This window comes from Phaseolus vulgaris, chromosome 4 (genome assembly GCF_000499845.2).
Source record: "Phaseolus vulgaris cultivar G19833 chromosome 4, P. vulgaris v2.0, whole genome shotgun sequence".
Taxonomy (NCBI): Eukaryota; Viridiplantae; Streptophyta; class Magnoliopsida; order Fabales; family Fabaceae; genus Phaseolus; species Phaseolus vulgaris.
Genome location: NC_023756.2, coordinates 18,503,283 through 18,644,858, shown reverse-complemented (window position 1 = coordinate 18,644,858; position 141,576 = coordinate 18,503,283). Strand labels below are relative to the sequence as shown.

General features: G+C 31.9%; 4 protein-coding genes and 1 long non-coding RNA gene across 6 annotated transcripts in view; 3 read left to right on the top strand and 2 right to left on the bottom strand.

Annotated features, from left to right (window-relative positions):
• Nucleotides 1-14,953: 14,953 nt before the first annotated feature.
• LOC137838414 (uncharacterized) lies at nt 14,954-22,635 on the top strand. Its single transcript, XM_068647660.1, has 10 exons — nt 14,954-15,028; nt 15,121-15,459; nt 15,569-15,658; nt 19,490-19,657; nt 19,858-19,925; nt 21,619-21,751; nt 21,829-21,884; nt 22,085-22,205; nt 22,292-22,471; nt 22,558-22,635. Exons 1-10 carry the CDS (start codon nt 14,954-14,956, stop codon nt 22,633-22,635), a joined length of 1,308 nt encoding a protein of 435 aa, XP_068503761.1.
• Nucleotides 22,636-34,438: 11,803 nt separating this feature from the next.
• On the top strand, nt 34,439-53,319 carry LOC137837378 (uncharacterized). Of its 2 annotated transcripts, none has more exons than XR_011085445.1 (4): nt 34,439-35,251; nt 40,954-50,884; nt 51,576-51,779; nt 53,041-53,319. It is a non-coding gene; the product is annotated as an uncharacterized lncRNA (long non-coding RNA). The 2 variants fall into 2 exon arrangements; XR_011085444.1 differs by having other exon boundaries at nt 34,439-40,662.
• Nucleotides 53,320-68,636: 15,317 nt separating this feature from the next.
• Nucleotides 68,637-81,955, bottom strand: LOC137838413 (uncharacterized). Its single transcript, XM_068647659.1, has 6 exons — nt 81,833-81,955; nt 79,056-79,205; nt 78,642-78,894; nt 77,057-78,319; nt 75,679-76,580; nt 68,637-68,894 (listed from the first exon to the last, which is right to left on the bottom strand). Exons 1-6 carry the CDS (start codon nt 81,953-81,955, stop codon nt 68,637-68,639), a joined length of 2,949 nt encoding a protein of 982 aa, XP_068503760.1.
• A 38,777-nt stretch (nt 81,956-120,732) lies between these two features.
• Nucleotides 120,733-123,633, top strand: LOC137837376 (ethylene-responsive transcription factor ABR1-like). Its single transcript, XM_068646353.1, has 2 exons — nt 120,733-121,607; nt 122,232-123,633. The coding sequence occupies exons 1-2, from the start codon at nt 121,061-121,063 to the stop codon at nt 122,990-122,992; spliced, it is 1,308 nt and encodes a 435-aa protein (XP_068502454.1). The 5' UTR covers nt 120,733-121,060; the 3' UTR covers nt 122,993-123,633.
• Nucleotides 123,634-134,300: 10,667 nt separating this feature from the next.
• The window catches only part of LOC137837375 (mitochondrial import inner membrane translocase subunit PAM16 like 2-like), a 7,629-nt gene continuing 353 nt past the window's right edge, over nt 134,301-141,576 (bottom strand). Inside the window, exons 2-4 of the mRNA XM_068646352.1 lie at nt 141,062-141,149; nt 135,535-135,668; nt 134,301-134,650 (exon numbers count right to left, since the gene is read on the bottom strand). Of these exons, the coding sequence (XP_068502453.1) occupies nt 134,525-134,650; nt 135,535-135,668; nt 141,062-141,149 (348 nt within the window). The 3' untranslated portion in view covers nt 134,301-134,524. The remainder of the gene's footprint in view (nt 134,651-135,534; nt 135,669-141,061; nt 141,150-141,576) is intronic.

Sequence of the window (141,576 nt, the reverse complement as noted above, 5' to 3'; positions counted from 1 at the left end):
ATAAATAAATTTATGAATGTGTACATAGTATTTTTTTTTTTAACTTTGAATCTGTAAATAAATAATTTTTTTATTTAATTTTACATAATTGATTATTTTTTTAGAAATTATTATTTTTACAAGAATGTAAATATAATTTTTAATGTTATTTTATAAAACAAATATTGTATTAATTAAAAAAACAGAAAAAATTACATAATAAATTAGGATTTTTAATAATATGTGTACATAGTTACTATTTTTTGAACATTTAATTATTTATAAAGAAATTTATTTATTTATTTAAAATGATTATTTTGACATAATGGAAATAGAAATTTTGAATGTTATATTTATATTTTATATTTTAAATGCTATATTTTATATTTTTGGACATTTGACATACATTATGTATAATGTATAATGTATATGAAATACATATAACTTATGACGATATTTGTCATAGTTTACATAAATTGTTAATGTTATTATGAAAAAATTAAAACAAATATTGTAGTAATTAAAAAGAATAGAAAAAAATTACCTAATAAATTCGATTTTTTTAATATGTGTAGATAGTTAATATTTTTTTAACATTTAATGCTTATTAAAAAAACATTTATTTATTTAAAATTATTATTTTTATACAATGGAAATACAAATTTTGAATGTTATATTTATATTTTTTTTTTCATTTTACATAGACATACCATAATGTTATGTAAATATATATAATTTATTTCTCATAATTTACATAAAAGGTTACATAATTAATTAGAATTTTTACTAATATGTGTACATAATTAATATTTTTTTAAGATGGAATTGTTTATAAAAAATAGATTTATTTATTTGAAATTATTATTTTTACAGAATAGAAATAGAAATTTGGAATGTTATTTTTTATATTTTTTAAAATTTAATTCTTTATAAATAATATATTTATTTATTTATAATTAATATTTTGACACTTATCCATAATCATGGTTCTGGATCAAAGTTCAAGATTTCGTGGATAACATTATGAATTTGGGTAGCCATTATGACGAGGCAGAGATGGTACATTTTGAGGAAATAATTGCAATTTATGATGACCTTGTTGCGGCGAACATGAATTTAATTTCACAAATACAAGAACAAATTAAAAAAAATATTGAAGGTGCTTCACTGATGATCCTTTGTATGATTGGTTTTGGATTGAATTTGTTACGTACGGTGCGTACTACAAGGAACTGTATTTGGTTCACACTGAACAATGTTGTGATATTATTCGCATGTGACCAAAAACTTTCCTTCAATTATTTCAACGAATATGGGGAACTGGACTTGTTAAAGATGCATATCGATCAACCGTGGAAGAACAAGTTGCGAAATTTCTGCACATTATTGGGCATAATGTGAAGAATCGAAGTGTGTCATTCTTTTTTCATCGGTCTTGAGAAACAGTCTCCCGTCACTTTCATAATGTTTTGAGTGTAATATTAAGGTTGAAGAGGGAATTCTTAATTGAACCAAATGGAACGGTTGTAGAACCGCACATCCTTAACAACAATCGATTTTACCCCTACTTTAAGGTTTGTTTATGATAATATTATTTTAAATCACGTATAATGTTTTATTTATTTTGTGTTTAATAAAACTTATGAAATTTGGTTTACATTAGCATTGTTTAGGGGCAATAGATGGGACTCATGTATGTGTTAAGGTTTCACGTGCTGATGCACCTCGTTTTCGAGGGAGAAAAGATTGGCCAACTCAAAACATATTTTCCGCGTGTGACTTTGACATGAAGTTCACATATATCCTGGCCGGTTGGGAAGGAACAACCTCAGATTCAAGGATATTAAATGACGCTTTGGTACGAGACAATCCTTTGGTTATTCCAGAAGGTTAGTTTTAGGGGATTGAGTGTGCAGAAGAATAAATAGGTTATAGTAGTATATACTAACGCAACTTTCCAATATCTTTGTAGGAAAATACTATCTTGGTAATGCAGGTTTTATGTTAAAATCAAATATAATAACACCTTATCGCGAGGTTAGATACCACTTGAAAGAATATTCGTGAAGAGGGCCACAAAATGCTAAAGAGCTATTTAATCTTCGACATTCATCACTTAGAAATGTAATTGAGAGAACATTTGGGGTACTGAAAAAACGATTTCCAATTATAGCCAGTGGGACTGAGCCACATTATGATGTCGATACTATGACAAAAATTGTTTTAGGTTATTGTATTCTGCAAAACTTTCTTCCCAGGGTCGACAATGACGAGTCTCTAATTGAAGAAGTAGATAATGATTTGTTACAAGAAGATGTCCAAGCAACCACCACCCATGCTCGTGAGCATGATTATAGGCTAGGGTGTCATATTAAGGACACTATAGCAAACAAAATGTGGCAAGATTTTGTAAACAATTAATTTCATGAAATAATATATTTCCTTTGATTTTTCAATGTTTGTCATCCTAAATTTATTTAAGTTAATTAGATGGATTGTGGGAAAAATGTTGCTTCAAATTCATCAGGTTCTTATCGAGAGTTCACGAAGTGGACGACGAAGATGGACCTAATTTTGCCTAATGCAATGATTGATGAGGTACGAAAAGGGTGTAGAATTGATGGTAGCTGGACCACTCAAAGATACACTAACATAGTTATGACTTTAAATGAGGCTGGCTTATCGGGTATTAAGAAAAATAATGTGAAGAACCGTCAGAAAAGCCTCAAGGATAGGTGGAGGGAAGTCCATGATATGTTTGGGGGATTGAGTGGTTTCGCATGGAACCAGACCACCAAACGTTTTGAAGCCGAGGAAGAAGTTTGGAGTGAGCTGATTAAGGTACGATGATAAGTATTTTTTATTGAACAAATACATTTGACTTCACATTTGGCATAAAATACTAATGTGACATGTGTGTAGGCCAAACCATCTGCAGCGAAATGGCGTGTGAATCCCATTCCCCATTATGAACTCATGGAGGAGTTGGGGTCTAATGATAGAGCCACGGGAAGTCAGGTCAGGACAGCCCGTGACATGAATTCACCTCCTGACATGAGCAATTTTAGTGTCAACCTTGGGGACAATAAAATGAATTATATCCCTAACCAACCGAATTATGAGGAGGCAGATGACTACATCCCACGATCACCTGGTCCTCATGTCCAATCTAGTGACACTCCTTCTGACACGCCGTCAAACACTCCTTTTATGTTGTCTGCTGGCTCTGCGGGCACATCCTCATCTCGAGGATCAAAGAGAAAAGGCCCTATTATGGACGGTATTGATGAACATTTTGCATTGTTGAATAATAATCTTCAACAATGCGTGTCATCAATGAATGATGGAAATGAAAATGCCTCTCAGTTGATGGATATCGCTCGTGCACAGGCAACGACAGCTCAAGATATAGTTGCCGAAACTAGACGAAGAAATGACCTATATGCTGAGCATGTACACCACCATCGACACCATGCCTCATACCAATACTCAGAGTTTGATATTTGGGCAATGCTCGTGGAGCTTAACATCCAGGACGAACAAGTCATAGATCAATGCTACGAGTTTTTATGTGAGCATCCAGGCAGAGTTAAGCAACTATTTGGGATGCCATACGAGCGTCGCATGACCAAATTGTTTGCATTCATGACTAGGCGTTGATTTCATATTTCATGCGTCGGTCGTTCCTCCATATCTTCTACTTCAGTTTATGATGTCTTAATTTGATTTCACTTGGTCTGTAATTTGTTTATGTATGTTTCTTGTTGGACAATTATCACTAGAACTATTATTATTGACAATTATCACTAGAACTGTTATTATTCACTTTTGCACTTCTACATTGTGTTTGATAATTGCATTTAATTGGTTTATGATATTGTGATAACTTTCCGTTACTTAAAATTGAGTTTCATATTTGATGTCATGAATATTTAATTTTTTCTATATATTGAACTATTTGCATTATAGATGGCATCATCATCCCAGAAACGTCACAGAACCCGTAAGGGTAAAGAGCCAGCAGAAGGTCATGCCGTTAATCCTCCACCAGCAACGGGGATTGAAAAAGTACTCGATTATTCAAGATACTTTACTTCAAAATAGCAAATGACGGTCTTTGAAAAAGAGTTTCATGGAAGACCAGTCATAACTCTGAAAGCAATGCATTCTCCATTTTTTGCTACACCAGGGTTTGAATTTCAAAAGCTTCTAAACTTCCAACACTTACAAACTTTCCTTGGAATGAAACTTCCCTACTATAAGGAATTGGTGCAAGTGTTTTATACAAATCTGAAGATCACACCTCTTGGTGAACTTGCCATTGAGATTTGTGGCAAGCGGATACACATCAATGAAATGGATTGGATGAATATTGTTGATATGAGGTATGGCGGTGTTAAGTTAACACCTGGGACGATCCCTGAGGAATGCAATTTTGATCGAGCCTTAGCATTATTGTTCATGCTTCGTGAAGATGTTCAGGGACAGAATGTCAGAAATGTTGGTAGTCTAACAATGAATGACTGACTACTACATTACACATGGGTGCCTATGGTGTGCCCTCGTGGAAGCAACTTCGCACAAGTATTAAATGAAGATATTTTCATGATCTGGTGCATAAAAAATAACATAAAGATTAATTGGCCACATTACATCATGCAATACATGATGAAATGTTGGGATAACAACATGCCGCTGCCCTATGCAATTTTGATAACACGCATCTTGCAAGGTGTATGGCTTCGACTTGGAAAATGAACAAGCGGTAATGCTTGGATGAAATCATTATTTCACCAAAAAAAGTATGACCAAATTAAATATATTCCAGGTCAATGGTGTATGGCAACTTCGTAGGCCTCAAGTGGAGGACGAAGGAGATGATAAAGAGGATCAATTGCCAGAACAACATCTTCAAGGTGCTCAACCTCAACCCGCAATCCCCAGTCAAACTGAAATGTTAACCCAAATTTGGGTGGGGATGCAAGACATGAAAGAAAGCATGATGAACGTTAACATTCATTTTGACAGGCTTGATGAAAGGATGGAGCAGACTGATCAAAGGATGGACAGAATGGAGGATACTCTGAATCAGATTCATTGTCATTAAGTCCATTGATTGTGTATTTGCATTATGTTATTGTCATTTATTTTATTTCTATTTTTCATGTTGAACATTATTATTGCTATTTTTGTTGTTTTTGTTATTTTTCACCTTGAACATTGACAAATTAATATTTAACATTAAGCTTCATATTATTTTAAATGCAAGTTCTTTAAGATTTGAATTCTATTATGGTTAAAGTAAATATTGTTAGAATATATGGTTTTAAACTAGAGGGAGGGAGGGAGGGGGGGGGGGGTGAATTGTTTAAAGAGAGTTTTCGCAAATTTTTAAACCTTGAATGAAATTACTTCGAGAAAACCTTGATTGAGAAATCAGTTTTTCAAAACACAAAGCTAAAAGCACAGCACCAGTAAAACAATCGGTTGTTTCGCAAAAACAATCGGTTGTTTATACTAGTAAACAAATATCAAAACTGAATTTAAAGAGTTAGGGATAGAGAGAATGCACACAGATGTTTATACTGGTTCACTCTAAACCCAGAGCTACATCCATTCTTCTCAGAAAACACTGAGGAATTCCACTAAGCAATCAAACCTAGATCACTTACACCACAACCAAGAAAGTGACCTTGATCCCCTCAAGACACACACTTCTCTTGGCCAACACACCAACACTAAGAATGTTGATCTTGATCCCCTCAAGAACACACAACACTTCTCAACAAAACACACAAACAAACTTGTTCAGCAGAATTCAAGGATTACACTTGTTACAGAAGAAAATCTGAAATCAATACAAGCAGAAATCCTATCTCACACTCTTTGATCAATCTCAATCACTAAGCAATCTCAACTCTTTGAAAATCAGAAACTTGTGTTCAAAAATCTTCTTACTCAAATATGTTTTTCTGAATATATTCAAAGATGTTGTTTGTTATCAAATCTTAACAAACTTATTCATTGCATTTAAAGATTGGTCAAAACATTAAAGACTGGAGCGTAAACAGTTAGAAACATTTAAAGCTCAGTCAAAGCTAAAACAGTTTTTTTTGTTATGGTACCAAAACAAACAATCGGTTGTTTCCTCGAATCAATCGGTTGTTTTGGTTTTAACAGTTCAACCATTTGAAAAACAATTTTCAATCTTTTCTAAAAACATCTAAGTATAAAACAATCGGTTGTTTCAACAAAACAATCGGTTGTTTTTCACTTAGTTTGAAAAACACTTTTCTTTTAAAAGATTGAGAATGTCTATGCTTTGGATTCAATCTAGAGTGGATTACAAAACTCTAACTACCCCAGATCCTAACTAAGACAGCTCAGCAACAGCAAGCACAACCAAGCCTTCAACATCCTTCAAAGGGTTTGAATTCTTCAAAGCTTGAACATCACTTGGTTCAACAATCTCCCTCTATTTGATGAAGACAAATCCTTGGTGTTTGTCTTTGATCTGATTCAATCTGAAGCAGTACCTGCAAACCTAGCATATATACAGTCTAATTCTTCTTACAGCAGCAAGTTAGTTTTTCACACAATTAAAGTATAAAACCTGAAAAACAATCGGTTGTTTACTCGAAACAATCGGTTGTTTCTATCAGCAGCAGCAGAAAACAATTTTATATAAGAGATTTTAATAGATTACATAGTTTCAGATAAAGATATACAAGAACCAATTAATTCTCCCCCTATTTGTCTTCACAAATAGACTTTAGCATGTATCAAAACAGATTTAAGAGAGATTATTAAGATCAAGGATACCTAACTCATTTCTTAGGAAGAAGAACCTTTCTTTTGGTAAAGGTTTTGTGAAGATGTCAGCTAACTGCAGTTTGGTCTCCACAAACTTCACTTCACAGTTCCCATTGTTTACATGATCCCTGATGAAATGATGCCTTATCTCAATATGTTTAGTCCTTGAGTGTTGAATCTGATTTTTGGTAAGATTGATGGCACTTATGTTATCACACATCAAAGGAACCTTGCTGATTTGTAATCCAAAGTCTGCAAGTTGTTGTTTGAGCCACAAAATCTGTGAACAACAACTTCCAGCAGCAATATACTCAGCCTCAGCAGTAGAGAGAGCAACACATGATTGCTTCTTGCTATGCCATGAGATTAGGATTGAGCCAAGAAGGTGGCAAGTGCCACTTGTGCTCTTTCTATCTAGCTTGCAACCTGCAAATGAATAACCAATTAAATGAATTGGAGAGTGAGAAGGATACCATAACCCAACAGATGATGTTCCTTTGAGATATTTCAGAATTCTTTTTGCAGCTTTGAAGTGTGACTCTTTAGGATTTGCTTGATATCTTGCACATAGACATACCGCAAACATGATGTCCGGCCTACTAGCTGTTAGATAAAGCAAAGAGCCAATCAATCCTTTGTATTTTGTTTGATCTACACTCTTTCCAGCAGCATCAACATCCATGTAACAGCTTCATGGCATTGGAGTGCTTGCTTCTTTGCAACTCTCCATTTCAAATTTCTTGAGAATCTCCTTGCAATACTTTGATTGACATAGAAAGATCCCATCCTTTGTTTGCTTAACCTGCAATCCAAGAAAGAAAGACAATTCTCCCATCATAGACATTTCAAACTCACATTTCATTGCAGCCACAAATTCTTCACACAAACTATCTTGTGTAGCACCAAAGATGATGTCATCTACATAGATTTGCACAAGAATTATTTATGCATTTGACTTTTTGATGAAGAGAGTCTTGTCTACCATTCCCCTTTCATAACCATGAGATAGAAGAAAAATTGCTAAGCCTCAATACCACTGCCTTGGAGCTTGCTTCAGTCCATACAAAGCTTTCTTCAACTTGAAGACATGGTTGGGATATATATGATCTTCAAAGCTCGGTGGTTGATCTACATAAACTTACTCATTGATGTAGCCGTTCAAGAAGGCACTCTTGACATCCATTTGGAAGAGTTTGAAACCACTCATACAAGCAAATGCGAGCAACAGCCTTAGAGCCTCCAATCTAGCAACAGGAGCAAAGGTTTCACCATAATCTATGCCCTCCTCTTGATTGGAGCCCTTGGCAACTAGCCTTGCTTTTTTCCTTGTGATCACACCATCTCCATGTAACTTGTTCCTGAAAACCCATTTCGAACCAATAATATTCATTTCATCAGTTCTAGGGACAAGAAACCATACCTCATTCCTTGCAAACTGATTCAACTCCTCATGCATAGCTTCAACTCATTTCTCATCCTTGAGAGCTTCATCAATTGACTTTGGCTCAATTTGAGAGACGAAAGTTGTGTGCCTGCAGAAGTTTGAGATGGAGCTACGTGTGGAGACACCTTCCTTTATCTGCCCTATGATATTTTCCACTGACAGATCTCTAGGAATCCTCCACTCTTTGGGCAGCTCACTCTGTTGCAGAATTTCAATCGATTGTTTCTGCGAATCAATCGGTTGTTTTTCTGCACAGATTTCCAACTTCTCCAAACTGATGCTCTGTTCATCCTCTTCAGCTCTGGTCTTTGGGATTTGGATGTTTCTGTGATCTACCTCATCAAAGACAACATGTATTGATTCTTCTACAGTCATCAACCTCTTATTGTAGATTCTATATGCATGACTTGTGAGAGAATACCCTATATAGATAATGGACCCGAAATATTACATAGCCTTCAATGTCTACGCATGACATGACATCATCCTCTAGTTACACTGGTTGTGGTGCAAAATCACGTGGTACTTTTACCCATGCTGCTGGGAGCACAAGTCCGTTCGTTGCTCTTATTTGTGATTGTGGACACTTTGTTGTTTTGAGAACAACAACAACTAAAAAAATGTCGGAAAACGATTTTGGGGTTGTCCCAAGTACAAGGTAAATTTAATTCAATTCGGTTTCATGCAAACTTAACTATGGTTATTTAAATTTTTTAATTGTTGAATTTTATTCTTTTCTTCAAAACAGATTACAAGTGACATTGTTTTAGGCTGTAATTTTTTCAAATGGTACAATGAAGACGTTGCCGATGACAAATATGCAATCATTATCAGACAACAGAATAAGATATGCCTTCTAGAAACACGTTTGAAGGTTTCCACAAGAAGGGTTAAAATGTTATTACTGGGGATGTCTTTTCTTTTTCTAATTAACATTATTATGTTTTTTGTTGAACCAAGTGGTGTTCAATGTTTTGAAGAATCCAAATCCTTTGAAGGATGTTGAAGCCTCTGCTTTGTTGTGTGTTGTTGTGTTTGTTTAAGCTTTGTTCTGGGGTAGTTTAATATTGTAATCCACCCTTAGATTAAATCTCAAACAATTAGCATCTCAATCTTTATCAAAGTAAAATGTTTTTCAAACTAAGTTGAAACAACCGATTGTTTTGTCGAAACAACCGATTGTTTACACTTAGGTGTTTTGAGAAAGTTTGAAAACTGTTTTTAAATGGTAAAATCTGTTAAGTAACAAAACAACCGATTGATTCGAGGAAACAATCGATTGTTTGTTTTGAAACCATAACAGAAAAACTGTTTTCTTTGACTGAGCTTTAAATGCTTTAACTGAATACGTTCCAGTCATTAAATGCTTTGACCAATCTATTTTAAATGCAATTAAGAGTTTGTTAAGATTTGATAACAAACTATATTCTTGAATATATTCTGAAAAACTGTTTTTAAGGATTAAGAATCTTGAGACAAAGTTTTTAATTAAGAGTTTTTCAAAGAGTTCTGAGATTGCTTAAGAGTTGAGAGATTGATCAAAGGTGCTGGAATAGGATTCTACTTGTATTGATTTCAGATATTCATCTGTAACAAGTGTAATCTTTGTAAACTGCTGAACAATTCGTTTGTGTGTTTTGCTGAGATTGGCTGTGTGTTATTGAGGTGTTCAAGATCAGCAATCTTAGTGTTGGCCAATGAGAGTGTGTTTCTTGAGGTTTTCAAGGTCATTCTCTTGGTTGTTGTGTAAGTGATCAAGGTGTGGTTGCTTAGTGGATATCCTTAGGGTTTCTGAGAAGACTGGATGTACCTCTGGTTTGGAGTGAACCAGTATAAACAACTGTGTACAATCTCTCTATCCCTAACTCTTTAATTTCAGTTTGTTTGTTGTTTGCTGATATAAACAACCGATTGTTTCGAAGAAACAACCGATTGTTTTTTCTAGTGTTACAGTTTTTGCTTGCTGTTTTGGCTAACTGAATTGCTGAATCAATTGGTTTCTGAAATAAATTCATTCTAGCTTTGAAAAGTTTGTGAAAACCCCTTTAAACAATTCACCCCCTCTAGTTTAAAGTCATCCGATGACAAATATGCAATCATTATCAGACAACAGAATAAGATATGCCTTCTAGAAACACGTTTGAAGGTTTCCACAAGAAGGGTTAAAATATTATTACTGGGGATGTCTTTTCTTTTTCTAATTAACATTATTATGTTTTTAAGTTTTGCATAATTTCAAATTAACATGTATTTATCTCTCTCTACATCAAATGTAATGACTTTATATATTTTTGCAACTAATTAATGTTCATGACATCTTTTCTTAAATTATATTAATGTTATTATTAATAGTAATCAAAATCATAATTAATAACAATTATATATTTATATATTTGTATAACATAACATTTATTAAATAATCATTAATAATATTAAAATTATCTACAAACAAAAATTTAACTAATAAATTTTTTTTCAATCAATAAAATTAATAATGAAGAAATCATATTTCATTTTTATATTCTATTTTTTAATTTATTTCAATTTTATATTATTTTTTAAGTTATAATTGAAACTTACAATTATTTTAATTATAAAAAATTATGTACAAAATTAATAATAATTTTATTATTATTTTTTTACACACATGGACAAAAGTATACTTTATTATTATATATAACATAATGTAATAGAAATTAAATAATATAATACTAATTATTTTAATTAACTTAAATGTCCTTTAAACTAATTAAAATTTCTTTTTCCTATTTATTTATATACAAGGGTAAAATTGTAATCTTTCAATTTACACTATTCAAAATATATTAAAATACTCTCACAACTATCACATCATTCACACTTTCCAATAAACTTTTTCACACATCCATTCTAACCTCCCCCAATCCCAACACCCTTAACTTTCTCCACACTTTCTTCATATTTCCACTCCCCCACACCCTCAACTTTCCACTCACCCACAACCTCTAATCCAAACAAAGCATTAGGGCTCGCCCTATGCCGTTCTCCCAGGCGATCATGAATGTTGTGATGCCAACAAATTTCATGACACCCAAAATTACTTTCACAGGCACCGAATGTTAGAATATATGACCTTTAAACAAGAGGGGGGGTCGGTGAATTGTTTGAAAGAGATTTTCGAAAACTTTTGAAGGTTTAATGAAACTCGGTGAAGAAATCCCGAAAAGGAACCAAGTTAGCCAAGAATACAATCTATTTTAAAGTGAAGCACAGAAAAACAACTGGTTGTTTCTTCGATTCAATCGGTTGTTTATACCAGTAGAATTTAAAACAACTTAAATTTTTTTTAAAAGAGATATGAGTAAGAGAAAATTACACAAGCAGTTTATACTGATTCACTCTTAAGCCAGGAGTTACATCCAATCCCCAGAAACTTCTAGGTTTCTACTAAGCAATCAAAACTAGATTACAACACAAACCACCAAAAGAGTGACCTTGAACCCTTTAAGAAACACACTCCTTTTGGCACAATAATCCACAAAAATCAGAACACCCTCTGATTCTGCACTTATACTGAATTACAGAAATACAGTAATCAAGAAAGAAGAGAATATAATACACCTAGGTATTACAAAGCTTAAAGTTCAGAAGTACACCCCAATCCTATTCCACACACTTGAAAATCCAAAGTTTGATGTTAATCTTGAAAACTTGAAATTAAATTTGCACTATGATTTCTCAAAACTATATCTCATTCATTCTAGGAGCGTGTAACAAACTTTTTATACTCCAAAGAATATTTAAAAACATTTAAAACAGGAGTGCATTCAGTTAGAAATCATTTAAGAGAGATTCACAAATCAAAAAAGAATTCTGTTAGGACTTTCAAAGAAACAATCGGTTGAAAACACAAAACAACCGATTGATTTGGTTTGACAATTAAGTCAACCAAGTCAAATAACTTTCAACCTTTTTCAAAACCTCCTAAGAACAAAACAACCGATTGATTCGACAAAACAACAAGTTGTTTTTTCCTTAGTTGAAAAACATTCCATTTTGAAAAGGTTTTCAAATCAAATCAGTTCTGGGTTCAAACAAGGAGTGGATTACAAATGATTTTACCCTAGACCCCACACAAACACTCAACAGAAACTCTGGCCTTCCATCAAACACCTTGGATTTGGATTCTTCAAAGCTCTTGATCACTCTTGATCAACAATCTCCCTTTATTTGATGAAGACAAATACCTGGTTGCTTGTGTTGATCTTGTTTGAATCTGAAACAGCACCTGCAAAACAGAAACTATGCAATCCCAGAGCATCTCTAATAGCAGGTTATAATGACATACTAACAAGTGTTCTACATAACCACAAGAGTAGAAAAATCAGCCACAACCAATGACAAGATTAACCAAACTGCAACAGAAATTAAAACACACTTAAATCAGAGTTATAACAGATAAGACAACACAAAAACCACATTCTCCCCATATTTGTCTTCACATATAGAATTAGGAAGAGATAAAAATAGAATAGTTCAAAATAAAGCAATACTAGCATAGAAATTTAACAAAACTTGGCTTCAATCTTCTTTCCCATACTGCAGCTAAAAAAGTTGGTTTTGAACAACTTCAATCTGTTCATCAAGGTTCTGAAAACGTGTATCCATGCTTTGAAATTTGTCATCAAAGTTCTGAAAATTTGTAGCACAAAGATCATGAAGATTCCTTTGAATTTGTATCCACCTCAACCACCGCCTTCATTTTCATTTCCTTAGCAGGGGAGGAGTGCGAAACAACTTTCATCTTCTTGGCCATGGCTGCCAAGTCCTTCTTGTTGAGTCTGAGCATGTTGTCTGCATTAAAGACAAAGAAGGATTCCACAAACACACACATAAAAGACATCACTAGCAAGAGTAAAGGGAAGGGGGATACTAATGTATGCCTTAAGACTCGTAGGGCAGTACTCATGCTTTATCAAGGTGGCAGTGTCAAACACCACCTTGAGGTTGGAGAGGAAGAGGCCCACCTCTTGTTCTCGCTGGGGCAGGTCTTCAAGGCGTCTGGGTTTTTGGAATTCGGGTTCCTCAGTCCAGTAAAGAGGGAACCCCTCCAGGAGGGTATGATCGTTGTCATTGCAGCGGATCTTGAAGAACTTGCCCTTGAAGCCTTTGTAAGATTGCTGGAAGAGGGTCAACAAAACTCTCCCATTAACCTCGTTGAAGTTCACCCACAACTGGCGACATAGGCGTTTGGCTTCGAAGAAGTATAAGAACACTTCCACAGATGGCAGATGGCCAAAGTTGTGGCATAGGATGGAAAATCCCTAAACAAACGCCCAACTATTTGGATGTAGCTGGGCGGGGGTGATGTTGATTTCTCTAAGGAGGGCTCTTTCGAAGTTGTAAAGGGGTAGGCGAAGAAGAAGATTTTTGAATACGGTGGAGTAGAAGAAACAGAAAGAGCCATCAGGGTCTGATGCCTCATCACAGCAGACTGGTTCATCTACCCTACATGGCACAACCCTAACGAACTTATTTTCCTCTCTACAAAAGAGACATCTCTTCTTAGGGTGTTGTTCGCTCTTCCTATACAATACTATTTTCTCACAAGTGGTAAACTTCAAAGTTTCTTCTAAAAGGGGACTAGGAGCCCAGGGATACATGGTTTTGTAATCCATCATTCTGTCAATCGATTTCTTAACTCCATTTCTTTATATGTTTTCAGTTCTGTGTTTGTTACTTTTTTTTTGCAAGTGATGTAGTTCTTTAGATTTTTGCAAATGATGCATTTCTGAGTGTCGATTTTGTGCCTCTGTTTAACGTTTTTGTTTTGTTTTTTGATCGAAGTTTATGATGGAGATTTGTAGTGTTTTTTGTTCAAGATTTTAGCTCATTCTTAGCTTCATTTCTTTATATGCTTTTAGTTCTGTGTTTGTTACTTTTTTTGCAAGTGATACAGTTCTTTAAATTTTTGCAAATGATGCATTTCTGAGTGTCGATTTTGTGCCTCTGTTTAACGTTTATTTTTGTTTTCTGATTGAAGTTTATGATAGAGATTTGTAGTGTTTTCTGTTCAAGATTTTAGCTCATTCTTAACTTCATTTCTTTATATGTTTTTAGTTCTGTGTTTGTTACTTTTTTTGCAAGTGATGCAGTTCTTTAGATTTTTGCAAATGATGCATTTCTGAGTGTCGATTTTGTGTCTCTGTTTAATGTTTTTTTTGTTTTGCTTATGGTATGGGAATTAATTTTTTGTTTACAACCTGTACTTAATTGTTTACTTGATGCATTCAACATCTTCCATTGTCTTTGTTCTCTATTTCTTATTCTTTTTCATTTTTTTGATAGGAAGCATATAATTAACATCATTAAATACATGTTAGAACAATTAAGTCCCAACTTTATTTTTTCCTTTTCCATATACTGTGACCGTTCTCTATTCTTTATACACTGCTTGAAGATATTCATTTCTTCTTCCAATGCAGATTTCTTAGATATTTAGTGCAACAAGTAGTCATTATCACACCATTAAACAATTGGGATTCTGAAAAATTTTAAAACTATTTATTTTTATAATTTATTTATTATTTAGTAATGATTATTCATTTAGTATTTTTTATTATTTATATCGTGGCCGTTTTCTATTCTTTATACACTGCTTTCAACATATTCATTTATTATTCAGAATCCTACTTTCTTTCCCTCTTGCTTATTGTTCTTGTTATATTATTCACTTTCATGGCGCCTACTACTGAAGATATTCTTAGACTTGACACACGAGGTCTGTTTTGCTCAATGAACATCCGCGGTGAAGTATGTATTTTTTGTGTGTATTTTCTTAAATTTCTACTTTTACACAATTTCTATAGTTGCTTACTTTTTATTCTTTATTTTAAAGCTTATAGTTTGGGTATGTTGATAGTGCATTCACTACTGAGTTTCAAAAAGAACTTGGTGATGAGTGGACCCTTGCAGATAGCACAGGGAATGTACATATAGTACATTATAACCAAAATTTATTGTCTCCAGAAATAATGAATGGGTGGTGGACTTTGGCTGATTTTTATGGCTTTGAAGTGGATCACTCTATCTTATTCTGTTATGTAGCCCAAAACGCTTTCCATATAACTGTTTATATGGGAGATGTCCCTAAAAGTGGTGTAAATCGTTATTTGGACGAAGTTGAAGGGAGGGAACCGCTGAGAATTGGTCCCTTTAACTATTTTTCCATAAAGTTGTCTCGGGTACACGTCCATGCAAGTTTTCTAGTGAGTTTAGCATTCCTTTTTAAAAAAAATGACGTACCTTATATTATATTCCTTTTGTTTACTTATTATTTGGATGTTCTTGAAGGATATATCTGCTGCATTTTCTGAATATCTTCACAAAGGTAGATTCACAACAGTTACGTTGCATGGACTATTGAAGGAGGTCGAATGCAAGGTTTGAAAAGGAAGGTTTCCTTATAGAACCATCAAACTTGGTAGCAGCTGGAAGATTTTTTGTCATCTTCGTTCTTTCCATCAAGGCAACAAAATTATCTTTGAATGCGATAGTAGGAACCCTTCTTCTCATATCAGGGTTTTGCTCTTGATGACAAGCCTTTATGTTAACTAAGGTGGAGACTTTTTTTGTTATCCTTTTAGGCTAATCGTTTCCAGTGTTTTGAAACGAAGACAAATATTTAATTTTTGTGGTTTATTTCATAACTATTACTTATTTTTTTGGATTTACTTTGTTTTTCATTGTATTTGTTTCCTGCAATATGCATACATAATATGTTAAATTTTTCATTCATTATCTGACATATTTATAATGTGTTGGCATAATTTGATATGCTTAACGCCATAAAAATATTCAGTACATTAAACCGATAAAAACTATTTCATGTTTTTTTTATCATTTCTTATTTATTTTCATTTAATATTCTAGATTGTTGATTGTGATTATCTATCTCTATCTATAATACAAATAGAGAGGACTCTCAGGATAAGTTTAAACACGTATCATCACCACAATTTTTCTCATGAGAAATGCATAAGAGTCAAATTATTGTAATGTATATGTTATTTACAAAATTAAATCATTCAGAGTTAGGATTTATATTTTTGCTCATGGCTTATTTTGTCTTAATATTTTGTAATATTGTTTTTTATAATATTTATTTCTTATCATTTTGAATTTTAATGTGGTTGCATAACTTAATGTGCCTTTCACTAAAATCACATTTATGTTATGAAACATACATTTTGATTCATTCGAATTGATGTACTTAATTTTACTTTTAACATTAATTCTTATTTTACTTTTATCATTTGAATTATTTAATATTTATTTGACATTTGACATTCTAAAATTATATTGCAGGATTGACTAAAGATAGCCTATAGGATGTAGCTGCTGGCCAGGAGACCAATATAATTCTAGAATTTTTATTGTAATGTTCATTTTGTGGACTAAATTTAGTGTTCTTTAATTATGAACTTCTAAGTAATTATATTCTAAACTAATGTAATTTTCTTGTTATTTGTTATTATGGAATATATTATGTTGTGTTTCCTATTTGAATATGTTACTTTATCATTTCTTTCACTCCATGGATATCTATAATTTATGTACTTTAATAAAAAAAATAAGACAAATTGAAAAATGTTACTGTACTGGACTACAGTACTGAGCTCAGTGCTCAGTGATTGGACATCGGCACCTATGTCAAGCAGGTCAGCTCGATGGTCTGGTCGAGTTAATGGGCCACGTAAGTGGGCTTTAGGTGTGTGTGCGTTGAGGTTCGTTCATATACTCAACGTGTATAAGGCCTGATCAGCGAAAAAGTATGAGTGGTGTGTTTAGTACATTCGGGTCTAGCACAAGTAAAATATTCTCTAAAAACGCCTAAGCCCAAGAGCGCTAGGGTTTTAGGAATAAGTTGCATGTATGATACGTGAAAGGCTTGTATGCCTACAGTGGACAGATAGGCCCCCTGATGTTGGTACATGAGTTGGTACCCTTGCGACCATGCTGTTAAGATTATGCACTCCAAGGAGGAAAGATTTAGGTAGTTGTCGTACGAAGGTTGCGCACATTGTAACAGAATCTCCTCCCATCAGACCTACTTTCACTCGAGATAAGGTTCTCATGAGAGAAGAGTTGTTACAAGAAGTAACCTAAAAGTAGTCTATAAAAGGGACTTGAGATCCCTGGTAAAGGTACACCATTTCTAAGAATGAAACTACTTACTTACTTACTCATTGTTTCTATAAGCCCTATACTGACTTGATCGTCGGAGTGCAATCAACATGTAGGACTCCCTCTGTTTCAACAGAGCCACGTTGCAACACCCAAAGGAAAGCAAATTCCAGTAGAGGCAGACAGAGTCATAGCCTATTTCTAGAGTCTACCGGCGACCAGGTCAATCGACAAGAATAGTTACATAACACAAAGTAATTGTCTAACAACTTTGAAAAGAGCAAGGTTCCATTTTTTGAAATAATGAAAAATGAAGTATAATAATATAATAATATTACATAAGTACGAACATAAGAACATTAATCTTTAAAACAATTCAAATACAAAAGATTTTAATGTTATTTAATTTCGGTGTGTGTGAGGAACTTTTTTGAAAAAGCAAATGGACCATTAGGTCTGTAAGCATAGTGTCAATTCATTGTCCATTTTTTAAGTCCACGAACAATCAATTAAAGGCAACTCATACTTTTTCCAACACATAAAAAGCCTTTCTTAAAAAATGCATTTACTTTCATGCCTTCTTAGGGATTTCTTTATTGTGTTGTCTACATTGTTGCGGAGTCCTTACGATGTTCTAGATTTTTGTATACAGTGATTTATCATCACAAGTGGATTTTGTGCTTTATATTTCTACATGAATCGAGAAGGTAAGTAAAAGTTTCATCTTTGGTCATTGTGTACACAAAGGGTTTCTTCCTTCAGTGCCTCTCCTACATTTTTTTTATCACTTGATTAACTTACCTGATGAATATGGCTCTCTATTTTTGTTTCTCACATTTGCTCTGTCTCGGCCACCGCTACTTTCATAGGGTTTCCTTCATTTCCATCATTGTCAACTTGAATCCACGGTATATCAACCACCAAGGTGAGATTTTCTCTTTCTTTTGTACGCATGGGAAAACAATACTACATCATTAAATGAAAGTGGTAAGAACTTACAATTATGTTGTTTTATATGTTTTCATATTCATCATGGATTGTGATTATTTTAACATTTCGGAACACCACATTACCTTTTCTAGTATGTTTAGGGCTTAGGGTCTTGCTTAGCATATTCATTTTTCCCAAACTGTGTTAAACCTTTTTATGTATATTTATAAGATTTTTCCTTTTTCATGATACTTACATTCTTCACTCTTCGTAGTCATCAGGGTTTGAAAAGTCAATTTTATTACGTCAAGTTTGTATTCTTGCATTTTGTGTATTATAGATAGATTTCCTAAGCAAAGGTTCCTTTTTTTTATATTAAGCAGAAAGGATCTTTTGCAATTATGCAAAACAAACCTACGTAAAGTTTCCATTTTTTACAATTCTAGGGTTGTAACATCATTTTGTAAATTTTTTAAATTGTGTACTTTAGTTTTCATCTCTTTTACATATTGCATGGAGGTAAGGTTGTTTAACGTGATTTGTTTATAGATAGATGTCTGTCAAAGTCTCTTTTGTATACAACCTAACAATTATATTTCCCTGCATGTTTCTTTTTTTAAAGTCAAAAAATAAGTTCATTAATGGGAATGCTTAAAGTAGAAACATGTTATTTGGAGTGGAAAAACAATATTGAAATGGTTTCTTTGTGTCACAATACTCTTATTATGTTTTCTCACTATTCGTAGTCATTTTGAATTGTAAATTTTAATTATTTTTTTCTTTTTAAAAGTAAATAAGTACAACATCTTTTATATAAATACATGCTTGGCATGTTCTTTGGAATCACATTTATCATCAGCATTTGCACTCTGCATTTTCCTTTTACTTAAAAAGTCATCCTTGCAATGTCTTTGTTAAGACAAAATACAAATTCAATAAAAGACGTCAATCCAGAAAATGAAAATTGGATTCTAATAGCAAGAGTAATTCGATTGTGGTTTGTCTCGAATTTCAAGAAAATCAAGTTTCCATTCTCACTGGAAATGGTGATTCAAGATAAGGAGGTGAACTATTCTATCATTTCCTTTCTTATTGTCTTCTACCAAATATTAATATCAATTTTTCTAATCATGGTTAATCTTATATGTTCTCTTTCAGGGTGATAGAATTCATGTTTATGTTAGAAAAACACTAATTTATAAATTTCAAAATCATATTTTAGAGGATAAGGTTTATTCCTTCAACTCCTTTAGTGTGGAAACTAATCCAGGATCTTATAGAACAACCTCTCACAAGTACAAAATTAATTTCCAATTTGGAATTAAGGTAAGCTGTGTAGGTAATGATCTGGTATCATGTGGAATACTTCAGTACACCGCAATGTCTGTGATAAGAGCCCCTATTTTTTATACTGATTATTTAGTTGCTAAGTTTACTTATTATGGTTTGGGTTCAACATATTTTTTTCCATATGTTCTTACATAATTTCATTTTTCTAGATGTTATTGGTTTACTGACCGGTGTAGGCACTGAGAGAGATTAATAGAACAGGCTCATCAACTAAGTTAAATGTGATTTCCATTGAAGCTGATGAGTAAGCTAATATTTTGTAGTACAACTAATCCAAAATATGTGTTCTTACAATTTTAATTTTAATTTACAACAACATGCCATCTAGGATATGGTTCATGTTCTAGGTGGAGTATGTTTTTTTTTGTTCCTGGTAGGTACATTTAGAAAGGGTAATGGTGCCCGTTCTAGATATAGATAGGTGTCATTCTCTTTATCTTTAAATGGGTTGGGATACCCAACCCCTGAAGTATCTCCTTTTTATTAATTTAATTCTTTGCTGATAAAAAAAAAACTTGCGCATGAAGTGTACGTTATTTGGCAATTATGTTGATGAGCTCTGATAAGTGCCTAATTTAAGTAATATTTCATACTAAAATATAGGCACTTATGAGGATTTATTGCTAATTTACATATAAAATAATCCTTAATTTATGAATTTATACCTTTTTATATTTTTTATGAGCTTTATTTGAATAAGAGCATTTGGAGTAAAGGAGAATAATTTGAGCTAAATAGAGAAAGCTGGAAGATCTCAGAATGGAAAAAGATGCAATGAAAGATTGGGCCTTCTTTATGTTTTATCCTTTAGCCCATTAGCGCGACACAGAAAACAACCTAACCCTAGAAAACTAGTATAAATAGAGGGCTAGAGGCTTAACCCTAGTGTGCCAAATTGAGAGAAAAACACCACATAGTGAATTGTAACCCAATTAGGAGAATGGAAGGTGTTAGAAGTATGCGAGGTTAATTCTACCCTTTGGGATTGAGAGTAATCTACTCAAACACTTATGTATTGAGGTGATATCTTATATATTAATATTCAGTTCTTGATTGATTATTGGTATTGTTGTTTTACTTTTAACTTTCCGTGACAAAATGAGAATCTTAAATCTGACCGGGAGGTATTTTTAGGGTTTGGACCTAAACAACAATACTTAACATATTTGAGTGCTAGGAATAGACTTGAAATGTTAATTGTTATTAACGTCTGAGCTTCGTTCTAAGTTATTCTTATAATTATGCGAGGGATCGATAGTTAGGAAACATTCTTAAGGATTTTATATGCGAGGAATCGATATAAATGATTTTTATACGGGCATCAATTTCAATCAAAGAACTTAATATTGACATGTTAATCAAAATACATGAGAGTGAGAGAGATGAAACCTAATCCTTATTTTTCCAACTTGAAACAACTAATTCTTTGTTTGTTTTCTTATTGATCATCGCCAACACAACCACTTTCAACACACTTTTAATTGTTTTGTTCTATATTTAGCGATTATTGTACTTGATTATTCACTGTTCCTTGTGGGATCGATATCCGCTCTTATGGACAATTATTACTTTTGACAAAGCGGTGCACTTGTCGTAAAAAGTCATCAAGCTCAATGCCTTTTTGTCATCTGAAGAGTTACAAAATGTGGTCATCAGTGTACAATTTGCTAAAGTAAAGATTTTCCAAGGTATTAACTCATGAAACTGTAACTTATTTTTTTTATTATTATTCTTTTAGAATTTTCTAATAACATAATGCATTTTATTTCATTGTAGACAAGGTTTGTCTCCAAAACTATTTGGACTGTACGAAAATAGAATATAACATACAGCCTAAAAAGGCAACCGAAATTAAGAAAATGTTACTTTAATACGTATTTTGTCATTCAATACTTCAAAATTATGACACTTTCTAATCACAAATTTAACATGTGTAGGATGATGGAAATTACAAAGTTTCCTACTCAAGGGCTGAGTCAGTTATGTGATTCTGGAAAACATAATGTTGATGATGAATTCATCCACTTGATTCCAAGAAACACTATTCAAGGCCTGAAGGATTGCAAGGAGGTATCACTATTGTGTTTTAGCAATTTATTTAAATGGATTATGTATGATTTAAGTTCAGAAGTTCTTTTGGTTTTCAGGAAAGCTCTTTTGTTGTTTTAGCTGCTATAAAACATATTGTAGCTAATGATGAATGGTAGTACATGGCTTGCTTATGCAATAAAGTCGTTTGCCTGGATTCAAAAATGTTTTTTTGTGAGAAGTGTAATAAGCATGTTATGAAAGTGCAACCAAGGTATTCTTTGTAAATGCCATAATTTATTTTCATTACTTTTTATATTAATAACATCTATTTATATTATATTTGTTAATCCTTTTTTGTATTTTATATCTCAGGTATAAGCTGAAGGTGCGAGTAATGGATGATATAGACTCCACCACTTTTGTTCTTTTTGACAGGAATGCAACTACACTTGTCAATAAATCTTGTGAGAAATTATTTGATAGTCATGACAAGGTAATTTTCCAATAGTGGATATGTTTATTGATGCATATAAGAAAAGGTTGGTATATAAATTTATATTTTTGTTTTTATATTTTTAGAACGCTGCCTGTGGTGTACTACCCAAAGAATTGTGTCTTTTGATAGACAAAGTTGTGCTGTTTAAAGTTGGTTGTGTTAAAGATCAATCTAACAGGTTTGAGCAATCATTCCGTGTAAAAAAAAATTGTATTAATGAGAGTATTATCCAAAGATTTTCTGATGGTGGTCTTGAAAGTGTGGTATGTATTTTTATTTTATTGTATTTTTTCATTTTATTTCCAAATTAGTTATGTATATCTTTTAATTTAATTTTGATGTTGCCAAGGAACTTCATTCTCATAAGAAAAGACTATGCAGTATTAAGGATGTTGAACAGGATGATTCCTCTATAGCACTTCCTTAGGTATTTTTTAGTTAAATGATTAATTTAAATAATTTAATCTTACTAATATTTGTACTTAATGTTGCAAGATTTGTTTAATAAATTTTCCAATGAATCTGTTGAATTGCATTCTCCAGTGCTTAAAAGAGATCTTGTTTCACCTGCGCACACAACCAAAGATGATGTCCCATTGAGGGTATTAAGGAAAAATATCAAGATCGAAAAGGAAGTACTATAATTTCATATTGAAGTTAATGATGAATGATGATTTTTCATGTATTCGTGCCAGTCTTAGACATTTTTAGTTTGTATTTGTAACTTTGTTGACTTTTTTAAATTTCTAATCACAACATATTATTATGTATTAGTACAATTACATTTCAAAGTTTGTTTATTTAATATTGCTGATTTCATCAATGGGTGTTATGTTTCATGTACGTAATTACGTTATAGTTAATTTTGACATTATAATAGTTTTTTAAAGTTATCTATTTTGACCTTCTACTTAAGAAGGTCAGTTTGTTTTTGTGTAATTAATATAATGGCTTGGTTTTTGGAAGTATGTTAGACACATAATCTTACAAGTATGTCAATTATGTTATAATTATTCTACAATTTTCTTATAATCAAGTTCTATAACTAATATGTTCTTCCATTTTTTTAAGCCTATTTAAATAATATTTTCCTTTAAGAAAACAAATTATTACAAGTATGTATGACTATTTCTTACAACTTTTTTATATATGTGTTTCAAATTTATTGTGCACATTTATTTATTTTGCACATTTATCTTTTATATGTGTTTTTAATAGTTTTTTTAGAGATGTCATAAATATTTTAGTGGGCTTTTTCTTATTTTATCTTTGTTATTGTATTCACATAAATTTGTTTTAACTAAGTCATTTTTAATTAAATAACTGTCAGAGCAATTAATGCATTCTTTAATTTTATTTATTTTTCCATTATCGTTCTCAATCCCTTATACACTCTTTTCAATACACTCTTTTCAATGTAGTCATTTCTATGCATTTTTCTTAGATATGATAGTAAGTAATCATTTCAATTTATGTATATTTTAATATTATTTCAGTTTTGACTTTTTCTTTTAAAGTCCTTATAATATTTTTATTATTTATATATATTAATTACTAATATATTAATTATATATACATATATTATATATTATATTATATATATATATATATATATATTACAAAAATAATATCATAGAGTAGGTAAAAACTATTAGCCTATGTGTTTTATTATTAATTATTAATTCTAAACGATATTATTATTTTATGTTAATTGTTTACATTTTTCATATAATATGTAATATAATACTAATTAATAGTAAATAAGAATAAATGTTTGATTAATATTATTATTATTTGTTATAAAAAAGAAATTAATTTTAGTAATTATTTATTATTTATTTATTGTTTAATACTATACTTGAATGGAAAAATTCTTGTTGTATAAGGCCGTGGAAAATTGAAAGGTCAAAAATAAATAGTGTATGAATAACGACAGGTAACATATTCTTCTTATTTCTATTCATGATAGACTATTTTCTTATTTATTTAATTTTAAATTATTAAAATTAAAATTGAACTAAAAGGATATGTTGTTTGAGATAATGGATATCAAAGGGTCATGACTGATATTTGGCTATAAATACGTAACGCACTTTGATTTTTATTACTCAAAATCCTACTATTTTCTTTTTTCTACATTTTTATATTTCTATATTATTGTTGCATCTTGCTTCATCCTCCATTGTTTATTATTAACTTTGATGGCTTATACTCCTGAAGAAATTCCTGACATTGATACACGAGGTCTTTTTTTATCAATGAACATCCGTGGAGAAGTATGTAGTTTTTATTTTATTTTATTAAATACCTACTTTTATACCGTTAATGCATTTGTTGACTTCTTTTATTTTTCATAATGGATATAATGGTTATGTTGATCATGCATTCGCGATTCAATACCAAGGAGAACTTGGTGAGGAGTGGACCCTTGCAGATAGTGCAGGGAACATCCATATAGTATATTATAACCAGGATATACTGTCTCCCCAAATTTTGGATGGATGGTCGACTTTGAGTTCTTTTTATGGCTTTAAAGGCGACCACCCTATACTCTTCCGTTACGTTGGTCAAAGCTATTTCCATATAACTGTTTTTATGGGAGCGGTCTGTCAAAGTGATGTTAATCGTTATTTGAAGGAAGTTCAATGGAGGGAATCGCTGACCAAGGGTCCCTTTGAACATTTTGACATGAAATTGTCTTTTGTACACATCAATGGAAGTTCTCTGGTCAAGGGCTGGAAAGTTTTTTGTAGTCTTCATTCCTTTCGTAAAGGCGACAAAATTATATTTGAATGTCATATGATGATGCCTTATTCTAATATTAGGGTTCTGCTACTCATGAGAAGTCACTATAAAAGACAAGAAAAAGTGTATAATTAGATTTCTTAATGTTATGGGATAATCCTTTCTATTATTTTGAAAGGGAAAAACTATTTACTTTTTGTGCTTTATTTCAGTTTTTTTATTTCTTATCTTTCCCACTTAGGGAAAAGGTTTCTCTTTGTTGGAAACCAGAATAGTTTATTGCTATTAATATTTATGTTTATTTTATTGTTATTATGTTTATTTATTTGATTTCATTTCATTGTATTTGTTGTAGGCATTACTTCAAATTTCGATACATACTCTTTTTAAATTTTCATTCATTATCAGGCGTGTTTATAATGTGTTGGCATTATTATATATTCTTAACGCTATAACACTTGTCAGTACATTAAACTCATAAAACTTTCATTATTTTTACTTGTTATTTATTTTGTCTTAATATTGTGGAATGGTGACTGAGATTATATTATTCATTATTAATTACTTAGTAATAGATTATATTGTTTGATTGTTTGACAAGTTTAGGCATACATTTTTACTTATGATATATGGATTTTAAAATTTCATTTTGTTTCTATAAGTACTATATGATTGTATTAATATATTATCATTTGTATTATATTTGATTTCAATTTATATTAAAGAAGGTGGTGGAATAATTTAATATGTCATTCACTTAAAACATGTTTTTGTTAAGAAACACACATTTTTCTTTATCAGTTTTACTTAAACTGTGCTCCTATAATGTAATTAATTATACGTTTTACATAAATTATTACTTTTAGTTGCAGATATTAGTGAAAGATATTTTGGGAGATGTATCTATATCATGAAGTTGGTGGCCAACATTCAAATTTATATATTTATGGGCAACATTTTAAATTTCTTGAAATTATTAAAATGTAAATGTTATGGAGACAATTAATGACATCCTTTTTTTTCTTATAATTGTTGTACTACTTACATTGTAAACTTATGTAATCTTATCATAAATTGTTTATGTACTATATTTAATTTGAATTCCTCACATTTTAAGTAAATTTTTCTTTATGAACAATTTCTAAATTATATTAATTATTATAATAAGAAAATAAAACAAAATTTAAATCTTCAATTTATATACTATTTATGAAATTTTAAATACCATTAATAAATTGTCTATTAAATTTCAAATTAGTTGAAGAAATGACTTTTTAATTTTATTTTAAAAATGAATTCAAGTATAATAATATAATAATATTACAGACACTTTTAAAGTAACATAATTAGCCATCAAAATGAATACAATTTACAAATAAAAATAAAAATATTTTGAAACTTATTTAACTTAAAATAAGAATAAGAATAATAAATAAATAAGTTAGACATTGGATGGAAACACCAAATAAACCATTGGGTCTTCTAAGCTTACTTCCCAATTCATTGTCCAGTTTTCATCTGTACGAATTTCAATATTCAAAGTAAAGTTATCTTTTTTCTAGCAGAGAAACAACCTTAGTTTTCAACGTGTGTGCTTCCAGCAGTTTGACTTACTTCTTTTCTACATTTAGCATAATCCAGTGGGTTTTGTTGTTTTCATTTCTACTTTCTTATATCTTTATTCTTAGTATCCATAAGCTCTACAACATAAAAACTTAGTATCAATACCCACTTTAGAGGTATGCATGGAATCGAAAATGAAAGTAATTTTGGATATTTGTTGATTATGCACACAAATATTAATTAAAGTTTCCTTTTTACATGCATTTAGTTCACAGATTTAAGGTTAAAGCATTTCATTAAAAAATCATTCACAAGTTTAAGGTTAAAATCATTTCTCTTTTTTTCTGAAATTAGGCATTCCAGGCTATCAATGCCCATTTATGGAAACCGACAATGTAAGTAAAAGGGGAACTTTTGTGGCTCCTATACAAATTTTAGGTATTCTTGCAAGTGTTCATTTTTTTTTTGTTAAACAAAAATGTTGTTTTTCAATTGTCCAGAAGAAACCTACGTAAAGTTCCCATTTCTTTGCATACTCCTGTTCTTAGATAATCCTATCAATGTTTAAAATGTTGTGCTTTCGTTTCATCTTTTTGACAACTTGCTTGGAAATTGTTTAAGGTTATTGTTTAGAAATACTTGCTAGTTTAAATCTGTTATGTATACAACCTTACAAGTATATTTCCCTGCAGGTGGGCTTTTTCTAAAGTCAAACAAGAATTTCATTAATGACAATGCTTAAAATAGAAACACGTTCTTTGAAATAGAAAAGCAAATTTGTTTGCACAGTTTAAAAGTTAAGTTCTCATTTTAGATATTGACTTCCATTCATTCATTGCATGACCTCTCATGATTTGACACTGATACTACCTAAATTGCTAATTCAGTTTATTGTTTTTATTATAATTTTTTAATTAGGGTATATTTTGAGATTGGTTTGATTATTACACAACATGATGGATAAGAGTACAACTGGTATCCTTGATGAAAAATACCTTTTTTTTATATTTAACAACATTGAATAATTAAATATAGTTACATTGAAACCACATTAAAACCATATGAGCTCTTCAAATAAGTTCCATGTCTAGTTTTTTTTTATTAATCGTCCATGAAATCAAATATTATATTTAGTTTTTGGTATTAATTACACTCAATTAAATGTTTAATTGATTTTTGTTTTTAACTTCATATACTTTCAAAAGTTATTAACTTTTTTACTTTCAAAAGTTATTAACTTTTTCCTCCGACATATATATTGTGCACAGTAACTAATTCCATAAGTATTTTTATTAACTATATTATGTCAAAGTAATGAAACATAAGGAACTAAATATTCCTCCAAATGTATCCTAAAAATTGGCGCTAAAAGAAAGATAGTCTACACTCTAAGTAATTTTAACAATACAACATTTGTATCCTCTGAAAATAGTTTGCTTTGAGTACAATACCCTCTGAACTTATGGAGGAACTCAAGAGAAAGAGAAAGTTTACTACAATTAGAATTGTTACCCATTCTCAGACAAACAATTATGTATCAGGTAAAAGAACTACATTTATATTTAGGTTTCTTGAGTCATATATGCTCTTCATTTTCTTTGTGAACATCCATATCAATGTAGTTTTTATTCGTAAATATTATATCCTAGCCAAAACAATGAAAAAACATTTTATGATACCATATACTAGAAACATTCTTATATGGTTTTTTTCTTTTTCCACCCAATAAATCCATTTTTTTAATTATAGTATTAGAATTTTCGATTTATTGTTATTTCCAATACATGTCATTCCAAATGAAATACCATTAACTGAGTTAAGCATTTGAGCTTAAATTGAATCTACGCTATCTTATTTTATATTTACATATATGTATAATAGAATGTATTGTTATTTGCAGAACATGTCATGCCTAACAGAGAACCCTTAATTGAGATAAACAATGGTAAGCTGAATTTTATGTTTTGTTTTAGTTTAAATTTCATATCTTACTATACATTTTTTTATTTAATTTTCTAATTTATTGTCTTTAGTTTGTCATCCTGAAAATGCCACAAATGGAAGAACAACAAAACCAAAACAACAAAATTAGAAAACAATATCCTTATATGAGACAAGTGATGGTACACTTAATTTTATCTATTTTGTTTAGTTCAAACTACACTATCTTATCTATATATTTTATTTTTCTAATTACTTTGTTTTAGTTTTGGATCTTGATGATGCAAACTATGGCACAAGAGAAAAAAATATACAGTCTCAATTGCGCAATACAAATATCAAAAGACCAGATATTATACCTATATGTATATTACAATTACATTTAAAATTAACGCTAAACTAAATTCAATTGTAAAAAAAAAAATTAAACCATTCAATCAATTCATTTCTAACAATGACATTTCATTTCGTTTAACTCTCACAATAGGTCATTCAATGTAATTACCTCTTAAGTTTGTTAATTACATCATGTTCTTACAATGCATTGTTTACTAATTATAGTACTAAACACAATTCATATTATTGATTTGAATTATTTGTTTTAGGTCAAACTACTGCCAACTCAAGTCAACAATTTTGTTGTCAATCATCCGGTATTATGGGCACAGATTATCCAGTCTCTGAAAACCTGACTCCTAACAAAGAATTCAACACCATGCATTCAACTACAAAAGTATTGTCATCAATGGTAACAATTATTAATGCCCAATTTTTCCTTATAGAACAACTTCATGGTGAGTTCATAACGCCTCATTCACTTAGGCTGATTACAATTTATACTGATAGTACAAATTTAAGCATATACTAATATACAAACATGATCTTTTGTTTGTATTAATCCAGATGTTGCAAAAGATGCAGGAGGAAATAGCAAAAACTTAATTGCTGGGTTGCACAAAAAATATCACCTAGGAAGAAGTACTACAAATATAAATTTAAACAATGAATGATGTTCATACATTTATTCCTTCAATCCAATAAATTCGAAGCGTTTAAATTAATATATAAATATGTTTTATTTAAGATGACTAAAAGTCAATGCAAATTGATATTGACTTTGTTACTTACAAAATGTTTTAATACTTACGTAATTGCACTTTTGAACATATTTTGTATAGGTAATTTCAATCTAGGAAGTGTAGTTAATAACACAATAAACTTAGATAAGAGGCCCAATACATACAGTGTTGAAATCCTACAATCAGTGACTAAGAGCTTGAATTTTGAAGATGTGCAAAATGAAACAAAGAATGGTAATAATAATTTTTTAAATGTTAATTTTAGTTTATTTAATTGTTTCAAAACTTTGTTTTATTGTGTTTTGTTGTTAGATGAGAGCATAGAAGTTTACACTTCCCAATTGTATTCAAAAGCTTAAAATGAAGGTGCATGTCTCTAACTGTAACTTCTCTATGCAAATTAATTACATTTATGTCAAGGTAATATATAACCTTATTTAATTTTTCACAATAGATATTCTTTCATTTGGACAACCTAATATTCAATGTGAATATTGTTTGACCGATGTGTGGTATGAAGAAAGATCTCTGAAAGCAAAGACTTACCTAAAGGTTGATTTTTCTATATGTTGCCAAAAAGGAACCTCCTAAATTGATGCTAGAGTTATTAAATGGTCAAGATACATGAAGCCAACACTATCTAAAAAATATTAGAAGTTACAATAGTATGTTTTCATTTACTTCAATTGGAGGAAAAGTTCAGTCTTCAGTAAATGATGGATTTGGACCTCCTCAATTTATTCTGCATGGACAAAACTATCATAGGATTGGAAGCTTACTCTTTGGGAGTGGATCAACTCCCAAGTTTGCACAACTTTACATATATGATACTCAAAATGAAGTCTCAAACAGAGTATCTCACTTTGAATATGTGTTACATTAGGTTACTTTATCTTAACCAAATTCATTTATAAGATCATTTTGAACTAAATATTTATTTAAATTGTATGTAGGTCCAATTTGAAATACTTGATGATAAATCATTGATTCAAGATCTTATGAAGATGATTGATGAGAACAATGTTCTGGTAAAAAGTTTTAGAAGGGTCAGAGATTTTGTACATACCGATGTATATTTAGATTTTGGATTGAGGTTATTTAGACATCGGTTCAAAGATCCAAGAGTGTACAATACCCCTACAACTGATGAGATAGCAACGTTAATTGTGGGTGATATGAGCAACATGGATGCAGGGGGTTTGAGAATCTCCTTACAGTATTTGGTTTGGCTTAGGAAGATGCATCCTTTGATTACTTGACCTGCAGCCCTAAAAAGAAGGATACCTCTCCCATCATAGACATTTCAAACCCTCCTGCATAGCTGCCACATATTCTTCACATAGACAATCATTAGTAGCACCAAATATGATATCATTAATATAAATTTGAACCAAAATGATGGTAGATTTTGACTTTTTAATAAAAAGAGTCTTATCAATTTTTCCTCTCTCATAGCCAAGAGACACGATAAAATTGCTAAGCCTCTCATACCACTGTCTTGGGGCTTGTTTGAGTCCATACAAGGCCTTTTTCAGCTTATACACATGGTTAGGATGTTGGTGATTTTCAAAGCCGAATGATTGTGATACATATACTTCTTCATTGATGATTCCATTGAGAAATGCACTCTTCACATCCATCTGAAACAGTTGAAACCACTCATACAAGCAAATGTAAGCAGTAGTCTCTCAACTTCTAAAATTTGATCAAGAGGTGGATTTGGTAGAAATATTTTCTCTTCTGCTAAGAACAAATATTCTAGTTGTTTCAAAGATATATTTGCATTCACCACCTCCAAGCAAGGTGAAGACTCCAAATGTAATCACATTTATAAATATTCATCAACCCCATGACCACCAATGTGATTGTAATTCATAAAAAGCTTTGGACAGAGACAACTTTACATGGATAATGAATTTTTTACTTGTCAAGAATATGAGTAAGGTGTATGCTTCTGAACCAAAATAATAAGCATCACTTTGATTAGTCTTCATCATAGCACCTCTTCTTTAATCCAAGTTTTTCTTGATTCCCAAGAATGCCTTTGTTGTTAACCCCGTATTTCTCATGATTTTCTTGCTTAAGGAATAAATTTGACAGACTTGCATTTATCCTTTGTTATGTGCTTTAGAACAACCACAATCCAGGTATCATAAGTGCTAGTTTGTTGTCAAAGAACTCTGCAAGAAACAAGATCAAGGAGCAAGATTTGGTCCCCTTATAAATTTGGATCCATGAGTGTTAGTAGGAACCTTGGGAACCTTAGAAACCTTAGGAATCCACTTTAAAATACCTTTAAGAACATAATATTTCCTTACTCTGCAGAATGTAACAGAGTGGCCCCTCTTCATGCAGTAAAAGCACGAAACAACCGGTTGTTTCGACAAATCAATCGGTTGTTTTTCAAAGAAGCTAGAAAATGGCTTTAAAACTGATTTGTTCTTGCTGTGTGGATTAAAACCCAGTCCAACTTTGCTAAAAACACATTTTTGAGATGCAAGAACAATTTCAAAGTTTGATTGGTCTTTGGAAAACTTGTCCATAGTTTTTAAAAGATAGTGGACTTTCTTTTCAAGTGATTCACAATTTTCAAAAAAGCTAGAGTCACATTTGCAAGATGAGTTTTTGTAAATCATTTCCAGATTTTCAAAATTAGTTTTTGAATAGTTCAACTCTTCTTTCAACGTTTTGACTCTGTTTTCCAACCAATTATTCAAGTCTTTCAATTGGTTATTCAAAAGGGTCAGCCTATTAGCTTCTTCATGAGTCTTTTTAAAAGCATCATGAAGTTGGCTGTAATTTCCAAAGTTTATGGAAGTGCTGGAACTTACACTGCTTGTTTCTGATTCTCCCTTTGCCATCAAGCACAAATTTTCCTCTTCATCTCCATTTGATGATGAGCTAGAGGAAGAATCATCATTGTATGATCTTCTTGAAAGAAAATGAAGAATTAATCAATTAGAAATCAATTCAGCCAATTAGAAAGTTGTTTTTAGTTTGATTGCAGAAAATCAACTTGTTGTTTTTGCGAAACAACTAGTTGTTTATACCAGCAGTTTATAAAATCAAAGCTAAAGTAGTTTTAAAGAGAGTAAGGATAGAAAGATTAACACAAAATGTTTATACTGGTTCACTCTTTATCAAGAGCTACATCCAGTCCTCAACAACCACTGAGAATTCATTAAGTAATTAAATCTTGATTACAAACAACACACCAAAGTGATGATCTTGAACCCTTCAAGAACACACACCACCTTTGGCAACACCACACAATTTTCAGAACAACCTCTGAAACTACACAACACCAAGTCACACAGAAATACAGTGATCAAGAAAGAAAGGAATGGAATACACCTGTGTACCATCAAAGGTTAAAAGTACAGAGAATACAGGACAATCCTATTCCACACTTGAGAATGATCCAAAGCACTTTAAAATCTTGAAAAACTCTTTTGATTGAACTTTCTTATGTGAATTCATGACCACGAGCGTAAAACAACTTTTTTATACTCCAATCAGTTGGTCAAAGCATTTAATTTAGTAACCAAAATCAGTTTGAATCATTTAAATCAGATTTGTACAACTTAATAGAATTTTGTTAAGGTTTTTAGAAAATCAGTCGATTGAAATCACGAATCAATCGGTTGAATCGATTTGACAACAAAGTCAAGTTTTTTCAAATCCTTTTCAAAAACCACTAAGTGTTTGGTTGAATCGACATTTCAACAGGTTGAATTTTCACACTCATTAGAAAACTCATCTTTTTCAAAATGTTTAAGCTTTAATTAACCTTGGATCATCATTAAGAGTGAATTAACAAATTGAAATACTTCTAGACACACACAACCAGCAACAAGGATCTTCGTGCATTCCACTTAGATTTGGAGAAATCAAGACACCTTGTTCAACACATAATATATTTATTTTATTGTTAGAACTCCTCATCAATTTATTTGACATAGATAGTAGTATTGAAGAAAATCACTCTTGGTTCTTGTACTTCAAAATCAACTATTTTCTTGTTCCTTAACAATAATATTTATAATTAATGCATAACGATAAAAGGAAAATTTGCTTTTGGTTCCTTTATTTTTTTTTATCAAAATTGGTTTTAGTAAATATTTTTCTAACATTTTAAATCCTCAAAAGTTAAATTAAAAATTTGTTCGCATACAAATCATTGACTATTTTGACCAATAAAAACTAAAACAATTTCGATAGAAAATACAATAATGAATGCATTTTTTATTTTATTTTAAAAGTTTAACTTAACTTCTTCACATGGTACTCATACCAATTTAGTTTTATTAGTTATACTCATATAATTATTTTTATATTTTAGATATTAAAATGTACTATAACCCTAGTTTACTTATTCTTTTCTGACATCGTTAAAAAATTAAATTCAATGATTTTAAAAACACATTTTTAAAATTTTCTGAAGTATCCTATAAAGAAAAAATTGTAATAGAATTCTAATGTTCAAAACTAACAATATTTCACATATGGTAACTTAAACACTTATTTTTTCTTTGTTAAAATATAGTTACTTTTTTTAGCATCAATGTGGTTAATTTTAATTAATACTAGATAAATCAAAATAATAAAATAATTTTTTTATATACTTTTAAATTTTACCAATACCCAAGAAACAATAAAATTGAATAGCAAATAGAATCAGATTCTGCAGAACGAAGCAAATGCTGTTTCGGGTTTTCCCAAGTTCATCCGCTGTGAAGCTTTGGCGGGAAAAATTCTATTGCCCTTTTCCTCTGCACATTGACATTGGAGCTCTACACATTCAAACCCCCTTTCATTGATGGGGTGGTGCACAATGTGCTTCACTTGTTGCTGGAAAGCCCGCCATGGTAATTTTATTTTATTGTTTAAAATATGGGTTTGTGAAATTTTGTAGTGAAGTTGTAAATTTGATTGTTTTTGTTGTCTGTCCTTTTTGGACTGAGTTTGTTCAATGGTTTGGTTGGCTTTCTTTTTTGTTGATTGACAATGTGGCGTCTTTGGCCCCAAAAGTTGCTGACTTTGCTAGAGAACGAGAACACAGGAATTGTGTTTGAGTGGTGAGAGTAATAGAGAAAAGGCGCCTTTATTGTTGTTGCTGATGATGTTTGTGAAATCATTACGAGATACTAATTATTTACACACATGAATGTTTTGTTTTTTCTTTTAAGAAAGATGACATTGACAAAAATCACTAATACGGTGTCTTAAGAAGTTCAAGGTGCTAATAGGGGGATTTGGTGACGGGCTCTAGATTTAAAAAGGGATCTCTTAGTAAGTGAATTTTAAGGAACTTTTAAAGTGATTGTGTATATGCTTATATAATATAATTTGGTCATAGTAGTTGATATAGGATCCACTTGGTTAGGAGGTTTTGCTAGTAAGCCCTAGATAGGATGGTGTGAGGGACTCAAATATAAAGAAAGAAGTTATTTAAGGATCAAGCAACAAAGGGGAAGAATCGGCGTCAATTGGAGGCATGTGACACATGGCACAGGATCAAAAAAGAAGGGACACACGTAAGATTGAGAGAGAGAAGGTGCTTAACGGAAAGTGAGGTGACTATGTTAAGATTACATGATTTAAGGATCATGGAGGTGGGAAAAAAGAGGGAAATCAGGGTGTAACCTTTCTGTACTGAATTCTCTTTCTATATGTCTTTCTTGTCTCCGTCTGAATTCCATTAGTGAGTGTAAGGTATGACTCATACTCAGTTGCGACCCTTTTCCTTGTCCTTGTATCCATTTCGGAATTTGAATAATACACTGAGAATGTATCCAACTAGCCTTGTGTTTTTTTTGGTGATTTTTCTCTGGTTATTACGTTGGTGCTTTCATTGATTTTTCTCTACTTTGTTCAAGTTGTCCCAAACTGGATCGGTGAGTGAGTTGTACCATTCATTCATAGCTTTATCAAACCGAGTTACATGCTTGTCAACTGATGCACTGTTGGTTTGTTTTTTTGAGTGGGTAAAAACCAGAAATCCAAAGGGACGTGATTGCTCAGGGCCCATAATTCATTCCAAAAGGTGTGGCCCTAGCTAGATTGTATGAGGAAAAATATACTAATAAAAACCCTTCTATATTTAGCCAATAGGTTCCACTCAAATATACCATCACATCAAAACAAAAACACCAACCTTCCCCATTCCTCCATACACCAAACATTAGACCTCTTTCTCAAGTGGTGAACGCTAGCAATGTGAAGAGAATGACTCCAACAGATATGCAAATTAGAAGAGAAAAGAATTTATGTTACACAAGTGATGAGAAGTTCACCCCAAACCATAGATGCCCAAATAAACACATGTTTTTGCTGCAAGTTCATGAATTCGAGAAGCAAACAATAGATCCAGACCCTCCTCCCTATGTAGAAATATTGGAGACAGAGCATTATCTCTCTTACAATGCTTTAAAAAGAGCTAATGGTTTGGGCACCTTGAAATTTCAAGGACAAATGTAGGGTGTGTATTGTATTCATTAGTCAATTTTATTCAACCACAAATTGTTAATTTTCTGAAGTTACCAATTGAGCTGACCCCTCAGTTCAAAGTTTTGGTGGGGAATTGCAGTACAATGACTGCGGAAGGGTGTGTAAGAAACATACAGGTGAAAATACAAAACCATGTCTTGTATTTATCAACTTTCCTATTGCCTATAACTGGAGTAGATTTAGTATTGGAGCTTCTTGGTTGGCAACGTTGGGACCACATGTGGCAGATTTCAGCACCCTAAAGCTCTATGTGGATGGCCATTTTGTCACATCACAAGGAAAAAAATCTAATTACATGATACAAGTTGAATTTCATCATTTGAGAAGGTTGCAAAACACTAATTCCACTGAACAATCCTCCCTGTTGCAATGTCAACCGACTGAAAATCTCAAGGACCAATTGTAGGGAATTCCGAGTGATGTGGAACCTAAGTTGACTCAATTACTGCATACGTATAGAAAGGTTTTTGATACTCCTACTGGGTTGCCACCAAAAAGTGATCAAAATCATGCGATTAATTTGGTTCATGGAGTTGACCCAGTGAAAGTAAGACTGTATAGATACCCGCACATCCACAAGAATCAAATTGAAAAGATGATACAAAAGATGTTGAAAAAAGGCCTCATACAACCAAACAACAATTCATTTCCTTCTCCTGTTGTCTTGGTTAAGAAAAAAAAAGATGGGAGTTGGAGGTTCTGCACAGATTATAGAGCCTTTAGATGCGGTATCAATAAAAGATGCTTTTCCAATGCCGACTGTGGATGAATTGCTAGATGAATTATATGGGGATCAATATTTCTCCAAGCTGGATTTGAGGTCTGGCTATCACCAAATTCTGATGAGGCCTGAATATAGGATGAAAACAACCTTTAGGACACACCAAGAACATTACGAATGGCTAGTCATGACTTTTGGGTTGACTAATGCCTCAACAACCTATCAGAGCCTCATGAATAAGATCTTTCAACAACAGTTGTGAAAATCATTATTGTTTTTCTTTATGATATCTTGGTTTACAGTCCATGTTGATACACACATCTACAACACTTAGAGACAGTCTTACAAATCTTGCAACAATAGCAACGTTAATGATTCAGATCCTCTTTCAATCAAGGAGCTATTGCAATAGAGAAATGTTCCATTGGATTAGTTGAAGAAAAATCTAGAAAGAGCTCAACTACATATGAAGATACAAGTCGATAAGAAGAGAATAATGATGATGACTTATAAAACTCAAACTACCTACTTGTGCAATGATCCACCCTGTGTTCCATGTATCAGTCCTTAAATCATTTAAGGGAGATGCATCACAACCTTATATGCCAATTTCGCTATTGACTAATGAAAAAGGTCCATTACTTCAGCCAATAAAAGTGTTGGACTGTGGTAAATTGGTAATTATGATAAAAAATAGACAGCAGATACCGCAGGTATTGCTTTAGTGGGAAGGCATGCTTGAAATGGTAGCAACTTAGGAAGAGGGAGGTCGCAGTGATACAGAAGCATTATCCCAATTTCAACCTTGAGGACAAGGTTAGTGTCAATGGAGGGGGAATTGTAAGGGACTCAAATATAAAAAAAAAAGGTTACTGAAGGACCAAGCAGCAAAGGGAAAAAATCTGAGTCGGTTCGAGGCATGAGACACATGGCACAGGATAAAAAAATAAGAGACACACATAAGACTGAGAGAGAGAGAGAGAGAAGGTGCCTAATAGAAAGTGGGGTGACTACGTGAAGATTACATGATTTAAGGATCATGGAGATGGAAAAAAAGGGGGAAATCGGTGTGTAACCTTTCTGTACTGAATTCTTTCTCTACCTGTCCTTCTTGTCTCTGTCTGAATTCTGTTAGTGAGTGTAGGGTATGACTCATACTGAGTTGTGACCCTTTTCCTGTTCTTGCATCCATTTCGGAATTTCAATAATACACTAAGAACGTATCCAACTAGCCTTGTGTTTTTTTATTATGTACTTTTTCTCTGGTTATTGAAGATGGACTCTGATGGTCTTGGTGATTCAGTATCCAATACTGGCTTATTGCTAAATGGCTTGCATGTTTAAGAATTTCTTCACTGCCTATGCCTGGTAGCACATTTAACAAGATGGTTTGTCCACGGATAATGATTATTTCTTTGTCTCAAGTGCCTGTTGGCATTAAGGTTAATCTTAAAACCAGAAGACTTAAGTGATCATGACATTTTCCTGATGAAAATATTCTCCTTGGCAAAGAATGGTTAAAAAAATACATATGATGCCTCTCAGAATGACTGGACGCTGAATATTAGATTAATCTAGTTCATGTAAGCTTCCAGAAATTCACCTTGAGTAGGTCTGTTTTTTGTTTTCCCCCTTGCTTATCTTGTGTTGGGAGGCATTTCTCAAGTTTTGTTTTAAGAAGAATATGAGTAAGATGTTAAAATGTTTTGGTCTTTGGATTCCTATGGTTCATAACTTCACATACTCTAAATCCTTCTTTTAATTTTTGTTTTGAACCCAGCTACTCATCTCTCGATATATCACTTGAATAGGCTCCTTTGAAATAGTCACTGCTCATTAACTATCTCAGCTGAAATGTAGTTTAGTTGGATGTTATATATTGAACAGGCTCGGTTTGTATAATGATTTTCGTCATCTTGGTTATGTAAGTGGCCACTTCAGTACATAATGAGTAGAGGGTGTAGTTGTCTTTGCATGGTCATAGTTTAAGAATAAATAGAGATTTATGTCTTTGCGGGATTTTAAATCTCAGTTTCTGTCATGATTGTGGCTGTTAAATGCAAAAATGCAATGGCAGTGGTGGCCACAATTAAGATATTATGTCCGTGTCAGGTGATCTACAGTTCATGATTTTAAACCTTGGATTGCAATCACAGTTGTGAAAACGTGTTGGATAATAATTGATTTTAATACTCTTGTAGTAGTCCTTCTAGAACAACATCCATCTGTTCTTGAAGCAAACTACGGATTGTGAATAGAAGCCAGGCAATCAACAAGGGCTTTGATGCGAAAAAAGTCTGACAGATCAATCTTCAAGAACCTTCGATTGGAGCTCAATGCGTGCTGCCTCACTCCTGTTCTTGTTTGTCTGAAAATATTCATGGATCTTATCCCATTCTTGAGAGGAATGAAGGCTGGATAAGTACTTTCCAGAATCGTAATCAGCTTTGATGAGAAATCAAAGCGGAATAATAGGATTCAACTACACAATGCTGCAATCAGTGTAATTTGATGCACAATCCCACATGTTGTTGCCATAGCAGAACAGTTCGAATCATTGAGCTTCTCAGAAATATTCACATAGGCAGTAGCGGAAGGGGAAGGAGGAAGATTTTGAGTCTTTTAGATAGTCTAGCTCTAATAGAATTGAAACATAATTTTGAGGAAAAAAAGAGAGTAAACTGAATATGTTATTATTGGAAGTAGTTGCAATCTGTTACAAGAAGCTCTTATATAGAGCATACATATACAGCTATCATAGTGACTGCTCTACTGACCACTAACCAAGACTAACATTAGTAATACACTTGTAAAAATAGAGTAATACATAATTGTCGCACATGAACAAATATTGTTCAGCCACTTTTCTGAGTTAGACCTTATATTGTGTCCCTTTTGTCTTTTCACCTGTCCACATAATCGCTCTAATATAAACCATTTTCAATAAATTGTGGTTCTTTAGCATTCAAATCTTCCTTTCGGTAGTTATTTTCTTTTTTATTAATATGTTTTATTTTATTAAACAAGACACTCTATTGCTAATAAAACCATACGTACTAGATTTATTTTATACTTTTCAAATCTTGCTAGATACTGAAAATAAAAAATAAAATTATATTTCCATTCTGCAGATTGGTTCACTTTTTAATGAGATCATTTATGTTTTAGATTTTGCATGTGTAGGTCACAGATGTCTACAGCTCATTACCAATGTTTGGCTTTGGTATCACAATTTTCCATTTGATGTTATGCATTGTTTTATTTTGCTAATTCTACCCATTCCCGTGCAATAGTCCCATTGGTTACATCCTTAAATAATTTGTTTGTGGTTTTTTCTTGACTACAGTGATACATACAACAGGTGAAACCATTAAGAAGGATTTAGAGGTCAATGGTTTGTGTTGTATGAATATAATTCACGACAACATTGTTTGATCTATTTCACTGTATTACACTAGTATTGAACAACTGCATCAGTTGGTAGTTAGTTAACTTTGTTTTTTGTTAGATGCTAGTTAGCTATTAATACACTGGCACCACCTAGTCTGAAAAGGCTTAAGTGCTTATTGGTGGTTGTTGAATAACTTCTTTGTGAGTGTAAACCATAAAAGAAGACAGCATTTATTAATGTAAATTACTTTGAAGAATCCGCTGCTATTCACAAGAGATAATTCTTTTATATACACTTCTATTTTTCTCAATTTGTTGTGTTGGCTTGTAATACATGTTATTCTTTGCTAACATGCATTACTAACCAAAAAGGTGTAAAAGCAGTGTGCAAGATCTCGTCAGCAGTAGCCGAAGTGATTGATATTTCTACTTAGAATGTTTATGATGCCAATACTTTCATGGAATTTGATGGGGGCTCCAAGTGGCATTGTCTCAATGTTTTTAGGTGTTTACCGATGCAGCTCATAACAATAAATATCATGAGGCCAAAATTTTCTCTTATCAAGGAGGAATTTTGGTTAGATATTATTAGATATTATAGATATTGTTAGATATTTCTATTTATGTAATGGGTTTAGTCCATATGTTTTTTTTTATTATATAAACATAAGCCTATGTGTTCTATATACACAAGGTATTTATATTATTCTTATATTTTATTTTAATATGGTATCTAGAGCATAGGTTAAAGATTCAATTTTTTTTGGTGAACCCACTGTTCATTGGTATTTTCCAGCCGTCGTCCCACCGCCTCCTTGACGCCGGAGTCTTCATTGGAGCTGCCACCGAAGTCACCATCAGAGCTGCCACCAGAGTCACCGTCAGAGTTTGCCAAAGCTGCCACTGGAGTCTCGCCGGAGTCGTCGTCGTTGTTGCCGCCAATTGGTCGGTGACTGGACTTGTCCTTGTCATGTATAGCTTCTTCCGCTGCCACTATGCCTGATCCGTCTATATATACTAATTATGTCAATGTTCATCTCTCCATTGACAAATTGGATGTAACCAATTATGATACTTGGGCCTCAGATATTAAGAGTCAAGGTTATTGTTGCATAATCAGGAGAATGATTCCGTAATTAAGTGCACATTCCATTCTCTATTTATTAGGACAAATTTGTTAGTGATTTGATTTGATTTAATTTGTACAACTTTAATCACCCATTAATTCTAGCTTTCATTACCTATTATTTCTTTCCTTAATTAGGTTGTAAACCGTCTATAAATAGAGACTGTAATCACATTTGTAAATTATGTCAGAAATATATTTCACCTATTTCTTTCAAATTGGTATCAGAGCTCCTGATCTGGAAGACTCTACTTCTGCAATCTTTTTTTTATTAGCAGCCTTCATTGTTGTAATTATTTTTCTGGGCAGTCTTCATTGTTGCAATTATTTTTCTGGACAACCTTAATTGCTGCAACTGTTGTTTCTTTTTTTCCTTCTCTTTTCTCCATTAACCACCACCTTGCACCATTGATCGTCACTGCCACCGCCATTGACCGCCAACGTCGACCCTGCAGACCATTGATCGCCGAAAACCGCCACCAGAAAAAATTTTCGCGAACTTTTTTTTGGGGACAGGACCAAATTTTTCCAATCTGCAAAGCTCAGTTGGTTTTGAGCTCTCATGGACTGCCTTAGTAAGACATCTAGCTATGGTTCCTTAACTATGAGTGGTAAGTGTATTAGTTTCTTATCCTGTAATGCTTCTAGTATTGAAAATATCTGGATTATAGACTCTGGTGCTACTGATCATATGACACCTCATTGCTCTTATTTTTCATCCTACACTGCTTTATCTAGTAATCAGTACATTACTATTGCTAATGGTTCCAATACCCCATTATTGGTCGTGGTAACATCTACCTTCAACCTTCCTTTCCTTTAAAAAATGTGCTTCATGTTCCTAAACTATCCAATAACCTCTTGTCTATTCAAAAGGTTACCCAAGATTTAAATTGTGTAGTGGTATGTTTTCATTTCCATTGTGTTTTTCAGGATCTTGCCATGGGTAAGACTATTGGAATTGCTAAAAAACAGTGCGGGTTATATTATTTACAACATGAGGAAAATAAAAAGTGTGCTAGACTATAGGCACACACTTCTAATCTTGAGCAAGGCCTTGAATCTTGGTCATCCTCTTAGATATGACTTCAACACAGACGTCTTGGTCATCCTCCATTTAGTACCCTAAAGTCCTTATTTCCTGTTTTATTTACAAAAGTGTCTGTTGAGTCTTTTCATTGTGATGTTTGTCAGTTTGCTAAACACCATCGGACAACTTTTCTTCCCAATGGTAATAAAAGTTCTAAACCTTTTGATCTTATTCATTTATAAGTATGGGGACCTTCACCTATTCCCAATATCTCGGGTGCAAAATGGTTTGTTTCATTTATTGATGATTGTACTCGGGTTACTTGGATATTCCTCATGAAAGATAAGTCTGAAGTTTTTCACTTGTTTGTAAACTTTTACAGAATGATTCAAACACAATTTCAAAATCCAATTAAGAGATTGCGTTATGATAATGGAAGAGAATATGTGAACCAAAACTTTTCCAAGTTCCTTCAGGAAAATGGAGTTGTTCATGAATTAACTTGTCTGGACACTCCTCAACAAAATGGGGTTGCTGAAAGGAAAAATCGTCATCTCCTTAAGGTTACTAGAGCTTTACTTTTTCAAATGTCTGTTCCTAAATCTTACTGGGGGAAGTAGTCCTGACTGCCTTTTATTTGATTAATAGGTTTCCCTCTCGGGTTCTAAAGGGTGTTACTTCTATTCAGCTTATGACCACATTCTATCCTTCAATTCCCATGTTGACTACTCTTCAAACTCGTGTCTTTGGTTGTCCTGCTTTTGTCCATGTTCATAATCCTTATCGGGGTAAGTTAGATCCTCACGCCATCAAATGTGTCTTCATCGGTTATGCCCCCAACAAAAAGGGTTACAAATGTTATCACCCTCAAAGTCGTAAAGTCTATGTTTCCAAAGATGTCACTTTCATGAAACAGAGTCTTTCTTTCCTAGTTCTTAGCTTTAAGGGGAAAGAGTATTCGAGAAGCTGAGGTTCTTGAGTTGTCACCTTTTCCTTTGTTGCAGGATTTCATTCTTAAGGAGGATGACAAAGACCCTGCACCAATATCATTATCAGAGAAGAATAATGAGGACAAATATTTTGGAAAACAATATCAGCGAAGGCAATAAGAACCCGTCCTAGACGAACAACAACTTCAATTGTCTGAATCGGAGGTAAGAACTCATACCCATGTGACTCTTGAGGACATCTTAAATACTTCTTTTGAACCTAACCTAAATGATTTACCTATTGCCTTGAGAAAAGAACAAAGATCTTGTGCCAAATATCCTATATCCCAATTTGTGTCCACATAAAGACTTTCTATGCCGCACCGAAGTTTTCTTTCAGCTATTGATTCTTTCAGAATCCCTACATCAATACAAGAAGCCTTAAAAGATGAAAACTGGGTTCGAGCCATGAATGAAAAAATGAGCGCATTAGAAAGAAATGAGAATTGGGAGATTGTAGAGAGACCAAAAGTTAAGAAGGCAGTGGGTTGTCAGTGGATATACACAGTTAAGTATAAGTCTAATGACACACTGGATCGGTATAAAGCAAGGTTGGTTGCAAAAGGGTATACTCAAACCTAAAAGATTGATTATGAGGAGACTTTTGCTCTAGTGGCAAAAATGAATACAGTCAGGATTATTCTCTCCTTGGCAGCACACTTTGGTTGGGCGATGCATCAATTTGATGTTAAAAATGCCTTCTTGCATGGAAGCTTGGAGGAAGAAGTATACATGGAGATTCCACCTGGTTATGGTGCTATTAATGAAGGGAATAAGGTGTGCAGAGTTAAGAAGACCCTATATGGTTTTAAACAATCAGCTCGTGCTTGGTTTGGAAGGTTTACTCAAGCTATGGTATCTTTGGGGTACCGACAAAGCCAAGGTGACCATACTCTGTTTATAAAACATTCTCAAAATGGTAAACTCACTTTACTTTTGCTCTATATAGATGATATGATTATTATAGGTGATGATGAGATTGAAAAACAAACTTTGAAGGAGAGACTGGCTGCTCAATTTGAGATGAAGGATCTTGAGAAGCTGAAGTACTTCCTTGGGATGGAGGTTGCTTACTCGAGACAGGGCATCTTTATTTCTCAAATTTTGATATTGATCTAATTCGATCCATAAACCATTCAACATACCATAGTAGTTTGTTACTGAAAGGCTCCCTTGACTGGTATGAAAGATCTTGTTTTCTATCTCGTACCATGTTGTAGTATTTTTTTCATAGAGTATGTTTGACAAAGGTTTTCCCAAATCTCATTAGCAGTGGAGAAGAACATACAATTTCGGCTAATCTCTGGTGTCAGAATTCCATAACCAGGTCATGATAAAAGAGTTTTCATCATCCCAGTCTTCATATTTAGAATCGGTTTTGGCTTAAGGGTTCCCTTCTAGGTGATTCAATTTCTTCCTTCCTTTGAGAGTAGCATGAACCAACTAGGCCCATTGCAGGTAGTTGTTTCCATCGAGACGATAGCTGCTTTGCAACATCGGCAAATCATTGGAGCTAAGAGAGCTTGTATTGTTAGTCGACATTGGTAAGAGTTGACAGAAATAAGACAAAACCAATTGGGCTTTGCAAGGAAAAACTGGTGGTGATTTTGTTTGGGAAAAAAAATGCTGGTAAAATTTTCTGGCAGCAGCGGTCAACGGCGGTCGGCGATGGTCGGCGGTCGACGATGGTAGTGATCAACGGAGGAGAAGAAAAGTTACAACAATGAAGGTTGTTCGGAAAAGTATTTGTAGCAATGAAGGCTGCCAAAAGATTGCAGAAACAGAGTCTCTTAGACACCAAGTTGAAAGAAATAGATGGAATGTATTTTTGATGTGTATTACAAATGTGATTATAGTCTCTATTTATAAACTGTTTTACAACCTAATTAAGGAAAGAAATAATAGGTAATGAAAGCAAAAAATAATGGGTGTTTAAAGCTGTACAAATCAAATAAAATAAAATCACTAACAAATTTGTCCTAATAAATATAGAATGGAATCTACACTTAATTATAGCATAATTCTCCTGATTATGCAACACTTAGGATAGAGGTTGCTTACTATAGACCGAGCATCTTTATTTCTCAAAGAAAATACATCCTTGATCTCCTCAAAGAGACTGCTAAGGTGGGTTGCAAGACCACAGAAGTGCCAATAGAGCATAATCATAGGATTGAGAATGATGACGAAAATCCAAAGGTGGAGAAGACACAATATCAAAGACTTGTGGGAAAACTCATTTATCTATCACACACTAGGCCAGACATAACTCATGCAGTTAGTGTGGGGAGCCAATTCATAAATGATCCAAGAGAAAAATACTTGCAAGCAGTAAATAGAATTATTCAGTACTTAAAAGCCTCTTCAGGGAAAAAATTGCTATATGAAAATATATACTGATGCTAACTATGCACGATCAATTGTTGATAGGAGATCCACCACAGGCTATTGCATGTTCCTGGGTGGAAATTTGGTGACATGGAGGAGCAAAAAACAAAATGTAGTTGCAAGATAAAGTGTAGAAGAAGAATTTAGAGCCATGGCTGAAGGTGTGTGTGAACTATTATGGATGAAGATCATCCTCGATGATCTCAAAATAAAATATGAAGCTCCTATGGGTTTGTGTGTGATAGTAAGTCTGCCATCAGTATTGCACACAATCCAATTCAACATGACCGAATAAAGCACGTAGAGATAGACCGACATTTCATTAAGGAGAAGCTGAATAATGGTCTTATAGCCATCGAGTACATCCCTTCAACACTCCAATTGGTAGATATGTTTACTAAGGGACTTCCTACAAAACAATTCAAAGATCTTACTTGCAAGTTGGGAATGATAGATACACATTCACCAACTTGAGGGGGGAGTGTTGCATTATCAGGAGAAATGTTCTGTAATTAAGTGCAGATTTCATTCTCTACTTATTAGGATAGATTTGTTAGTGATTTGATTTGATTTATACAACCATTATTTCTTGCTTTCATTATCTATTATTTTTTTCCTTAATTAGGTTGTAAACAGTTTATAAATTGAGACTGTAATCACATTTGTAAATCATCTCAGAAATATATTTCATCTATTTCTTTCAACTATTGGGAATGATGAGGAAATCCCAAAAGTGGAGAAGACACAATATCAAAGACTTGTGGGAAAACTCCTTTATCTATCACACACTAGGCCAGACATAGCCTATGCAGTTAGTGTGATTAGCCAATTTATGCATGATCCAAGAGAAAGACACTTGCAGACAATAAATAGAATTATTTAGTACTTAAAAGCCTCTCCAGAAAAAGGATTGCTATTCAAAAAGGGGGAAAAGTTATCCATGAAAGTATATACTAATGCTGACTATGCAGGATTGATCGTTGATAGGAGATCCACTACAGGCTACTGCATTTTCTTGGGTGGAAATCTGGTGACATGGAGGAGCAAGAAGCAAAATGTAGTTGCAAGATCAAGTGCAGAGGCAGAATTTAGAGTCATGGCTCAAGGGGTGTGTGAACTATTGTGGATGAAGATCATACTTGATGACCTCAAAATAAAATATGAAGCTTCTATGAGTTTGGCGTGTGATAATAAGTCCGTTATCAGTATTGCACACAATCTAGTTCAACATGATCGAACAAAGCACGTAGAGATAGACCGACACTTTATTAAGGAGAAGTTGGATAATGGTCTTATAGCCACTGAGTACATCCCTTCAAGACTCCAATTGGTAGATATATTTACTAAGGGACTTCCCACAAAACAGGTTGAAGATCTTACTTGCAAGCTGGGAATGATAGATAAACATTCACCAGTTTGAGGGGGAGTGTTGCATAATCAGAAGAATGATTTCGTAATTAAGTGCAGATTCCATTCTCTATTTATTAGGACATATTTGTTAGTGATTTGATTTGATTTGTACAACTTTAATTACCCATTATTTATGGCTTTCATTACCTATTATTTCTTTACTTAATTAGGTTGTAAATAATCTATAAATAGAGACTGTAATCACATTTGTAAATTATGTCATAAATATATTTCACCTATTTCTTTAAATCGTTATGTTGATCATCTTACCCATCCAGTGTTGTTGAAGATGAGGTCTCCTGTTGGTTGAAAATTGATGCTCAATCAAGCATTGTTATAAAATTTACCATCCACTCATCTTTTAAACAATTTTTTCGAACCTGAGACATGTGCAGAAGTTTGAGAACAGGCAAAATTATTATACACCAATGATACGTTGTAAATGAAAAAAACATATTTTTGCATATATTGATATGTATATTGTTATCGAATTTAGTGAGATCGACACAAATGACTCGTAATCCGTTTGTTATTTACAAATCGATTGAAAATTGAATCATTGAAAAAAAAATCTTTTTTTTTCAATTTTTCCCACGTCTTTATGGTGTGTCAAAATCTCCTCATAGTTGTTGCTCCCAAACATCTTGATGGTACAATGACAGAATATCTGAGTAAACCCTAAACCCTAAATCCTAAAAACCTTAAATCTTAAATCCTAAACCCTAAAAGATCGCCAGAACATTGGTTCTACTGCTTTTGTTGCACATTCAGGTACATCTTTTATTGGCCTTACCCATTCTAATTTCCTTGGTCCTTGGGTTCTAGATTCGGATGCCACATATCATATTAGTCGTAGTTCTTTTCCTAGTAGTGTCTCACAACATGTTTCATCTCCTTTTGCCTTAGTTCACTCTGACATTTGGGGATCAAGTCGTATGAAGTCTAATTTAAGATTTTAGTATTTTGTTACTTTTATTAATGATTATTCAAGATGTACTTGAGTGCTTTTAATGAAAAATCATTCTGAGTTGTTTTCGATATTTCAAATCTTTTACAATAAAATTAAAAATCAATTTGGAATTTCCATTCGAATTTTGTGCAATGATAACGGACGTTAGTATCTTTCTCATTTTTTTTAAATTTTTATTGCTTTTCATGGTATTCTTCATCAAACTTTATGTGCTTATACAACTCAACAAAATAGGGTAACTGAAACAACTCGTATTATTTTAATCCATGGTGATGTTCCTCAGCGTTTTTGGGGGGATGTTGTTCTTAGTGCATGTTATCTCATTAATCGCATGCCATCTTTTGTTTTAGAGGATAAAATTCCTCATTCTATTTTATTTCCACATGACCCTCTCCAGCCCTTACCTCCCAAAGTTTTTAGGTCCATATGCTTTGTTCATCATTTTAGTTCTGATCTTGATAAATTATCTCCTAGGTCACACAAATGTTTCTTTCTAGGGTTCACTAGATTACAAAAGGGATATAAATGTTTCTCACCTTCTGTTAACCGTTATTTTATTTCAGTTGATGTTATCTTCAGTGAGTCTTCCCTTTACTTTAAGTGTTGTCCTTGTCCGTATGTGTTTTCATCTAATCAAAGTTAATATTCCCCTTGTTCCTAATGCACCTAAAGATTCACCACCTCCACCAACTCTTTAGGTGAATAGTCGTCGTCAGACGTCCCATCGTTCATTAGTTGACTCTCTACTAGTGCCAACACCTCCACCCCCTCTGGCTCCGATAGTTGAACCTGATCTTCCTATTGCCATCCGTAAAGATATACGTTCTACCCACATTATACTGCTTTGAGTTACCATGGACTATCTCAATCTTTTTATACTTGCCTTTCGTCTATTTCTTCTTAGCGTCAGGCCATGCTTGATGAAATGAACATGCTTACGAATAATGGAACTTCGAAACTTGTTCCTTTACCTTCTAGGAAATTTGTTGTTGGTTGCAGGTGGATTTTTGCTATCAAAGTTGGTCTTGATGGTACTATTGATCGTCTCAAAGCTCGTCTTGAAATTTTTGGTTTAGACTAGTGATACTTTTTCTCCAGTGGCAAAGATGGCTTATGTTCGCTTATTCATAGCCATGGTTGCTCTTAAACGATGACCTCTTTATCAACTGGATGTTCAGAATGCCTTTCTTAATGGGGATTTGCATGAAGAAATTTATATGGAGCAACCTTCCGGTTTTTTTATCAGGGGAGTCTTCTGGATTGGTATGTCGTCTTTGCAAATCCTTATATTGCCTCAAGCAGTCTCCTAGGGCTTGGTTTGGAAAATTTAGCAATGTTGTTCAACAATTTGGTATGACTTGCAGTGAAGGAGATTTAGTTTTTTATCGTCACTCAAGTGATGGGTGTATCTATCTTGTAGTATATGTTGATGACATTGTTCTTTAAAGAAGTGATCATCATGGCATCTCACAAGTAAAACAATACCTTTGTCAACACTTTCAGACCAATGATCTTGGCAAACTCAGATATTTCTTGGGGATTGAGGTAGCACAATCCAATACTGGTATTGTTATCTCTCTAAGAAAATATGCATTGGATATTTTGGAGTAAATTGGGTTGATGAATTTGAAATCTATTGATACTCCCATGGATCACAATGTCAAACTTCTACCCAATCAGGGGGAGCCTCTTTCAGATCCTGAGAAGTACAAAAGATTAATTGGAAAATTGAACTATTTCACAGTTACTCGTCTTGATATTTCCTTTGCAGTCAGTGTGGTGAGTCAATTTCTTAATTCTCCATGTGAAGACCATTGGAATGTTGTCATTTGTAACTGAAGTACATTAAAGACTCTCCTAGAAAAGGTTTGTTGTATGGTCAAAAGAACCATACTAAAGTCGTTTGTTATTAAGATGCTAATTAGGTAGATCTTCATCTGATAGAAGATCAACTATTGTATCTCCATTGGTGATAACTTGATCTCTTGGAAGAGCAAGAAACAAAGTGTTGTGGTGAGATCTAGTGCAGAAGTAGAATATAGAGCTATGGTCTCGGTTACTTGTGAAATGACTTAAACAGTTACTTAAATAATTGTAATTTAGAGAGCTCACTCAACTATCCTATTCTTCTTTTCTTTTCTTTTAATATGATATATTTCAATCTAAAGTAAAATAATAGTTCCTTAGCTTATCATGTGCTGGTGGTTTATCAAGTGAATCCTTTGATGCTTTAGTTCTTCTGTGCCATTTTTCATACACCATAATAAAAGTATGCTAGAACTAAATCAAAACTTTATAGAATTTAATTGCTAAAACTAGACTTGTGAAGGACTAAATTTAAAAACAAATGTGTCTATCAGAGAACTAGAATAATTTTTGCTTTAACTTTTTTGTTATTTCACACTGTTTTATGATTCTTATTAATCAGACCTTGTTTCAATTACTTTTTCTTTGTAATCTATTTTCATTGTGTTGAAAAAGAGAGAAAGATATGCTCACAAATTTGTTTTGTTCTGAATGAATTCTTGACCCTTGTATAGAATGAGTATGAGAAGAGGTGAGTGTGTGTCTCCTTTGTATCAAATCAAACTCTTGCAGTAACTATAGTAGGGTGTTATCAGTTACCTAACTGACTTGGTTAGTCAGTTATAAGTATCTCTGGAGATTAAAAGTCACATTCAGTATTGATGGTTGCAGGTAAAGGATTCCTAGGATCTGCACTTTATACTTCTGACATTTTGATTGGTTTTGCATTGTTGAGACTACTACTTCTCACATTTTAACTGGCTTTGCATTATTGAGACTGCTGCTAAGGTATTTTGTATTGTTCAGATTATCTATATTGATATATAAAGCGGATTACACGCTTTGTGGCTTTATTAAAACTTTACTATATCTTTCTCATGGAATTGTCTAAAAAAATTGTAAATTATTTAGAAAAAACTTGCTATTGATAATATCATTGAATCACCTTTGACACTTCTCTTAACCTTGTGATGATCATGTTATTTAAATTGAGTTTTTATTACAGTAAAAGCAGAAATTATGGGAAACACATACTTCAAAATGTCTTACCTAGGAATAGTATTAAAGCATAAACTTTTTTTTTCTTCTCTGGGTTGGCACTGGTTGTTAGTTGTCAACATCATATGTAATTCTTGTAACATGGTTGATGAAGATCCTCTCTTGCACATCTTTTAGTCCAATTATTTCACATGTAGTCATTGTATCAAATTCTAGTAATTAACCCACCATTCTCCATAAGGCTTCTTTTTTACCTTTGGATCTTGTGTCACTGGTCTTTGAAAAATACTTGTTTAGGATGACATGGGTCATATGGCTTGCAGTAATCATTTTCACTATTATTAGAGCTTCATTTGACATGGTCATTTCCGCTACTTCCGTTTAGTCACTTTCTATTTCTGTATTATTTATTTCGTTATATAAGTGTATGTTCCTCTTCTTTTAATTAAACTCTAATTAGAATATGTGATTGCCTGCAAAGTCATGCTTGAAATTTGGTCATCACACTAGTTTGGTGGATGTGGATGCTCTAGACAAAACTGGCGTGGGCCAAAAATGCAAGACTAAACATTTTTTGGCGTACAAGAATAATGGATCATGAGTGGAAGACTATTGCTTTTGTCCATAAGTCAAATGTGGAGAGTTATATACATTGAATTGCAGACTTCTTTGGACCCCATGAAAGGTACATTTCAACCCTGCTACTATTTTCCTTGTTAGCTTGTTTTCTTTTCCTTCATTTGAATCTTTTGTTGCTTTGTTTTACTTCTCGTGGTTGGATCTTTTTCTTAAAACTGAAGAAATGGAATGAGTTCTAAAGTGTTGAAGTTTTGATAATGATAAAAGAAGTTCCACGTAATGGTTCATTTGTCCATTGCAAGCCAATGGCGGAATATTATCGAGTGCATTTTATGACGACTTCGCTTTCTGTTAAGATCCTATTGCCTAAGTCAAAAGTGATGTCGATATCATACTTGAATCAATTAAAAAATTTCTTATTGAGTTCAACGTTAAGAGATAGACCATTCTTCCAAGTCTTTTTCTAATATCACTGTCTACTGTGTCCCAGTGTACACTAAATGTATTGGTATTAATTTGTGATGGCAAATCAATAATGCTTTTGAAGCACAAGTGTGGACTAAAGTAGAAAGACTAATTAATTAAATGTCTTAGTGTTCAAAAAATCTATCTTGTGTGGTATCCAAGGAACTTTTCCATTTGAGACCTGTAAGAATTTAATATTTGAAATTTACTGCACTGCTTCTCAAACTCTAGATGTTTATCTAATAGGTTTGGTTTTTACCCCTTCATTTTACTTCTCTGGACATCATTGTTATAAATATTAAATTAGTTGCATGGAGCCAGGTCTTGGTAAATATGATGCTTAATCAGTTTTTGCATTGGATCCGTGGATTTAGTTGGTTTGACAAAAATCTACTTGGTGGAGTCTAGCTTTAAAAATGTCAGTCAAAAAATCACTTTGAATTGGCCAAATGCAGAAACTATTTTATACATGATCCTTTTTCTAAGAAGTTTTCCATTTGTCAGTAGTTATTCTTTCAAGAAATAATGCTATTCACACAACACTTGCATTCACAATTTTGCTGAAATGTCAACTAGCTTAATCTAAATTCAGTTGGCCCCATCAAGGTATCAACTTACTATTATACTCAGACAAGGCCACGAGTATACTGTACAATTGAGAGTGCTAAAGTTGTCAAGGTAGTTTTTTTTTCTTTTCTCTTTTTCATTATGATTAATGGTTGCATTTTGTTTATTTATCCAAACCAAATGTTGAGTTATAGGAGGATCAATATTCTACCCGCCCTCTTTTGTCTATGTTCAAAACAAAATACATTTTTTCATATGCAGCTGATATTGATCACAAGTTTTGTGCATAAACTTAGAGCTTTTAAATCAAAGAAAACGTTTTCTTTTTTGTGCAGGTTCTACAGTGAGGTAAAAAACTAGACAAGTGATTCTTTAGTACCACTACCACAATTATTAACCCATTGTTTTCCACACACCCAAGTAGTAATTTCTATTGATTTTATAAGTAGTTAAAGATATTGTGTTACAAAATATAACAAGTACAGGTTAGTGAAGAGATATGATATGACATGACATTTGAAATGAACAATTTGATACACTAGGGATGACAAGACCTTTGTGGTATCGAGTGAAAGGATGTGATCATATAATAAATAAATATCATTATACAAAAAGAATGGTGTAAGTTGTTTACTGTGGTGTTAGTTCAACAGGATAAAAAGGTTTTGGGAAGATAAAACGTGAAAACTGCCAAAAAGGACAAGTTGCAATACCTTGTACCTAGTAGCTAATATAGTTGACGTTGATTTATGATGCTGAAGTGTTCAATTTAATCTTTTGTAGTACTTTGGTTTATTATTTTGATTGCGACTTGCAAATTGTCCTACTTGTTTTGTATTCTGCTTCTAAAGTTTGTGGATACCCACCACAAACTTTTATCATGTCTTTATGTAAAAGTTAAACTAGTTGCATTTCTAATTACTTTTTCTTTTGAACAAAAATCTTGTGCTAGAGGTTAAGCACGGCATTATATTGCATGATAATTGTTGAGACCCTATATTATCGAATATAAGATGGATGGTCATAAACAATCTATGATTCATTAAACAATTTGATGACCATAAGATATATGAGAGTTTATGTTTTGATGATATAAAAAACAATCTGAATGGTTTATTTGTATTTTGAATGTTGTAGACTCTTTGTGCGTCTACAACATATGTTTATAATAGATAGTTTAATAAGACTTATTAATTGCATAACAAAAAATTCAGACTGAATGTTTTATTTGTTATTTGAATTATCTAATAGTGTTTTGTACTATTGCAGTATTATAGTAGATCCTTCAAAGTGTTTGTAACTTTTGTTCATAATAAACAGTATGATGGTTTGATGAACAAATTGAATGTGTATTTAAGAGTTAATTGTGAAAATTGAAATCTTCATAATACATATACTTGCTAAAAACTCAATTAATTAAAGTAATATAATATCAAAAAACAAAAGATTTTATTTGCAAGTTTTGTGGAACAAAAAGATATTGATAACGTTTATTTTAAGAAACAAAATATCTTTATTATCTTTTTTTATAATTGTATTGCTTAAATTGATTTTATCAGTTGTAATATATTGCGAATATCTGTAAATCTTTTTTAACCAGAAATGAATTGAGTGTTCTTAATCTCAAGGGAGTTTAATAAGATATAATTTGGAGAGATGTAAATACATGGTGTAACCAAAAGGGGTGTGGATACTTATCCTAACCTAAAAATGTGAGAATATTCGTTCTAACATGAAGTGTTGATAATTAATTGGAAGTGCATATTAATAAGGAAAATAGAGGTAGAGTTTATGCATTACAACTATTAGAATCTACTTTTAATGTATTTAATTTCATGGTTTTTATGCGAAATTTTCTTATTATTGCAAGTGACTTTAAGAACATTAAAATATCTATTTATTTTATCTATTTCTGGTTAACAAAACTTTGAATTTGATCTATTTATTTTATATTGTTCTATTTTAAACCTTGACTAAAAGCATAATTTGATTTGAAAGTTTATAAGTGCAATGGTTAGACATTTGAAAGATTGCAAAATGTCTTTAAATTAGTCAGTGGGCCTAAGTTTACATGCAAATTTGCCCAGTAAAGATAGAATTTTAATTTTTTTTTTCTCACTAAAATATTCTCATTTCATAAATCGTTAACTCTAATCCTTCAATATCATGATCAATGCAAACTAAAATATCTCAATAATTTATGCAAAATAATAGTTTTTGAATGGGTCAAGAAAGTCTCCTTCTTTGTCTCGAGTTCTCTATCGCTTAAGTAGTTCCAATATTGAAAGTGATAAATGTTATTAAAAATACAACATTTACTTGTCTTAAACCAACTTATTTATAGATTTGTATTGGACATCACCACAAATGGATTTATATCAATATCAATATTATAATTAACCTTGTATTAGTTTTATAATATGGTCAATTTATTAAGTTGATTTGGGATTAGTCTCGTACTTAATTATTCTCTCACGTTGAATTTTCAATGTGTCTTCGATTTCATTGTTTATATAATTTTTGTTATGTGAATGATTTTTAATAAAGATTTATTGTCATCATCTAGATGTGTCAAGGTGCTCTCGGCCTAATATTACATATGTGGTATTGGCCATATGGTTTTTGCCATATACGGGACATTAGTCCCCTAGACTCGAGAACTTTCTTCGAGAGCATACTTTTGCAAAAAAATTTTACCTATTTTCATTGATAGGTGTTTACCTATTTGACCGAGACATGCTCAACTACATCTCAATCCTCACTAGCCCCCAGGTTCGACGGACATGTCTCAAAAGAGTCTAGAATATTCTAGTACAAGTTGGATAAGGGTCTGAAACGCTGTCTCTAATTATTTGTGCTTGGTATGGTTGCGATCGTTGGATGCGAAGAGATCTAATGGTTAGGGGAGATGTGTTGTTTAGGTTGCTTGTGTTTCAATTTCTATAAATAGGGGTGGGTCTTTATGTTATCAATCTGAGTAGTGGCTAGATGTAAAGAGCTCATTGTTCTCCTAGGTTAGTGATGTCCTCCTCTTCAAGCGTGTTGACTTCTTCGGGTGGGTGCTCATCGAAAGATTTCGACGAGTCTTTGATTGCTATTGTGGGTGTTAGTTGAGCTTTTGGGATGAAAATATGTTGGGTTGATGCTCCGGGTAGAGATGAGGACCTTGTCGTGGAGCAGGCCGAGAGTGACCGTCCACTCTAGTCAGGCTATGATTGGGTATATACGTTTGTGACTGAGTACTTTTCTAAGCATTGGTGGTCATTTATGGTCGAATCTTTCTCGAAAAGTGCGCTAGTTCTAAAAGGATGTGGAGATTGGTATAGACTCAATGCGTGTAGATACATGTGTCATGGTCGAGAGGGAGCTCTCTACGGATTTCTCTACATGTATGTGTGTATCTTTACAAATGCACATGTTTGTTTTCCCTTTGATGAGTTTAACATGGGTGTTCTCGGAGTTCTAAATGTCATTCATACCTACTTACATCTAAATTCTTAGGCCTTGATACAAGCCTTTCACTTGCTATGTGAGATGTTCAACTTAAAGTCTTTCTCTAGTTTTATAGTGCTTGGTCTATCAACCCAATCAGTTGATTGTCTCTGGTTGGTCAACCAAGAACATTTCTCCTTGCCCTTTATACTTCGTCATATAAGAATTTCACAATTTTTGAACATCAGAATCAAATTCTTTGATCAAAACAGTCAGCAAACTTTTTCCATAAATCCTAATATGGAATTAAAATAGTTTTGAGAACTTGCAAAGACACAATAGAATGATTGTATAAGAATTTGTGTGGATCTATCACACAAATATGAACTCAAATCTAAAAGAAAAATGCACCAAAGGATCAAACAATTCAGATTATAAACTGGACTCAAGATCAAATCAAGAAACCAAATCAATCAAGGAAAGTACTACTAGGATTTGATGACAATTCTTGGAAGCACATGACTTTAACATAACATGTATAGATTCATAGAATCAAAAGACTCAAAAACTAAACAGATTGCACCGATTGAATCATCAAGAAATACTCAAAACCTAACAAAATCAAAACAGTATACCAAAATACAAAAGAATCCTACATAAAATTGCAATATAGAAGCTCAAGATCAATTTGAACATGTTTGCACTGATTGGATTGATCCAAACAACAATCAAAATAAATAAAAAAACAAGGTTCAATACAACAAGACAAGCAAGAACAATGGAAGAACAAAATCAAAAAGAGAAACAAGATGAAAGCACTTATCTCTTGAAGACCTTGGCTCTAGATACCACTTGATAGGTGCATGCTTTCATCCGATTGATTAACTCTGGTGGAGTTGCGGAAGCTTACATGGATTGCTCACGAACCAGGCTCTCACATGGAGATCACGGTTGCCTTGGAGGTGCAGGTCAAGCATGAAGGTGAGTGGTTCAGCCAGCTCACTTGGAAGATGAAGGTTGAAGACTAAACTTGCCTATCCTAGAGAGAAAGTAGACAAGAGTGAAGAATTGGCACAAAAATTTGGCAGCAATTTCACTCTATGATTAATCTTGGTTTTACATGAGGTAGGCTCCTCCTTTTATAGTATTGGAGGATCGGTCAAATGGATTTCAAATGCAAGTGAAATAGCTTTGGAATGTCCACCTAATGCATCTTGGCACATGAAACATATTTAACATGTGTTGAAAAGATTTTTAGCACATGTTTCATATGGATCATGTGGAGGTAGCCGTGCAGCACATTTAACACATGGAGCATGTATTAATTGTGTACTCTTTTACCTTGCTTAAATTGGCCTAGGTGAATTTAGAGGTTTTAGAAACTCTAAATTAACCTAGGTTGATTTTATGTGCCAAAATTAAATTCTAAGAAAATTTACAGTAATTTCCTATACTAATTTTGCCAGAAAATAAATTCTACTCTACATTAAGCTTGTGGCTTGAACATATAGAGGAACGTTTCTTTGCCCTCAGTAGCAGTGTTCCAATTCTCTTGAATTCTTCTGGCCATAGCTCTTTTAGTTGGCCCGGATCTTCTATGTGTTGGGCTTGAGCTGAAACTTGAACTTGTATTTGGGCTTGGGCTTGACCTCTTCCAGTAGTTGTTTATGCTTTGATGAATTGGAGGTCTTCTTGAATATGTTTGCACATTTCTTCAACCTAGAGTTGTTCTCTTGATTTGGGCCTACAAATATAAACAAAGGCCCAAATAGACCCCTACTTGCAATTAAATCAATAAACAACCTCTAGGTCTTCATCCTCCTTATTATATTGTTGTATGAGGCTGGACGGTTTTCCATCAGTAAGGACGTGTACCAAGGACAGTTACTGTCGGGGGCCAAGATTGGGGCTGATGAGTGTGATGAATGAGGTGGCTGAGAGCCCTCTTTTTTTGTAATTTTTTGTGTAGCCTTTTAATGTTGTTGGCTATAGTATTATTTTTGTAAGTGTTGATCGACTTTGAGCTCAATATTCTTTAGTGATATATTTTTCTTTGTTTCATTACTTTTAATTTTTAGTGCTTTATCATATTTTATTTTAAGTTAAATCAAGAGGGATCGCTTGTTCGTGAAACCTCCTAGGCCGATTTCTTTAAATTTGGGAGTAATCAACGTGAATCGTGTTAGGCTGACTAGATTGTCGGGAGTATTCACATTGAACTGTCCTTATCCGAAATATTCTTCATAATTGGAAATTTTAAGATTATTTTATTCAAGTGTCTCATTAAAACCTTCTCGGCTAAAACCCTCCTTAGAGAAAGGCCGACTGAGGAAAGAATGCACCTACAAATAAATTCGTTCACAAAATTAACTAAAATAAAATTTCAAGTGTGTTGCATTTCAGGTTCTTAGTACTTGTTTACCCGAGAGGTGCTTGAGTCAGTATGTTCCATTTTTCACTATGAATCCAAAACGACCCTTCTTAGTTTGTCGAGAATTTACCGTTAGTCTTTCTAGCTTCGCTTCTCATTCACCAAACTGGATCTCCTCGATGGAAGCGTGGCTTAACCTTTGAATTGTATCTCCTTGTTGCTATAATTTTGCAAGCCTCCTCCCTAATTTGAGCATGGTCTCTTAATTCGCTAAGCAAGTACAAGTTGGTATCAAGGTTCCAGCTATTAATGTCCATGTCGAAGAGTTGTCTTCTTAATGAAGGTTTTCCTACCTTAATCAGGATCATAACATTAGTTCCATACGTTAGGCTGTATGGAGTTTCTTGAATTGCCAACTAGGGTGTGCATTTGTATGCCCATAAGACCTGTATAAGTTCCTCTCTCCATTTACCCTTAGTGACCCCTAATCATTTCTTTACTTCGTACATGATGACCTTGTTTGTAGCCTCGGCATGGCCATTGGTTTGAAGGTGCTCAATTGAGCTCGTGACATGCTTTATGTCGAGACACTGTCATAGAAACTAATGATTCCTAGATCGATGAATTATCGTTCATTGTCAGTTATGATACTGTGAGGAGTTTCATATCGACATATGATGTTCCTCCACATAAAGAGTTTTATTTCAATCCATTTGGTAAAGTAGTGGATGACCACTAATAAAAATTTGCATTGAACTTTTTTGGGTGGGAATAATCCTATGATGTCCATTCCCCAAACGGTGAAGTGCTAGAGAGGGTTGATGTTGTGTAGCTTTTCAGGCTTAGAGTACATCATGTTTATGAACTCTTAGCATCGTGAACATTTCTTTATGTACTCGATGCAATCACTTTTTATACCAAACACCTTGTGTTTATATCTGAGAAGAAGTGGATCTTTTACCTAAAACTCCCTGATCATGTGGTTGACTGTCATTAGAGAGCAGCTTTTACATATGACATTTTTATTTATTGGGCCAAGGTCAATTCTACTATGGGTGCCTTGTACTCGACTTGATTGTTTGATGTCGAGGCGAAGGGATTGTTCCAAAAGTAGCCATCCAAACCCTTCTAGGACCACCCACATGCCACAACCTCGCGTATTGGAAGAATCGTCTATGTGTAGGATCCACTGGCCAAGTTGTAGTTCAAGTTTCGGCTTCAGTTCACTTATGAAATCAGCCAAGCATTATGATTGATTGGTACTTTCAATGCGTATTTCATGTCATACTTAGAGAGTTCCACCGACTATTTGATCATTCATCCAACAAGGTCATGTTTAGAGAGGACCATGTTTATGGAGTAGTCGATTCTAGCGATTATTGAATGATTTTGAAAATATAGTCTCATCCTTCGAGCTATGGCTACCAAGGCCAACAATACCTTTTCCATCATCTAGTATCTTGTCTCAACCTTTTGCAAAGTCTAACTAATGAAGTATATTAGTTTCTATTCCTTGTTTATCTCCTATGCTAACATTCTGATGATGGCTTCCACCGAGACTGGTGCGTACACGATGATGGGCTCTATTAGAGATGCCTTTTGGATTATCAGTGGGGATGACAATAATTTTTTTATTTTTTAGAATATCCTTCACAATTCAATTCCTAGTTGAATTTTGATGGTTTTTTTCATGAGTTGGACCATCGGCTTAGTCTTTTCGGCTATTCTTGGCATGAACCGAGATAATGATGTGAGTCTCTCCATAAGTGTTGTGCTTGCTTTAAATTATTTGGGCTACACATTTCCACTATAGCTCGACACTTTTTCCGGTTAACGTTGTGATGCATGAGAATGAAGCCAAGGAATTTTCCACCCTCTCTACCCTGAATACACATTTGTCGAGGTTTAATCTCATGTTATGCTTCCTCAGGCCAGTGAAAATTTGTCGAGATCATTAACATGTTTTTCGCATGATTCAAACTTGACTATCATATCGACAACACATACCTCAACATTGTGTCCACTTAGGCCTTTGAAGACCTTATCCATCAACCTTTGGTATGTGGCACCAATGCTCTTGGGGTCGAACAACATGACCTCATAATAATAGTTGACATCGTCTGTCATGAATTGTTTTTTCTTTATGCCTCAAATGCATTTTTATTTATTTGTATTTGATTGTATCCTAAGTATGCGTTGAGAAAAATGAGTATTTTATGACATGTTGCTACTTCAACTAATTGATTTATGGATGGTAATGGGTAGGCATGTTTTGGGCATACATTCTTCAAATTGGTGTAGCCAATGCACATTCTCCATTTTCCATTGGCTTTCTTGACCATAACAACATTTGTGAGCAATGTCGTGTATCGAGCTTCTTGGATGAACCCGACACTGATTAACTTCTTAACATTCTCTCTAGCTTTTTTTCTCTTTTCTTCTCCCAATTTTCTTTTCTTATACGCAATAGGCAAAGAGCTTGTGTGAAATTATTCCTAGGTCGACGCACGACATGTCAATTGTGTTCCATACAAATAAACCATGATTGTCGGTAAGAACTTGGGAAATCTTCTTGGCCTCAGAGTTTGTTACGGAAGTTCCTATCTTAGTGCAATGTGCCTCATCTTTTATTTGGTTTTACTTGGATGTCGTTTTTTTAGTCAAGGTTGTTTATAACAACTATGTTATCCCTTCCAAGTCATGGTGGCTTTTTGTTTGAGGATAGAAGCTCGATTCTTAGGCTTGCAACATAACATTCTCTTGCGGCTCTCTAATCAACGTAAATGTTGACGATGTCCCCTGATATCGAGGGGATCGTCATCGCCAAGTGAGGCGTGGATACTATCGCTCCTAACTTGTTTAAGGATGGCCTTCCTAAGAGAATGTTATAGGAAGTGTTGGCCTCGACAAGTAGGTATTGGATCTTGATAGTCCCTCTTATGAGGCTTCCTTCGTCAAACTTTGTATATAGGTCTATGTAGCCCTTTTTATCCACCTTTTCCCCCAAGAACCCCATGATCTGGTCATTATTTGGTTGGACCTATGTCTTGAGGATTTGCAGCTTCTTAAAATTCTTATAGTACAAGATGTTCGCCAAGCTCCCTTAATCAACCGAGATCTTCATGAATGGAAAGTTTTCAACCTCCATCGGGTCATCCTACTTGGGGTTTATACCTTTGTAATTAACGCCTGTAAAGTTGATAAGTGGCATCTTTTTGTAACAGGAGGAGGTCATAATGTTGACCAACTGCACTATTTAGAGGTGTTCCTTTCTTGTGGATGTTCCTCCCCCCGCGAATACACCTATAATGGTGTTAATCACACCTCGGAGAGGCGCTTCACGGTTGTGTTCTTGCTCTACTTTAGGGCATTGGTGTATTCTTCGTCGTTCAAATTCTTTTCGACAAGAACTTCTATCGTGGTCTTGGCGAACACATTTTTCCCCTCTCCCTAGTGATCGAGGTACCATTCGATATCTTTGTTTCTCTAATGAATCATCAGAGGTGGCCTATCTATACCAAATCCTTAATTTTTTCCTTCAACTCTTGACATTCTTTTATTGCGTGATCGAAATTGTGATGGTATTTATACTATTTACTTGTATCAATGTTCGGAGATGTTGATACCTTCCTTGGATTTGGAATTAATTCATTGTTGAGGGTCTCTTGAAGGCAATCGACATTAAGAGTGGTATATTAAGATAACCTTGGTGTTTTATGTTATCCGGTTTCTATGATTAGATAAGGCCTACTCGGCCTGTCCTTTTGTTTTACTTTCTTAGGCACCATCCCCACTTTTACCTTGTTTCTGAAGTCTCGTGATTCCTCCAACTACATGAATTTTGCGGCCCTATGTCACAACTGGTATAGGTCCACTACGAGTTTCTTTCATAAGTTATCTGCAAAGGGTCTTAGTCAGGACTACTTTTTGAAAGCTCTCCATGAAGAGTTAAAGAAACTCTCCCTTCTCTTGTCGGGTGTTCACTAAAGTGTTGGATGTCAGATGATGCGACAGATCTCTTGTACTACGTTCCAAATCTGTCCACCAACATATCAAATGAGTCAATAGAAGGGGGGCAGTCATGTGAACCAACTTAGTGCATCCTCCTTCAATAATGTGGAGAAAACACAGGACATAGGACATCGTCATCTATTATGTACAGTTTCATCCGTGTGACATAGACGTGCTTGTCTAGGTCTATTGTTTTAATCAATCCTTTCTAGCAGGGTGGAAGTATGACATCCAATATGTTGTTGAAAAGCGAGTGTATTTGGATGCCTCCTCTCGTTATCGACGTGTTAGTCAATGTGTGAAGTTGAGACTCAACTTTGTAGCTTTCTACTTCCCAAGCTTAGGTTACTATGGTGCGGGTGGGCTCGACCTAGGTGAGACGATCATGACAGTTTCTTAGTCAACTTCTTTAAGAGGGCGAGATACATGGGTTCCTTCCCTCAACATTTTTCTCATCTCTTCTTTATCTTGTTTAAAGCACTAATCTCCTTTGCGTTTTTTTGTCTCAACTTTGTCTCGATTGACCGTGCATTTACTGATCTCTAGAAGTTGTTTGTCATATTTCTCATTGATATAATTGATTCCTTCAATGTTCTTTTGAACCCCACGATATGTGTCAAATATTATTGTATGAGTCGAGAATGTCTTTTTCCTTATCCTGAATTCGTATTATGCTCCTTTCAGATTGTCGTCTTGATTTGTGATTGTCTTCTGTCTAAAATTTTGAAGTTGTACTTATAAAATATTTTCAACACTAAATCTACTCTAATAATTAAACATTTAAATATCTCAAATCCATCTATTTGTAGATTTTTATTAGAATTTTACAAAAATATAGATCTGAATCAAAATGGATAATATAATTAATCTTATATTAATCTAACAACTCAAATAGGTTATTAAGTTAATTTAAAATTAGCCTCGTTCTTATTATTTTCTCGTGTCGATAATTCAATATGTGTTCAACGTAATTTCTGACACCATTTTGGTTATATTTAGGGTTTTAAATAAAAATGTGTTATAATTGAATAGATCTATGGAGGTGATCTCATATATATATGGTATTGTTTGGGCCATATAAAATACTAGATTTGCAGAACGTGGAAGAAGGAGGATGACGCCAATGTTTCTTAAGTGGCCAGGATTCAAAATTTATGGTCCTCTTCAAACTTTTTAATCCATCTTATCTCAAAACTCTAAATTAATTATACAATATAAAATACTAAAAATAAGTGCCCCTTTAGTGTGTATAATATTTATTTATTTATTTTTATCATACATAAAACATGTCCATATATGGGTGGTCCATGTCTTATTCTAAATATTTTTCTTTTTGTTTACATTATTAAGTGGTTTAATAATATATTCTGCAAACCATTAACCACACGTGTGTCGGTATATATATATATATAAGGAACTCGAGGATAACGTAGACAGTGAAATATACGTATATTTTGGCTTTAGATGGTATTTACGACAAGTCGACAACAATGTAGGGGAACAAATTGTTTAATTTAAAAATGTCGATTTTTTTTTTGGAGTGAAATTTTGCATGTTTAAAATCTTTTCGAATATTTTCTTTTGCTTTTTTGTCCTAGAAAAAGACTTGCTAGATACACGGTATCTATTCATGCTTTGAAATATTATTTTTCCATGTAGCACGTGACAATGATTCAGAAAGCAAACACTGTTATTAATTTTCTTCCTTTTACATAAATAAGAAAATAAAATAAAAAGGACACGTGTTTTTTTAACAGAATTATCAACAATTTGATATTAGTTTCTATAAAAAGTTTGAATTAGGGTAAGACGTGGCTTTTTACAAGACCATAAGAAGATTATAAAATCTCGTGCAAATTTATATAATATTTGCATATTATGGTCAGTTGAACAAAATAATTGACCAAATTTGTTCTTCTTGGCTTACAATATAATGTTCTTTAAAATAATTATTTATTATTAATCATCTTCCTTTCGATTTAAAATAATTTTACTCCTTTTAAAAAATTGAATTGATTGATACTTTTAAAGTTATATATTATAAAAACAATTGGGATGAATAAAAGAGAAAAAAAAAACAGAAATATTTCTACTATTTTCTTTTCCTTACTTAGATCAAAGTAGAGAGTTTAAATATATACAAGCAGTACACTCATTCTAAGTCTAGCTAAAAAGACAAAATGTAAAACAAAGAGTCAATGAATGCTAGAATAAGAAAATATAAAATAAAGGTTAGACATATGTAGAGACTAAGAATTAGAAAAGACAAAATTAATGTTAACACTAGATTTATTGCAATGTATCTTGTTGAGTCATTGTCATAGTATAAAAGAGATGATTACTCAAAAAGAACTTTGAAATCTTGAAGAAGATAAGTTAGCCATTGAATTTCACATGTAATAGTGGTCATTGCTCTGTATTCAGGTTCACAGGAACTCTTTGATATTGTTCCTTACTTCTTTGATTTCCAGGATATGAGGGAATTCACAAGATGCACACTAAAACCAGTCACTGATTGTCTTGAATCACTACAGGTACCTTAATCACTATCACAAAAAGCTTTTAAATAAGTAGAAGTGTTGGAAGAGAAAAATGAACCAAGACTAGGAGCTCCTTTAATATATCTGAGAATTTTAATTGTTGCATTATAGTGAGCAATTCCAGGCTTAGCAAGAAATTGAGAAAGTTGTTGCACATAAATGTTATGTCAGGTCAGGTATTAGTGAGATACATAAGTCTTCTAATCAATCTTCTATAGGCTTGAACATCTGTGAAAGGAACACTTTCAGTTGGAAATAATTTTGCATGATTATCAATTGAAATGCAGGTTTGCAGGGTAAAAAGACCTGCATCTGTTAACAATTCTAATGCATATTTTTTTATTCATCACTATCCCTTTCTTACTTTTTGCTATTTCAAGACAAAGAAAATATCTTAAATCCCAAAGATCCTTAATCTTGAATGTATGATTCAAGGCTTGTTTGATTCTCTCAATCTCTTCTTTACCATTTCCTGCCAATATTATATAATCCACATACACCAATAATGTTGTAAAAGATCCTTAAGAAGAATTAATGAATAAGGAATGATTATTCATAGATTGAGTATACCCTACATAAAGCAAAAAGGATGATAGTTTGACAAACCGCTCTCTGTTGGTTTGCTTAAGGCCATATAAAGCCTTTTTTAGTTTATAAACTTCTCCTGGTTGAATAGAACTCATTCCAAGAGGAGCAACTATGTATACATCTTATTTCAACTCTCAATGTAAAAAGACATTGTTTATGTCTAATTTTTTGAATTCCCAAGATAGAAGCTAGAGACAGAAGCAACCTTATGGTGGTCATCTTTGCTACTAGAGAGAAAGTATCAAGGTAATCAATCCCTTTCCTACTAGCCTTGTGTTATACCTTTCAACTGTCCCATTAGCCTTATATTTTATTTTGAATATCCATTTGCAACCTATGGTTGTTTTTTCCTTAGGCAGAAGAGCAGTCTCCCATGTTTGATTTGACTCCAAAGTAGATATCTCACATTGTTAGCTTTTCTCCAACAATCATGTTTCACAACTTCAGAATAAGTGTTTGGCTCAACATGTGAAGAAAGAGACATAACAAAAGATGTGTAAGAAGGTGATAAATTGTTATAAGACAAAGGATATTTAACTCTTGAAGATGTATTGGAAACATTAAGATTACAATGATATCCTTTGGATACTTAGGTGGCCTTTTATTCTCATGCTCATTCGAACAGGCTACTCTGACTCAAAATTTTGTTTTGTGTCATGATCTTCATTGAGGTTTTGGTTTATATAGAACAAACTTCTTTTGGAACCTCAATGTCTGATTCACATTTATTATTATTGTTATTTTCAGCATTATCACAAGGTGCAAGAAAGGCTTGTGATGACTAACTCAAAACAGGTTGATCTTTAGTAAAAAAAACAATTGATCATGAATGCTAAGACTGTTACTTTCATTGTTAGTATCTTGAACCATTTGATATGGAAAAACATGTTCATGGAAAACAATATCTCTAGACACAAAAAAATTCTCTGGACTGAAAATATTCAACAAAACATATCCTTTTGTCCCCCTTTTAAAACCAATAGAAACACATTTTGATGCCCTTGGAACAAATTTTCTTTTGTTTGTTGACAAAGTGCTAGCATAGCATAAAGATTCAAACACCTTTAATCCATTAAAATTTGCTGCAATTTTGTAAAGTATTTCATATGGAGAACAATAATTTAGAACAGGTGTTGGAAACATGTTTATATATACACAACATGTATCATAAAATATGACCAATAAATTTTGGGTAAATGAGATTTTTTCATGAGAGCTCTTGTGATGTGAGTTAATTTTAGAATTGCATATTTTAGATGTGTTTACTTGGATTATGAATGTTGATTTAACAGGATATGGTGAGACTCAATGAAGACTGTCATTAGACACGAACTTAACCAAGTGGTTAAGTAAATGTGAAGGTTTTCTTCAAAGAGTAAAGAGAAAAACACAATTTAAGATGAGGATGATGCTAAACATGAAAATAAAGCAATCTAAGATAAAGATAAATGACAAAAATGGAAAGGGAGACAATGGAAAATAATAAGAGTAAGGAAAGGTTATGGAGATGATGGAAATGGTGATTGAATCACGCCACTTGGAATGGGGAGAGTTCCAAGATGAGTGAGGAGGAATCGCCACTTGAAGTATTCTCTACTCAAGATAAGACCCAAAGAAAGTTTGGGAACCACACAAGGAGTCACTCTGACAAAGTTTCATTACTTCAAATTCAATGTCCTTGAGGCAAGGCACTCTATTTATAGGAGACAGTTCCTTGGAGAGTAAGAGTGAAAGTAGGGGGTGGAAATGAAGAGAAACCTTCTAGAAGGTAGGTCAACCTAGGGTGTTGCCCAAGCTAGAAGAAATCTTCTAGAAACTAGGTTAAATAAAGGCAAGGGGCAATTTTGGGATGTGTTTCTAGAAGCTAGATTGAGGTTGACTTGGCATAAGCCCAATTTATGCTAAGTATACCATAATCTACTGAAATTAAAAGCAGTGAAAATAATTGGTGCTCAAGTCCAATTATGTGGGCTCTGTTCCTCGTAATCCTTTAAGAAATAAGAGGCTATGAAACAATGACTATGGACTGAACTTGACCTGGTCGTGGGTCTTGTGTCATGCTCTTGGTCATCCTTCTGAAAGGTTGGGCTAGCTTAGTGGTTGTTTTACCACTCAAGGTTCCATCATCTTGCTACATTTAATATATGATCATGTTTTCTTTCAACTACGCTATTTTGTTGTGGAATATTGACACACGATGTTTGATGCACTATTCCTTTATTAACAAAGAAATTAGTCATGAAAAATTCAGTCTTATTATCACTTCTTATTATTTTTATTGTTGTCTCAAATTGTGTTTCAACAAAATTTTCCAAATTCTTGACGACTTCAGATTTTTGTTTTAAAAGGAAAATCCACATGTACCTCGAATAGTCATCAACTATGGTCAAGAAATATTTATGACCATGAATTGATTGTATTGAGTATGGTCCTCATACATCTACATGAATCAAGTCAAGACATTTTTTAGATTTAAATGTACTAATAGGAAATTAATTTTTTTTTTCTATTTTGCAAAATGACAAACATCACACACACAAAAATTTGTTATATTTAACAAAAGAAAATTTAGTCATAATAACATAAAAACATTTTTTTGAAACATGCCCTAATTGAAAATGTCAAAGGGTTTCTAGATCACTAGCACTGACATTAACAGTATTAATGGTATGTGCATATTTGATGGGTTTTATTTAAAGGTTTTGATAGGATGGGATTTTGAGTATATAAAGTCTATCTTGCGTCTTAGCTGAACCAATTATTTTCAAGGTAATTTGACATAAATAACATTAATTTGATTATATGAAGTGAAATGAGTTAAGGATGAACAAATATGGTTAGTAGCACCACTATCAAGAATCTAAGAACCGAAGGAAGGAAGAAATTTATTACCAATTTGTGTTGTCATGTTGGAAGGAATAACAGAGATTTAATTAGAAACATTGCCACTGGATTTGGATTGTTGTAAAAGAGAAAACAGTGTTTGATACTACTTAGGAGTAAAACCAATTTGTTGAGACTGTACTTTTGCCTTTGAATCTTCATGATTTTGCTCATCATTATTAGGATCTTGTTTGAAAGAAGAAATCATCTTCTGATGATCAGAAATATGAATCATGTCTCTTTGTGAGAACCTTTCCCTTATATCATTCCATATGTCAAAGGAATTGTTCATACATATGATGCTTTGTACGATGGGTGGAGAAACAACCTTGAGCATCCAGGAAACAACCAACATATTGGCTCTCTGTCATGTTGTAAACAATAAGCTCGTATGAGTGAGACCTTCTACAGTTCCATCAATTAAACTTATCTTGTTCTTTGAAATGAAACTCATTTGAAATAAACAAGACCAACGATGATAGTTTGGTCCCTCGGAATAATAGGAATACTGAGAATGAAGGATAATCAGATGAACTAACATGGTAAGGAGAACAAATATTTTGTGAGGGATCATCAAAATACTTTTTGCATGAGCACCCTTTTTCACACCTTTAACACCAATGATTCAAACTTTTTTCTATACAATATACAATCATTAGTACATGCATGTATTTTTTGGTACTTCATACCCATCAGACACAATATCTTCTTCGCCTCATGTCCTCCATGCGATCTTCAGATTGTATATTAGACTAATGATAGTCAGATAAAGGTGTTACGTCTACAAATTCACCATGTCATATCCACTTTATATAACTCTTCAATAAACCATCACAAAGAACATGTTCTTGTATCAACTTAATTTCTAATCGTCTCCCATTCAAACAATTAACAAATGGACAAAAATATCTTCCATTTACAGCTTCTACATTCCGTTGAGCAAATTGTAAAAAACAATTAACGTCGTTTTCATACACATCACTCATACGACTGTCATCTATCCAAATTCGATCCATAACAATGTAATAGAAAAACTTATCTATCAATGTCTCCTAACTTTTAGTCAATGTATTATAAAACACAATACACATTGCCAAGAGTCGATCACCCCTAGACCCAATACCAAAGCGTTCAACATATAAAAATTAAAATAACAATTAAAAAAAATTAAAAATATAATACATTATATTCCAAACACAATACATTATAAAACACAATACACATTGTCGAGAGTCGATCACCCCCGAATCCAATACCAAAATGTTCAACATAACAATTACCCAATTTAAAACATATTACGTTATATTCCAAATACAATATAATAAAACTTATTTTCTATATAAATAATTGTAAACCAAATAATAATTAAAATTAATATATTTAAAAATAAAAACTAACCTAACGAAGTTGGGGCGGCAATGTGGCGACGACAACAACGGTGATAGCAGTGGTGGCAACGACGTTGGCAGTAGTAGTGGAGGCAACGTGAGTCAGAGTTCAATAAAACTTTATTAAAGCGTGAAGTGCGGGCGTGAAACAAGAAAATAAGGTATGTAAACTTTTTTTTAATTTTCTGCAACCGGTGTAATATGTCATTCTCAGAGTTAATTTTTTTTTTTTACTCTAAGCATGACACACAGGTTGGGTTATCCAACTGATGTAATATGTCATGCTCATAGTTAAAAAAATTTAAAAACTTTTTTTTATTCTAGTGTAATATATGCCATGTTCAGAGGTAAAAAAATTTAAAACTTTCTTTTTACTCTATACATAACATATTACACTGGTTGGATCATACAATCGGTGAAATATGTCATGCTTGGAGTTGAAATTTTGTAAACTTTTTTTTACTCTGAGCATGACATATTACACTGGAATGATTATCCAACCGGTGTAATATGTACCAAATATTTTTAAAAATGTTATGGTATTTTTGTTTACACTGATTTTTATTTAACTGGCCAAATATGTTGTAAACAACATTGCACTAGTGTATATTCAAATCATTAAAAAATATCTATAAAAAATAGTCAAAATAATATTTTTTTTATCAATTTTTATAATATTATAATTACACATTACGTTTCATGACAATAACTCTTAACTACAGTAAATAGCTTTTTTTCAAATAATTGAATCAATAAAATCAATAATGTTTGTAAGATTAAAAAAATCAAAAGAGAAAAAAATTATAAAAATATTCTACATTATTAATTGTTATAAATTATATATATAACCATAAAATTACTTCTATTTTTTTACATTTATTTAATATATATATATGTATGTTTTTCTTCTTTCTCTACTAAACAATTTAAAATCACTTTTTTTTTATTTTGTCACTTTTTTTTCCTTTCACTTTCTTTTCTGAATCAAACACTTTATTAAAAGTACAAGGCTCGAATTTTATTTTGTAAGTACGACAAAACATTGAGTTATTTTCCGCCGAAAGAGAATTTACGAATTAAACCTTTTTCTTTTTATTTGTGTGTGTCTGTGTGTACCACTACCACATTCATTTTTATATTAAGCTGAAATTTGTAATTTGTCACATCTAGCCGATTTTTTGGACTTATAATTTCGTCACGCGATATTAGCGGATCAGCTTCATCTCCTCCAAACATTCTTATATATTTAAATGTCACTTCATTAGATCTACTATTTCTTTTCTAAATTAAATTAACCAAAACATTCATTTTATTCATTTTTTTGTCTCAATAAAGAGACAGTTTTCTGACAAGCTTTTTTTTTTCTTCTTCTTCATGTACGTACGAGGTTTATTTTTTAACCACAGTTTTGTTGGATATTTGTCACGTACTTCCTAGCCGATTTTATGGACTTGGAAGTTGGTTATGAGATTAGAAGTGAATTTAATTTTTATATATATTTGATAAAATTTAGTATGATCTTTGGAGTGATCTAGGACCTTAGGGAGACAAGAAGAAAGGGTAGCATATCATGAATGATAATGATAGTTTAGGGACTCATCTAACCTAATAAAGGTTATTTGGAGAGCATGTACTGTTCACAAAAAAGTAAAATATTATTCCTTTTTTGTTTCTTCTGATATAAAAGGTATTCTAGATATGGAAAGAGAAGAATATTATGGAATATCAAATCCTAAAAATTCATTGCATTCGGATTATTGGTCCAATAATTTTCTATTTCAAATCAAAGAAGTAATGTTCAATTTCTATAAGATCTATTCCTTTTTCGTAATGTCAACAAACTTTATTATATTTTTAATCTAATTCGTGAACCACTACAAATAATACTACATTAAATAAAAATTAAATTTAAATACCTAAAATAATTAATTATTAAATTAAATATTATTTTAAAAATTAAAACATATATTAAATATTTAAATTAATTTTATTATTAATAAATAATTTTTAAATTGTATATAATTAATTATCAAAATTTTAACTAATATTTAGATTTTAAAGTTGATAACTAATTAAATATTAGTTTAAAAAATATTTATTAATAATAAAAATTAATTTAGATACTGACAATTTTTTATCTCTAAAATAATATTTAATTTAATTAATATAAAAACTAATTATTTTTTTTTTAAAATTAATTTTTATTTAATAATTTTTTTATAGTAAAAAATTATTAAATAAAAATTAAATTTAAAGATAAAAATAAGAATATTTCCTAACTAAATTAGATTTTTGTTTTAGAAATTAAAAAATAAAAATCTATTAGTTCTTTAAGTGGATCTTCAATAAACACAAACACATATTTTAAAATAAATAAAAGAAACAATACTTTTATACTCTTTAAATAAAATAAAATAAAAACATATTTCATTGAAGACATCTCCCACTTATATTTCTAAATCTTAATTAATCAAATATTTTCTTGAACCTATTTACTCCACTCTACTCATCATGAATGTGCTAGATTGGATTATGCTAAATTTATGTGTCCAAAAAAATTGCAATTTTTTATGATTTATCATAAACAATTATGCTAGATGTCAAAACACAAAATCAAAATCCATAGTATGGAGAAAAAAACCAAACACGAACACGTGCATTTTTGAGTGTGGAACGAGGAAAAAGAATGAAGAAGACTTGCACAAGTAGCCAAACACAAAGAAAAGTAAAGCATCTTCAACTCCACCATCATAATCATACCACGAATGGTTAAACGTTGCAACTTTTTGAGTAGTGAAGTTCTAAAATCAAGCTTGGTGTTTGTGCCATGAAGCTCTTGAAGGACCCATGCATTCATAATTAACTCATCATCATGGTCCACCTCCATGGAAAAACAAATGCCATCACTCACCAAACCCTAATAATCTCTCTTTCCGAATATCAGGTACGTATGCTGTTAAGAAGTGGGCTTTAAGCCTAACTCAACCCCATAAAGCTGGCTCATGGGGTGAGGTTTGCACCCATTTATATATTATGAAATGTCCTTATCTCTAGTCGATGTGGGATTTCCAACACACCCCCCTCACGCCGAGGCTACCAACTCGTGCGTGGAGATATATGTTATGGGTGGTCCGGTAACGGCCCGATAGCGGGTGGACTGATAAACCCAACAAATACTCGCTAGGACAGACTCGAAATGGCTCTGATACCATGTTAAGAAGTGGGCTTTAAGCCTAACTCAACCCCATAAAGCCGGCTCATGGGGTGAGGTTTGCACCCATTTATATATTATGAAATGTCCTTATCTCTAGTCGATGTGGGATTTCCAACATATGCATATTGATTTCCCCATTCTCATGATTCATTTGTGTGTTTATTACTTTCTCGTAAAATATCCTAGAACTCAAAAGTAAATCCCACCGTTTTCTTTTTCTTTTTCTTTTTCTAGACAACTTTAGTTTGTTCGTATTTGTTTCATCTTCACTACTCAAAGTACGTTGGGTTTACCATTCAAATTGCTTTTCACTTTTAAATGTTCAACTTTATTTTAGTAGATTAAGTGACCTGTTAAGAGGTTTGTTTATATTATAATAATCACTTGTTTAGTTCAGTTTCGTTAAACGTCTATTTTCAAAGTGCTTAAAAACATAATAAAATTATTCTAATTGAATTTGATCAAATACACACTATAAACATACACCAAGCGTTCTAAACAAAGCTGATAAAAAAACAAATGACTATCTCTTTAGTATTATAATTAATAACTTCCTACTCTTGAGTATATTTACTACATTTGAATTCTGAAAATAAGGCTAGCATTTCACATGTTGGCTTCTTCACTTGTTAGCTATCTAATGTATTCGGTCTTAATTTATATAAAAATTATGTATACTTTATATTTTGTATGACTATATGCAGTCTTTATTTTTTTTAAATTTTTTATTAGAAAAAAATAATTAAATTAAAAAGAGTGAGCATTTGAGGATATTCCAATCGGTTTATAAAAAAAAAAAAAAAAAAAAAAAATATAAACTTCAAAATCAAAAGATCCTACCCAACCCAAATAAATAATATAGTAAAAAAATCCAAAATCTCATACATGCCCTGCATAAGGAGTGTTTTATATGTTTTGAGAAACTAACCATAGATTTCTAAAAAGACGGTCCAATATTTAGGGTAATTTTTTATTTTTTTTCAGCAAAGAATTAATAAATTAAAGGAACATTTTAGGAGTGTCACAACCCTTATACAAAACCCACTAAAAATGGGCTATGAAAAGAAAGAAAAAAAAACAAACAAAAGAGACCTTACCCTCTTACAGCAACTTATAAAAAACCTGTCAGCAAAACTATGCAACCCCACAACCTTAAAATCATACAGCAACATAAAAAGCACACCCCTAAACCACTATTACAACCTGACATTACAATGCAACATAAAATGGATCTTCGCCTACTGCACAAAGCAGATTTGGATTCCAAAAATCTAACAACTAACAATGAACACACACAGGACACCACACACAGGAGACATCAATTAGAATTGATAACAACTTGTTCTCCCTATGCCCCACCTTCCATCAACAAACTTCTCTCTACCACCGCTCATGCTCCTCTAATATCTAATGATATTAGTTGCTGTCCTCCCTTTTTCTTGCATCAAAAGAAAACACCTTCCCCATCTTCCCGGTAACATATGTATTGAAAAACAGTTTCAACCCTTTGGTCTTAGACAATTTAATTTAAAATATCCCTATGCTACAAACATCCCTACTAGCAAAATTGGTAAAGATAGAAGACATTCACTTTTCATTCTCCACAATGTGATAGAATATCTGATGTTATATAGCTAATATCCTTCCAATTTTCCTGCACCAAAGAGAAACAAACACCTTCCCCTCCTTACCAAAAACTTAGATATTCAAAACAGATCAATCCCTTAGATCTTAATCAATTAAATTCTAATTGTTGCAGCAGCCAATCAACAGGCATAAAATTGAAAAAGGTATAAACATTATCTAGATACCACATTTGAACTATGCTGGCATTTAAATTGAAAGTTCGGATATGGTTTTCAGTTCTTACCATTGAAGCAGATGTAAGGTCCTATCATAATACCTATTTGAAAAACACCAATACATCTTCAAATACAAAACCTCTTCGACCCACCATCTTTTCACTCTACATTCTTCTTTTAAAATATTAACACATTGTTCCCCATCAGTTGTACCTGCACCAAAAGCTCAACCTTTCCACCTCTCAAACTAACACAAAGAAGCAAAAACTACCCCAATACCTTGCTCTTAAGAAAATTATGCCTTATTTATAAGACCACCCAACCAATCGTGCAGAATATAAAGAGGGTTAAGATGGCTCCTGTGATATACGTGCATCAACATATGAGAAAAAAACATTTATACCCTTACCTAGTTACCATATTAACACAGGTTAATGGTGATAAGATCCAATCAGAGAAGGAAAAGATAACTTTATTTTCTTTGTGTTTCAACCATACCCAAGATTGTACTTGTGCCATAGTAAAAATCTCCTCTACATTTATCTTAGCTTGGCTAAAGATAACCCTGTTTCTATGCTTCCATATACTCCAAACTATTGAGACCCAAAGGCTTTTCCATAACCTGTTGCCTTCTTTGTTAAAACTCATACAAGAGAATTGTTCAAAATGATAAATCAATTCAATATGGTTCACTGAATTGAATCCCAACCAACTAAAACACATGTTCCAAACTTTACTTGAGACCTTACATGAGAGGAGGATGTGTGCAATGGTCTCCTCTTCACTTCCAAATAAAGCGCATAAAGTATCACCTAATGACACTCCCCTTTTGTGCAGATTCTGTTTTGTCGCTATCCTATTCAAGAAGACCCTCCACACGTAAAACATGGCTGAGGGCGTAACCTTTAAATTCCATAGATAACCAAACATTGATACTCCCCCAAACCCTTGGTTAGCTAACTTATTATAAGCATATTTTACCGAAAAGGTATAAGATGGAGGATCGTTCCAAGTCCTTGAGTCCTCTTTGTCAGGTTGTAGTGACACCTGTGATATTATTGACAGGAACTCCTCTACCAAAGTCTTTTCCCATTCAAACCAATCTCTTCTCCAACTGAAATTCCACTCCCACCCATCTGCGTTCCAACTACCAAAATTATCTATAGGTTTGTCTTTAAGCTCAGAGTTATTGTATATTCTTTCGTATTTTAATCTAAGTTGCCCAATGTTTAGCCACTCATCTTCCCAAAACTTAATCTTCTCCCCTGATCCAACTTCCCAAGCCATATTTTGATTAAACCAATTAACACCTTGGTCTGAAAAACTAACTTTGAATAAATCCAACCACCATCTAGATGTAAACCTGTTTTGTTTCGGTACGTATGAGTTTGACAACCATCTCAAACCATACTTAGATTCTAAGACCTCCTTCCAAAGACCACATTCAGAGGAACCCAGTCTCCATAGCCATTTTGCCAAGAGTGCCTTATTGAACAACTCGATACTCCTAATACCAAGACCTCCCTCCTCTTTCGCTTTACAGATATTATCCCAACTAATCCAAGCAATTTTCCTCCCTTCCGATCCCCACCCCCACAGTAACTTTCTCTGTAATTTAGTAATCTCCTTACACACTCCACTTGGTGCTATAAAAAAGGATAGGTAAAATAGTGGTATAGCATTAATAACAGATTTTATAAGGCATACTCTTCCTGCGAATGACAAGTTCCTCCCCTTCCATACAGACAATCTCTTCCTTATCTTCAAAACCACATGCTCCCAAAAAGAACACCTAGATGGATTACCTCCTATAGATAAACCTAAGTATGAGAAAGGTATCTCCATTATGCTACAATGAAGTATTTCTGAATACATTTTCACCTCATAACTATCTACTCCAATTGCACCTATCTTACTCTTAAAAAAGTTTACCCTAAGGCCCGAGCTTAATTCAAAACATCTTAAAATTTCCTTAATGCATCTAATATTCTGCACATTTGCTTCGCATAAGAATAGGTATCGTCTGCAAATTGGAGTAGATCCACCTCCACATTATTATCCCCTATTTTAATTCCTGATAGCAAGTTTTTTCTCGTCGCTTGTTTTACGAGCCCTGATAAACCTTGTGCGACAATTAGAAACAAAAACGGTGCCATCGGATCCCCCTGTCTAAGACCTCTAGTTGGTTTGAATTCTTTTGTCGGGCTCCCATTTACCAAAACCGAGACAGTAGCCGATTCAAGACAAGCTCTAATCCACTGAACCCATTTCCCACAAAAGCCTAGTCTTCCCATCATGTAAAATAAGAACTCCCAACTTACCGAATTGTATGCCTTCTCGAAATCAAGTTTCACGATCACCCCCCTTTTCTTCCTTCTTTTCAAATCATCCACAACCTCATTCACAACAAGGACACTATCTAACAATCCTCTATTGGACAAAAAAGCCGACTGTGAACCATCAATTACCTTCTTAATCACTTTTTTAATCCTATTAGACAACACTTTCGTTAAAATCTTATATAGACAACTGACGAGAGATATAGGTTTGTATTCTTCAAGGGATTGAGGGTTCTCAGACTTTCGAATCAACGTTAAGACTGAGGCATTACAGCCCTTCGGAATCTTCCCCTCTCTATGAAAATTTTTTACTGCTCCCAACATATCCTTTTCAAGTAAACACCAGTTATTTTTAATGAAACTAAAAGTTACACCGTCAGGGCCTGGACTTTTATGACTATCACAATCACAAATGGCTTCCTTTATTTCCTTTTCATCGAACGGGTCTGTCAAGAGTCTATTATCAGATTCGGAAATCTCCTTAAATTCCACATTATCCAACCTGACTCCAATATCTTCGATGGCCGACATCTTATTCTTGTAAAACTCTTTCACCACCTCCTTTACCCTATTTGGTTCTTCCACCCAGATACCGGAGAGATTACAATGAGCTCCTTTTATCTCATTTCTCAACGTCCTCCATTTGATAGAAGCATGGAAGAATTTTGAGTTAGAATCCCCCTGTTTAATCCATAATGCTCTTGACTTTTGTTGTAATAAGGATTCGTTCCTCTCATTAATTTCCTTTAGCTGGCTCAAGAGTTCTCTTCTTTCCCTGATCTTATTTTCGTCCAAACCATCTACATCATCTCTCATATCTAACTCTTGTATATTCCTCAAGATATCAATTTTGATCTTATCAATATGCCCAAAGACATCTTTATTCCATCCTTTCAGATCACTCTTTAACATCTTTAGTTTCTCTTTTAACACAATAATTTCATTGCCCTGAACCACGTAACTTTCCCATTTACTTTTGATGAAATTTTCAAACTCCTTATCCTCTTGCCATATGTCAAGAAACCTAAAAGGTTTAGGACCCCAATCTACCACATTTGATTTTAACACTAAGGCACAGTGGTAAGATATTTGTCTGTCTAAAACATATTACTTACTCCCTGTCCATTGTTGAAACCATTCAAAGGAAATTAAAAATCTATCAAGCCTGCTCTTTGCTTTGCCATTAGGTCTGTACCATGTATATTTTCTTCCAATACAAGGTATATCCACCAACTCCATGTTATCGATGAAATTATTAAAACCTTGCAGTTCTCTCTTGTTGCCAATACCATTGGGACTATTTATCCCTCCTACGTTCCTTTTCATTTCTTATGGAATTAAAATCCCCCAAAATGCACCAAGAGTTACACGGTTCCCTCTGCCTAATCTTTAATAACTCTGACCACATTCGCATTTTCACTTGCAGGTTACACGAGGAGTACACATTTACAATGACAACAGGAATATCTTTCTCCTTGAACAACCCTGAGAACACTATGAACCATCTATTGATAATGTGGTTAGAGCGCTTGAAAAACTTATTATGCCAAATCGTAAGAATATCCCCTAACCCGTTGGTTGGGTTGCTATAAATATAATCAATATCTTTATCTCCCCATAACTGACAACAATTATTTAAACTAAAGTTTGACAATCTTACTTCTTGCAAGCACAACATTTTAACATCTTCCTTTCTGATCAATTCTTTAATATACCTCCACTTCACAGGACTCCCAAACCCTCTCACATTTAACGTAAGAATTCTCATTGGTAACCCGTAACCTCCCTTTCTTCCCTTTGGAGTTTCAGACTCCTATCCCTTTTTTCCAACTCTTCCAAGCTAACCATGACATTTCCTATATCCCCACCTGTAGCCCCTAACTGTTTACCCAATTCCCATACCCAAATCGTTTCTAGACTACCATGTTTTAACTAGAACAAACGATTGCAGTTATTTATTGTCATATCAGAAACTGAATTACTAATAAGAGATAGAGCTGACCTTACATTCTTGCGTTCTTCCCGCTTGCTGTTTTTGCTTGACTCGCCCACCCATAAAATTCTTCTTTCCGTTGTAGAGGATGAACTATTTGTGACCGGTTCGTTGTCTTTTCTTGCTTGATTGTCCGAAATATCTGCAACCAAATGAACCCCTTTATTTTTTGGTTTGTCGAACGGTGCAAAAGTGACCCTTACTCTGCTTGAATTCGAACCAGATTGGAGATGGGTGTTCGTGTGTTTATGCTTCGATTCATTTGAATATTGTTTGGGAGGTGGTTGGTATGCCTCCCCTGTTAGTGACCCGCTTAAAGAGTCTTCCACCCTCGAGATTGACTTCGAAGAACCTTGCTCCCCACCCCCCTTCGTCGCTTTCGTCGATGTCGGAGCATGGTACGTGGGAGCCACTGCCCCTAGCGTTGAACAATACCTTACAAAACCACATATGAAAAAAACATAAAGCTAGAAGGTTATGCACCAATGTGCTTCTTCCTTGCATAGACAATCTCTTCCAAACAAGGAGGAATGCACTGACATAGCAAATGCCAAAGTAAGCCAATAGTTGTGCTAAAAGAAAACCCTCCCGCAGAACATGGCAGCACACTTCCTAATGCAACAAAGACATTTCCATATTATCCTTATAAATAAGGCTGCATTATTGCTTTTTTTAATTAATAAAGAATGAATAGAATAAAATGAACATTTTAGAGATGTCCAAACCCTTATACAAAAGTAGGGTGGGACTAGTGTGTCACAATCCTCATAGAAACCAGACTTTTTAATTTTGATCATGCTGATCTCCCTCTATCCTCCTTGTTTATTTCCAGGTAAACACCAAAACATAGAATTTTCAAAAAAAAAAAAACAATGACTATTTCGCCTACAAAACAACCCAAATGCTATCCCAAACTGATATTGCAAATAATTACAGAGATCTTCTCCACTGTACTTTCAAGGAAGAAAGCTCAATAACAGACCAAAAAATGATAGTTATGTTATGATAGAGATGATGCATGCAAGTTGTTGTAAAGTTGCCATAAGATGTAGGTTAGGCTAAATAGTTTTTGCAATATCCTAAAACTTCCAACATCATGACCCTCCAAAAAACTTAAGATATAAAATCTCAGCATTAACATGTTTGAAGAACCCTGTTATTCATATGAAAATAATCTTCCCATCACAAAGTTGGTATGTTGACCCTATGCATGACAATGACAGAAATGGTAAAACTTTGAAGGTAATTAGATTCCAAAAAGACAACATCTTGATCAAGCATTCTACTGTGAATACTCATTAACCTACACAAACAAAAAGCCATCAATCTCCTAACAACTCATGGTAACATCATAGATGTAGAGTAAGAAAACCAAGAAAACCGAATTTTATACAACAATTAATTTCTTATACTCGTTGGACACATTATGAGATTGATACACCAATCAAAGTAAGAAAAATGAGAAATTTTTCTTTCCTCGTAATCCATGACGAAAATTTTCAATTGGGCTAGTGTGAAAATTTTGGTCAGCTATAACATTCCTGAAAACAATATTATTCTAATGTTTCCAAATTTCCCCTAGAATGACTATCCACATACAACCCCCTCTCTTACCAACTCTATTCAATCTCACAATTGAAAATTGTTTCAAATGGTGCTTTGATTCATAGTGGGTTCTCCAATCCAACTATAACACATGTTTCAAACCGTTGTAGCAGTCTTACAGGAGAGGGATAACTTACATTTTCTTCTCCTTTTTCACACATACTACAGACTACCTATTCTAATTGTATCCATTTTCCGCCTAAATTAAATTTTGTAGCCACCATGTTATTTATCATTATCCAAAGTTGCATTATTGCTAATAGGTTGTTTAAAGATGAACAAAGAAGTTTCTCTAGTTTTACAAGCAACAAGATAAAAGGTTACACTATGAAATTTCTCTAATGGAAAATAAAAAGATGGTATAAAATCTAATTAATGTTATTAAAGTCATAACATGATCTAATTCGGCTCAATTGTGGTAGTTCATAATATAGTGCCTAGTTACTAATTTAATAGGAAATTTCAATCTTTTAAATTTTGAGTAGTCATTGTCTAGGAACTAATATTATGCCTACCTATTTTGGTATAAAGAGGAAAAAGTATAGGTCTTACTATCATGTGTACCTTACATGTATATGTTCTCAAGGGAACTGAAATTTATGATATTCTTTCTGGGTCGAAACACCCCTATGTGCTTTATATTAATTTAATATTTTTGGCAATAAAAAATTTGAAAAAGAATAAAGACAAAACATTTTCTTTTAAGGCATAATTATTTTTTTGGTCACTACATTAAGGGTCAATAGTAAATTGATGTAGTGGTTTTAAAAAAAACACTAGTGTGGCAATGATGAAGGAGGAGAATTCAGAGAAGTTGTCGAATTTGTTGAATGCATCAAAGATGAAAATGAAGGCGGAGATACTCTGATGTTAACGTTTGGTTTCCCTTCACGAGTTTCTTGGCACCGCTCACTCTACTCTTCTAGAGAACACATCTGGTGATTTTTTTTCCAAAATTCACACTGAAATTCGCAGATAGACATAGATAAAGCATGGCTCTGGCATTCAATATCTCTGTGTATTTCCCAAACCACCATTTCCTCACTCTCTTCAAACCATCAAAACCAATTCTCTCATTCCCCATCGCTTCTGCTTTCTCTTCGTTACCTCAACTCAACGTTTTCGTAGGTGAAGATTTATCTGACAACTACAGTGATTGGATTCCCAACTCCGACCTTCACAAAAGATGCGACATTCTACTCCATCTGACGTCGCAGTGATGCATAGCGCGTCAATTTTTCACTCATTGCTAAAAGCGTGTTCGTGGCGATGGGGTTCCCATGTCAATATCCGAAGAAGATGGTTAAGGTTGGGAGAGAGAGGGAGAGAAAAGGATTTAGGGTTGAGACTGATGATGAGACTTTGACGTGAGACATGTGATTTGAGTAAGTTTGTTTTTCAAATTTCATAAAATCAATGTAAAGTTTGCATCACATTTATATATTATAATTTTATTATATTTCTAGTTGACGTGAAATCAATATTTTAAATATTTTTTATATTAAAATTTGTAATACAATTAGTTTGAGATTCAAACAAAGAATATAACTGGAATGCTAAATCTAAAACAAATACATCATACATATGTACTTTGCCTTTAACCACAACTATGATACAAAAATTAAAAAAAAAAACTGAGTACATTGAAATCCACTTTGATTTTTGTGTTGAAACTTAGAAGAATATAGAACGAAAGAAGCGTTTTGTGTTGGCTAAAGAAGAAGGTGGAGAATGTTTGTTTGTGGAAAGTGGCAGCACAAACAGAATTGATAGGGTATCCCAAAGATTTTCTAATTATTTCGAGGACTGGAAGCGTGACTGCAGCACAGGAAAGCAGTGCTTCTTATTTGCATGCCATTTCTTCTCGCGTGCTTCAACCTTCAGTGCACACTCACGTACCATACCTTTCCATCACTCAAAAACACTTTCTTTTTCTTTTTCATGCTTCAATATTAATGCATATCTTCTGTGTTTTTCCCACAAATTACAATCATTACTTCCTTCTCATTTCATTGAGAGCAATCTTCTGTCACAAGTACACGCTTCATTCTTTCTTTTGTTGTTTCTATTTTCAATAAATAAGTAGTAAAAATAACTACTCTAAAACTTGATAAGAGTGTATTGTTACTTTGTTTTTTTTTATAGTAATAAAAGAAAATCATAAAATAAAAACTAATTTTTATATAAAAAATACTTAGTTGTTTTAGTGATTAAATTAGAGACAATTTTAAAGACTAAAAAAATTTTGGTTTCTAAATTATTTTCTATTATTGTTAAATGATTTTTAAATTGGTGTTTAATTAGCAACCAATGCTTTTTTTATCAATTATTTAGATTCTAAATTTGATAGCAAAAATATTAGTTGCTAATTAGAAACCAATTCAGAAACCATTTAACAATAATATAAACTAATTTAGAAACCAAGATTGTTTTAGTCTCTAGAATGGTCTATAATTTAGTCACTATAACAACTAATTATTTTTTTTTCTAAAAATTGGTTTCTATTTCATGATTTTCTTAGTGTAAGAGTTGAAATAACTATATAGTGTTTTTTTTTAAATATTATTTTTTATAAAAGAACTTTACAATTGCTTTTTTAAAATAAAATATTATATTATAATAAAATAAAGTAAAAATTTATTTAAATGTTAAATGAATGTAACATGTCAAAGATATCATTTCTCTTTGTATGTGTTTAATGGAGAGAATATTTTAGATTTATAGTTAAGAATGTACTTGATTTCTTTTTAAAAAAAAAAAGAGAGAGAACTTTGGTGCTGCGTATCTTTCAATGGGACATGTTATAGCTTCAGATCCATTCTGGATTTGAGGAATCAATTTGAAAAGGAAAATAACCATATATGCTACTTTGCTAGATGACAAATAAAACCTATTTCATGCTTCATAAATTTAACTACCATTTTATTATGAAAAGATATTTTCATAAATTTATATATTAATTTTATTCTCATACAAGACTATTTTAATAGCTAAAAATGAATTTGACCTTTTTGAACAAAATCTTCTTTATGCACGCGATGAAAAGTCAAATCTCATATAATTAACATGAGATTTATCTTTATTGTATTTTATCTAATGAAAATTAAATTATTATTGTAAATTTTAAAATATATCTATATTAATAATTGGATAAATAGTTAATTCGTCTCTTAAGTGTCCTCTTTAACCTAATTATTGAATATTTCATTAATTTATTAAATTGCACGAATTAATTGTAGTAATTTTTAATGCTACAAGGCTATTCTGTATAATTTCTAATACTTAATACTTATATAGTTTGTTTACTTTAGGACATTTTAGAAGAAAAAAAACACAATAGAAATGAATTGATAGTTTATTGGTTAATAATACAGATGTTAGTTTTAGTGAGAGTGATATCATGCCTCGATATGCTTATATGCAAATGGATTAAAGAATCTAACTAAACATAAATAATCTCTAACAATGTAAGTCGCTTAATTATATTTATAAATATTGAAATTATTTATTTTTGTTTTCAGTATGCGCGTTGATCCAATAAATAGTAAACTCAGTCTAAAAATAGTATAAGGATTAATTGTTTTTGAAAAATTGCTAATTCAAACTAAGAGATTAACATCCATCATAATATATGATTTTTTTACTGACAATAATTCATTCTCCTATAGATTTTATCTAGCAACCTCCTCTAAGAGAGTAATTCCTCATCAAGTAACAATGACTTTTCCCAACAACTTGATGTTAGAAATCTTCTTTTGTTTTCATCATTTGATAATTTTGTTTATATGATTTTATAAACTAGTAGAGTCTAAAATTTTGTTTGAATCCACTAATTTAATAGTTACACAAATATCAATATATTAGTAGATCTTTGATTACAACCTATAACACATGTATTTATCACAATAATATCACACTAACCATTACTTTCCAACAAAATATGTATATAAAGTTTAAATTAGACATATTCCATATAACATTTTATTTTTACCAGAGTAACATGGTTAGGCTAACTATATTCACTAAGTGGATCTAATTTAGAAAAAAAAATATCTATTGCTCTCGAGTTGAGATTTGATAGAAAAAATCTTATTTGTTGGGTGGATTTATAGAATATTTAGAGGAATTATTATTTACTTGATAAGATTCTATTATGATAGACATTTAGCAGAATTCAAAATACAAACCATGTAAAAAGTCATTAATTATAACTTTCGTATACAATCTTAAACATCAAAACAAATTAGGATTATCTAACATTAAAGACACTACAAGAAAATCATAAAATAGAAACCAATTTTTAGAGACCAAAATAATTAGTTACAATAGTAACTAAATTAGAGACCATTTTAGAAATTAAAACAAAGATTGGTTTCTAAATTAGTTTATATTATTGTTAAATAATTTCTAAATTGGTATTTAATTAGCAACCAAGGTTTTTGCTACCAAATTTAGAAACTAAATAATTGGTAGTTAAAACCTTTGGTTGTTAATTAGATACCAATTTAGAAACTATTTAACAATAATAGAAATTAATCTAGAAACCAACATTTTTTTTAGTTTTTAAAATGATCTCTAATTTAATTACTATTGCAACTAATTATTTTGATCTCTAAAAATTTGTTTCTATTTCATGATTTTCTTGTAGTGACAACATGTCTATAGGACACTAAAAATGTTTGTCTTAATTAACTTTTGAGAAATCAATATTTTCAAAATAAGTTCCAAATTCTTAAATTCATTTTTATAGCTTTTACCAAGTTTCAAATACATTTTTATACTTTTGTGTACATATCACCCATTCAAATATTTAACCAATCTCAATTTGACAAATTGTATTTAATTAACATTGTCAATTTCCAATATTATACAAGTAATTTCAAAACAAAATACTACAAACCTCAAGTACAACAATTCACATTCTCAATAATCTATAATCATGAGTTCTATAAAATTCAATTATTTTCATTGATAAAATTAGATCCCTTATTTAAGAGTTGCTTGTTCACCAAGAAAAATAAATCATAGGATAGAAAGATAGTGCACTAAATAACACCACCTTAAATATACACACACTTTTAAGAAGTAAAATAAAATTGAAGTTAATATGATCGATAATTTTAAACTTAAATCGAAATATTTCTAAATATACAGTTTGATTTTAGTTGAGCCAAATCAATGTAAGATTATTGCAAAGTCATTTATAAAATGTTTTTAATAGTTAATAACGTGATAATACATGAAATAAAGACAATATTTCCCTTTTAAATTACATGACACAAATTCACTTAAATCCTATATTAACCTGTATGTTTAAATTTAAAAAAATAATTAAAAAATTTCATCTTAAAAATAGCTAATTACATCTTACAAATTAAATATCTAAATATTATTTTTTAAAATAACACTATTATAAGTTAAAATATAATTAATAAATTTTAATTAATTATAATTTATATATATATTCATAATTAATATACACATAATTTTTGTATTTTTTTAATAATTTTTTTTTTATATGATGACAAATTATTGTTATTTGAAGTGTCAGGCTAATTGAGATGTGAAGTTGCATAATAATGTCTAACATAAAAGTTTTTATAAAAAAAAATATTTTTTAAATATTGATTATACTTTTATATAATATATATATATATATATAATAGTTTTAAAAATACAGGAGTTATAAAAAATCGGAATCATACTCGTATGACAACTTTATTAAATAAAATAAAATTCTCAATTCACGACTTCAATTAAGAAAAATATAAACTGTCCCTCAAGTCTCAACTTCAAAAAACTAAAATTGTATTTTAACGATTAACCCAATAAAAACTTATTTAAATCTATATTTATTTTTAAATCATCTATTTTGATCATTTACGGGGGAAAATGCACCTTTGGTGAAAAAAATAACCCTTTAAGCCTTATCCTCAAAGAAAAGGCAATTTCTGGACCTTGATCAAATTTAGACTTGTATGAGGTCACTGTGGAAATATAGCATAAAGATCCATTCAACTTTTAAGTTACCTAAGTCAAGATCACGACCATACACTTTTTCCAAAACCTGTTCCAAAAATTGTTTTTTCAGTGTTAATAAACTTCCCAAAGTTTTGAATAGGTTGATAAATTCATTAATTTTGCTTATTTAGTTACAATTTCAACTTTATTTGCTATGGCTAAACAAATTTACTCAAACTGTAAAAGAATTAGCTACAAAAAGAAACTCATGTGTTAACAAGTTAACCACATGAAGTGTTGAACTATAGGTGATAACAACTAGTAAGGTGAGTAAAGCATGAGAGAAGGTACTCTTGAGTATTGACCCTACAATCTTAGATCTTTGTCAATCCATATCATAACATCCATTTTCATGTTTTTGGACCACATACCAGTGATAGATTCTGCATGAACAGGAAAATCTAAAATCACAATTGATTTTCATTGGGATGTAGAAGCAAATTTGGCATCAAAATGAGAGAGAAAGTTGTTCATGCAATCTTTTATCCTATATCAAGAAAAGGCCCTAGATTCATCTAATACATAACTAACCATGTTGTTGGCTAGTCATACAGTTGTTCACATTTATATTATGATGAAACTATTTTTGTGAGATTGTTAATTACAACTTTCCACTCACTCAAAAACCTCAATCAACACCTTCACCCAAACATAACTCCATTACTTTATCATTACTCCAATAAAAAAAATTATTAATTACAACCGCATAAAGGACATTAGTTTGTAACTTTTTAGAATTTCTCTACTTTTTCATATAGACTCATATTTCTGTGAAAAAAAAATCTATTCTATAGATTTACTGTTGTTGGGTTGTATACATATTCGCACTAAAAAGAAATTGACAAATTTTCCAAACCTAAATCCTAAACTTCATACCTTCCCCAATATTTCTATATTTTTTTAAATTTTCAACAATATCCTTTTGAGTAGGTTGAAGAGTATGGTGTCGTTTTCTTCATTTTCAAGTGATAGTTACTTGTAGTGCTTGATAGTGAACGTTGGTAGTTTAAGATAAGTTTTGTGCTATTTTTACTAGTTGGGTCTGTGTGTTTTGTTCACTTATATTTTTTTTTCATTCTTTTAAAAGTCACAAAATCATAAAAAAAACTCAACGAGATACAAAAATGAAGTATAAAATTTTAAAAAAAAATATCTTTACATTAAAGAACATTGAATACAACAAATCTTATTGTCAACATTCTCATATTCGCTCAAATATGATAAAATTGCTCTTTCAACAAATATTGTGACTGAAAAATAATAAAAAATGTAACTTTTTAAGTTATTTAAAAGTATAATATTATGTTTTATTTTTTTTTTTTAAAAAATATGAAGATAGAAAGGAAGGTAGGGAGATGAAGAGAGAAGTTGTGTAAGAAGCATGCAAAAGAAAAAGTATTAGACGCGTTTTGTTGTCCTGGTTCCTCTAGCATTTGGCTGATGTAGCAGCTTCTGGGAAATGGGTGTAGGGCAGGCCTCCACGTAATGCTCCCATCACATCATAATGTAGTAAAGAATGTATGGAATTCCCTTTTGATCTGGGCATGGGACCCTTCAAGATCTGACCAATGAACCTGACCTAATTCTATCTTTTCCAGCCACCAAAGCTACACCCTATTAACCCCATTCCCATTTCCACATTTTTTCAGTGGAATATTATTTCTCACTCACCCTCTTTTCTACTTATCATCCACCTCTCCATCTCCCAACACCACGTCATAGACCCAAACCATGCGGATTAACTTATCCCTAATTAATATTCATCCTAATCTAACAATTATCAAAATCTTCAATGTCAAACAAAATAGAGAGGATGTATCTTATGTGTCTTCTTCCCGAATTAATTTAAAGATTCACACTTTTATATATATATATATATATATATATATATTCCTAGTCAATATCATTCAAAACATATTGTTGAATACACCAAGATACGTTATTTAACACATTGTTATATACTGCCTTTCTCTTAGTTGAACACTATTATTATATAAATTATCACTACAATACTTTGTATTGATTTCAAGTTGCTTACCACTCTATTTTTGTACAGCAAAGTTAATATAATATATATATTTTTAAAATGTGTAAATGAAAATTCTTTTATTATATATGCTCAATTTTGAAAAAATTAGCACTAATTATAAATTAATGGTTTAATCATTCAAATACACTTCCACTCCTTTATTAAAAACCCGAATTATCATATTGAATTAGAGTTATTTTTAGCATTATTCAATGAGAACATTTTAGAAGTTGTTCTTATATTCAAAGTTTCACATAAAATTTGTTTATTTTTTAATTCTTTAATTTTGAAATACATCAATTTTTTTGTTTTGTTGGAGATTCCATATCGACTAGAGATTATGACATTTTATGAGATTATGACATTTTATTATATATAAATAAGTGTAAACTTTACCTCATGAGTTGATTTTATGAGATTGAGTTATGCTTAAAGTCCGTAATATGATTTGAAGTTTTATTATATTTTTTTGGATAAAGAAGTGGTGCATTTTAAAACACAGTAAATTTTAAAAATTTTAGTGAAATCAAAATATATTCTTTCTATAATTTAAATATTAAAAATACTTACTTCGTCATCAATTTTATTTATGTAGAAATAAGTATTGGCTTCATGCATTTCACAAGTTCTATAAAAAAAATTATTTATGATATAATACTTATGTGTACTTAATTATTTATATTTATTATTTTTATTTCTCAAAATTATTTACTTTATATCGTTACTAATTATTCCTTAGGATAGGAAAATAACTTGTACGTTGCACATAAATATATTTTTTATATACACCTTAAGGAGTTAGAGACCAAGAGTAAGGTAATGTATGTATATAAGCTGGTAACTTGAAATGTTTTTATGATAAAATATTTTGTTTAGGTAAGAATTTTTTTAAAAATTAAATTCTATAATTTTATAATTTTATAAATGTAATTGTATTATTTAAATTTAGAAAATTTCAAATTTTATCTAAAAATAAAAAAATTTAAAAGCTTTCATATTTTCAATTTCATGTATATTTTTGTTTATATATATCTCTATTGCTCAATTTTAATTGGAGTGCCGTTAGTTTGACTATGAACTTAGATATTGTTGGTTTGATCAAAGTTTTTGAATGTTATAATTTCATCTTTGTTTTTTTATAAATATCCGTGAATGTTTCTTTTATACTAAAGTTGATAGTATTTATTTCTCAACTTATTATATTATCAACATTATTTTATTATTGATGTTAGATTATAGTTATTTCTTAAGCTACATTAGTATGAGCTTTCTTGATTGACATTAACAAAGTTTTTTCTTTATGTAAAACATATATTTTATCATTTTATGACAAATAAGATTATTTTTAGTTGATGTCAGTTTTTTTTCCAACCAATATCAATTAGAGTTATTTTTATAAATAATATAGGTTAAAGTTATTTCTCCATCAACATTATTTAAAAATATTTTAACTGACATTAGGAGAAATATTTTTAGGTTAATGTTGACTCATGTTTTTTTATTAAAGTCCATCTCGTAATATGGTCTCACGCACGAGTTGGCAGTCTCATTCGAAGAGCTCTAATACCATATTAAGAAAGAGTGGACTTTAAGTCTAACTCAATCCCATAAAACCGGCTCATTGGGGTGAGGTTTGCACCCACTTATATACAATGAAAGACTCTAATCTCTAGTTGACGTGGGATCTCCAACAGTGTAATTTATTTTTTACATACATTGTCAGGAATTTTTTATTGTTGTAAATTATTATTATTTTTTTATTAATATTATTTAGAATTTTTTGGTCAATGTTAAATAGACTATTTTTAACATATATGATCTAGATTTTTCGATTGATGTGATTATTTTTTTCTCAAGGTTGCAAGTGATTATTTTCTTTTATTAATGAAACTAATTTTATTATGCGTTAATAGTTTTTTTGTTTTTTTTAATGTTGATTGGAATTTTTTTTTTCCAACACTAACAAGGATTGTTTTCTTTTTACTAATGTTACCTAAGAAAATTTTGCACTTGACATCAATTTGATAGTCACAAAAGAAAACCCAATCAATGACATCGTAAAAATAAGTCTAAGTGATGTTAGTCTAAAAAATTGTGAAGAAAATTAAGTGAAGATAAGTAGCTAAAATCTGATGACAATTAGATATCAATTCAAAATTAATTAATAAATTTTATTAATAATAGAAATTATTTTAAATATTAATAATTTTTTTTTTATAAAATAGTATTCAAATAATTAATATAGTAATTTAAAATTAATTTTTATTTAATTATTTTTTTTAATATTTTAATACAAATTAAAAAACTTTAATCAAGTTTGATTTAAAAATAATATCAATAAAGTTTGACTAAAAAATATCATTAATATTAATATTTTTAAATTACTAAGAATTGACTAATATTTACATAACTTTTTGCATTTTTTGCAGTTGAAATTTTTCGTATTTCGCGACGATTGAATTTTTTTTTCCAAACAAAAGAAATTAAAATTTAATAAATTTGAATTATTTTATCCAAACAAAATATTTAAAAATAAAATAATTTAAATTGAATGTATTTGAATATTTCTATTACATATAAAATATGTTACGTTAATTTATTTTTAGTACTATATATATATATATATATATAATTTATTTGATATAAATATATGTTTCAAAATAATTCATTTTTAATATGAATTTATGTTTCAAAATAGTTAACTACTACTTTGTTTTATGTGTTCTTTCGATTGAAAATTTTAATTTTAATAAATATTGGAATCCTTGGTACTCATAGATGTTCATAAAATCCGTGGATATTAGGACATACTTTTGCAAATTTAATTTTCATCAACCGAATGGAAGATTTGAACATGCCCGTACATGTAATATACTTTAACGTATATATAATTAAATATAAACATGCATAAATAATTAAATATAAAATAAATAGTTATAAAATATTCATTTAACATGGTTTACGAATCAATAATATAAATACAACAATTATGTTTTAGTTTTAAGTATTTTCTAGATATTGAGTTGTTTTGAAATTTCTTATAGGAGGTTATTCTCATAAGATGATGAGCACAAGGAATCTAAGATTGAGAAAAGATTTAGGAGAGACTTAGAATTTTCTCTTTATATATATTTTACTATACATAAATTTTTCTTTTCTTTATCTGACTCAAGATCAGAGCTGGAGTCTGACTCATCCTCTACATTTTCGTTATAGATAATCTGAAGGGAGTCTCATATATCTGTGGTTGTTTTTAGCTTGTAGATTTTCTTATATTTAATTCCTTTTATATAGCATAGATTAGAGTATATATGACTTTATCATTGAATTGCATTTGATTCAGAACTCAACTTTTGTCCAGTCTTCTCTTGAGGTTTTAATGTCTATTGTCTTCTCTAGGTATAATGTACCATATTTGATATTGTGATGATTTGACATATGTTTCTATCACGTCCTTCTGGTATTGGTAGTCTCCTCTGGAGAATATTAGGGACCTTGTGATGGATGCTCCCTCGACGGTCATCAGATATGCCATGTCTTTTATGTTGGATATTTTCCTCTAGACATGATCAAGCACTCAACACTTTAGAGACTGAGTTTTGATATCAATAGTGAAAATAGGAAAAACACAAAAAAGAAATTTGAATTGTATTTTTGAAAAATTTTGGACAATTTTCATAAATATCATTTGATGGGAAATGTTTTCCTTCTATATCAAAATTCAACATCAAAATACATGGAGTAAAGCACCCTATTTATAGGAATGAGTGCCTTGGAAAACAAGATGAGCAAGGGTATGATTGTAAAAGAGTGAGAGCGGCCTTTAGGGTTTGACTAAGTCAAAATCACACCCTAGGCTTGTTCTTCTAGAAGCTAGGTCAACTTTCCTAAACCTAGATGCCTTGTCTTGAAAAAGTGGGCTTGGAACAAGCCCATTTCACTAATAACACTCCCTTTTATGTTATATGAACCTACTCTAGCCTATCTTGCTATTTGGACCCCTAAAGTGAGCTCAAATTATTTACAAGATGTTTTATTTCTAAGAAGACCATAAGAAAGAACATTTGGTGTTCTGGTCTATGCCCAGTCTTCCTCTGGTGAGGTCCATTAGATCTTTGGTGGGGTCTTAACTTAATTGTTGAAATGACTGCTCATAATGTGAATGGTCTATTGAGTCCTTGGTCATCTTCTTGTCTACTTGGATTGTATCAAAGTTCCTTGGCTTCCTATTAACTGAAAGGGGCATAAAGACGAACCCCGACAAATGCGCGACAATCATAGGGATGAGGAGCCCGACCAATGTGAAGGAGGTATAGCAACTGACTGAGCGCATGGTCGCCCTCTCTCGTTTCCTGTCTGTCAGTGGAGACCAAGGGTACCACTACTTCAAATGTCTGAAGAAGAACAATTGTTTATTGTGGACTAGTGAATGCGAGGAAGCTTTCACCAAGTTGAAAGAGTAGTTGGCTAGTTCCCCTATTCTTAGTAAGCCAATCTCAGGTACCCCTATTCATCTTTATTTTGCGATTACGGATTGGATAATCAGCTCGGTCATTTTGCAAGATCAGGATAAGGTCCAAAAACCAGTCTATTTTGTGAATAAGGTACTACAGGGAACGAAAACTTGGTATCAAGCCATCGAGAAAGCTCCCTTAGCCGTGGTGTTTACAACTCGGTGACTTTGCCACTACTTTCAGAGTTTCACCGTGATCATGATGACCGATCTTCCTATTCGCAAGGTTTTTCAAAAGCCTGATATAGTAGGTCGGATGGTTCATTGGGCGGTGGAGTTATTTGAGTTTGACATACAATATGAACCACGGGGACCGATTAAGGGCTAGGTATACGCCGACTTCATGGTAGAACTTTCATTTGAGGAATCCCAACCCGATCCAGATGACTTCCATTGGGTTCTTTCTGTAGATGGATCCTCTGATCAACTAGGGAGTGGAGTTGGGGTCATCTAAGAAGGGTCGAGTTGGCTTTTAAACGAGCAAGCCCTCAGGTTTGCGTTTAAAGCAAGCAACAATCAAGCCGAGTACGAGACCTTGATAGTCGGGATGTTGCTAGCCAAGGAGTTGGGAGCTCGAAGCTTGCTAGTAAAAAGTGACTCATTGCTTGTTACCGGGTAAGTCATAGGCGAGTATTAGGCCAAGGACCTATAGCTAGCTTCATACCTCAGGTACATATAGATATTAAGATCAGCTTTCTCTATGTTTGACCTTGTTCATGTTCCTAGAGAGCAACACTCTCGAGTAGACCTGTTGTCTAACCTAGCTAGCTTAGGGAAGGGAGGTCAATAGAGGTCAGTGATCCATGAGATATTAAAGTCACTTAGCATAAATGAATGAGGATCGATTGTGGTCGACCATGTGGAGGTCTTAAGGATCAACTCAGAAAGGGGGAGAAGGCATCGGTTAATGATTCAAGAAACCCTAAAAGTCCCAAGAATAACCACCTATGGGTTATTGGGGGATGAGTTTCTTGGAGATTTGCAGGTCGACACCATAGAGACTTGGATAACACCTTAAAAGCGTTACCTCGCTGATGGGTTACTTCCGGTTGAATCCATAGAGGCTAAGATCGTTAAGAGGAATATAGGTCAATATACCTTGATAGATGGAAACCTTTTTCGTCACGGTTATACCCACCCAATCCTCACATGTGTAAGTGGAGATCAATGTGCTCGCATAATGGTCGAGCTCCATGAAGGCATTTGCGGTAGTCACATAGGAGGACAAACTCTCTTATTGAAGGTCATCCAAGTTGGGTATTATTGGTTGACCATGAAGGAGGATTGCGTAAAATATACACAATGTTGTGTGAAATGTCAGAAGTACGCTGATTGATACCATGCACCAGCCGAGGAGTTGCAGTCAATTTATAGCCTGTGGCCTTTCGGTACATGGGGAATACACATTTTATGTCATTCCCTTTGGCGATATGTCAGATGAAGTCTCTCATTGTGGTCATTGAATACTTCACCAAGTGGGTTGAAGCTAAGTCAGTTGCACAAATAACTGCTCACAAGGTACAACATTTTGTGTGGAAGAACATTGTGTGCCATTTTGGGATTCTGAGACACCTAGTGTCCGACAACGGAACCCAATTTTCTAGCCAACAATTGGGTAAGTTGTGCTCGGACCTCAGAGTAAAGCAGGTGTTTGCCTCGGTAGAACACCCTCAGAAAAATGGTCAGGTTGAGTTAGCTAACATAATCCTATTGAGAGGGTTGAAGAGAACGCTAGAAAAGGCAAAGGGAACTTTGTTAGAAGAAGTTCCCATAATCCTGTGGGCCTATCACACCACCCCACAATCAACAACCAAAGAGACGCCTTTCAGTTTGGTATATGGGTCAGATGTCATGATACCAGTGGAGATACAAGAGAATTCTCCTCGGTTCCAAAGCTTTGTTATTGAGGAATTTAACGAAGGAAGGAAGGTAAACCTGGATTTGTTGGACGAGGTGCGTGAACATGCCCGTATTAACTCGGAGGCTTTAAAGAGAAGGGTGGAGTTAAAGCAAAAGACCAAGACAAAATCTCGATCGTTCAAGGTTGCCGACTTGGTGATGCGAAAGACCCATCCCTACCAGTTGGGAAACAAGTTATCTCCAAAGTGGACTGGCCTGTTTTGCGTAGTCGAGGTGCTCGGGAATGGAGTGTATAAGTTGGAAACCTTGGAGGGGGGAGCCATCCCACGAATGTGGAACGTGGCAAATCTCAAGTTTTACTTCAGTTAAGATATTTTGTTTTGATTCTTTCCTTTTGAACAATATGATGTTTAAGGTGATGCTTTTTTTCCCTTGAAGGGGTTTTACGAGGTCATCTAGTGATAAATTTGTTCTCAGAAGATGGTGCATTAGTTTTGATTGATTAGTTTCAATGTAGCACATGGTAAGTCGACCTAGCTCGGCTTAAGTACATTTACCCAAGCATAGGTGTCCTGTGAGATTAGTTTGCCTAGTGGTTCACTTGATTTAGTATCAGGTAAGACGACCTAGCTCGGCATAAGTATGTCTACCCGAGCATAGGCGCCCTGTGAGATTAGTTTGCCTAGTGGTGCACTTGATTTAGTGTCAGGTAAGACGACCTAACTCGGCATAAGTACGACTACCCGAGTATAGGCGCCCTGCGCGTAAAATTGGTATAGATGAATTATTTGGAAAGGTAAGACGACCTAACTCGGCGTAAGAACGACTACCAAAGTATAGGCGCTCTGCAAATTGTTTTGTTATGGATAAATTGTTTGGCTCGATGCAAGGTAAGACGACCTAACTCGACGTAAGAGCGACTACTCGAGTATAGGCGCTTTGCGAATTGGTTTGTTATGAATAAAGTCATTCACACATGGCAAGATGTCCTAGCCCAGAGTGAGCGAGTCATCCTAGTGCAAGCACCTTGTAGTGGTGAGTTTGTTAGATTTGGTACATGGTAAGTCGGGCTAACTTGGTGTCTGAACAATCACCCGAGTTTAGGCGCTTTGTGAGATGAGTAAATGTTACATAGTGGAATCATTCGATTGTACATGGTAAGTTGGGCTAGCTCGGTGTACGAATGATTATCTGAGTCTAGGTTCCCTGAGAGATGAATAAGTGCTAAAACAGGTGTGTTGGAGATCCCACATCGACTAGAGATTAGAGCATTTCATAGTATATAAGTGGGTGCAAACCTCACCTTATAAGCCAGTTTTATGAGGTTGAGTTAGGCTTAAAGTCCGCTTCTTAATAAGGTCAATCATTCTTGGTGTGGGATAAGACGACCGAGCTTGGAGCAAGTACGATTATCTGAGTAGGCGCTCTACAAAGTAAGGGTCAGAGAAGTCACGATAGTTGACCTTTGGCGCCAGGTTTGTGAAACAAAGCTATACAAGTCGAGATTGAGTGTAGGCTCATTTTAGCTATGGGAATATGGTTCATCGAAAGGTTAGTTCTCTGTTAAGTGGGAAGTCCACGGTTTTTCACGCTTAGCTTCGCCTAAGTAAGTCAGATTTTCGTTATACTTATTACTTCATGCTTAGGGTGTAGAGATGAATTAGTATAAGTGATGAAGTATTCGCGTGTGTATTGATAGTAGTTCTGTAAATGCATTTTTAATAAGGTAGGTAAATTTTTCTAAGTCGTAGAACGATATTTAAGAGTATCGATGGGCTAACAGGTAATGTTAAAGTTTCAAAAAGTTTAATTTTGTTCATATTTGAAAGCAATAAGAAAGTTAAGATTAAATAAAGCTTACAACCCATAAAATGTTCAAGCTATTCCCCCATTAGTTGGCCATCAACCATGGCTTTACTCGGGTCGAGTTCTGAGAAGTCCATTGTAGGATGGAGTGCTAATGCCTGTTCAAGAGCTGCCTCGAATCCTACAAGGTAGGATTGGGCATCATCTTGTTTGAAGGAATCAATTTCCTTGGCTATGTCCTCATCTTTGTGGGTCAGTTCCCCCTTTAGCTTGTCAACTTCGGCCAAGAGTTTGTTCCTTTCTTCAGCCAGGCTTGCTGCCTCTTGAGCTCAGTCTACTGCCTCTTTAGTCTTCTTAGCTCGAAGTCGTTCAACTTCTTGATGTAAACCATTTGAATGTTTGAGCTCAGATTGAAGGCGTTTTATCTCTTTGCAAAGCTCCACATTCTCTTGGATTCTCTGCTCTTCGATCTCTCTTCTTAGCAACGACTAAGCAACCCATGGCAAAGGCATGCCTAAATTGCTTCATGGCGTCACGAAGCAGATGATCTTCTCCTTAAAGCTCTCAACTTCTCATTCTTGGATGACGATTACGTCTTGATGTGGAGCATGGCGATCTGAATGAGCAACGTCTTGATGCAGGGCTCGACCATCTGAGTGAAAATGCTTAATAGGGGTAGTAGCCTTTTTCCTCTTCCTCTTGAAGACGAGCCCGAAGGTGGTCTCCTCATCCTGTTCTGTGGGGGTTTGAGTGATCAAAGTTGGGGCTTTCCTTTTCTGCTTCAAAGATTCCTTGGGTAGGCTAGCAGTCATCCTCATCTTGTTAGCTGGCTCGGCTAGCTTTGCGTTACTAATGTTAGACAACATCCTCTCTGCAAAGAAAACAAGTAAATGGATAATAACGATATTAGAGTTATTCTTACCAAGGGTAGGAAATGAGGAGTACTATTGTAAGCTTTCGGAGCACCCGGGATGTACTCTTTGGTCAACAAGTAGGAGGTGTCAAAAACAACCTTCAATTTCGTCAGGAACTTGCAGATTCCTTGATCTTTTGGTGACAAATCTTGCAGGCGTCGAGCACTTTGAAATTTAGGTTCAAAGGTCCAGTAAAGGGGAAATCCGTCCAGTAGGGTCGGATCTCCTGTTGAAGCTTGGAATTTAACAAATTTTCCTTTAAAAATTTTATATGAAGACTGGAAGAGGGTAAGCAAACCTCTTCCAGGGGAATTGTTTAACAACACCCATAGTTGGCGGATAGTGTGCTTAGCCACAAAGAAATATAGAAAAACTTAAACACATGGCGAGATGTCAAACTGTGAACACAAAATGATAAAAGCATGAATAAATGCCCAACTCGATTAATAACTTTTTTTCAAAAATGGATAAAAGGAGATGCAGAAGAACCTTTTTGAAAAACATGGCATAAAACAAACAAAATGGACCACCAAGGTCCGATGACTCGTCACAGCAGATGGGCTTACCCTCCCTACACTCTACGATTTTGACATTACCCTGGTATCTTTTACTCATGGTACACCCGTTTTCTCTTAACTCTCTGAGACGTAAATGGGTGGTGTAATAAAAGACCTATTTTAGAAGCTATTTTTTGGCCTATGGATACATTGAACCGTAATCCATTGCAAAAATAGCTAGAACAAAAGCATAAACACAAACAAGATACAAGCACAGTTCAGGCCAAGCAGAGAAGACGAATTGACAAGAAATCCCAGTTCAGGCAATGCAATGGGTAAGATGAATAAATATCTGGCAATAAAGATTAGTGGAGGAAAATACCTAGTATGATGATGGAGGAGAAGAAGCACGAGAGTTCTGGAGAGAAGAGAGATTGCGTAACATGTAAGTGAGGAAGAAATGAGTTTTTAATTGTCTGAAAGAAGGAGATGAAGCGACAGTGCTTCCTGACCGTAGATGCGCATGCCACGTGGATGTCTCTGATTTAGTGTGGTGAGATGTCTCGTCAGGAAATGCTTTGGTAATCGTGCCTCACCTACCCATTAGGGTAAACGTCATGTCAATCGCCAAATGTTGGTAAGCCTCTTTGCCTAGTCGAGCTTGGGGGGCTTGTGTACTGGACAAGAGTGCTCAGGACCTCGGTCTAAACATTTGGGTATGGTCAGCTCGGTTTTGGGCCCAAAAGGCAATCATGAGCTTGACCCACATATTGGTGGTCAGCTCGGAAAAGATAATTAAAAATATAGAGAATATTCAAATTGGTTATAATATATATGTTAATTAAATATAAATAAAAGTTGTTGGGAATAAAGTAGCAAGCACCCGTGAATAAAGGTGGTTTGTGAACAAAGTGTTTTTCTATTGTTAGCACCCGAGAACAAAGGTGCACGTAAGCATAATGTTTTTCTATTATGATTATATGCTTTCTGTTGAGATTGTATGTTCATCAGAGAAAGCTGTTGGAGGAATATATATAAAAGGGGCTTGAGACCCCGAGTAAAAGGTACACTGTTTCTGAATACTTAAGACTGAAACTGAATATTTATTTTGTATGCTCTCACTGACTTGATTGTCGAAGTGTGATCAACAGGTAGAGTCCCTTTATCCTAGTGGAGCAGCATCTCAAAACACCAGTTGAAAATAAGTTAGAAGTGGAGCTCGCCCATTCAATCCGTCTGAACCGACGAGAACATATATATTAATATAATTAATTATTATATTTTATTTTCTATCCATCTTGTTACTAAACAATATATTTGATTCAATTAACTATTTTATATATTTCTTTTTCTCTTTAATATTAACTTCCATTAAACAAGGTATAAGTGACCAACATAAATTTAAAATAAATTTTTTATTTTAGTTGCCTAAGGTGTGTAAACGATTGTGTTTTCAAATACATAATTAAAAGATTTTTTAAACAAATTTTGTCTAAGTCAAAAATAATAAATAATAAATCGACACAACAAAGTACTTGCCATAAATATAAATGGTTTTTAATTTCATAACTTATCTCATGGTATATATTTTTCTACACTAACAGTCCATACAAAAAAATATTTTATAAAAAAATATTTATATAAAATAAATCACTAAAAGCCTTAATTGTGAAGATAAATTACTTACTTGATTATTCCATAACTCGTTTTAGGTATATTGACATGAATATTAAATGCACCTACTTAAATTTAATTGCATTGTCACACCACCAATTAATTGCTTCCCAATGAGCATGCTTCAATTGTTTGAGGGCATATGAAGTTAGACAATTTACTTAAGGTTTTGAGTTTAATTCTAATTGCTACGGTTTTAAGAGAACAAATAATAAATAATTTAATTATAATATTTATATTACCATGTTTAAAAATTATTTTTGTCTGCTATAAATAAAAAAATATCAAACTTTATAATAACTATATTAAATATTTTTTAACATAATTTAATTAGTTAAATTTATAATTTTACAATTATAATAAGCTATCAAAGTTGAACTGAAATAAATAAAAAGTAAAACTTTTTCTTGAGTCATGTTTAACAAGTTTCTGTTTAGGGATAAAAGAAGAGTGGTGGCTTCAAGGAATTAATTGAAGCCAAATATGGTAATCCATCATTCTCTCTCTTTACAGGGATGATGATGTAATGATCCACCATCAATATTTTCGATCTAAACTGAAAAACGTATGACTCACTCAGGAAAAAGGCTTATATAATGATGATAATGTAGAACAATTTTATCACTTTTATCATAAATTCACGTATATGATAATCTTTTTATAAAAGAATACTTTAAAAATCATAACTTTTTTTGTTCAGAATTAATCAAGAAATTATAATCAATAAAGATACATAAAAAAGTAATTATATACTTCTAATAATTTATATCAAACTTGTGCTCGTACGGCCGACCGACACATATAACGTGGTTCGGTCTTCTTGACCGAGCTGATCGAGACACACGCTGACGTAGCTCGACCGAGCTAGCCGAGAGACCATGCACAGTCAGGCCGACCGACACATAACTATTAACGCTCAAATCAAAGTCAGTGAAGCTAAACTACCATTAAGAATTAGGGAATGCAACCATAATTGTAATTTATTCCACTAATTAGGCCCAATGAGGTAAGTTCATTAAAATAATATAAATAACACACATTACAAGGAGCAAGGTAAGTCATTATTACTGTACACCTACTCGAATACCGAACACCCTTTACTGACTTGAGCGTCGGAGTGTCTTCTACAGGCACCTCCCTCATTTGGCATTCACCCGAGACCGAGAGCCGAAGGAGTAGCACGAAGGCAAGAAGTATCCCAGCGAAGCCTAGGAACCTGCCCAAAGAAAGGAGGAAGACGAAGACTTCAATAATTCTCTAAGTCTCATCTCCCTATTAGGAACAAAACTAAATTTATCTTATCTATTTTAAAATAATATTGACCTAAACATTTCAACTCTATAGACCATAAATAGAAGAATTATATCTCTTTTCAAAAATATATTTTTATACTTAATATTATAAATTACAAACTTATTCAATATATCATATTAAATATCTAACTCATCTTCTCAATAATATTAAAGGAATTATTTAAATAGTACATTGAGGCGATTAACTATTACTTTGATAACATTCATCATTAAAACAAAGAAAAAATATACACTCTTTGTTATTTGAATCTTACCACAACACCAACATTTTATGGTTTGAATGACAAGCATGACTTGATGCTCAAGTAGGTTATGTAGAACCAATAAAAATAATATATTTGTAAAAACATTTTTGCAAACCAAAATTAACACTCATATTTATTCTAACAAATTTTAGAAGAATATTTATACTACTTGAATATATAATATGAATATTACAATTAGTCTTAACCATTTGATCGTTCAAACCAGATTCTTGGTCCAAAACATTAAGAATTACGTTAATAACCAAATAATTCGAAATATCTAAAATGATTTTGTAAAATCTAGTATCTATCAAATTTGAATACATAAAACCAATTTTTTGTAATTAAAAATAATTTCTCTTACTTAATAATTGCTGATTCACAATCAATAGTAAAAGGAAAAGTTGAGAACAAAACAAATTTCTTGGAAACCTAAGGAAACACTATCAAATCAACAAAGATACTCATCGTAAGAGGAACAAATTAAGATAATAACTTTCTTAACTAAACAATTCGAGGAACTATGAAAAATCACATATATAGCTAAAGGAGTAAAGATAGAGAGACTTTAGAATAAAATAGAAAATTACATTAATTCAACCTCTAATTAATCACATGTAATTGGCATAATCTATTGAAGAAAAGAGTGAAAATCCGCTTAAAAAATGAAAGATTTGGTAGGGAGAAAGAAAAACTAGAGAGAAATTAGAAAATGAAGAAGTATGAGAGAAAGAAGAAAAGAAAAAGAAAAGGACCATGGGTTTTTAGATTCTTATGTCCTAAAAAAAATTTTATTAGGAAAAATATGAGTATGTTTCAGATATCTTCTCTTTTATCTTCCAAGTAGAATCACTAGATTTTAGATCCCAAAACACCTTAATCATGTTATGTTTCTACCAAGTGATTTTTTGACATGTCAATCTACAATTATAATTGGATTTACTTTGAAGAATGAACAACATTAGATTCTAGAATATGTTCAAAATTAGGTATGTGCTTCATCAACTACGATACAAGGAAGATGATGTGTATGTTGGTCGAGAAAGGAGACAGGGCTAGTTAATGAGTTATCCGACTTATTCTCTTAAGAATTTGATAAGGTACAATTAATTTTGGACTTAGTTTCCTTTGCTTTATAACTCTTCTTGCACTAGATAAAGGTGTAACTTGAGGAAGGCAAGATCACTAGCGAAGAACTTAAAAGGTTTTCTTCTGTGATATGTATAAGATTTTTGTTTACTCAAAGTCTTCAATCTATTTTTACCAACTTAACCTTCATAGTGGTTTGTTGGAACATTTGGGTCTCACTTAAACATTTCCCCCTTCTTGATACCAACAATGGGGTATCCTACACTTCTTGTCACATAAAGTCTCATAAGGTGTCATCTCAATGCTTACTTAATAACTATTATTATAAGTAAATTCTACCAAAGATAATATCTCATCCTAGCTTGCCAAGTTATCCATATACACATTTGTAAGAAATTATGTAAATTAATTTCTATAAAGTGACTCACATGACTTAGAGTTTGGGCTTTGGGCCCAAATATGATTTAATAATAATAATAGAATAAAGGCTCATTGGTTAACGTGAGAAATATATAACTGATGATATACCTAATGAAAACCTAACATCTGATGGAGATTGGGAACTAAAGGCTATGGGGTTCTGTCTCTGCAAATAATAGTTGTCTCACTGTTAACCATCATGAAAGTGTGTGACAAGAACGGAAATGCTAAGAGATAGATTGGGAAGAAAGGAGATAAAGTAATTGCTCAAGTAGGATCATGGATCAAGGTAAGTGCCTATTCCTTCCCTTCTTGATTGTATGGATATATGTGAGAATCATAATATGATAAGATCTGTATGAGAACATTATTGTATGTGTTCAATTTACGTTTATTCATGTGTTAATTTACAACATTCTCAATAAATCTTCTAATGATTTAGATCATTCCCTTTGATTATCCATTGGTTTGTGGATGATAGATTGAGATGAGAGTCACATTGGTCCCGAAACCTTCATGCAATGTTTGCTAGAGCCTCAAGGTAAATTTTTTTACTATAATAGAAAATACTCCATGTAACCTTTCAATCTTAGATATATAAACTTGTGACAACTTCTACATAGAAGTTCTCAAATTTCGTGAGTAAAAAATGTACATTCTTTGTCTAGAAATCTACTATGTTCCACACAATATTGCATTTTCTTACTATGTGTAAAAGATAGGTAACATAATCCATTGAAATGTTATGACCCTTCCACATATGTATCCAATTGATACAACATAGCCCAAGATCGGAATTTTTTTACCTGTGATACATACTTTGTTATATCTCGTCATACTCAACCACCAAAAAGACTTCTAAAGATCTTGATACATTTTTATCCTAATACTTATGACCTTCTAAAAAAATCATTTGTTTCAACTTATTATCATTATTTACTTAAAGTCTACCATCAAATGTTAGTATACCATATAATTTCAATCCTCATTATTATTGGTGCTTAAGAAATCAATGATATTTTTCAAGTTAGTATCAACTAACTGTTTTTTCTTAATCACCCAAAATAAATCTAACTAACATGCTATAACTAATGTGGTAAAAAAATTACCTACTAGAACCAATTTTAAAATACATCCCTAAATAAAATAGGTTAACCTATTTTTATTTCATTAATTGAATTTACATTTGGAGAACATATCTCTATATAAAAATAAGTTTGACTATAAAAAAATTGATTATATAATAACATTAACTATTATATTATTAAATGTAAGACATAATTAGCTTCAACAATGCCATTAGACACAATATTCATTAAATACAATATATTTATTAAATATGTTTGCCGTTTTCACTATAATATATTCTTTTTAAAAAATCATTGCCTAATATACAAATATTTAACAACCGCATAAAAGTTTGATTTTTCATTGCTATATTTCTTAATTTTTATATTTAACAGCATAACAACTTTGATTACATTCATTCAATTAAAAAAATTAATATATTTTTAGGATTTACAAAAAGTATTTATAAAATTAGTAAGTTTTGATTTCAGGTTTTATAATTTTTATTTTATTTTTCATTTCTATAAATTTTAAAATAATTGTTTATAGTCTCAAATAAAACATGTACACTTTGATTTTAGTTTCTATATTTTTAATCTTAAATTAACATTTTTAATTTATAATGCTAATTCTAAAATAAATAAATAAATACTTATTGTATAAATTTTAAGTTTTTTTTAAAATATTATAAATTAACATTATATCATGAAACTAGTATACATCGCATCAGTTGATATTTTATTTAATACATTAACTGTTAATTAGTATTATATAAGATAAACAAAAGTAATGAATTATAATTTTAAAGGAATATCATTTACACTTACTGTAATCAACGTTTAGGGTTTTGATAATTAGCTGCACACAAATGTTAAAAAAGGAGAATAGTTACTCCTAATCTTAATTAAAAGTATCTACCAAAAAAAGTAATGATAAAACATATTAGGAGAAGAAATTAGTATTATTATACTGAAAATAAATTACTTAATATTATTTGAAGTAATTACTATATTATTAAATTTTTATAATTAATATCTTTAAAATTCCTACTACTAAGATATAAAAGAGAAATGTGAAGAACAAAAACGTGTTTGAATCACTTAGTTATCCAAAATCTAGAAAAGTGTGAAAGCAAAGTGATGTACATTCCATAAACTATGAAAGGGCATCAAAGCATAAGAAAAAGGTGTTTGGTCCTCCTTTAAACTTGGAAGAAGCCACATTCATTATAATTACTTTTGTAATGAGTAAGTATATTATATTATCTGAATTTGCTTTTACTTTACTAAAAATTTAATCCAATCATTTATTTATTTCTTTTTATTTTATTAAACAAAATTTGTATGCATTAAAAAACTATAGTTTTATTTGAAGAAAGTGAAAGCATTATTAAGCAAGAGGGAGAGTGATTCCTAAGGCATGGTTGAGGCCATTGTGATAAACATGAGTTTTGTTTACTTCTGCTGTTTTAGTGTGAAAGAGAGTGAAGAAAAGGAAATGGAGATGAAAATGAAACATGAGAGTTTTGATGGACCACTCTGGTTGTTGGCAAAGGCAATGGGTTTGACTTGTTTGGTCGAGTCTGCATTCAAGAGACTTAGTGTTTTGGTAGTTATACCCAATGCTTTGCACCCTTCAAAATCTCTACAACTCACAAATTTTGATTTGGTTAGACACTTTGTCAAACCCTAGATGATTATTATTTTTGTATTCTATTTGTTTGAACAATGAAAATAAAGAACTATTGTAATTTAAATTATGATAAATACTACATAAGTATATATATATATATATATATATATATATATATTAAAAACATTGTTAAGTTAATCTCATTTAATTAGTGATATAACCAAACTAGGGAATAAGTCTTATCAAACAAGTTGCTTTTGTGAGATTGAAACTCAAATTATAAGAATTATGTTTTTTTATATGAAGAATGTATATTAACTTAAAAATGATTAATTTCATTAAAAAAAATAGTATTTTTAGTAATAAGAATTAATACATCTTAAATTTACAACAGCTCGCTCTACAAGAAAATCATCAAATAAAAACCAATTTTTAGAAATCAAAATAATTAGTTGCAATAGTAACTAAATTAGAGATCATTTTAGAACTAAAAAAATGGTTTATAAATTAGTTTCTATTATTGTTAAATAGTTTCTAAATTGGTATCTAATTAGCTATCAAAGTTTTAACTGCCAATTTTTTTGTTTCTAAATTTGGTAGCAAAAACCTTGGTTGTTAATTAAATACCAATTTAGAAACCATTTAACAATAATAGAAACAAACTGATTTAGAAACCAAAAAATTATTTAGTCCCTAAAATGGTCCCTAATTTAACACTAATTATTTTTTATTTCTAAAATTAGTTTTTATTTTATAATTTTCTTGTAGTGTCAAGTTCGTTTATTGCAACAAATTAATTAAAAATCTTAATTGATAATATTTAATAGATTTTTTTTCTTCTTTAAGTGTTAAAACCTAAATTTAACAACGTCCTCAATTATTTAAGGCTAACGCTCAAGTAGCAGTAGATAATTTTGTTTTAAGTACAAATGTATGTGTTTTAAAAAGAAATTCAAACGATGATTTATTATTTGTAAGTATTAAGAACTTTAGCACGAGTAAAAAAATTGATGGCTTGAAATTTAGTTGATTAGATAGACATTTATAAAAAGTAACTTTGCTTTTGGCAATTTCAGCACTGAAAATATATATTTATGACTTGAAATTTTAAATAGTTTTGGTCAATGCTTATTTACTTCCACTTGTAGTAAAATACCAAGAAAAAGTAGTATATAACATGCGTACTATGTTGACGCAGGAAATTAAAGTCAACAAAGCTTGTGTGTTAAAATGTTACAAAGTTGAATATACATTGCTTCATGTTTGATCTTCCATGATTATGAACAAGAAGTTATTAATAAAAAAATATTTGCAATTAATTTCATAGGTTTAGAAATATTTTTTGGTGGAGTAAAGAACCAAATTGCTTTTGGTTTTATGTTTATGTTTTGAATAAATTTAATTTCTCCATTTTCAAATCTAGTTGTTGTTGGATATGAAGCCATGACCAATTGGGTTGGGCTGAGTAGACACCATGTTTTAGTGAGTGGGCTTAATCATTGTGTCCCTTTATTATCTCTATTTAAAGAGATCATCGTACTTGTAATTGGTGTGCAACAGGATAGAATGAAAACCTAATAGTTGCCCGTGTGGATGTAGGTTGCAGTTGGCGACCGAACCACGTTAAATTTTGTGTTGTTTATTTTTCTGCAATTGATTCGTGATTATGTGTGTTGCTTCCGCATGCGTTTTTCCCATCAAGTGGTATCAGAACTTAGGTTCGTTTACACACTACAGATCCGATCAGCAGAAATTAATCGACGAGACGTGAAAATTGCGGTTGCAGTAGCGTCCCAAAGTTAGGGTTTCGCAGAGGCAACAGCAGTGTCCCAAAGCTAGGGTTTCGCAGAGGCGGTAGCAGTGTCCCAAAGCTAGGGTTTCACAGAGGTGGTAGCAACGTCCCAAAGCTAGAGTTTCGCGGGGGCTGCAGGCTTAGAGTTTCACAGCGGTGCAAGGAGGAGTCTCCCAAATCTGCTTCACAACAGCGGTGACCAGCGACGGTGGTGGTGCGGAGCACCAGTGCAGTGGGGACCGCGACCAGGTCTGTTGGTGAATGATTTTGGGTGGTGCAATTTTTGTGTTCTTGATTTAAAAAAAATAAAAAAATTGCCAAGATCTGAAATTAGTTGTACCGAGTATCTTGTCTAGTCATTTGAGATGGCAGAAGAAGGGAGGTTCCGAATTGAAAATTTGATGGTACAAATTTCAGTTGGTGGAAAATGCAAATTGAGGATTTGCGAGTTCAGTTACTGAGCACATCAATATGATCTTAGCCAGACTTACGTCAGTGGGCATTAAGTTCGATGATGAAGTTCAAGCTTTACTATGGTTATTGTCTTTGCCTGATAATTGGTCCAAAACGGTTACAACGGTTAGTTACCAGTTCAGCGGGATCCGATGAATTCACTTTTGAGAAGATTCATGATCTCATTCTTAGTGAGGATTTCCGAAGAAGGAGTTCTGGGAATTATCTAGTGAATTGCTATATGTCATCATAGGTAAGAAAAATATCAGAGATAGTGAGAGCAAGAACAAAAGAAGGAGTCAGTCAAAGACTCGGGATTGCTCAAGTGTAACATGTTGGAACTGGAAGGAGGTGGGGCATTTCAGGAATCAATGTCCAAATGATAAACAAGTCAACATTGCAGAAGACTCCGCGGACGAGGACCTTTTAGTCTGTTGCGTGAATAGTAGTGTGGATTCCTGGGTCATGGATTCTGAAGCATTGCAGAATCTAGTTATTGGAGACTTTGGAAAGGTAAGACTATCGAACAATAGAACTTTTGATGTTACGGGCATGGGTGACATAGTGTTGAAGACACCAGTTGGTTTCTGGACTTTGAAGGATGTCAGAGTTGTTCCAAACTTGAGAAAAAGTTTGATTTCTGTTAGGAAGTTGGACGAATAGGGACATGAAGTGAAGTTCGGAAATCAGCAGTGGAAGGTCGTCAAGAGAAATCTTGTCATGGCCTGCGGAAGAAACAGAAGTTCGTTGTATATGGTCGATTTACCGCGTCTGAGGGAGTGACCATCCCAAATCAGAAGATAAATAAAGTCCGGTTCACAGAATCTCGTGGGCAGAAGAGGGTTGTCTTTACAAGAGTGAAACCCATAGCCACAGGTCAGATTTAGGATGAACGAGCATGGAAAGGTTCAGGTAGACCAGTCAGAGGTACTTGTGGTAGTGGGAGCACGGGTCGTGCTTCAGCTAAGGTTCCTAGATGAAAGTGGGTTAGGAGAACCAGTATTCCAGCGGTTGAAACTTCTCCAAAAAAATTCTTGTTGAATATGGATTCTCAGGTTGTTCCAGGATCCAACAGTTCCTGTAAGTGGGAGTCGGTAGGAATAGAGAACGGGTCAGTGACTGACGTGTTGAAACTCAGGGGAGTTTTAACGAAGTCTTCAAAATGATTAAGAAGACTGGTGGCAACTAGTGGTGGAACATTGAGTTTCGTCGACAGATTACAAAAGTACATGTACACAGTTGAAGCGCAGGTGAACATTGTTTTGTGACTTCAAGTGGAAGATTGTTGGGTATGAAGTCAAGACCAATTGGGTTAGGTTGACTAGACACCATGTTTAGTGAGTGAGCTTAATCATTCTACACAGTTGAAGCGTAGGTGAACATTGTTCCGTGACTTCAAGTAGGAGATTGTTGGATATGAAGCCATGACCAATTGGGTTGGGCTGAGTAGACACCATGTTTTAGTGAGTGGGCTTAATCATTGTGTCCCGTTATTATCTCTATTTATCTATATTTAAAGATATCATTGTACTTGTAATTGGTGTGCAACAGGATAGAATGAAAACCTAATAGTTGCCCGTGTGGATGTAGGTTGCAGTTGGCGACCGAACCACGTTAAATCTTGTGTTGTTTATTTTTCTGCAATTGATTTGTGATTATGTGTGTTGCTTCCGCGTGCGTTTTTTCCCATCAGTTGTTTTATTAATTTTTGTGTTAAATTTCAATGTTCCTACAAAACCAGATATTCACTTACACGTACTTGATCTTCAAGTCTTTGAGTTTTTGGATCTTCAAAGGTTATATTCTGACGCTCAAGTCAATTTTGGTGTGATTTTCAAATTCTTTATTGTGTGGTTCTTGTTAATTGTGTTGTTAAGCTATTAATCCTGGCTATGAGCCTTTTGTCACATATTTTACTGAAATGTCAGGATGCTCACTCGACATCTTAATATCTCAAACACTCGGGTAGTGCATTGGTTCCTCAGGTTCAAGCAAGGGCAAAGAGTCTAAAAGAAAAAAATCATTTAATTATCATGTTGTCAATCCCACTAAGTATACTAGCCCGGGTGTAATCTACTACTAAGCATAATTTTATTCACACTTTAAAACTTTAATCATAGATTCTTGGATTGTAATCATGAATAAATATATTTTTTTAACTAAGATTAATCTAATTGGGTTTATTTTAGCCTTAACTATTATTTTTCTAATCTTATATTTTAGTCTGAGTAGACGGTCTAATATTTATCAGAACAAACGGTCTATATAGACGACCTGATAGAAGGGTTTGTCTAGAGGGTCTAAATGAAGCTTTTACCACTGTGAGTGGGCCTAATCACACCACAGTCCAAGTTGCTTCTTTGAATCAAAACGAGAAACGAAATCAGAGTTAAATAATTAAAAAATTAAATCTATAATATCTCATCAATAAAATTTCAAACAAATCTTCTATAGGGACATTCTCTCGAATTTCTGAAATTAAAAATCCAATGTTAAAGGTACAAAAAATAGAGCAATTCTCCTTCGAAGAAATTGTTCAAGTAAATCTTCTTCAAATATCTAGCAATGCTAGGTTTAATTATAATCAATGCACAAATTTGAACAGAGTTTGGAAACAAAATATTTAGAAGAGATGTGAAAACGAGATCTACAACTGATCAGGAAAGAGGATATCTACTTGGTAATTCGAAACAGAGAAAGAAAACATTTGATAATTGTAAAACAATATCCTGATGTTGATTCAAATTTTGATTTTGTGCAAAAAAAAAAATTATAAAATTGACTTCTAAGGAAGATTTGGATCACATTTCATCGCGATTGCGTTGAGTATTCATAGTTGAATAACACCCTTAGACCTACATTTATTTTTCCTTTGCAATTCTTTCATTTTTCTTCATGGAAGGCTAAACTCCTTTGGGTTGATTCTATTGTGATTGCACAGCGAATTCTGAGGTTTGTATTCAATAAGTTTTATTCATAAAATTCTTTATAGTAGTTTGTGTCAAAAGGTTTGGTCTTTTTGAATTCTGGCTTTTGTTTAGGAATTGTTTTTTAACACTTTTTAAGAATTTAGTTCTCTTCTTTAATTAGAATTCTTTGTTAGTTCGCTTAATTCTAATGAATCTCTTATTCGCTTAGTTCAAGAAGTAAAAGATAAATATCTCACGAGTAAACACTTGGAGACAAGTGAGATATTGAATACGTCAATAAACACTAGTTTTGCTGATAAGATTCTATTGAATTTGATTAGTTCTTATATGGTTAAGTTTGACATCTATGTGAGAATTGAAAGAGAGAAAATCTTAAGATAATCAATAAGGAATTCACCAATGAATGAACTTAAGAGTCAACCTGCTTTCTTTACTATTTTATAATTGTCTATCTTAATTTTCTGCATAACAATCTCAACCCCATTTTATCTTTATTTTTATTTCTAACTTTTGCTTGCAGATAAGTTTTTGAACATTAATTGAATGATTCACTATTAGATTCGTTGGGAGATGACTTGAGAACATCTGACATTATTTATACTATCATCTTTTTGGTGTTATAGAGTCTAGCACTGGTTAGTCGTTTCATGCTAAAATCATTATAATTTGATTGTTGAATGACAATTATCACCTACTAAGGGTCTAGAACATCAAATCCATCATTTGTGACTTGTGTCAAACGATGTGAAAGGTCGTCTGATCTTGATTGTTGATGACGAAGTGATATGACTGTTGGAGATATTTATGATGGTTCGTCTTCATCCATTTTCCACGCCTACAAATAGCGTGGATCGTGGGTCCAATATGTCACCTTATTTGTTTCCCATTTGTATGAGTGTTCGAGAGTGTACCAGTCAAAGAGTCTAATTATAAGTAACCATGTCTTCCTTCTCCTATGATACCAGAATACCTTGTAAACATATCTAGTTCTAACTCTAGTGACTTAGGGAACACAAGTAAATCATCTCGAGTTAGTTGTAGGTATGGTATAGTAGGTAAAATTAGGGTTGAGCTAGAGTCGTTGCTCCCAATATTGTTTTGTATGGTCGAGGTTTTAGGTGAGATCCTTGTTTAGGTATCTAACTATTCATTGGTGGATGATCGAGTTCGGGAGTAGTTCTTGAGATACCGGCACACATCCATGCTTCATTCTCTCACCGTCCATATGGATATACTTGAAAACGTGTCAAACAATATTGTTTCCTTGCACAAGTGCAAGGCTTCTGATATCGTACGCCTTGGACGAGAAGTTTGTCTAATGACTTTTTTTATTTTTACTATTGTTTAATAATGGATGTGCACATTTGATTTACATTGGACGAGTTTGCAATAGGGGTTTTATGGACTTCAAATGTTGTACCAACTCAATTACATTCGAATAATCGAGCATCGTTGCAAGCCTTTCGGCTATCGTGCTAGGAATTAAGTTTGCGGTTGACACCTTGTTCTTTTCTTCACTTCTGTAACACTAGGTCGGGAGGGCGAATTGGATGGTTGTCGTTTATCGGTCAACCAATGATGGAGATAAAAAAGAAGAGGATTTCACTAATGGAGGAAGAGGCCATCCACCCAAGCATTTAAAGTTCTTCCTTCTAGTTTTCTCAAAAATAAAGAAGAAATTAAATAAAGAGAGGACCAAGCCTAAAAGAAGACTACAAGCATTCTAGAATGGGCTCCAATTAATATCTCTCTTTGTAGTTTCTTTTGTATAAATTTGTAAATAATATAGAATAGTTTTAGGATGTGCTAAAGAGGGAAACCTTAAAGACACCTCCATTGTATAACACTTTAGGCGCTAGTTTTAGGAAAGATCTACAAAGGTGTCTCTTCACACTCCTTTAGGCGCTAGAATAGAAGGAGTTAGAAGGTAACCTTTCAAAGCTTCTCTTGTAAGCTTCTCTTGTACTTGTGACCGGTCTTCCTCATTATAAAAGGGAGGCTTAGGTCTTTGAAATAATAAGATTGATTTTGAGAGTAAAGAACCTCTACCAAATTGGTGAGTGATTGAGAGAGACTTGTGTCTTCTTCTCTTCTAGTCTTATCTTGAGTGAATTCTTGGGCTCTCAAGTGGCGGCAACAACACTCATCTTGAAGCCAACCATCCTTCAAGTGGCGTGCACAATTCCAAGAGCTCCAACCACATAAGTTTCCTTGTCCTTTTCATCTTTTTCTTCCATTTCCATTCCAAAACAAACTCTAAAACATGTCTTTCTTGTTTCTTGTTGATTCAATCGCTAGTACTTGTTTAGTTTGTGTTTATATTCGGTAGTTTGTCTTAGTTTTCTGTTCTTATGGTTTTAATTGTGTTTATTTGAGTTTTAATCGGTGCATTTGTGTTGTTCCTTGTTTCAAACAGTTCATATGTCCAAAAATGGGTTTCTATGTGAGTTTGGCTTGGTTACTTGTGTTTTGGTGAGTTCTTGAATGATTAAGAACGTTGATCCAATTCTTAAAAAAGTGCCTAATCATATTCCAACTCTTGTTGAATCCATAACATGTTCATATCATATCCTTATCATGTTCTTGGGTTCATATCAATCAAGGACCTTCCTTTCACCCCTTTCACCTCTTCTTACAAAAACTTCAACAAGGTTTCTTTAAGGTTGTGGTCGAGGAAGACTGTCATCCATACTTTTATGACGATAAGACTCCTCGATTTTCTTTCTATTGGACCAAAAATCCAACATGATATCATGTGTGGTTGAGGTCATTGATGATCGAAGAGAATTTAGAAGTTGCAGAGAAAAAAAAGCAAAAAGGTTGCTGAAATTTTTGTGTCGGTTCGGATTGTGACGTCCTTTTCTTTTTTTTACCATTGGACACTCCATGAACAGTATCATTAGAAGCTTCTTTTTTTAATTTAAGACATTTTTTTCTCATTGATTATAAAACAGTTATGAATTTCTAAGCATCTTACTTTGAAAATTTTGAAGATCTTATACACATTATTTCAATATCATGTTTGAAAGAAGAGATTTTGAACATCTACCGTAGAAATATATAAATTTCATATAAAATATTTATTTATGAGATTCTTAAAATGGAAAAAGGTAATTCAAATATGAAATCATTCAGCATCTAATTAAAAATCAATGTTTTCTACCGTCTCAATAAGCTTCTAATTAAAATTAGTGGGTTCTGCTTCTAATTAAAAATCAGTGGATGTTTTAAGAAAACAAAAGAATTTTGAGTATAATTTCTAGAAAATAATTGATTTAAATATATTTAAAATTAATTGAGATATATTGAAAATTTCAAATTGAAGTTCAAAAATACTTTGTTTGGTCTTGTATTTGGTGCAATTATGAAAATTATTCAATCTTTAGCATATTTGTTCAAGTTAGATTTTGTATTTTCTTTTGTAAAGTATCTATTACATCATTCAATAATTTTTATATCATATTTTTTTCTAATAATAATTTTATTGTGGGAGAGAAAATAGGTTGATTAAAGGGTTGATGCGTACAACGGGTGACATGACAAAAGTGATCACGACTGATCAATCCAACACTAGTGGAGTAACTAAATATGAGGTAAAGGTTAATATTGAATAATCTATTCCTCAAAATGTGACAAAACTATTCATTGGATTAGTATTCCATGAGTAGTAATTTGTATGTGATGTTGAATTTATCGACAAATACAAATTTGTGGATAATAATTTGTATGTAATACTGAATTTATCTATGATTTGTATCCATATGTGATCATTATTACATAAATTAAAAATTTAGTATAATTATTAATTAATTTATTAATAATAATTTATTTATAAGATATTGAAGTCTTATTTATATATATTCTTTTGTGAAATAAACAATATTCTAAATATAATTTAAAAGGTAATATATGGTAAATAATTTATGTAACAAATAACTATAGGTGATTGTGTAAAGCAACATTGCGACAAGGTGTAGGTATGGAGTTTGAATCCTAGATGGGAAAGTTTCACGTTTATTCGAAAAAGCTCTAACTAGTTAGGAATTGGTTTTGGCTTATCTTTTTGTGTAGTTCAACCTTCAATGCACAATTTTAAAAATGATGATTAATGAGGACATACCAAACCTCCTAGTAGATTGAAGTTTAGTTGAACCTATTACACCAAACTAATTCAACACTTTTTCTCACTTACGACAAAGGATTAATTATTATTTATATATTAAGTGCATATTTAATTGTTAATTTTGGATGAATATTAGTTTTATTAAAAATCTCTTATAAAATTGATTAAAAAATAGTTTAACTCGAATGAGCAAGATTTTGAATCCAAATTCTTCATCATCAACGTTTCAAGTAAGCAAAAAGTTTGGGTGTGGATAAGACCATATGCAAGGATATTCAAGGATTTTATTTCACTTAGTACCATGTTTTTATTACCAGTTTAAGAACTGATGAGATTTTTTCAAGTCACTTATTTAACTTTAACTATCGAGTATTTCATGCATTCTTTCTGTAAAATATAAAAATATAGAATAAAATATAGAACAATTGCCATCATAGAATTTTATGTTTGTGGGGGTTTATAAAATCTTAATATACTGGATGTTGGTGAAAGAAATTTAAGTTTAATTAAAAAATAGGAAAAGTAAAACTATCCTTTAATTAAAATAAATAATTCAGGAAAATGATGTATATTCATTAAAATTGGGATTTAAGCTCATACAATATGTAACATAATACAAATAATACAAGTGATTGCAGGTGAAAAGAAAAATATGTATAATTATTTCTTCATAAATAAATGTTAACAATTAATGGTGCAAACTTTCCAAAATTGGGAATAAATAAAAAAATTAAAACCTTTATTTACTAACTAATTTTTAATTTGTATAAACGTATTGTAATTGCATTATCTATTTTATTATTCTCTTTTTCTACAATTATTTTATTATTCTTTGAAGTAGTAGTAATGGTAACATATCTATATTTTTTCACATCTAATATGTATGAAATATTAAAATAAATATATAAACATAATACAAATATTTACAACTCTTTTATATAATGTTTCATAGCATATATTTTCATAAGACTTTAAATATTTACATAAAATTACAATAAATATTCAAAAAAAAAACATTTTCATCATCCAACTTCTCACTGAGGAGCTCTACCACCTGTAACATCATCATATGCTCCGTATAAATACACAATCATCATAGATTAAAGAAAACAATCAAAAAACAAAGTAAAGGGTAAGCTAGACATTTTTAAAAACTTTTAATATCACTATAACTTTAAACATCCATATAAAGTCATTAATGCTTAAGCAGTTCAAAACATCATCGAGTGTCTATTAAAGAAATTCACAATTCATCTTTTTCATGTTAGACTTCTACTGAATCACAACACATAGACACTTTACTCTACTTCTGAAAGACTCGTGCATTGACTTACAGAGATCTACACCTGTCATACTATATCACTGTGAAATTCATACAGCTATGCGCATAAATAATCTCAATATCATCTATCTCCTAGTATGAGAGGGTTAATTCATATAACAGATCTAAGTTAATTAACTTTCAAACAACTTACCTATTCATATGAACCTCCTTCAACTCTCACCACCTGAATAACTTCATCTATGTGATTCTATTATCTCAATAGAGTCAGGATATCTCATTCTAGACGAATCCCTAGTCAATGCACATCCTAAACAATCTTAACACGGTATTTTCTTTCGTGAAAATACTATGTCTTGATTAAAATCATATTCTGAATCTCACAATATCCAACATCAAACAATCAAATCATACCAAAGTTTAGAATTTCCAAAACACACAACAATTCATTTACTAATCATATAAATATCTAATTAAAGAAATTTTCAATTAAATACATAAAATAAACTTTGCATAATTTATAAGTAAAATTATACAAAAATAAATAAACCAAGCTTTTAAAACAAATATAAAAATTTTAGTTTTTTTTTACAAAGAGTCCAACTTGAACGAGAATTTCTTCGCTTGAGCAAGAATGGTCCTGCTCAAGCGAAAATCCTCTCGCTTGAGTGAGAAGGGAATCGAGAGCACCTCATTTTTCCATTTTATTCTCGATTGAGCGAGATATGTAGAAAATTCATGCATAAACCTGTTATACAGGTTAGATTCTAAACCAACAATTCATTTAACTTGATTCAACAAACTAATAAAATATATTCAACAACATCTACTATATCTACCATTTCACATTTCAATTTCAATCAATTTATAATCAACTCAAAACAAGAAATCCTGCAAACCAAATTTTTGAACTGCCTCCACATTCAGATGTTCTAGCTGAAGGTTCAATTGAAAATTTAAACTAACCTCTCTTACCTGAACTTGAGGAGATGCTCACTAAGAGCTTCAAACCTACCAAAAGCTCAATGGTAGTTTAACCTGCACCACAGAGTCTTGATAAAAAAATCTAACTCTATCAAAATCTTAGAGAGAAGGTAGAGGAAAGAAAAAATTAGTTTTTAGAGAGATAATGATTTTTTTTCTAAATGAAACCTAAATAACTGAATTTCTATTTATATACTCTTTTAATTTTAATAATAAAATATTCAGGTATCATTTTAATTATACTAATTCTACTCTAAAACTATTTTTTCTCAATCTTTATAGTAATAATAAAAAAAAAGGGAAAAAGAGTATCTGAAAAACAAGTGCAAGACCTTTCAATATGAAAAAAAGGAACGATAAAAGATATTTTTGTAAATGGGAAATTTATCTGTTATTTATTATTTGAAAGCAGTTTAAATTTTATTCAATACAATACTTTTATAAATAAAATAATAAATTATTTTATTTATTTAAAATATTAAAGAAATGATATTTTATGTTTATTTATTTTCTCTAATTTTTACTTTGTTCTCTTTTAAAAAAAACAATGATTATGTATGGAACTTAACTCAAATATATTATCAGCAAAATCATAAAAAAATTTACACTATAAATACTAATTATTTAAAAAATATATTTATAACATTTAATGAAATTTTAAATATTTTATAAATTTAAATATTTTCAGTTGAATTCTTATTAAAAGAAATTATTGTTCAAAATACTTTTTATTTTTATTTAAATATATTACTGTTTAAATTTTATAGTTATGATCATTACTTCTATATTTTCAAATCCACTTTACCTTTACTTCTCTACAAATAAGTTAATTGTCAAGTTAAAAAATATTAGAAAAAAATATGAATTGAGGATAGATTGGAGACGCAGGAAGACAGAAAAATAACTATTATATTTTTTATTAATAAAAAAAAACAAATAATAAGGTATTTAAATAAAAATATATATATATATTTAAAAAGTTTAATATATTTATAAAAGATTAATTAAAATATCTAAATCTATAAAATAATTTATATTAATTTAAATTAAGTTCTGAGACTAATTTCTATGTTTTATAAAAAAACTTATACAATATCCAAATAATTTTAAATAAGTAAAATTGTTAAATTAATTATTATTAAAATAAGAACTTAGATAGCACACATAATAATTATATTCTGATACATGAGTGACATGGGAATTGCTGCGTGCAGGTACGATTACCGTTTAAGTGGACCCCACTCTGTATTCATCTCTGTATTTCGTATTTCTGGTCCACACGTGTAACTTTATTCTCTAACTCAAATCCACGTTGACATTTTAACCTTTCTTTTCTAACTCTTATTATTATTATTATTATTATTATTATTATTATTATTACCTATTAAAATTGTCACTGTCATGTCATGATCCCAAATGAATTGATTTGTTAGTGAAAGTTCTGAGTATAAAATAAAAAGATTGATAAAGATATACACTTATATTATAATTTACTAGAAATTTTTGAAGATGAGTGAATATATCAAATTATTCGAATAATTTAAAGGGAAATATTTTATCTTTATTTTTAATGAATCTACCATTGATGAGTTATTTGTTATAATTTTTAGTTCAAAAAAAGATAAAGATTGAAATGAAAAATGGTTGTTTTTACTCTATTAATCTAATTTGATTCTCCTTGAGATCTAAATTTGTGATATTTTTAAATAATTATACAACAGCTGAATATTTTTAGTTTTAATAATTTATAGATAATTTTATGATAAAAAAATTGAAGGTTCTTAATGCTTGTTGTTCATCATCATGCAACTAACCAATACTAGTTCATACGTATGATGATACATAGATTACTAAAATTAGACATAAACGAACACAATTAAGAATAACATAATTGCATCTTTCTTATGCATACAAATGATCAATATAGAACGAATATCTTTGAACTAGAGACCCAGTAAACCAGTTGACCTTATTTATGACACCATTTAAAGTGTTAAACCCTAAACCAAAAGTGTCAAATAAGCATGCACCAACACATACAAAAATACCAAATTTGAAGAATTCAAAATCAGTTTACAATATGGGTCCTGTTTTATTTTCTTGTTCATCATGATCATCTCAAAACCAAACTCATGTTTAGTTGTCTTTTGCACATATCATGGAGCCGTGTTTTGACCATACAATCACATTCATTCATTCAATTTTTTACCCTTTTGGGAATACAAATATATACATATATATAGGTATAATATATTCATAAATAAATTTTTTGAATTGTTGCCTTCTACATTCTTGTAATGTTTTTATGGAGAAATACCTAAATTTTGTTATTAATATTTATAGAGAAATTTGCAAGTTGCATTTTGGTACTGTGCCAATTTACACCTTTGTCTTGTGTCCTCAATTGGTTAGGGTCTATGTCTTTATCTTTAACACTTGTTGGGTGGTGCTGAAAAATCACCCACTAGTGCAAGTGCTAACGTGGGGGATAATTTGTTAAAAAATCTTAATCAATATTCTAAAGTACCAATATCAATAATTGATAGATAATAACAATCAAAGTATATGAAAGTTTATTAATTGATTTAATTTATTTAATTCTTTGCAAAAAAAAAAATAGTAAAGAAAATCACAAAGTGATGAGTTTAATTACAAAATGATTAATATATTAATGTAAAAGTATAGAGAGGAAAATCAAATTTGAAAAATAGAAAGAATTAAAAACATGTTTATTTGGATTCTTATCTTTTAGAATAATCAAGAATGTATCTGTTGAAAATAAATTGTCAATATCAGAAAGCACAAAAATGTATTCAAAGAAAATACCTTATTCAAGAGATATTGTTCCATATACAATACATGAGAATGGTTAATTAAAGTTTTTTACATAAGACCCATTAAATGTTAGATCTAAAGAAAATAATTTTTTGACTGTTTATGGTGATAGAGTTCAATTGGAACATGATCTCCTCTGTCTCTCTCTAGAATGATACCGACAAAAGACTGCAATAAGGTGTTAACTAGTTAGCTACAATTTGTACTTTCTATTTATTTCTCAGTCAAAGTAAGATTACGTGTGAACATAAACACCAAAATTCTCAGCCGTGACAGAGCGTATACATATTTATAATTCACTTTTTTTTTTTAGTATTTTCCTCAATACCAAAACTATTTCCCTTTCGTATATTTCAGAAATCCAAACACAATTTGTGCACCATGAAAATTAAATTACTAAAAAAATTATAAAGGTGGTAAAGGGGTGTGCGGGTTGAGGTGAATGTAGAAGCTAGAGCGTACGATACAGGGAAAAGGATATACTTATAGCTTAGCTTACACTATTTTAATGGTGGCTGGCTACCTTAACTCCACATGCTTAATTCTGCAGTTCTTTTGCACCCCTTTATTATAAAACCGTTTCATCCTCCATAGCATTCCAAAGGGTGTCCCAAGAAGGAATCAAACAACAAAATTTCCAGGTGGATCTTGGTAATTTGGTTTTGGTCCAAGAATAGTAAGAAAAAAAAACCCATAGTTTACAGTTTTCATGTCCTTGCTAACGGTGGCGTACCAAAGGGGTTCAGGTGAGTTTATCCAGTTCACCGCGGATCACGGTGGCGGTGATGATGGTGAACATGGTTATGGAGATGGTGGTGGTGGTAGTGGTAGTGGTGGTGGTGGTTCACCAGGACTCAATTTTAACCAAGGGATGCAACAACAAGGGGAGGTAGCAATGCAAGGTGGTTCTTTGGTTTCAGGGTACAACAGGGGTGATCCAGAGTTGAGGGAAATGGTTTCAGCTTTGACACACGTTGTTTCATCAGGGTCTGGACAGAGGAGCACCGAATGGATGCAGCAAAGTGGTTATTCTATGATGTCAGGTTTTGGACATGCACCTTCTCTTTCTCGTTTGTCTTCTTTCTCTTCTCCTTCTCCTACTTCTGGCCCCTCTGGTGTTGGTCAGAAAAGAGGGAGAGAAGAACAACAGACTAATACCTCTTCTTCACATAACTTGATGCAACAACAAAGTGCTCCAAGACTCTTCAGAACCGTTGGTGACTTCATGCTGCCTTCTCAAGGAGACTCATCTTCAGGTGCAATTACTTCACTACACCACTTGTTCAAATCACTCATAGAACATCTTTTGCATATCTACAATCATCACAATCACAATTCACTCATCATTTCATTTCACCCTCATCTCATGTTTTGCATCTAAAACAACAAATGGGGTGTATATCAATCATTATTTGCATTATCCTAAACTTTCTTAGCCAATTTATTTTATCTTTTCCAAACATCTCAACTTGTTGAATGAAACATGCAGCATCATTAATCTGTATTAAGTATTCAGAATCAAGTACTCCTCCTTCTTTTCATTGAATCTCCTTCCCTACCACCCAGTTCCGAGGAAAATCATTCTTGCATCTTATATTGCATGCATAAACACTTTACATTTTTCATTTTTTTTAATCCAGTAGATTTCCATTTTCCAAAACCATGTTATCAGAAGGAGAAATTTAATATGCTGAACATGATCGTTATTCATTAGTCACATAGTCACATACTCAAATACCAAAACTGGACATAAAATACTGCTACAACAACTAGTACAAACACCATGGTTCCTAATTAAGCCATTCATTACACAATGGCATGTTTCTCCACACTAGTGAAGATTTTATGTGCCTTCTATCTCATCTTTTTACTTTAACCAGTGACTGAAGAAGCTCCCACCTCCACAACTACTACTGTAACAGCAGTCACAACGGCTGTTACTGAAACTACACCAGGAGGTGGAGAAAGGAGGAGAAAGTACAGGGGAGTGAGACAAAGGCCTTGGGGAAAATGGGCAGCTGAAATCCGTGATCCACACAAAGCAGCAAGAGTTTGGCTTGGCACATTTGACACTGAAGAAGCAGCAGCAAGAGCCTATGATGAAGCTGCATTGAGGTTCAGAGGCAACAGGGCAAAGCTAAACTTCCCTGAAAATGTTAGAGCAGTTCCACCTCTTCAACCTTTCCAAGCCGCCACAAGACTAACTGTTTCTGACTCTTCCACCTCTCAATTCCGGCCACTCACCGTGGCGGCACCACCCTTCGTTCAGCAGCCACAGATGCAGGGCTCCTCTGACTTGATCAGAGACTACTTGCAATACTCTCAGCTTCTACAGACTGATTTTCAACATCAGCATCAGCATCAGCATCAACAACAACCTTCTAATTTCCTTCAGCAGTTGTACTATAATGCACAATTGGCTTCACTTCAATCACCTTCATTCTCTTCTTCGGTGTCACCAACTCCATTACCATTATTCTCAACATCTGCTCAATTTTCCTCTGCTTCATTTCCCATGTTTTCAAGTCAACAAATGAGCTATTTCCAGCCACTGGAGAGCCTCCCTCCAGCCGGTGGAAGGCCGGATATTCCGCCGTCAACATGGTCCGATGCCGGTGGCCAGCCACCATCTTCTGGTTGATCCAATGTTCCAGCTTCCTTCAAATTGTCCTTTTTCTTGTCTTACTTTTTTTATTTCTTTCATACTTAGGATTAAAAAAAGAGACTTGTTTTTACTTATTTTTAAGGATAAAACTTAAATACAGTTTTTTTAAGTATTTTTGTTACTATTATTATTAAATCAAAATTAGAGTTTCACTTCAGTACAAGCCATTTGTACTGACATTTAACCCAAAATTATGAGATGAAACTCCAGTTTTGAAAAAAGATAGTATAAAAAATATTGAACTAACTTTGTTTGAGTTTTGTTCCTTTCCTAAATGATGGTAAATTCCTTGAAGATGTAGTTTTGGAGTTAACTATTGTTTTGTTCCTATTCTTGTAAAGAAGATTATTTGAAAACAGAAAAGGTGGGAGGGAGTGATTGAAGGTGAATGATAAAGGGTGGCAGGTAAAGGCAAAGTAGCATTTAGATTTTAGGGTTAGTTTTCCAATTCTGAATGGATATGATGTTAACATTCTCTTATATGTCCATGGAAAGAAGTAGAACCCCATACCTTTTACATACTGTGTCTGCTATCTGCTATACAACCACACATTTTATCAAAATGTTACTATACTTTACTTCTTTTTTAATAATATTTTCTGGAGATTTTGTCATCATTATCATTCTTTTTCTTTTCCATTATTTTCGATCTGTTCATTTATTCCAATCTTAATCACCAAGAGTAATATAATGATATCATCTTACACTAAACCTCTTTCTCACAAAGACACCAAGATGGGAAAATTTTAAATTTGAATTAAAGAGCAAAAAGGAAGAAAATCTTAAAATTTTGTTCTGAAAAAAGTTTATTCTTTTAAATTTCTAATCAAATAAAAATAACTTGTTATTTCTGTTTTTTTTTTATATTTTCTTATCTAAAGTAGAACATAAAATAACTTTTCTTTTTCACCTCACTGCTTTACATCCTTTCAATAACTTTTATAGTTTCTTTTTGTAATAATACTAATCACTTAATTTTGATGATAAATACTTTATAGAAATAATTCAAATGACGTGCTGTATTCAATTTTGTTTCTGATACAATTTTAATAAATTACCAAATATGTGTTAAAATGTCTTGTTTGTATAAAACTATGTACTTTTTTTTTCATAACCTATGTACTCTTTATGTATTCTAGATGCAGACTTATATTGAATGGAATATATTAAGATGCACTTGTCCCCCTCATTCAATTTTTTATTAAGGCACGAAAATTCTTCATTCTTTCATAAGCCACGAATATTGTGCTATTGGTCTAATGTCTATCTAGTGCAGCTTGAATTTTACAAAAATAAAATACTATTTTCCAAAAGTATTTTCTTATAATATATTTTAAGTATAAAACGAGTTTATTTGGTAAAAAAAAAATCAGTAGTTAGTGGTTAATGAGTTTAGATTAATAATTTTAGAATTTGAAGTCCCAAAAATAACTATAATTTATACTCTATTTATATATTTGTTGTTATCTCTAATTGAAATTTACCACAACTATAATGGTAGTTAGCATGCATGTTGTGTGGTATGAAAATGTGGTGTTCCCTTTTTTGTGCTTAATTTTCTAAGTTACTGGCAATGAAGTGGATGAGTCAAATCTTGTGGATCCTTATGCAAGTTTGGAAATCAATTTGTTTAAACATGGTTTTGAAATGGCCATTGGTCTTTGAACTTTATAGTGATATATGTTTCAATGTTTATTTTTTTAATTGGTCAAATTTAAACCTGCTTTTCAGTTTAGAGACTTGTTTGACAAATTTTATGTGTAACAAGAGTGAACACATAGACTTTAAGTGATAAAGTTGTTGTTTTGGCTTTAAGGTTGATTAGAAACTACACCATGCATTTGAAACCAACTTTAAAAATTAAGTACTTGAATTGAATTAGTTAGGTGGCTTATGAATCATGCAAACTTGGTTAACTATATATACTTTAGTTTTCAAAGATTATTTTTTAAGATTGTTGAATAACATTTTTTCTATAACTCATTTGAGCTATTTTCTGAAAATTTAAATACATTATTTTAATCTACAATGGAAACACTACAAGAAAAATTGTAATTAGCTGTCAAAAAAAGTGAGGTCAAGTAAGTAAGGGATATTATTAGTGTCCCCAAATCCTACATAATTAAGACACAAAATTAAATATTAATTATAGTGTGGACAAAGAGGTTTTAAACGGACACTAAAATCATAAAAAAAGTAGTTGTTTCTCTCATAATCCCCACTAATTCATTACCAACCTTTGAATTAATGTCAACTTAATGGGACACTGAACTCACTCTAAGTATCATTTAGTGTCTTCCTTTTACTTTTTGTGTAAGTTTTTTTGGAGAGGCTAATATTATTATTTCTTGTAGTGAAATAATTTTTACCTTTTTAACATAAGATATATTTTTGGCAAAAAAAATGGAAATTATCTCTCGATATGTTAAGATTTGTTTTAAAAAAACTTCTAAAAAAACATTTTGTATACATGAAGTTAACGTGATTCTTTAAAGCTCCGACAAAATGATTTTGATATCTCAATGAAAGGAGTTAATTTACTGTCCAAATTAAGAAATAAACAGTTCAGAAATTTACTGAGTAAAAAGTCATTTTCTTTTTGTCAACGTGCTGCATTAAATTTGGCAATATATTTGAACACCAATTTTGATTTTATGCTAGTGAGGTGGTCCACCACCAGAATATTTGGTGCAACAAGATTTATCACAATTTTCAGTGTGATAAATGATACTATTAAAGGCACTTTTTCGAATTGGGTTTTCAGAATTACTTCAAAAGTGAAAAGAGGCAAGGTAAATGTTTTATTTTTAAATCAATAGTATTTATAAAATTAAACAGGGTGTTAATATATTAAATTTAGTCTCCTTTTCCTTCTTCTCTAAATCTTTATATTATGAATAGTTTAAAATTTAGAATAGGATAAGAGCGAAAAATAAAATAAAAGACCTAATTGTTTACAACGATTCCAAATAACACATGGTTTTATTGGTCTTTAAAATTGTAATGAGAATTATATAGTTGCTGCTATTAGACTACTACACTAATTTTCTCCTGAATTTGGTTGAATGCAATACTTTTTTTTTTCTAAGAGAAATGATTCAATTTTGGACCACTCAATTATCGATATATTATAAACAAACAATAACATATACTAGATAACTGCTAGATAAAACACACCATCTTATCCCCCATAATACATCAATATTATGCATGATCATATTATTTTTATAAAAAGATAAAAAATGTAATATTTTTCCACATCTAATAACCATAATTTGTATGAAATATCAAAATAAATATATAAACATAATACAGATGTTTACAACTTTTTTCTATAATGTTTCAAAATATCTCTCTCTTCATAAAACTTTAAGTATTTACATAAAATTAAAATAAATTTTCAAAAGAAAATACAATATTTTCATCATCCAGCTTTTCACTGGGGAGTTTTATCATTTAACATCATCTGCTCCCGTGTAAATATACGATCATCACATATTAAATAAAACAACCACAAAACAAAGCAAAGGGTAAACTAGTTATTTTTAAAACTTGTAATATAAATATAACTTTAAACATCTACATAAAACCATCCATTTTCATGCATTTCACATAACCATCAAGTGTCTATAAAAAATTCACAATTCATCTTTCTCATGTTAGACTTGTACTGACTCACAACACACAGACATTTGACTTTACTTCCGGAAGACTCGTGTATTAAAATTAGAATCTTTATACCTGTACCTGTCATATTACTCTATGTGAATCCACACAGTCATGCGCATAAACATCTCAATATCTCATCATCTCGTATGACAAGGTAAATTCATACGACCTGAAAGACCAAATCATATTTCAAACCGCAAACAAAGTCATATGAACCTCCATCGACTCTCACCAACTGAATAATTTCATCTATGTGATTTCATTATATTAGTAGAGTCAGGATCGTCTCATTGGATCGGGACCTGATAGATTAATACACTCTAATAACAATCTCAACACAGTATTTTCTTTTCTGAAAATACTATGTTTTGATCACACTTTCTCATCATTACACACTTCATATAACACATCAATACACCATTCAATCAAAACATATTTTAAACTTTCTAAACAATCCAAACATATCTCAAAATTCACTAAAACACATAACTAAGTTCCTTTAATTATATTTTTAAAATAAGATTTAGAATTTTTCACTTAAAAACAATAAGCAAATATATTATGCTTTCAAAAGCAAAAATAAAAATTTTAAGTTTTTTTTTTACAGAGATCCTAGCTTGAGAGAGAATGGGTCTTTCTCAAACGAAAATTCACTCGCTTTAGCGAGAATCAAGCCGAGGGCACCCAAAATTTCATCTTAGTTTTCGCTTGAGCGAAAATTTACTCGCTTGAGCAAGAATTTATTCGCTTGAGCGAGAAGGAATCCGAGAGCACCTCCTTTTCCATGTTATTCTTGCTTGAGCGAGAATTATCTCGCCTAAGCTAGATATGCAATAAAATCTGCATAATTCTATCAAATTTCACCATTCAGAGTCAAACAAAAACAATTTCAACAACAAATACAATTTCAACAAGAAAATACAATATTTTCATCATCCAGCTTCTCACTGACGAGTTCTATCACTTGTAACATCATTTGCTTCTGTGTAAATACACTATCATCACAGATTAAAGAAAACAACAACAAAACAAAGCAAAGGATAAGCTAGTTATTTTTAAAACTTGTAATATAAATATAACTTTAAACATTTACATAAAACCATACATTTTACATAACCATCAAGTGTCTATCAAAAATTCACAATTCATCGAGTAGCTATCATATTAAAACTAGACATGCTTCCACACTATAATGAAACATATGTTACAAATTTTCGATGTAAATAGATTATTTACTTACTCTCTAAGTCATTGACTTAGCACCACTAAGTTAGTTACCACCATGAACTCGTCTCTAATTAGATCATTTGGATTCAAAGTTTATCAATAAAATTAACTCTAACTATCATAATACTATTGAAGAATAATTTACATTAGTTTGTTTAAACATTATTTTCATTTTTATGAGCATTGAAGAATTAGTAGACACTATTTCTGTTCATATTATCATGCATGCCAAACCACATATTATATTTTAATGAAAACATTGTTTAATTCTTGCACCTGCAAAATGTTTTATATCTATGAAATAAAAATATCATTGAATACATAAATAAAGTAATGACAAGTTATTATTATATAAGAAGTGATTTCACATTTAAATTTGTAAACATGTAAGTATGAAATATAAAAAAGAACATGATTACGTCATGTGAAAACTACATGTTATCTGAGAACGAAAGTATATAATATGAATTAATAAAGTAGGGTACACATTTCATAGAATCGAAAGATTGACTGTGGAAAAGAACTGAGATTAGGTACATAAACATCGACTCATTGCTGAGAAAAGAAAATATAAACATCGACTGTTGTTGTTCTTTGAACTTCACATTTAATTAATTTATACTATTTTTGTGTAGAAATTCGTACGATTCTTGTCACACAGATTCCTATTTGCGTATTCTATATATGCAGGTTGTTCATTTTAAAACTCGTAAAAGAAAAGTGGTAGAATAATCTTTCACATTATTACTTTAGAAACAGTAATTCTTTTGAGAAATTCACTTACTTTCTTATCCTCCTTAAAATTCTGATGTGGCATAAGGATGAAAGAAAGTGTTAATTCTGTTATTTATTAAAAAATTATTAAATAAAATTTAATTTCAAAATTAAATAATTAGTTATTATATTGATTAAATTATATATAAAATTAAAAATTATAAAAAAAATTAAAGTAATTTAGAATTTAGATTTAAAAATTAAGATTTAATTTCTATTATTAATAAATAATTTTTAAATTAATATCTAATTAATGATTAAGATTAACTCGTTCTTTTCTCTCAATGTTAATATTTGATTTCAAAATTAATTAATATCACATTGTTTAGATTAAGCATCACATTTAAAGTTTTGATGTATAAGGACACATTAAAATTTTAAACGTAATCAAGATAAACATAAATAAGATAACCATAAAAAACCATTAACACGCAATAAAAGTATTTAGTTAAAGTTATTGTTATTTTTATATATTCACACTTTTTTTAAATCTTAGACGACGAAAACTTTCAGAATTTAAGGTGAATTTATTTTCAAAAAAATATTAACACGGAGAGAATTATCTTTTTTATTTCTATAAAATTCATAATTTCAAACATAAATTTATGGGAGTGTAAATGTGGTGATAATTACTTAATCAGTAATTAAATAAATATAATTAATAAGATAAATAATATTATCATATTAAAATGTATAATTTCATTAAAAAAGACATTATGAATTTAATTCCAAGGGGTATTTGTTATCATTTTAATGAAGTCATAGAAAACAATTGACGAGTTTAATAGATTTATTAAAAACTAAGACCTATTCAAAAGACATTCATCCAATAATTAACCTAATCAAATAGATTATAGTGTTACAACACATTGTTCTTATCAAACACAAATTAAAATATTATGAACTGAATTAAAAGCTTTTTATTTGTACAAAATTGATTGATTTAACACGAAAAGGGACAACAAAAACAAATTTTCTTCCTAAAATCCAATGCATATTATAGAAAAGGAGGAACAAAGTAACCTTTGTAGTGAATCATTGAATGTAAATTCAAGTTTTGTTTGTGCTTCTCTTCATATTTTATCTACTATGGATTAAACATAATACTAATTAGAGAAAGATTACGTGTTATTAACGTTCACGACTCGCCCTAATCTACCAAACATCACTTTCTTTAATTATTTTCTCCAATCTCCAACGTCACTTTCCCCGAAAATCACATAAAGTATTAAAATATAATTTATTCTTCTCTTTTTGTCTCATTAATTCCTTTTACTACTTTTCCTTCGTGCCCCACTTTTAGTTCAGGATAAACTATCATGCAATGTGCTAAATATGTTCTCATTACAATTATAATACTAATTTTATTACAAATTACATTTAATATTGTTCTCATACATGTATTCTTATTTTGAAAATTAAAAAAAAAATAGTTACTATTGAATATTATAATATATGAGATATTTGGAGAAATAGAACAATTTTATTATCATGATTATTAAAATTGAATAAAGTAAATCAGTTTCAAGAATTCGATCAATTCAGTAACATTAAAAAAAAACATAAGAAAAATTGATATATTTGATACTTTGGATTATTTATAAAGTGTGTATTAAGTAACTAAATTTTAAAGAGTTTTTATTAAAGTCATATGTTGACAACCAACACATTTAATTGTTTCATATTACAAGTATTAAAAGTAAAAAAAAAATAATCTTTTATTGAAATGTAAGTCAATGGAAGAAGATGTATTTTTAAGAAAGTAGTTGTCAAAAATGAATTATTCTATATTATAATTTCTAAAAATATAATAATAAATTATTTTTTACTGTTCAATGAAGATTAATTTTTTTTTAAAGACTATAAATTGGTATCTTTTGACAAAACAATACAGTAGTTAAATTAACATTTTTTATATAATTTTTATTCAATATTTAAAAGTTATAATAAAAACTAGTTCAGTCTATGATTTTTGCTTCTTTCACAAATAGTTCAATAATGTTTCATTTTGTAGTAGATATTATATATCTATATATATATATATATACATACTAATAAATTAATAAATCATATTTAATTTTTTAACAAATTTTTCCTTAGTAGAGTAATAACATTTGGCTTAATACTTTACTTAGTTCCTTAAAGTTGATGTACGCGTAAGAAACACGTGGCGTGATGGATAACGTGGTCCCACTTAAACGTGGCAATTACAGAGAGAAACGTAACGAACAAATTAATTAGATTCCTATCATATTTATTTATTTATTTATTTATTCTAAATGAAAAAATAAAAAATAAAAAATAAAAAAAACGTGACAAAGAGTTCGTCAACATTGGGATTCGCCCACAAAGACATGGCACGTGTGCAGCTTAGGTTCGATGACATCAATTTAACACGTGCGGTGTGTGTTATACCTAACAACGCTAACAATAAATTTCACACCTCACTATCAAATCTCGAAAGAACATTAATTGAAGATTAGTTCAAAACTAAAAACTTATTCAAAGTATGATAAAAATACGTTTAAAATATTAAAATATTAGTAACTTTTACATTTTTCATACAATATTTTTAAATTCTTTAATTAATATTTTGTTTTCTAGCATTTTTGAAATATGCGTTGGAGGAGTTAAATCTAGTGATGGATTTTCCTTTTGAGAATAAGAAATAAATTAATCTTACACATGATGAATCATAATTTGAATTTTTCATACGAAGTATTTATATTTTAGTATTAAGTTGTGTTTTCAACTAGATTGGTTCGAAAGATAGTGCACGTATAAAAAATTTGAAAAAATAATTAATTGATATTTATAATTGTAAGATTTTTTTTAATCTTTTCAATTTAAAACATTTTACTTTGGTCTCTAGTTATAGTTTTACATGTTTTTTTATCGGTAATAAGAATGAACTTAATCTATTTAATTATTTTAAACAACACTAGTCAATATTTGATGAAAAGATTAAAAATTAAAACTATAGTAACTAAATGGGACATTTTTAACTATAATGACTGAGAAAAAATTCTTACAACTTTAAGAAGCAAAAGAAAAATTAAATCTTGTAAATAATATCATTGATAATACAAATTTATATTAGTATTTAATAAGACTATTGAATAGAATGGGTCTTTTGACTACAGAAATAAAATAAATAAATAAATTTAACAGAATCATTAAAAGGCAACTTTTTTTGTTAAAATATTAATCCATTTTTAACATCTTTATAATTAGAAGACCTAGAAATGAAAGTCCACATTATAAATTAAAATCAAAATCTTTTAGTTATGGAATGTTTGATCTTTCCATTCAAAAGAAGACTCCCTCGTTTGAATGACACCAATTTGAATTGAATTTAATTTAATAAACAAAACTGTTGATTCAAAGTGTCAGAAGTATTCAAGAATTAAAATATTATAATTGATCAAAGGGTTATTGAGATTTTAAAGCTCTTTCCCTTCCATAAGCAAATGATTTTATTTTATATTTACACAATACTAAATTTGGTAAACTTAAACTTATGGTAACAATTATTAAGAGTATGTCATCATGTTAACCCTAAACCAATTGGATTTTCCTTTTTAAAATGAAGTAATAATGTATTAAGTAAATCAATAAGTAACATTTGAGTACATTATACTTTTTCATTCTCTAAAATGAGTCACTAACATAAGTTTTAACACCATCTTATAATTTAAGTTTCCATTTAATTCAATCTTATAAATTCTTTTAAGATGAATTTTGCTTTTCACTTATGTATTTTACTTTTTGATCTCATGTGTGATCTCTAAGAATCAATGTGGGAGAAAAGTTTCACTAATGAAGTGGAAGATCCACTTTAGAGTTTGGACATTAGGTTGAAAGGGGTGATTGGTAGCTTACCTACTATCTTTAATATAAAAAAAAAGTATATGGCACATAACTTTACTATTTTACTTTTTTATTCTTGGATGTGATACTAACATGAGGTCACCAAAATTCTTAAACTTTTTCTATGTTGATAACTCTTTGAAAATTAGATCCAATAAAATAAAACAAAGTGTTAGAAATTGAAGAGAGAGAAGTGTAAGGATAAGCATGAGCATGCCATCTTGTGGTTCTCTATTGGTGGATGTTAGAGTATACCATTAATGTTCAATGGTGTTTTAACATGAAAATGACATGAATTTGTTTGGTTTATGATTTCTATCAGACTATAGTGATTTTTTGGATGATGTATATATCACCTGTGCATATAAAATTTAGGATTCAATCAATTTCACAAACCTGAAAATTTTGTGTTGATAAGTGTATACATTGTTTTTGTTTCTTTTATAATGTCTTCATTAAATTTCTTCGAAATGTTATGTTGTAAATGTTTGTTCTGTGCTTCGTGCTGTATTTGTTTCTTTGCTAGTAAAAGTTGCATCTTAAGAAAATAACACTTCAAAGAATATGAATATATAATCATCGATAAGATAATTTGTTTAAAAAAAAACTATCAATCTCTCTCGATATCACACCCACGAAGAGCATATAAAACATCATATTATCATAAAACTTACTTGAAATAAAATTTAATAATCACAATTCAATTCTCAATGCAAAAAGAAAACAAAAATCTTTTTCATTTTACTAGTATATTTGGAAAAAAGATCTTTCCATAAAAAAAGAAATAATTTTTTTATAAATTAAAATTAACTTATACATAAACTAAATTGTAAAAGCCATTTATGTTATTTTTTTTCAAAAATTAAATTTTAATTTGTGAAATAAAAAGTAATTACCTTTTTCATTCTATTTTTCTCTCTTAAAAATATTTATAGAAAGTTTTTCTTCCAAACTACTTTAGTGTTTATAATTTTTCAATGATTTGGAACACCGTTACATTTGACTTAATATGACCATTGTTCATGGATAGATTGCTAACAGTATTAAATACTATAATTTATTTTTAATTGTTTGAGAGAAAATTTGACATTAAATAAAAACAAAGTTATTTTTCTTTTCTTTGTAGAAAGTTTATAAATTTCTACAACTTCATTGTTAAGAAAAAGAGAGCAAATTCTCCCTTATTATAAAAGAATCAGAACAATTCACTTATTATCCCTTTAAACAAGTGAAAAATACAATTGCTATTTATTTATCCAGATAACACATTTGTTCCTACTCTTTCTTCACATCTCTTTTCTCATTTCTCTCAAGCAATTTACCACCTAGTCCAACAAACAATACAGAGGCATTTCTATGCATCACCAACCTTGACAGAAAAGACATTCATCACCAAAACACAACAAAGATTATGAAGACAAAATATACATGTGACCTAGTGTTAATGCATTTACAGTAGATGACAAAGGTGATTATGGAGTATGAATATGAGAAGTGAACTGAAAGTGAAAGATGCCAAAATTCTAATGCCAATTAAGTAAAGAAACGTGCAACTGTTTTTGACCACATTACTATCATTGGCTACCATTCTAATTTTCATTGTGTTAAAGATAATAATAATAATAGGGTAGTTTAGTTCTATAGGCAGTATCCCTTATTTGCAGTCAATCCCAAACTAATCATGTACATTTTCTTTATAGTAATCAAAATTATAGTTCAGACGCTTCTGATAACGCAAATCGTATACCATTCTAATTTTCATTGTGTTAAAGATAATAATAATAATAGGGTAGTTTAGTTCTATAGGCAGTATCCCTTATTTGCAGTCAATCCCAAACTAATCATGTACATTTTCTTTATAGTAATCAAAATTATAGTTCAGACGCTTCTGATAACGCAAATCGTATACAAGCATGTACGCCAAAATGATTTCACAAGGGTTATATTAAGTGGCGAAAATATAAGTTCTCAACTAGGGGTATTCTGACTCTTGCCTTGTTGAACTTCCTCTAGACATTCCTTGGCACGTTGAACTTTGGACTGGAGATAGAAACTCCCACTCTTGGCATTGCTCTCAAACAAATTGTCATATTTCTGCATCGCAAGAAATATTTAAGAAATTATTAAAACAAGAACAGTTTAGCCCTCTGAAATGAGGTATAGTTCGGCATAAAAAATTGAGAAGTCATGACCATTAATTGTAAAATCAAATGCATTTCAGAATCATGATATATATATATATATATATATATATATATATATATATATGGTTCACGGAGTTTTTTCTCCGGGTAAATTGCCAGGTGTTGGTTTTCGCCCACTTTTAAATCCCCCTTTTTTCATTGCATTTCCTAAATATCTAAACTTTCATTTCATCCTTTAGTTTAGCTCTGTTAAGTTACTGTGCAAGTTACTTGGTAATCTTTGTAAGCAGCATCCCAGTCATGAAAAACAAATTTGACCTGCTTGTTGTACAGATCATTGAAGTGTGAGGGACGAAAGTTGTGTGTGTAGAAAATAGAAGACAAAAAAGTGGAGGGTTTAAATTGAGCAAAAACGAAAAAAATTGGCAATTTTCAAATATAAAAACCAGTAAAATACATAATATGTAAGCTTTTACTTTATCACATGCTTCCTCCAGACTCAAGGTTAAACAAAAAAAATTGCTACTGAAAAAAAATATAAGCAAATTCTAACCGAGTTAACTCTATTTAATGCCATTATTAAGGCTAGCATAGGAAATATAATTCCTTAAGAATTCACAAAATGAAATAAATTTAACTAAAGTTCTTAATTAGTGTGAAGCTAGGATTTTCACTTGTATTTGAGTTCAAAAGTAGTTTTAGACTTTTAGTTATCGATTTCCAACTGAAGGCTATTCAAAATATGCTGTCCTCCAAAATGAATTCCTCTCATTAGAAAATTATAAATTTGAAAACAAATGGGTAATATACCCACAGCATAGATGATATACTAACCTTGATAATCTCCTCCCAGGGAGTTTCCGCAGAAACACCAAGAATCTGTTGAGCCTCTTGCTCTGTCATTGCCTTGCTAGCTCTGCGAATAGTATTTTGTATTGTCTCCTGTGCAACACCATTTTTTGAGGCATCTGGAATTACATAACATAATGTTAAGAAAATAAGAAGATCCAGAGCAGCTGTGTTATTGTATGTGTGTGTTTAGCCTGAGAGACTTGGCCAAGACATTATGAGAAAGAAGAATAAAGAAACTAACATAAGTGTCAGTAAAAATAAAAGGTATTTGACAAAGACCACAGAATTAATGATAGAATGGAAGAACTATTTTGTTAACTTTTCCATTATGTATCAGTTATATAATCAGAAACCTCAACAAGAGGAAATAACCTAGCTTGTTATCCTCATTAATGTAAAGAACAAAATAATGCTAGGTGAATGAAGGAAGTTACAGCTATTTACGGACAAGGGAAATGCCAAAACTTTTGCTAACTGAAAAAGGAACCTTGGTAAGTCACACCACGAAACTACAGAAGTGATAGAACAGATGCTAAGGAACAGCTAGCGTTCCAAAACTCAGTTTGGATACAAGATGATTCACTACTAAGTTAATTCATCACCCTGGAATGCTATAAAGTATACCACAGTAGAAATTCAGATCTTACAATATCTACAGATTTCAAGAAAGCCTATAATGAAGTCCCAACATATTATATCCACTGGAAAATTTTGCACCATGAGATAGCACCTATTCAAATGAACAGGAATATATTTAAGACAATAGAAACACTTCGGACATGTGGAGGTCTAACAAAGAAGTTTCCCATACGAATAGGTTTGAGGCAAGCAAAGAAATGCTTTAGAGACAAAAAGGAGTCCAGTAGTCCAGTTCAGAGGACAAAGGTCAATTATGAGGTCACGTATTGAAATACAAGTACGATTAAAGTAAGGAGCCTGAAATACATTGTATATGTGAAATGTAAAAAAAAAGAAATTGAGGACAATGATTTACTAAACTCTAATTAGACCTGAAGTGTTGTATGGAAATAATGGGCAGTTAATGCAAAATTGTGCAAAAGTTTACAATCACATAAATGATATAATGAATGGACAGAAAGGATAAGATAAGGGCAGAGATCACACGAGAGAAAGTTATAAATGTTTAAGATGTTTCACTCATCTAAACAACAATACACACAGGTGCATACATGACGTGAGATGACAAACTATCAGTGTCATGTTCAAACTTGACAGATAGGTGGAGGGAGATGCAAAAGAAAATGGTTGGAGATCATGGTAGTAAAGTATCATTTGATACAATATGATTCTCTACCTGTGATGCAAATCGCTGCAACACTCATTTTTGCTCCCAAATCACTTTTGAAATTGCACGAATCGCAATTCTGGTTTGAATTGTAAACTGAACTGTGGGTGAGACCGTTTTTGGGTCTGCTTTGAATTTTTGAGCAATAATAAGTGGGTAGTGAGGAAAAAAGATCGTTCAATTCCCTCTAGTCATGCCCACTTATTATTTTGCCTTTTCCTTACTTCTAGACACTTAGCCACAATCTCTCTTCACCTACACCTGTCACCCACTTATCTTTGTCTTCTCTTCATGTCAACACTTCATAAACTATAAATGCTGGTGGTCCTTAAATGTACTCAACAACACGTGTTGCTGCAGTGCTGAACCCTTACTGCCAAGGTTATTAGACTTGAGAGTCTACTCAGACTCGTGGGAGGTCTGTAAACCCGACTCGTAGACTCGTAAGAGTCTACTTCATATAAAAAAATTAACAAAAAAATCTTATAATTTGCCAAAAATCTAAAAGAAAAATAATCAATCTGCCAAAAATAAATAAAAAAAGTTCAAAATCTGCCCAAAAATCCCCAATCTGTCCAAAAATTCCCAAAACCAACCTAAAAATAACCCTAAATCCAATCAGTTAAAAAGCCCCAACCCAATTTAAAAATCCCTAACCCTAAGCCCAATCTTCCCAACCCTAAAACCTAAGCCCTGCAAAACCCACAGCACATCAACATACATGCTATGCGGTGCTGCGAGGAGGGGCGCAACGCTGCGAAACGAGGCAGCGCAGCACTGTGAGGCAGTGTGGCAAGGTGGGCTTTTTTTTCACAACTCGGTGACTCAGCCTCGAACTCGCGAATTTGCACCGTGTTCATCGAGTTTGACCGAGTCTGCTCAAAGTTCACTCAAAAACGAGTTTACTCACAAGTCAACTTGTGACCCTTCAATAGACCCTTAAACTCGTTAGGGTTTACTAGTTAACCATAGGGTTTGATAACCTTGCTTACTGTTGGTCCCTTCCCTTGTTTAACATGTGCTACTGCTAAGTGAGTTTTCTGCTGGACTCTGGCTTTATAAAAGTGGGTGGGTAAATAAAAAAGGGAGTCTGATATTACTTGGAACAATTGTGATAGTCTTCCTAAAATAGACAACAAGTAAAGTGCATATTTTGTTTTCACACATGATTGGGTGGCATAACAACTTAGCCCTTTTCATCCTTTTTTCAGTCTTAACTAAATGTTTTGGGAGTGCAGTTGTTCCTAGGAAGCAAAAGTGCTCAAAGGGCATGGTGACTATCAAAAAGCAATGAACATTAATCTCATCTAGAAAAAGCTCAACCGAAGAATAAATCATCAAAAAAACATCTATGACAAATAGTATTTCCTAAAAAACACTGGTTGTAAAATAGTATTTGTCAGAAAACCATCGACAGTTAAAGGCTTGCCAAAAAGTAGTTGCACAATGAACAATGATGTAGACAGTGAATTGTGATTGTGGCAAACAATCTACCTGATGTATAAAGTGACGTTGGGGAAAAAATAGAAACTAGAAAATGTACATGATTCTTAAAATATTTACTCCTACGATTTCATATGTTTGTCAGATATTGAATCGGATGATGAATGAATCACTAAAAGAAATCCTTGCTAGCCTATTGATTCTCAAGGATGGATGTACATGAGTGTTTTGTTTGATGTTAGCAAGCTCCAAAAATAAAGGAAAAGGTAATTATTTATATTTAAAATTCTTAGAAGTTAGAATTGAAAGTTCAAACTAGAACTATAACTTATTTGTTTTTCTTTTTGCTCATATAGGTCCTCGAAACTTAATGCCAAGATCAATAAAAATGGAAAATCCATAGTAGGACATGAGCCATAGTAGAACATGAGGAAGAAGTTGAAGACATTGAAGAAGAGGAAGAGCTTTCAGTAGAAAATGAAAATGACTCAAGTGATGTACATCTTGGAGAAGAGGATGAAACAAGAATGATTTCATAGGATTTTTTAGGCTGTTTAGTATGTGTAGCAATAGCAACAACCATAGTCTGCAGTAATTATGCACTAGCAGCAACAACACTTATTTTTGGATGAGTATAATGAAAATTTTGTTTGGTAGCATATAGCCATTGTTATAGGAATTTTATGCAACAACAGTGCTTTTTCTGTGGTTGTGTTGCTTTGCTGTGCAGCATAAATACACATATAACCTCTCTTTTTTACTAAGTGGTTGTTAATAATTGTATTTTTCATATTTATATATCTTATATTTAAGTATAAGTTTCATTTTTAATGTTTATGAATCTTACTATTCGCAATACTAAACTATTCACAATTCAAAATATAACCTCTATGATACATCATGTGTATCTCAATTCAACTGCCATGTTGGTAACTACTACTACTAAGAAGGGTTTAAGGTAATTGTAGCTTCATGAATCAATGATAAGCACATATGTCGCAGCTTATTAGAATTCATGTAGCCAAATTCATAACGTAGGAATAAAAAGAGAAAAACATACTAGCCAAAACCAACCACACCCACACTAACAAAAAAGAACAACAAAGAAGAAAGGGAAGCATATTTGGAAGTTCTCTGATCTGAATATCCATAATAAAAAAACCTAAACTAGGGTGAGACCCAAACAGAAGTAATGTTAACTTTTTATTCCCATAGATCTGAAAAAGAATGCACATCTGATTAATTGAGGCATTTTCTTCCATCCTTAAGCCCAAATTCCTACCAAGAAAGTATAATGCCAAAGAGCTTTCATGCTTTCCAAACAAAATGCAAAACTTAACGAGTATATGGTAAAATTATAGTATATAAATGGGTGCAAATCTTACCTTCCAAATCAGTTTTGTTTGAATTAGGTTCAAAATCCACTTTGTAGAATGATATCAAAGTTTATCCTAACGAGGTTTGTTCGTCATGTCACTTAATATTGGACCGCTACCATACCACCCACAAATATTTAGTCTCACTCGAAATGTCCAGTTCTAGTGTGAGGGATAAATAGTGTTGTGATCTTAAAAATAAATGTATAATTTTTTATTTGTTTTTTAGACTAGCAAGATTAAACTAGTTATCTCTAATATTAATTTATTCTATCTTTTATTTGGATGTAGGGCTAGGAAGGGAATAGTTTGTTTGTTAATAATCCCTTCCCACTACATTTTTTATACAAGAGCTCATTTTGATAACTTTGATTGAATAAAAATGTAAGTTATTATCTTAAATGTGTCATATCTCAAATGGCCCTACTTAACTTATCTCTCATGTATTAGTGGTTAATCAAAATTCAGGAAGTAGAAAGTTTTCTCTCCTAGTATTCTTGTGAGTTAGGTCATAAGTGACAATTCTCCATACCTAAATCCTGGAGTACTTTCGACTTATTAATCTTTAAAAAGCAGAGCCGCTGAAACCAAATATTCACAGACTGAAAAGGGTAGTAGGAATAACTTCACCAAGTACTCAATCCTGGACAGTAACAAGCAGAGGCCTACCCCATAATATCCAAGTTCCTATCATAGCACCCCATAAAGTGAGATGAGTGAAAGTGGTCAAGACATCAGCTCTCAGGGATGGTGCTAAGAAAGAAACTTGAGAATTACGGGATGCCTAGGTCTCACACCAAGTAATATGGGATTTTCAGTAGAGTATTCAAGAATTCGGCATTTCCTCTGAATAGCCAGCTTTCGAGGGTGGGTTTGCTAAGTGCTTATCATAAAACCTCTCATCAGCTCTTGTCAAAATATGCTAATCAACTCCTAAAAACTAGGATTTCATTCAACACCGGCTAAATAAGAGGGCATCGCATACCATAGGTATATAAATTAATTGCCCACCAAAACTCCATTTTGATCCGTTGAAATCATTCAAACGGTCAACTTGCTCCAAGAAGGCCATCAAATCCCCTGCCACCCCTTGGCAAATGCTAAAGAAAAGGCAACAAAAACATAGCTCCTACAGATCTTTAGAAAACAAACTTAGCTGCTAAATTCTTAAGATACATAGAAATATAATATCAACTAAGTGATAAATCATTTTGGTGTTGGAAACTATGTTAACATCTGTACACAGTATTTTTAAAAAACAAATAAACCCTAATAAATAGACCAAACACCTAGAAATAAGAGAATTGAATAGTAAATTAGTATGCAATTATATTCATCACTCAATTCGCATATCTATCCACAATCACAAATTTGAAAAGCTTACTAGTGAGTGCTTGACGATATGCCGTAACGACTGCTCTTGCCAAGATTCCTCCACCCATTACAATCAAGTTCGCAAGAATCTTAGCAGCCTGCACAAACAGCTCGGTTAAAATTTTGAAAGAGTAAGCAGTACTGAAATTTATCATCCAAAGATAACAGATTACTTCTCTCTTTCACTTTTTTTCCCTTTTTATACATACAAAAAAAGGGTTAGCCCTAATCTATGTCTTGAAACTAAAACACCCCGAACAAACTAAACTACACCAACACAGAAATCACAACCTAGTTACATGCATAACAGTCTATGAAAAGAAATCAACTTTGGTTGGCTACAAAAAAAAATAAAAACACCATCTTATCAAACGGCCATATCTGCAAATAACCCACCTAAAAATTCTACCTCTAAATCTCATGAGACAATGGAAAAAAAAAAATCAAAGAAGAAGCGATAGAAGAAACAATAAACCCCTTCTGATACACAAGCTAGGATTCTAGATTCCCTTATGCACAGAAGCT

Excerpts from the sequence above, each read along its gene's own strand:
- LOC137838414 (XM_068647660.1), top strand. The coding sequence starts at position 14,954 with ATGGCGCCTACTACTGAAGATATTCTTAGACTTGACACACGAGGTCTG. Across the intron at positions 15,659-19,489 it reads TGAAGGAGGTCGAATGCAAG|GGTGATAGAATTCATGTTTA; the intron begins GTTTGAAAAGGA and ends GTTCTCTTTCAG. Across the intron at positions 21,752-21,828 it reads GCCTGAAGGATTGCAAGGAG|GAAAGCTCTTTTGTTGTTTT; the intron begins GTATCACTATTG and ends TTTGGTTTTCAG.
- LOC137838413 (XM_068647659.1), bottom strand. The coding sequence starts at position 81,955 with ATGGGGAATGAGAGAATTGGTTTTGATGGTTTGAAGAGAGTGAGGAAA. Across the intron at positions 78,320-78,641 it reads GATTAGGCAGAGGGAACCGT|ATTGGGGTCCTAAACCTTTT; the intron begins GTAACTCTTGGT and ends CAAATGTGGTAG. Across the intron at positions 76,581-77,056 it reads GTTTCTAATTGTCGCACAAG|CACCAAGTGGAGTGTGTAAG; the intron begins GTTTATCAGGGC and ends CCTTTTTTATAG.
- LOC137837376 (XM_068646353.1), top strand. The coding sequence starts at position 121,061 with ATGTCCTTGCTAACGGTGGCGTACCAAAGGGGTTCAGGTGAGTTTATC. Across the intron at positions 121,608-122,231 it reads TCAAGGAGACTCATCTTCAG|TGACTGAAGAAGCTCCCACC; the intron begins GTGCAATTACTT and ends TACTTTAACCAG.